At 45.4% G+C, this 121,896-nt stretch overlaps 3 protein-coding genes across 6 annotated transcripts; all 3 read right to left on the bottom strand.

Moving 5' to 3' along the window:
• Positions 1 to 2,347: 2,347 nt before the first annotated feature.
• On the bottom strand, positions 2,348 to 20,101 carry MAP1LC3A (microtubule associated protein 1 light chain 3 alpha). The gene is made up of 4 exons (XM_066199012.1): positions 19,990 to 20,101; positions 10,015 to 10,070; positions 3,862 to 3,968; positions 2,348 to 3,334 (listed from the first exon to the last, which is right to left on the bottom strand). The coding sequence occupies exons 1-4, from the start codon at positions 20,027 to 20,029 to the stop codon at positions 3,172 to 3,174; spliced, it is 366 nt and encodes a 121-aa protein (XP_066055109.1). The 5' UTR covers positions 20,030 to 20,101; the 3' UTR covers positions 2,348 to 3,171.
• A 4,707-nt stretch (positions 20,102 to 24,808) lies between these two features.
• DYNLRB1 (dynein light chain roadblock-type 1) lies at positions 24,809 to 30,504 on the bottom strand. Its single transcript, XM_066199103.1, has 4 exons — positions 30,424 to 30,504; positions 27,820 to 27,895; positions 26,351 to 26,518; positions 24,809 to 25,310 (listed from the first exon to the last, which is right to left on the bottom strand). The coding sequence occupies exons 1-4, from the start codon at positions 30,424 to 30,426 to the stop codon at positions 25,267 to 25,269; spliced, it is 291 nt and encodes a 96-aa protein (XP_066055200.1). The 5' UTR covers positions 30,427 to 30,504; the 3' UTR covers positions 24,809 to 25,266.
• Positions 30,505 to 31,878: 1,374 nt separating this feature from the next.
• ITCH (itchy E3 ubiquitin protein ligase) lies at positions 31,879 to 89,155 on the bottom strand. Of its 4 annotated transcripts, XM_066198610.1 has the most exons (27): positions 89,084 to 89,155; positions 64,116 to 64,206; positions 61,547 to 61,685; positions 59,557 to 59,681; positions 58,201 to 58,338; positions 56,335 to 56,377; positions 54,145 to 54,314; positions 52,803 to 53,037; positions 51,490 to 51,585; positions 50,057 to 50,231; positions 49,129 to 49,195; positions 47,561 to 47,645; positions 45,936 to 46,064; positions 45,236 to 45,308; positions 43,781 to 43,852; positions 43,056 to 43,144; positions 42,243 to 42,402; positions 41,825 to 41,958; positions 39,517 to 39,657; positions 38,749 to 38,857; positions 38,222 to 38,349; positions 37,701 to 37,821; positions 36,656 to 36,760; positions 36,334 to 36,430; positions 35,899 to 35,971; positions 35,129 to 35,267; positions 31,879 to 34,350 (listed from the first exon to the last, which is right to left on the bottom strand). In XM_066198610.1, exons 2-26 carry the CDS (start codon positions 64,183 to 64,185, stop codon positions 35,168 to 35,170), a joined length of 2,874 nt encoding a protein of 957 aa, XP_066054707.1. In that variant the 5' UTR covers positions 64,186 to 64,206; positions 89,084 to 89,155; the 3' UTR covers positions 31,879 to 34,350; positions 35,129 to 35,167. The 4 variants fall into 4 exon arrangements, with proteins under 4 accessions (XP_066054707.1, XP_066054706.1, XP_066054709.1 ...); XM_066198609.1 differs by having other exon boundaries at positions 31,879 to 35,267; XM_066198612.1 differs by lacking the exon at positions 64,116 to 64,206 and having other exon boundaries at positions 31,879 to 35,267; positions 89,084 to 89,109.
• Between the last annotated feature and the right edge of the window lie 32,741 nt (positions 89,156 to 121,896).

Here is a 121,896-nt window from a genome sequence, read left to right as displayed (position 1 = left end):
GCTGTCGAGAGGGGACCACACGGGCCAGCATAAGTCAGAGCCTGTGCTAGCAATCACCAGGTGACGTGTTACAGTCTCATGGCTCTGGTTGCTGGTGGGTGCAGTGTAACATGCAGAGGCTTGGTTGAGGTAACTGAGTGATGCTGTGAGGCACAGCCCCAGTGCAGTGCACCCCAAACTCTTACACAGCATCACCCACAGGCCACTGTGGGTGGCCTCAAGATGAACAGACTAGCATCAGGATGTGCAGCTCTGTGCTGAGACAGATGGGGGACTGAAAGTGACCTCATGCACATCCTCTGTCTTTACCCACTCCTCTGTCATGAGGGAAATGATCAGCATTGCATTTGTATCTTTCCTTGCTAGTGCTCTGCCCTACCTACCCTTGTCCCAGGCTTACCTGCGTTCTACCATACCCAGAGAAACCTCGGCTTCCTCCCACCCTGGTGGTTCCATCGTTTGGCATGTCATACAGGTGAGCCACAAAAACTGCATGACTCAGCTCTGGGTCAGGCTGGCTGGCTCCATTAGTTCTGGTCAGTCCTTGAAGCCAGTCTGGCACATGTAACATCATCCACTAGTCAAGCAATGCCTAAACCAGTGCCCAGAGGCATCAGCCCACAGAACGCCCAAGCAGGCTGGTGTGCCCAAGCAGTTGGTTGTGTCAAAACACACAGCACTTCCTGAAGGTTGTGTGTGAAAGGACCCCAGAGAGGGAGGGACAAGGAAAGGGGCCACTCTCATCTCCCACATGGGGAGAAGGGGACAAGACAGCAGCATTCCCCTTCAGAGACCTTTGAGAACCTGCAGGTATGAGAAGCCAGGCCTTGCAGATCCCAGCTGAATGGATAAACACAGCTGTATAAGAATGAGCAGGGCTGCTGGGTGCCCCTGGGGAGAGACTCCAGTTGTTACTCACCTTTATTTACAACTCACTGGGAGTTAGGGGCAGAATGGAAGAGAACAGCAAAAAGCTGCCTGAAAAAGAGTAAGAAGAGAGATCCTGGAAGTGGTTAAACCTTGAAGAGAGTATCACATGGCAAGCAAAAAGTGCAGCCTGGAAAGGACTTGGGGATGCTGGTGGACATGAAGGTGGACATGTCCTGGCCATGTGTGGTGGCACCCAGAATCCCCTCCATGCCCTGGGCTGATCCCCCACCGTGGGCAGCAGGTGCCGGGGGGGGGTTCTGCCCCTCTCCCCCACTCAGGGGAGACCCCACCTGCAGAGCTGCCTCCAGCCCTGGGGTCCCAGCACAGGAGAGACGTGGAGCTCTTGGAGCACATCTGCTACTCCTTTGGCAGCTCCCATGGGCTGACCTGGGGCCATCACCTGCAGCATCCATCCCACAGGGGGTGGATGGGAGAGGACTCTCCCTCAGGGACGGGAGTTTCAATAGCATGAGGCTGGTGCAAGGGTCAACATCCACAGCTGCTCCAGCTGCCAGGACCAGCAGTGCAGCTGTTCCCACCTACACTCTGCTGGGAGCTGTGCTCCAGCTGGCTTCCAACATCTTCCTGCAGCATTCTGTTGGATCTGTCCCTCACACCAGCTCCTTTCCTGGACTGAGGATTCCCTGCAGGCGTAGCACAAAAACAACACAGTCAGCTGCAGCTCAGGCAAGCTCTAAGCTTTTTCAGTGCCTAAACCATTCTCTGCTGGGCAGTGCAGAAGTAGAGTGAGCCAAGAAGCAGGGAGACACTGACCATCAGGAGCCAAATGACCATCAGCCCCTGCCTGTGGTTGGAGAACAAATCTGATGGAGTGCTCAGGATGAGCCACTGCTCAAAGCTTCCCTTAAAAACAAACTTTACAAATGCCTCCACCTCAAGTTTTTGTTCCCAGATGAGGAAGCTTAATCAAAGGACAAGAGACTCTACAGGTAGGGCAAGGACAACCATGTTTCCTGTATCACTATCCAGTGCTCTGTTCTCTAAACCAATCTTCTCCTTGTCCCAGGCCCTCAGTCCCAACCAGCTGCTTTTCCACAGGTTGGATTAAGCAGCTCAGAAGCCTCGGCAGGTACACACACACCAGTGAACATGGGGAACACATATCACACTTGATATAACAGAGACAACATGGACAAATGAGATGGGAACAGAACATTCCTACAAGACACAACTTGAATTTATGTTTATTTTATATATATATTTATATATATGTATATATATATATATATATACCTTTGTATAGATTAAACTGGGAGGGATTTTATCATATACATTTTTTTGGTATAATACATGAGAAACAGGGACAGGAACACAGCAAATATAAATCAGTACATTCCTTCAGTGAACTCCTTGACACACTGAGACTGAAAAATTGCATGCAATGGGGAGACAGAGAGAAGGGAAATCAATTTTATTAGAAAAAAGAAAGAAACAAGATAATCTAGGTACAACTGTCAACAGAGGAGCAGCACTATAGATGGCAAACCGGTATAAATTAAAAGAAAATTCCACTCTGACATCTACTATGCTTTAAAGTGCAATGAAGCCTGATTTATTTACCTACAGAACACAGGAAAGTTTCCCCCTCTCCCCATTCCAATCTATCTCTAAAAAAAACCCCAAACAAACATACCCAAACATACAAACCAATAAAATAAACCTAAAGGATATACATTATCCACAGTCCTATAGAGATGCCTACATCTACTCAGTAGCACCAAGAATCTGATATGGGTGTAATTAAAATCAATTAAAACTCGGGAGCAATGGTAACATCTGTTAGCTGCTTCTGCAGACCTCCTGCCCTTTATGAGTGCCTGGGGGAGAGGTGGCTCTCCCTGTGCTGGGGTGACGGTGGCTCGGCGGGTCTGGCAGCAGCACAGCACACATAGCACAGCGAGAGCAGCGCAGGGACGGGGGACAGGGGGACAGGCCCCACGTGGGGTCTGCACGGCCGGGTGGGGGTGTCACACACCTGGGCGGGCACCTGCGGGGAGCGGGACTGACCTACACAGAGGGGAAGGGTTGTGCGAGTCCAACACGCGCCACGAGCCTCTTTGGTGACAGGGTGATGGGAAGAGGGAGGGAGGGAGGGAGGGAGAGAGAGGAAGGGGGTCAGCACAGCCCCCCTCTTGTGAGCCTCTGGCTGTGTTGTCTTCCGAGGCCAGGGGCCTCTGTGCCACAGTTCATCTGTCTCTACATGCCACCTCTCAGCAGTCCTCAGAAGCCAAAGGTCTCCTGGGAAGCATAGACCATGTAGAGGAAGCCATCCTCATCCTTCTCCTGCTCGTAGATCTCTGAGATGGGGGTGGACACGCTGACCATGCTGTGCTGGTTCACCAGCAGGAAGAACGCCTGGGTGGGATTCAGCTGCAAGCGGCGCCTGTGGGGGCAAGGCCAGGAGAGGCAGGGTTAGCCCACCTGGGGTGGGTGCCCGGACAGCCAGTTCCACCTCCCCAGCAATGCTATTCCCTTGGGGCCAGGCCTGCACAGCCAGGGCCTCCTCAGGACCTCCTCCCACCGCTCAGGACACGGTATCCATGAGTCCAGCTGAGCTGCTCACGCTCCAAGACCTCCTGAGTCAGGATTCTGCAAAGTGCTACTTGCAAGGGCAAAGCAGAGGGGTCTCTTCCCTCTGAGCTGAAGAATAAAAAGAGGGGATGAGACTCCTTCATTGCTCATGGGTGTCTCCTTGAGGCGGAGACCCCAGCCCTTCAAAAGGCACTAAACCTGCTCTCCCCTGGCCCCCCACAATAGTCTGTACCACACACAAGGATGCCGCAGCTGCCACGTCTCCACCCCGGCCCTCAGCAGCTGCCTCTGCCTAACCCTCACCCCGCCACTCTGCAGAGAGTGGCCTGTGGGTGAGGACAGGCTCTCAACATGCCAGCTGAGGCCACCCCCACTCACCGGATTATTTTGACCAATTCACTCATGTTGACATGGTCTGGGACAAGGAACTTGGTCTTGTCCAGCACTGGCAGCTGTTTCTCCCCTTTGTAGCGTTCAATGATGACCTGGGAGGAAAGTCAAGGGTAGGATTAGTCATGTTCACAGTGCCCCACATGCTGGTCCCAAGGTCAAATACAAATCCAACTAGCATGGGTAGAAAAGTTGAGGTGAAGCCTCACTTTGCTTCACCCTCACAGGAAACAAAAAAAAAAACCAAAAAAACAAAACAACAACAACAAAAAAAAAGGACATGAGTAGTGACCACCTGGCTGCAGGTGGCTCTTGATCCGTCACCTGTGCTTGAGCCAGGCAGTGAAGTGTCCAAAACAATGAACTAAAGCACCAAGTGCTCTGGCTGGCTGAGAAACAGTGGGCACCACTGGACTGATATAGATTCTTGTCCTCTGACATGCAGAAGAGTGAAGTATTTTAACATCGCTTTCAGACCCACAGGTTTCACTGGCTTGAGCTACAGACAGCTCATGGTGCAGCTTCCTTCCCCTTTCCTTTCTGCTGCCACTCAGCATCCTTCTGCCTGCTCAGGAACAGCTGTGGATACTCCCAAGCAAGCAGTTTTTAGAAGTCCCAGTGAAGCCACTCAGTCATTCCTTCAGAAAGGGGGTGTTTGGATTTCCCAGTCCCGCTCCTTATGTTAACAGTCAGACACACGGACTCCAAGAAGGATCAGAAACCCAGGGCCACCCCAGCTGTGCACTGAGCTTCCCAGGCACTCCTGCATGGTGCCGCCACACAGATAACCCAGCCCGTCCTCCTCTGCCAGACATCTTGCTTGGAAAAGCTCTTACCATCCCTACATTCTGAAATGGCTGAATGATGATTGCTGATCCATTTTCCTGCTATTATAATTAACGATTTTCTTCTATGAAGCTGTTTGCTGACAGCTACAATTGCTGTTCTAAACCAGCCTGGAAAGGTACCTTTTGTGTTCTGAGAAACAAAGCAGCAGGCAGTTAAAATAGGGAATGTACTTTTAAGTAAAATTAAAATAAGTGAAGAATATACAGAATAATATGTTCCCATTACAGTGATGCTCTCTCACATCTCTCCAGCAACCTGTTGTTTTCCCCACAGAGAGCCTCTTGGGTACACATCAATCCATTATCCTCTTCCACCTGAGACTGAACATTATTTTTCACTATAAGGCAAGGAATTGCCATTATTTATTTTCCCAGGTCCTTTCCAAAAATATTCGAAAGATTGCAAATGGCTTTTGGCAGCAGAGGGATGGAGCAGTGTGCAGAGAGGAGGATCCCCAGGAGATGGCTCTGTGGAGCCAGAAGGACCAGGGTACCTCTGGGAACACGGATTTCCCTTTCCTTTGATCCCTTGTTGACACATCAGCCTCTGGCAGCAGCAGCAGTGGAACTCCTGCCAGCCTCCCCCAGAGGTGGATCAGACATCCTGGCTGGAACACTGTGGAGTCACCAGTGAGCTGGGAATGTCTGAGGAGCCCCCGAGGCTGTGGGGCTGATCTGACAGGGCTGGGCTGCAGGCAGCTGGAGGAGGGAGGGGTGTGAGGTGCCTTGCTGGGAGCTCTGCACCAAAACGGCCTCAGCAGAGCCCACCCTGGACAAATCTCACCCAAGGGGCATCCCAGGCCTGGGCAAGCAGCATGGGAACACCAGGTATTTCCCCTTCGGTCTCCTTTGCAAAGGAGGGTCTGACTAAAGAACCATTTTCTGCAAGACAGTAAATCATGCTCTGGGACATCCGCCACCAACCTGCTGATGGCTCTTCATCCCTCCAAGGAGGGCACAGGGAGCACAAGATGAGCAGAACCATCCTACTACATTTAACCTGAGTTTTACGAGGACAGGTGAGTATTTTGGCTGTGGAGAGAGGAGTTGTCTTGAGGGGCTGAGCACTCACAACAGCCACATACAAAGATGCTGCTGGGAAACACACAGGCAGCAGTGGCCCTTCAGCTTTTCCATTTGCACGAAGGAGCAACTGCACAGCAGCTGTTTGTGCACCCACCTCTACCTGCAGAGAGGGCCCTGCACACCTGGATGACCCCTCAATTCTTACAAGAGCAGGACCAGAGGCCGGTGTCTCTTTACCAGCCAGTTCCATCCCAAGAAGAAGAACCTTTAGATGAATCCAAGAATGGCATGCAATGGCTGCCCTGGCTCTTCGAGCAGCAGCTGCCTTGTGCCCTGAGCAGACACAGAGCCTCTCGTGTAGAACAGCTCCAAGAGTTTCTGTTCCCAGAACATGAGCTGCTATTTGGGTAACCCAGCTATGAGAACAGGTGGCCAATGGACAAAACGTTCTTGTCTAGCTCTGGAGGGAAAAGCATGATCAGATGCTAAAGTTACATGCCTGTGGCCACAGGGCAAGTGTACACGGCCACCCCCCATCCCGTATCCTCTTCCAAGCTGCTGCCTTGAGCCAGGGGGTTCCTCAGGGTGGGACACCTGCTCTTGCAGAGGGAACCCACCACAGATCTCTGCAGAAATCACGAGTAGGCACGGGTGGGGAGGAGAAACGCTCAGGGCACAGCCTGAAGTCCTGGTCCCACTGCAAAGGGGGCTTGGACAGTGTTTATAAACACAACCTTTGTTCTGGGGCAGGTCTGGAGAGATGTAAAGGGAGTTTGGTAAGGAAAATGGCCAGATGTGGTAGTCAACAGAGGCAAGGTCCAACCAGGAGTGAGGCTGGGAATGTACTCCCAGCAGGCACAGAGGCTCAAATGTGTGTATGTAACACCTCCCCGACATCAGTGGCCAGGCACAGAGACTGACAGAGACACACACAGCACTCACACGAGCACAGACTGCACCAGCCTCATCCTGTGCCCCTCTAGGAGAGCAGGATACAGGTCCTTTAGTGGCAACAGACACCAGCAGCCCTCAGTCAAAAAGGTGCTCTGCTGTTGATCCATCCAGAATCATGTCAGCGCTGGACACTGGATCTGCAGCTCCCCAGAACAGCCCTCCCAGGAACCCAGAGAAGGTTGTCCCTTCCTCTGAGTCCATAATTTGGGTTTCCATCCACCCCTGTGCCAGGGCAGGGCATTATGTGGGATCTTCCCCCTGCCACTGCCTCTCCGTGCTCCTCTGTGAGTGCTCAGATGAACCCAACGGAGCCCTCTCTGCACAGCCCCAATACCCCCTCAGCCCTTCCTACCAGCACGAGGGGTGGCCCTGCCTTCACGCCCCTCTACAGCCCATGACTCACCGGGCCAGCCTGAATTTAGCATTGCAGGGCTTTGGAAAATGCTTTGCTCCCAGTGCTGCCCAGCACAAGCTGTTCCCCAGCAATTTCAGTCTCTCTGAGGGTTCAATCATCTCCAGAAAGATCCCTGGGGCTGAGAGCAGGCAGGGACAGTGCAGGGGGCACAGGCTCCCTGTTCTCTAACATGGGGCTTCCAGTAAAAAGGCTGGAAGTTCTCTGCTTCCTCTGATTGCCCGAGGAGGAACTGCCCTGTGAGGAGCAGCTGGAGATTTCTTCCCAACAGAGCTGAGTGTGAGCAGCACCTACATCACAGCACAACCATCTCACCTTCTCAGCAAGAGCTGCATGTGCCTGTGGTCAGCACTTTCTACCAGAGCAGGCAGCTCTGGGAAATGCAGAGACAGCAAAGGAGCCCCTGGCACGAGGTGGACAGGGGACCTGGCTCCTGCCTGTGTCCTTACTACATGTGCCAGTGGGGCGTCCTGGGATGTGACTTCCCTTGAAGCACAAGCAAAGAGCTCCACGTCAGTCCCTTCCTCAGCTTTCCCTGCAAGTACACCCATGGAAACAGGAGAGACATGCTCTTCCCTGGGCACACGGCCAGGCCATGCCCTCTGCAAATCCTCCTGGCCCCCTCTCAAAGCAAAAGGGACTCGCCCAAGGACTCCAGCTGGAAACTGGAGATGCAGGAGGGCAGCAGGTGCTGCACAGCTTTGCTGTGGTTTCTGTCAGCAGTAAGGGTGTGACCTTGGATCTCCCTAACTCCCCCGGGCTGTGGGCTCAAACCCTTCTGCTAATTCCAAGTGCCTCTCCAGGGAAGCCAATCACTTGGAAAACACAGCTCCTGTCTTTCACAGATGACCAAGACCTTCCCACAGCCGATGTGCCTGCAGTGCTTGGACCCACAACAGTGCCCACGCCACACTCCTCCTGCACAAGGCTCTGATCACTGCCCAGCACGGAAACCTGCAGGAGCTCTGCCTTGGGAGAGAAGAGAGACAGCACCAAACTGGTGTTGGAGTCTAATAGGGACCAGGCCTGTAGAGACACCAGTGACACAAACACAGCTGGACTCCACAAGGCCTTCATGACTCTTCTCACCTCCTGATTCTTTTTACCCCTCCAAGCAAAACTTGCATTGTGGTGTTGACCCCAACACAAAGAGCACTCCAGCTGTGGCAGCTCTCCCACATGTCTCAGTAATGCCATAAAACTGACTGTGGATGCGCAGCTCTGGCTCCTTCTGTCCATTCCCCAGCAACACACATTAGTGTGCAGGCACTTGATACACGCACGTGTGTGCATTTTATGTACAACTTACTTCTAACCTGGCCTTACTGCCAGAGCATGAATGCACTGCAATTAGCTCTGCCACAACTCTGGAGAAATGCAGAACCAGCCTAATGCCATTAAAACCACGTTAAAAAGCAGAGATGAATCAATGTGTTGATGACCTGGAGCCCAGATTCCCTCGCCCCTGTGGTCCAGCCCTGGCTAGCAATGGACCTCGGGGGGAAATCTGAGCTAGGACGAAGATGAGAGACAAAAAGGCTCTTAATCCTCACGGGGCACAGTCCCACAGCTTTAATGTAGAACCTACACCACAGAGCCCAGGAGGACAAAGAGAGAGAGACCCCCTGTGTGGGGAGTTTTAAGCCCTAGGGAAGAGGGGAGGGGGTCTGTTGACCAGTGGGGACTGACCCAGGGGGAGGGGAGATACAGGGGGTATCAGGTGAGGGAGGTGCAAAGGTTCATGGGAAGGTCCAACCAGTATTTTGTAACAAAAACACACAGTGCAATATAACAAAATGAACTAACTACTCAGTGCAATACAACAACCTGGAGTACTGGTACTCAGGGTGCTGCGAGGGGCAGGCCCTGCTCTGCTGAGCTGGAAACACATGAACACCATGTGAACACCACAGTGGTGGTGGGAGGAGGAGAAAGAATTCTCCTGGCTGGAAGACACTGTGCTAAAAACAAAACAAGAGTGAGGCAGGAGTGGACTAAGATGGGTCATGAGCAGTTTCAGACAATCAGTCTTGAAGGCCAGATACTGATAGTCTACAATTTTAAGACAAGGTTGATATTCATCCAACACTGAGAGAGAGCTGAACTAGGAATCCTGTCTTTTTGGTCATAGATGCTGTGATATTGCAAATAGTAAGTCAAGCAAGCCCCAAGTACATAATTTCATAGAATCATGAAATGGTTTGGGTTGGAAGGGACCTTAAAGGTGAGCAGGGACACCTTTGACTAGACCAGAGTGCTCCAAGCCCCATCCAACCTGGTCTTGAACACTTCCAGGAGTGGGGTGTTCTTCTAAGTTCTCCATCTTCTCAGGAAAGGAAGCAAATACTCAAGTAGGAACTCAAAAGCACACTCAGCCAAAGAGCAACTCAGCATATTAGGTGTGATACGGGCAGGAAGAACTGCCAGTTCATGATGTCTCCCCTGTGCCTGTCAACTACAGATACTGGGAAAGCACAGAACAGGTATGAATGTTCCTAGGAGAGACTCTGTGCTTTCAATGCAACGAAGATCAGCCCATGCATCTTTCTCTGGGCAGAGAGAAATCCTTACCACGTTATCCAGGAAAGATTAGGTAGCTACTACAGCCAAAAGAAAAGCCATTTCCGAGTTTTCTCCCAGTGCACAAGCTTGGAAATAGATTTGAGATCAAATCAGCCTCCTACCTTCAGGGCAGCATGGAGCTTTAGAAGCAGACTGTCCTTTGCACTGCAGAGGACACATCTGCTGTTGAGTAGCTAGCACATACAAGACACTGGAGGCTCAACATCCTGTGTTGATTCCAGGAAGCAAAGTTTTGCAAGCTCCATGGAGGCCACCCAAGGAGCGCAGAGGGGTCCTGAGAACAAAGTCTGACACAGCAGAGTGAGAACAATCACTTACCGGGATTTTGTTTGGATGCTGCTCTCGGATCTGCTGCACTTCTTTACAACGATCCGCTGGAGAGAAAGAAGTAAAGAAATGAAGTTAGAAACACCTGTGTGTGGTAGGGCAGGCAGAACTGAGGTACCCACCCTGCAAGCCACAGCCTGACCCAGAGAGAGGGACATTTCCCAAGGAAGGCACATTCTGCTCACCAGGCCTTCTCTGAGCATGGTTTGTCAGATGTCAGCTTCAGTGACCAACTGGTTTCCTGGCTTCCTACTGCCCCAACCTTCCCCCCAGGCTGGGACATGCCGCTCTGCCTGCTAAAACTGGGCAGCACACCTGGAAATCAGGAGAGTGAAAGGAGACCGTAAAGATGACAAAACTAACTGAAATCCACTCCAAGCAAATGCAGGTCCTGGCAATGGGTGCAGGGCAGCAGCACAGCTTCAGGGGCTGTGCTCTGCAAGTTCAGGCTCTTTGTGTCTCCTGGATGCCACCCCCAGGGAGACAATTCTCCAGCTGGGGCTGGGTTTTAGCCATTTCCTTCTGCCTGTTGCGCACTTCCAAGCACTCTCTGGCACAGTTCCACAAGAGCTGCACCTTGCCAAGCAGGACTCCTTCCCTAGCACAGATCTCTGGAGTAGCTACAACAGCTCTTGGCCTGACAGAAAGTACTTCCAGGCCTGGATGAAGGAAGAAAACGTTAAGCAAGGAGATGACCCACATACAGAAAGACTTTTCCTGCAGTTGTTCTCACACTTTCTGTTTCTATTGCATTTTCCTCCAGAGTTTATTGACACACACAACAGGCAGCACACAAAGCTTGTGCACTCTTCCAGCTTACAGAACTTCCAAACCCCTCCCTGCTTTACCAGAGGGCTCTCCATTTTCCATAACCCAAAGCAGCAGAAAGCAGAGGAAGAAGCAGTACTAGAGCCAGGTAGGGCTCTGTGCAAACTCTCCCTGGGATACTTCAGACCTGCACACTTCTGGAACTGCCACGATGCTGGGAAGTTCCCCACAGCCTACAATGGCCCATCTGAAATGCCCAGAAACTAAGGGGGTGCAGGGGGTGAAGGTCAGTGACTAAGCACAGCCTAGAAAAGAGATCTGGGTATTTCAGAATCTGTCACAGGACCATCCTGCCATACCTGCACAGCACCAGCTCCAGCCCTACTCCCTCATCAGCTTACACAGCTCCAGTTTCTCATGGCCCACTGGGATAATGGAGGGCAGGATAAATGCGCGTGTTTGAGTGTTTTCTCCTCAGAAACACTGAGAACTTCTCCTCTGAGCACTCAATAAAACATTACTGCTTTTATGTTGAATGTGGCTAGATATGACTTTGGGAATAAACTGGAGTTTCTTTAAAAGCCACAAGACTACAAAATCACCAGATCACAGAAAGTTTTGAGCACCATTTCTGCCTCCTCTGAGAGAAAAATATCACTCTGCTAGGAATTGTTAGACCTTTTATTCTGTAGGACTCCATAGGTGAGCAACACAAAGCAAGATTATTTGGATTTCATGAAAAATTCAGGGATATTTGTTTTGGGTGTAATGACTGAAGATGCAGCTTCTCATGTTTCCTTTCCCTCCAATCCAGTGCTCCAGGAACCCAGAGTCATCCTTGTGATACAGACAATTTTCCCCTGAGGTACCAATCAGCCAGGGAGTCACACAGACATCAGCACCACACGTGACACTGGTACAGAGCCACCTCCCTGGGAATGCTGAAGGACACAGTGCTAGCAGCATCCAGCTCACATTACCCAGCTGGAGCAGAAGCAGCTGCCCCCTCCCACAGAGCCCCATCCCCACCCCATGTTCACTTGTGTTCAGGATGGAGCATCCAAAAGGCTGGAGATCCAGAGCTCAACTGGACAACTCTGATCACCATGGAAATTCCAGCAGCTTGACCGCAGCCAGCTCAGACCTCTGGGTGTTAACAGAGCCTGCAGAGCTGTGTCCTCGCCTTTACCCAGTCATCCTGGCTTCAGTGCCCACCCTAGCCTGCTTCTCTGTCCATCTATCAGACGGCCATGTGGATGAGCTTCCTTAACACCATGCGCTGCCCTACAAGGTCACAGGACTGTTTGCACAGGAAGCCCCAACAATGCAGGTTAATTGTGAGAAGGGTCAAAGAAGGAATTTGCTGAAGGCATGTTATCATGACTAGTAAATGAAGATAATCTTGGGGCATCCAACTGGCCCAAGCTGTGTGTGCCAAAGGGCAGCCACATGCCAGATACCCCTTCCTGCTCCCTGGAGGCATCACCAGCTACAGCACAAGGAGATGACACAAGCCATCACCGCCTTCATTTATCCAGTGGAAACAGAGGTGCCTCCTGCCCATTACACTGAAAAAGGCACCACGCAGAGAGGAAGAGGGTCCATCATCACTCCAGCTGCACATCAGTGCCTCAGGATCCCAGCCCTGGGACCACAGTCCTTTGCCTCCCAAGGGGAACAGAGGGGATGCCTTGGACAGAGGTGGCTGCTGCAGAAAGCTCCTTCCAGGTCTTGCTGACTCCATGCTCAGGAGGAATCTAGAGCACGAGACACCAATGACAGCTCTCAGCTACCCTCAAGTCTGCTGGACAGCAGAAGTTCCCCTGTCCCACCCTTTAAAACCTGCCACATGCCCAGCACCTGCTCCCCCTGGCCAGCAGGACCCAGGGCATTCGCAGCCTTCCTGACGTCAGGGCACCCTGTGGCAGGCTGATCTGCAGGCCACGAGAGAGGAATGACAGCAGGTGCTGCTTTACCTCTCCAGCAGGTCCATGGATCGCAATTACAAACACCTCAAGCACTGAACTTCTTCCTCTGGCCTGGAATTGCTCACTTCAGAAACTTCTTTTGGGACAGCAGTTGGGAGCAAACCCACCTAAGGCGCTTAGGTTCCTGAATATACAGGCAGAAGTTTCCAGGACACCTGAAGCACTGCTGAAGAGCACACTCTGTCCCATCCTAGTCTTGGAGAGCCAAGGAAGCAGGCCTGGCAATCAGGAAAAGCTGCATCAATCCCTGGACGATTTCTGTGCACAGAGGAGTTCAGGCACAAGAGATCTCCACCAAGAGATGGTGATGGTCACCCACACCCTCCTCAGCCTGGGGTGGGAGTGAAAGGCTGAGCCTGTGACTCATGAAGGCATCAACATCACACAGCAGGAACAGCTATAAATACCAGCCTTAATTTAGTGTCTATACAGTCTAATCTAAGTCACAGGAATACAGAGAGAACGGTTAAAGGGCACTTCAGAGAAACCTGGCTGGAGGTGCCAGCCCAGCACCCAAGCCCTCATGGTGCTGAGGACAGGCAGGATCTCCCCACCCCAGCAGTGTTTGCACACTCACACTTCATACACAACAGGCCTGATCTTACAAGCTTTGTTCTTCTCCTGCAGCTCTCCCAAACTGTGCTGAAGTTGAGACTTTCCCCTTCCCTGCAGCATCTGGATACAGTTAATCCTTAGCCAATGTGCAGAGCAAACCAGAGCTGTTTACACAGCCGTGTCCCTATCCATGTTCTCCTCCCCTGGTCCCTCCTCGCTGCCAGCGGAGCAGAACACCACACCTACTGCAGCAGCTCAGGGGCTGGAGAGGCAAGAGGGGCTCCATCCTCCTGCTGTTCCAAGGAATTGAGCAAAGAGTGATGACCTGCATGAGAGGGAAGAGCCCCATCCCTGCTTCAGCTGTGGGCACCACATCTCTGCCGTGAGGGAAGCCAGATTTCTCCCCAGTGCCAGCATGTCAGACCTCAAGATGGCAGCAAGATAAAACCCACACAATTTTATTGGCTATTCCCAGGGAAACCTCTCTGCTAGGGCCTACTGAAAGATAGGAGTATTTTTGTAGCATTGCATATGCCAGGAAATTGCCTATTTCTCCTCCAACTGCTCTTTCAACTGTTAAGTACCAACAGCAAAGCTTGCAAATCGCCCAAAACACCAGAATCTTGGCTGTTTTCTTGACTGAGGTCCTTCCCAAGCTGTGCTCCGAAAGATGCGAGCACACAGTGTATCCCATGGCAATGCAGGATGAGATCATTATGGCAGTTGAGGAGAACAGTGGAAAATTTTAAGCCACGCTTTGCAAACATTAACCTTTTTTATCAGCAGTGCCCAGGAACCCTGACCACAGGAGCCAGGTCCCTGCTGTGCTGGGTGCTGTGCAGACACGGGATGAAAGGACAGTCCTGGATGCAAAAGAGCCTCAGCAGACAAAAGATACAGATGGTGGGACAGAAGGAAAACACATGGCAAGTCCTCCAACAGCGCCGTTGCATAAGGGGCACCAGTTTTCAGGAGATTCTAGACAAGCACTGCTCAGGCACTGGTGCTGCCCCAGGGCAGCAGATGGATGATAGGGAGAGGCCCTGCTGCCTGAGACCAGCAGGAATGCTGTTAGGAAAACACCAGTAAGAACAAATACCACCTGGAAACATCATCAGCGTGCTACCAGATAAACAGCTCCCGAGCTGAGCAAGGGCTGTGTACTGAGAGCAAAGCAGAGACCAGAAATGCAGCCATGAGCTACTGCCTGTCCCTGTGTCCCACAGCTCTGGACTGCACAGACATCCCTGGCACCTCCAGCAGGCCACTGGCCCTGTGGCTTCTCCCTGCCGTCCACACAACACCCTGCCAGCCAGCCCAGAGAGGGATCTGCCTAAGATTCGAAGCAGATGCAAAAATGAACACGTTTCTTCAAGAAGCTGCTGTGGTCAGTCTCAGGGCAGAGTGCTGCTAGAGCATGGACTTCTCTCCAAGAGATCTTCTGCCAGGAGAGGAGGAATTGGATGGTTTGAAATCAGGATATGTGTGGGATGAGCTGGCAAGTGCTGGAGTACCAGGCCAGTTATGCAGGTCATTCCAGATGAACATCAATGACTATTTCTGTAATATCACACCACCCTAAGGCCAGACACCTCTAACCACCAGGAAACAGCCCCAAGAATCTGTCATGGCTCACCCAGCACCCGACCTGACCTGTCCTTGCCCAGTGCTCCTTCTCAGGCCAGTAGTGCTGCAGGAGGAGCAAGAGGAGACTCCCACAACCAGGATGGAAGGAGGTCGTGCCCAGGGCAGGTGTCCTCGGCACCCCAAAGGGCACTTGTCCCAGGCTACATAGGACAGCAGCACTGCAGACACCTGATAGTGCTTCTGATTGTCAGGTTTATTTTATTTGTCTGTCTGCAAAGTTGGGTGCTCTGGACAGGACAAATGACTCAGGACCAAGCCTACACTGCTCTGAACCTAAAAGCTTTGAACAGATAGAAAATACGTCTCCACATCATGAATTAGGTGGAGCCTGAAGCTCCACTGTCCCTGAAAGGTATTACCAACAGGAACATGGAGCAGTGAATGCTCTTGTCTTCGTGACTCTCCATCCCATCACTATGGCTGCAATACCAGATGTGCAGTGTCTGGGAGGACTTCTGAATGCCAGGTTCTTGGGGTCCTGGTACTGCAGAAGGATCTCAGCAGCTTTATTCATTTGCAAAAGTTCCCAATCTTCCTGGCTCCAGAGTAGAGCTTGAAAGCGGATTTTAAAACACAAAGAGGAAACAACTTCATTGCTCTTAGCAGTTTAAAAATGTAACAGGAGTATGATCTTGAGACTGGCTTCAGGAATGAGCATTTGCATCTGGCAAATCATGATAAGGGCTCAGCTCATGATCAAGCAGAGCCACACCACAACTGTGAACTCTAAACACATGTCAAGACACCTGTCCTCCCGTTGTACAGTACCACTGGAGTGACAGGACAAGGGGGAATGCCATTAAACTTACAGAGGTCAGGGTTAGGTGGGATACTGGGAAGGAATTGTTCCCTGTGAGGGTGGGGAGGCCCTGGCCTCAGGTTGCCCAGAGAAGCTGTGGCTGCCCCTGGATCCCTGGAAGTGTCCAAGACCAAGTTACACTGGGCTCGGAGAAACCTGGGATAGTGGAAGGTGTGGAATGAGATGGTCTTTAAGGCCCCTTCCAAACAAAACCATTCTGGGATTCTGTGATCCACCCCTGCCACGGGCCATGCAGAATGAGAGCTGGACCTCCATCATCCAAACAGCTTAAAATTCATTGCCCCCCCTGAGCATGAGGGGCGAACGGGCAGCACCTCCTGTGTCATGTCAGGATGGCAAATGGAGTATTTACATGGCACTTTCAGATAAGGGACTGTTTTTTTGCTCAACATCTAATCACAGTTTCACTATCCTTGGTAAAGGAACATCAAGTTCCCTCTGTACAAGCCCTTGGGAAGCTGCCGTGCCAGGGTTTCCCTCTGCCTGCTGCGTGACCTTCCACCTGGACAACCTTCCCATCCATAAGCCTCAAGGACAGCAGGAACACACTCGGATTTCTCAGAACTACCCAGGACACTTGAAATTGCTCAAAGAAAGACCTGGCACCACTGGCAGGACTGTAATTTGGTGCAGCCCACCGTGCACCTGCATGTACCAAGAGCCTTTGCCCAGCACAGGTCACTGCTATTTGTGCACAAACAGGCCTGGACATGCACAGATGCTTTGGGGACACGTGCCAGAAACCAGAGTCTTGAATTCATTCCTGCATTTTCTCTCACAGCCTTAAACCACCTTCTGAGGACAAAAGGCAGCAAACAACAGCTGACAGAGCTGGTAGTGTTTACACAGAATGTCACACCAGAAGGTGACACACTGTGAGACCTCCCACAGTGACTCTCCTGGCTGTGATCAGTCCTGATGGGACTGACCACAGAAAGAACACCAAAGCCAAGAGACATGACTTATCCATGGCTCATGGCTACTTGATGAGAGAGGTGGCAAGGGCCTACCAGCCTGACAGCCCCTGGATTCACCAGTCTCCACCCTTCTGGCTCAAAGGAAGATCTGAGGTTTTTATGGTGAAAAAAAAAGTTAAGAAATGAACAAAACATACAGGTTTTATTATTTCTGGCTGCCAGTCAGGACCTTGTGTTATATAAAAGAATAATCATAAAAAAATCAAAATTTGTGGTCGACATGTCAGGCTGGCATTTGTTCTGGATGCCTGTTCAGCTCTTCAACACTGATAATTACCCCCACATCCAGTCAAGTCACAGAATGTCCTCGGTAATTAATCCAAGACACAGGCCGCTAAGCAGCAGCTTGGAGCAGCATCCTCCTCTCGAGGAATCCCATCTCTCAAAGCACACCTGCCAGAGCACAGACACCCTGAGGACTGGCCAATGATCAGTGAGGGCTCAAGGACCAACCCCACGTCAATATCCAGATGTTTTCCCAAGCCACCAACCAGCAGAACTGCTGCGATAAGCGCAGGATGGTGTGAGGAGCAGACAGTTCAGCCTCTGCTGGTCTCACAACGGGTACAGGCATGGCGGGCTCACACTGGATGAGCCCCCAGGGACGCCGCTCCCCAGAGCCAACAGCGGTTTCACTCCACACCCACCGCTGCTTTCCTCTGAAGAGGACTGGCTTCCCACAACCAAAGGCAGATCTCCCGGAGCATGGAACCTGGGATGGGAACACTCTGTCCACAGAGGCTGAGGTCAAACCTCTGTGTCTGTCACCACGCCAGGGGCTCCAGCTGAGCCACCAGACACACGTAGGTGTGTTCCTGCCTCCGTTTTGGCTGGACATGGGGGCACAGGACTGAGCTACTGTGGGTCATCTGGCCGGGATCCAGGCCCGTGTCCGTCACCACGCTGGTTTTGTGCTGCACTGAAAACACAGCTGGCAGCTGCTGCCAGCCCAGTGCAAACCCCCACTTCAGCAGCAGTGGGACAATGCTCCCAAGGACTCATGTTCCTTTCGGGAAGTGCAACGGTGTCGTCAGGCTGCTGCACGCTCTCACTACTGCCAGGACAGCCTGTTCCTCTGACACAGACCACAGCTTTGTTCTGGGAATTGTTTTGGACTCCTGCAACAGATCTGAACACGCCTCAGCCTCTGGGTTCAGCACATACATGCAGAGGTGCTGCCACATTTTACCCCCTGCACCACAGCAAGGACGTTCTGCCAAGGACCTGACAGAGCTCACCTGCCCACCAGGGACAGCACCTCAGATCACGGGAGGAGTCACTGCTCCGTGCCCTCCACACACCTTGGATCAAACCCCTGGTGTTTCCCAACCAGTCCCCTTCTCAAGTCCTCCACAGTGATGAAGAGAAATCAGGAAATTTTACTCAGGAGAGACCCAAGGCCAAGCAGATGAACAAACATAAGAAATTCACAGAAAAAATCCAAAAAACACAAGGAGGAGGAACACAAGCATTGAGGAAGGGAGAATCTTCGCTGAGGAGCACCAGACCAAGATCTAAGGCGGCCACTTGCCATGAAACTGGAGCCTGGGTGCCTTTTGTAAACAGCCATAGCCCTGACTCTGCCTTTTTGCTGCTTTTTTGGAACAGTTCCATTTCTGTAAAGTTTTGAAGCCTTAAAAATTAAGCCATTCTGAGGGTACAGAATCACTGGAGATGTTTTCCACCAGCTCTCTCCAACTGCATTGTAAACAATCGCTTCCTGCTCCTGTTGTGTAATGATTCAAAGACAGAAACAAGCCGTATTTACTTTCTCCAACAGAATAATTCCAGCCCTGACCCAAAGCAACTGCGGGGGCTGCCAGGCCTCCTCCTCCTCCTCCTCCTCCCCTCCTCCTGGCTGAGCTCTGCAGCCCAGTCAGCTGAGAGAGCAAAAGGGCAGAGGAAAGTACAGAGAAACAAGGAGCACTTGCAGTTGCCGGCACAAAACTCCCTCACCCTCTCTGTCCCTCCTGGGCTATTTTAATCCTGCTTTCTTTCAACTACTCTGAGCCTCAGATTTTGTTTTCCTTCTGGCTCACACAAAGTCTGAGCAATCCACAAAGGCGAACCAGTCTCCTCTTGACCATAATAAGCTGATTCTCGGCAGTTTAAAAGCAGGTAGTTACTAATGGGCTGATTTAGGACTTTACTGGTTTTAGTACATAGCTTAGGAGAGCAGAGCAGAGTCCCAGCAAGTATCCCAAGCTCCCAGGCTTCGGCTGGTTCTTGTTTGTGCGTGTTCCCCTGGCTCGTTCCTGTGGCAGGGGAGGGCTGGGTAAGCATTCAAGGCCAGAAGGGTTGTGCTAATAAAACACCAAATATTTACAGTTTCCAAGAGAGCAGCAAGGGGCTGGATCAGCAGTTTTCGGCAGGCAAAAGCTCCAATTTTAAAACTCATGTAGGAAACGCCCTCACCTGTGTTTGGACCGTCTCTGGCACAAAATGAGGGTTTTTTATGGCACAAACCCCACAGATTTCAGCACTATACAGCCACTAAAGCTCAACTGATACCCCCTACAAAGGAATTTCACCTGCCAGAAACAAACACCTCTCCCTGCGCCGGCTAGAAAAGGGCAAGAGAAACAGCAGCTGATGTTTCCTCGGATTCCACTACTGGGTCTGGAAATAAAATCTGGGACTTTCCACAGTCACCTCCTCATCTTTTGAGCCTCCCCACCACGCACCTTTGACAAAGAGGTGGGGAGGATGTGAGCACTGACTCCTCTGGGTCCCCACAACCATCGCCGAGGGCGTGCGGCATCCTGCAACAACAACCGCCCGAACGCTGACGCGATGGGGAGCGCGGAAGGCGATTTTTGGGGAGGTCTTTGTGCTCTGACAGCCAAAAGGGACAGCCGGCCACCACGCTCGTCCTGCGCATTCCACGGCCCCTCGCGGCCGCCACCGCGCCCCAGCGAGCCCAGTCCCCTGGAGAAGCGGCGACGCGGCGGAGACGGCCCGGGGACACGGCCGCGCTGGGGCCGGGCGCGGTGCGGGGCCGGCCGGGATGACATCACCGCGCGGCGGCTGCGGCACGGCCGCCCCCGGCCCGGGCCCCGCTGCTCCCGCGGCCGCGCCCGGCGGCGACCCGCGGCGGCCGAGCCCCGGCCCGGGCGGGGCCGCCCCGCAGGGCAGCACGGCGGGGGCGGCGCAGGGCAGATCCCCACGTCCCTCCCTCCCGAGCGGCCGCTCCCGGCCGGTGCCGGCTCACCGAAGGTGCGGCGCTGCTTGAAGGGCCGGTCCGAGGGCATCGCGGCGGGACCGGGCGGCGGCACCGGCACCGGGCGGCTCCGTCTGCGCTGGGGCTGCGGCGGAGCGGCGGTGACGTCACCGGGGCCCGCCCGTCGGGGGCGGGGCCTGGCCCGCCCGGGGCCCCGCCCACCCCGCGACGCCGGGAGCTCGTCGCCGGTGCGGCCCGCGGGGACCCGGGCGCCGTGAAAACCATGGAGCCGCCACACACGGGTTCGGGCGGGAAGGGACCGTACAGCCCAGCCCGTGCACCCCCTGCCACGAGCAGGGACACTTGCCACTGTCCCAGAGTGCTCCAAGCCCTGTCCAACCTGGCCTTGGACGCTTCCAAGGATGCGACAGCCACAGCTCCTCTGGGCACCCTGTGCCAAGCCTTGCCACCCTCGTAGGGAAGAACTCCTTCCCAATATCCAACCGAAATCTAACCTCTCTTAGTCTATAAACTATTTCCTCTTGTCCTGTTAGTCTTCCCCTCTCTTTTTTATAAGCCCCAACATGAGAGAGAGCAGCTGGTGACACGGGGACAGCCGTGCAGTAGGAGCGCCGTGGCACAGCATCCCCGTTTCCCGATGGGACATAATGGTTTATTCAGAGATAACCCCAAACATGAGCATTTTTTCCAGCCCTGATGGAACAGAGCACCTGAGGGCCTTGTTTAAGGCAGCAGAAGTACACCTGGGCTGGGATTTCCAGAGGTGTTCAAAGGACAGAGGTGTCCGTGAGTCCGGCCTGCAGTGGCATCTTCTGGACATCTCGGCTCAAACATCTTCCAAGTGTCACTGCCAGCTTTGGGCAGCAAACGCGGCTGTAGCGAGAAGGGTGGAGGAGAAGGAAGGATTGTGTTGGGATAAAGCCACAACAGCTCAGACCACAGTTTCCAGCCAACAAACCTGGACAAACTACTCTCACACAGATACTCACACATTTGCAATTCCCACATCTACCCCAGCGATCTCCCTGCTAACGAGCCCGTTGTTTTCCCTGCTGCATTCAGAGCCATGGCTATGCTGAATATATTAAAGCCTGCAGTACGACTACAAATAGGGCAGCTATTTCTGGAGCTGGTAAATGAATCAAAAACAACTGCAAACAGAGCGTCAGGGTTTCACCAGGTCTAATATCCCTCCTCACTGCACGCCACAACAGGAGCTGTATCATGCTGGAGCAATGTCTCATTGTTACAGTGAATTGGCACAAAACAGGAGCAAACACAAAATGTTTAAGGATTAAGTACAACCTCGGTTAAAAAAAACCCAAAAACATGAAAGATGCAGTTTTTAAAGAACTGCTCCAATTATTGTGTCACCAATTAAAACAAATACACATTTAACAAGAACTGAAGAAATTCTTCTTTCCTTGTTGAATTTACCAAAGAAAGAAAACACTTTCATGGCCAATATAACGCATTTTCCTTGACCAAGCAGTAGCTAAACAAGCATATACTGGTAAGGAAGTATAAACTCTTCAGATTCACTTTCATAATTAAGATACAAGCAGAGAGATTAATCTCTGATATAGGTCCTGTTGATCAGAGAATACTGAAGGGAAAGCAAGAATGTTGAATCAGACATGGCAAGTGATGACCCTTACAGAATTCATCCTCAGCAAAGGGATTTATTACTGTTGCTATAAAGTGTGAACCTCTTTTTGATGAGAGGAATGTGGAAGTCTTTCCAGTTTAGTGATGTGGCCCCTGGTTTTATCCACGCAGACCTAATTGCAGGACTGGGGCCATAATTCCACAGACTATTATTCAAACACCTGGAGAGAGAGAAAAAAAACCCATTTCATAGGAACTCTGGAGCTTCTCAGCATGCTAATGTACTTCCAGAAATAGGATCTGGATCAAAGAAGTTTGATTTAATTTATACACTTCTTCCTTCAGCCCTCAGCTTCCCGAACAATCCTGCACACATTAATGCCTCTCTTGCCTGGTCTTACTTATGTCACTGGCAAAATTCCTTATTTAAGGAGGTGCATTGCAGATCCAACACCCCTCCCCCGGATCAGTCAAAGGTTTAAAGCACCAGTGAGCTGTCCTAACATGACCTGGAATCAACAAGGAGCTTCCCGCATGCCAGCATTCCACAGTGTAGCACCACTGATAATGAGCACTCCTGGATCTAGTGAAACCATGGCAGTGAGGGAAATCTCCCTGAAGGAATCCTGTAACGCTGGTAAAGGAAGTGTATTTTTGTCAACAGGACTGTGTTGATGCTCAGGCTCCTCCTGCCCCTGCACCTCCAGCTGCTTCTGCTTCTCCTGCAGCTGGCGAGTCCCAGGAGCTGCTGTAGCTCTGCTCACTTTAGCCCAGCCTCTCTTGGTGTGAGACCTTTGCCTTTGTCCCCTAGAGAAGAAGCTAAGACAAGATCAAACATAAATCACCCACTAGTTTGGGTTGGAAAGGACTTTAAATCTCATCCAGTCCCACCCCTGCCATGGGCAGGGATACCCCCCACAATCCCAGGTTGCTCCAAGCACGTCCAACTTGGCCACGGATACACCAAGGGACGGGGCAGCCGCAGTTTCTCCGTGTCCTATATGTGAAGGACACTGTCATCAGCCACCTTAGGCCGGGGAGGAGTGACTTGGGAGGGCTCCGGAGCCAACACAAACCCATGGTAGGTGTCTCCAAGCTCAGTTTTTACCGTGTTACCTCCACTCCTCCGTCAAAGCTTTACCTCAGCACAGAGGGAGCACAAGAGACACATCCTTGGGCCTCAAGTGCTGCTCTTCGCAGCCCAGAGCCATGCCCCAAACTCCCTTTCATTACCTTGTTAATCCATCAGGGTTTGTTTTCCCAGCAGCAGGTGCTTCTTCAGCCTTTGATAGGGATCCACCAAAACCAAAACTGACTTTTCCAAGACAGCAAACCAGGCCAGTCTCCAGCCCCAGCACAGAGCAGCTCCAAGGTGCAGGTGGCACAGGCTGTTCAGGCCTCCTGTGATGCTGGCTATGAAAAAGGACTGGAACCATAATGCTCATTTTTCTACCCTTCCTCAGTCTGGCAGTAGTTTTACCATACAAATAACCAGGCCCAGACTCATGGAACACAAGACCAGAAACTGAGCTCCACCCACCCTTTTTCTTTTTTGACCCTGTTTATGATAACACAGGAAAACATAGTGACACCTTCCTCTAACTTTCATACATGGAAATTGCTGCCAGCTCTGTGACCCTCTAATGGTCTTGATCCAAATAAACTTTAGTTTATTAGTTTAGTTACTATTTAGTTTACTTTGTTCCAGAGTACTAAAATGGAAGTTGTTGTTCTTCAGCTTTCTTCACCCCTAGCCAGTTTTAAAAAACAAATCTGAGTTAACTTGGGATGCTGGTGTAAAGATGACATTACATGGCCTAAGCAAGGCCCAGATGAATCTGACAAGCTCCTTGACTCCAAACTCAGCTTAAGAGTCTTTCATTCAGATTCTCAAGTATATTTCATGCCAGGGTGCTCTCAACCCTGAGGAAAAAAAACCCCAAACCTCCAACCAACCAGCACACAGCAGGAGCTCAGTCATTTCACTGCAAGTTTATGATCTCAACAAAACAGAAAAGGGCCATGATCTTTTGTTTTGCAATAGGTTATTACAGTTTGTTTTAAGTAAAACCAACACTCAGCACTCTCTGTCCCAAGCTCCTGTGACACAAAGCTACTGGGAAGACAGCTGTCCTTAAGGAAGTGTCCAGAAGAATGCAGGACACTGCAGGTTTTGCACTGTTCAGAGAAGTAGCACTGCCATCTACTTGGGAAAGCCAAAATCCATAAGCAGATCACCACCTCCAAGGAAATATTTCTCTGGGTCATAAACAACACAGAGAGATGACTGAAGTCACATTTTTCTTCTGTCTTGGCTCACTGTTTAGTTATTACACAGACTTCAGCTTGTTGGAGGTAATTCTTTTGGGAGGCAGCATTCAATTATTGCAGATCACAGGCATTATGTAAACTGCTGTTTATTAGGAGCTGCTCCAAAGGCCAAGCAGTTTTCCAGACCCCATTCCCTGTTTTGATGGAATGGCTTAAACCAGACCTAGTTTAAAGGGAGAAACAGCTCATGAACAGCAACAACCAATGTGAGTCATGGGGGAGGCTGGGACACCCAAAGCACGGATGCTACAGGGCTACAGACCCCAACAGGCATTTCTGACCTTCAGGGTCATGGCCACCACCTAGATTAGACACAGCTTGAAAATTAATGTCCAGGTCTGCAAAGGCACAGAGAAAACCCTGCACATGCAGGTTATCTTGGCTATTTGAGTCCCACACACCCACCCTTCGCTGGGCTCTGAAAGCCACAACTGCAAAGTCAACACCAACATTTTCACCTAAATCTCCACAGCTGCACTTTCCAGAGCAACCCCCAGCCCTGTTTTTGTTTTCTTAAGAAAAACTCCACCAAAATAACCCCTTGAGCATTCTGGAGCAATGTGGGCTTTTTTTTTGTCCTTACTGGCATCAATAAAAAAATACTAAAGGAAAATAGCAGATCAGACTGGCTACTGAACTATGACAGTGTGAGCTCTCCCATGGGTGGCCTCAATGGCCTTCCTTAACCATGAAAATTCTGTTTGAAACAGAAAGAAAGTGGCAGAAAAACGCTGCAACACAAGAGCCAACTGTGAGTGCACTGCACATGCCCTTGGGCCAAATCCTTCTTCAGAGAAAGCAACGGGCAAACAAAAAGAGTCCTACGAAGGTTCTGTCTTTTGGAGAAAAACTCAACCAATCATGAGAAAACTCAAAATCTTCAGAAGAAAAATACGTAAGACAAAACCAGTTAATGGTGACACTTTTTAATTTCTTATGGTCAGACTTTTTTGAAGTAAAACCAGCAGAGTAAGACAGAACTAGAAGACAGGCAGTCATATTTACAGGCATTCAAAACTACAAGTGTAAAAGCACAGCTCAGTGGTGAAAGAAGCATAGAAGCATACAAAGAATAGGGTTTTTTTTGGTTATTATTATAATTTTATTATATTAGCTATTAAAAGAATCTGTTGCATTTTTTACTGCCCAATTCCAACTCACCAGCTACCCCTCAAAACAACTTGTGATAGAAAAAGCGCCATTTTTTTCTGTTTCTTGACAACAAAACCACCTGCTTTAATTTTCCTAAACCTTACTGAAGACTCACAGCACAGTTAACACTAATGCTCTATTCTTTACCATTAAATAAAAAATAAAACAGGGAAAATAAAACAGGCAAAGGGAAAAAAACAGACTGAGTCAGTGTAATCATTCAGTTGGATTCTGGATGACAATCAGGAAATAGTCTTTATCTGGAGAGAAAAAGAAAAGAAAATTATTCTTTCACTGCTGGTATTTGTTCAAAGAAATGGTAAATTCCAACATTTTTCACATCTCTCTGATGTGCTGTGGGAACTCCAGAGCCCTGACATTCATTCTCAGTGAGCAAAACAGGCTCCAAGTGTCAGATAATTTATTTTATGGGCTTTACTGAGAAAAACTCTCAGCTTTAGAAACTGCATGTTCCCAAGGCAGCTGAATTTAACTCAGTTTGTGCCAGGAAACTACAGTAACTGGCACGTGCCACACTGGTGAAAGGTGGCCACTGCCCTTCTCTCTCAGGCACGCTGGGGGCCGCAGCTGTTTTTTCTGGAGCAATGCTTATTCCTCTTTCCATCCTTCCTGTGGAAATCCACGGCTGCCTCAGCATGAACCAGAGCCTGTGTTAAGATCTGCCCTGACCCATGCCTGCCTAGGGCAACTGCCATCCCCTGCTTGGCCTCTCCACCAGCCCACCCCAGCAGGGAGCACAAAGGGACAAGGCTGAATTCCTGCCACATGAGGGACCTGCACTCATCTCGACGCTTCCCAGCTTGGAATTCAATAAAATACTGAGGATGTTTCCTGAAAAGAAGGTTGCTGCTGCTGCTGTAAACCATAACTCATGATTACAGCTACAGTGTGCTCTAATACTTCTCCCAGAACTGGAAAGTTGGGACTGCCTTATCACTCAGTCCACAGTGTTGGAAATTGCTCTCAGAACATATTTCTTTCCAAATCCTAGGGTTTTATACTGAAAAACAAAGCACGAGAGGGTGCAGCACTCTCTGAAGCATTATCTAATATACTTTAATCTAGACAAAATGAGGGAAGGGGTTTGCCACATTCAAACGTGACAAAGAAAACTTAGGTCAGTGATAAAAGCTTTCAACTCTCCAGAAAGTAGAACAGCTTCCTGGGATTATCCAATGAACACAAGCAGCAGGCAGTGTCCTTCCAAGCTGACAGTGTCAGTCTCAAGAGAAAACCTGCTGGATTCCCAGATCCCTGCTATCACCCTGCTCTCTCCTACCTGGAGCAACCATGATTTCGTTTTTCTTGGAGCGGATCCGCAGGAATGTGAGGTCGTTCTGGGGATCGATGTCCCGCACGGTGCTCCTGGCCTTCATGATGAAGCTGTGCATGAGGCCGGCATATTGAATGGTGGTGGAGTTGTCTATGGTGCTCTTGATGGGAATGCCTGCAGCAGAGGGACAGCAAGGCTCAGTGACAAACACCAGAACCAACCTCGCACTGGGCATCCCCAGGTCCAACCTTGGTTGTCACTGCACCAGGGGTTAGGAGTGTCCTCTTTGAAGGCAAGAGGAAAACATGAAGAAAAACAAGACATGAAAAAGCTGAGATGTGGGACCACAGGTGTAGGTGAGAACTGTTTACTTCTAGTAGCATCAGTGCTTTGCTTTTGCATTTTGAGAGTTAGAAATAAATTAAACAAAAATAATTATCTGTAGAGGAGACAGAAAATACCAATGTTGCATTTTTTTTCTCCTGACTGGGGACACCTTTTTTACTTCAGAAAGGCTCCCCAACATCAGTTAAATGATATTGAGCTGGGCCAGGCTGGGATCAGTGATTATGGAGGACATCAGCTGCTGCATCACAGCTCCAAGGCTGAAGCTCCAACATTCAGCCCTAAGAGGTGGTGCAGTCCTGGAAGTCCTTGGTTCAGTGATAATCAGCCTGGAGGGCAGAAACACTGTTCAGCCAGAGCTTTCCCTCCCTTACACTTCAGCCACCCATTAGATGGGTTTTCCCACCAAAATCCAGCCAAACCCCAACTCCTGGGTCAGAACACAGCACCCAGGTATCAAATTCTGCAGGGCAGAACCAGGTGTGTGTTCCAGCAACTGCAGCTGCAGCACAGAGAGCACAACCCACTCGACCATCATAGAAGAGCAGCAAGCAGGAGCCAAGCTGCATGATCTGATCCTCAGTATATTCACATGTAGCTACTGTCATCTTTTCTAAGGATTATTTCTAGGAAATATTCAATTTTGGGCTGCTCACAGTGTATTCAGAGTGCTCCAAAGGAGTTGCTCTGTTGAATTCTTCAGAGACTCCAAAAAGAAACAACCTGCTGATGAGTTCCATGAGACCACAAGCACTAGACAGTGCTAAAGAACTGGAGTCTGCCAGGCCAGCAGTGCTCTGGACAGGCCCAGCAGCAAGATTTATATCTTGTGAGAGCCTCAGTGCTACTGATTAAAGTTTTCACAGACTCAGCTTCAAACATTGTCATAACTCAAATGTTTTGACGTTTTTGCAAATTATTTTAATTTATTTCCTAAAATAATAAAGTGAGCTTGCAGAAATTTGAAACCAATTTTCTCTTGTAGCCTGACGACTGTCTGTCTCCTTGGGCTGCAGGAAAACCTCTCCCAAAGACAGACTCTAAGCTAAGTGCAAGTGGTATAGGCAGCAGCCCTCGAAGTGGGTGGCTGGAGTAAGTGATAGGTCAGAAAAGTGAGGCTGACACAGCACCTTCCGAATTGACCACGATGATTCCCTGCACTCCCTTCTGGCTCTGGATTCGCTTCAGTGTTTCCTCCACCTCAGCCTGCAAGACAAAGCACAAATCAATGCAGGGTTACAGCTGCTCTTTGCCTCCCACCAAAGCTTTGGGATAACGTGGCTGAAAACAAAGCTGCACAGGGATGATTAAACAGCCACTGCCTACACTGGTTCATACAGCCAAGTGTCTGTACTTTGGTGCCACCTTTTCTGCATGATCTTTCCAGTTATTTTCCATCTGTCTTTCTTCTTCGCTCACTTGTGATTATCATCCTGGAACTCCCCTCTCTCCTCCTCCCCAAGCCTCCTGCTGAAGACTTGCAGCTGGAAGCTGCAGTCAGACTGTTACAATTTAGGTGTCAAACAAAAATCATCTTTGAAAATGGACATGGAATTTATGAAAAAAGTAGGAAAAAGATACATCGTGGGTGCAAGATGACCTTCCCTTTTATCAAATGAATGCCAAAAGCAATTACAAACAAGAGAAGTGAGAGGAAAATAATGAATGAACACTCTTTGTTTGTAATTCTGATTTGTGCTGGGATGGCTGCAAGGCTGTAACCGCTGCCAATAGTTTACAACTTAAAAAAAGAAAAATGCAATGCAGACCAAGGCAATAGTCCTTTTTCTGCTCTACAAAAAACATCAAAGGAGGTTTCAGTACCTTCTGCACAACTTTCCTGCTATAAGACACCCATCAAAATGTAACTATGGCATCTATAGTAAGGTGGGAAACCCCCTGCACCTGAGCTGATTTCCACAGCTGGATGAGACTTTGGCATTTTTTATTCCCATTAAAGGAAACAGAAACAAGCAGCATCTTTCAGATCCTGCATGGCAGAGTCCCCCAGAAATGGATTAGGAAGGGAGACAAGAATCACCCGAACCAGGAGAAGTGAGACCTACAAGGGACATCTGGCCAAGGCTGTGTTCCCTGGGCACCCTGAACAATCCTTTCCGCTTCCTCCCACAGCAAACAGGCACAAAGATGTCACATGCCCTGTTCCCTAGGAACAGACATTGTCCAACAACAAACACAGCATAGCACAACACAACATCAGCTCAGCACCACCAGCCCTTTCCTTGGAGTGCTGTTGGTAACACAACCCAGGGCTCATAGGAGATGGGATCCCCCGAGCTGGTCTTCATGAAGCAGAAGTTTTTCTGGGTGAGCCAGCACAGAAAAATTCAAGTATTTTCAACAAAACTCTTGATTGTTTCTGAATGCTAGATTATTCTCAAATGGAAGACAAGGGAAATTAAACAAAGAACAAACGAAAGGGTGTACAAATGTTGAGAAAATATAGTGGCAAAATGTTCAATCTGTTAAGAAATTAGGATCTGATTTCCTGCCTTCTTACTAGCACTATTTAAGTCCTGATTAAATGCTTTCCTTCACAGGACCTTAGCAAACCTTTTCAGATGCAAAGCAGCATCCATACAGAAGGATGCCAGTTTTTAATTTTCTCTGACACTCTCAGCTGATCTAAAACACAGGTGGGTGATCTGCTCTGACAGTTCACTGCTCCTCCAATTCCCACTCTGGGGCTCGTCCAGCACCTCCACAAGCCAGTGCAGCTCACCAGACCAAGAAAAATAATACTGAGAAAAAAAAATCACACTTTTAATTCATTAAAAACACAAACCCTGTTTTTAATGAAGGGCTGAATAACTACAAAAGATGGCACATGGAGAAGGAGAGATGCACTCTAGAAAAGGAGAATAAACACTCCCTCAACACCATTTTGCTGCTAAGTATCCTTTGCTATATGTACAATAGCAGCATTTATCTTCCTGCTTTCATCTGGAATACCTGAGCTCCTAGGTTGGCCTAAAAAATACAGCTTATTAGATAATTTCAATTTTCCCTCTGCAACTTCGGTCAGCATTTCTTTCTTCAGAAACTTTGGCATATTTTGATCCCGTTTCATCAACATGCAGTAGCTAGCAACACATCTGAGCAGTGAGAAGCCTCCAATACAATCACAACAGAACGAATACAGCCCCAGTTACTAAGCATCCAAAACCAGTCTCCTTTTCCTGCCTGCTTCCAGGTTAGGGACGCGCCCTGGCAGCCGCAGGAAACGCAGGTTTCGCTGTGAGCGTTTCCCCGGAACAGGGCCGGGCTGGATCGGGACCGGGGGCAGGTTCGGGACCGGGGGCAGGTTCGGGACCGGGGGCAGGTTCGGCCTCCCCCGCAGTGACTCAGGGCCGGGCGGGGCCAGTGAATCCCCCCGGAGGCAGCGCCGGGACCCGCAGCGCTCCCGGCCCGGCGCTGGCGGAGACGGGCGGGACCCCCGGGCCCGCCCCGCACAAACACGACGCCGTCCGGGGGCCTGACACAGAACCCCGCACACAACCCAACACGAACCGAGCCGGGCCGGGCGTTCCCGGCCCTGCAGAGCCCCCGCGGCCCGCAGCGGGCTCTCGCCTTTGCCCGGGCCGGGCCGGCACCGGCACCGCCCCGCGCCGGCCGCAGGAGCCGCCGAGGGCCGGGGAGGCACAGAGACCCCCGAGGGAGGCACCGGGGCCCCGCCCGGCCTCCGGACCGGCCTCCGGACCGGCCTCACCCACCATGATCCAGCCGCCGCCTCCGCCCCGTGTCGGCCCCGGCGCTGCCCCGGAAGCGCTTGGAGCGCGGGGCGGGACCGCTCCGGAGACACTCCCCGAGCGCTCCAATCCCTCGGAACGCTCCCAAATACCCCGAAGCTCCCGAGGCCGCTCCCGGGGACGGGGTGGTGCCTAATCCCACTTCGGGGACATCAGCGTGAAACCCCAGCCTTCCAGTACCTGAAAGGGGCTTACAGGAAAGGTGGGACGAGTCTGCTTACAAGAGCCTGGAGTGACAGGACAAGGGGCGTTGGTTCCCATTGAAAGAGAGGAGGTTTAGATTAGAGATTAGGGAGAAATCCTTCCCTGTGAGGGTGGGGGGGGCCCTGGCACAGGTTGCCCAGAGCAGCCGAGACTGCTCCATCTCTGGAAGCGTCCAAGGCCAGGCTGGACGGGGCTTGGAGCAACCTGAGGTTGTGGAAGGTGACCCGGCCCATAGCAGGGGGTGGAAGGAGATGGCCTTTCAAGGTCCCTTTCCCACCCAACCCATTCTGTGATTCCATGATAACGGGGACTGGGGAGTTCTTTTCCCCCCCCCAAATGGCTGCGTCCCCTCAGCTGCTGCCAGAGCGCCCCCGGGACAGGGGCAGAGCCACTCCAAGGCACGGTGCACCCTAAAACTCAGGGAGCTCCCTGCCACAGCTCCGGGGATCCACGTCCTGAGGGTAAAGGTGTGTGCTGCCCCTGCCCGTGAGAAAGGAAGAGCTCTCAGCTCCCTCGGCGGAAAGACCGGGGATGACCACGGCAAAACAAAGTAACACGTCGAAGAACTGCATCCCGGGTAACCCCAGCTCTGTTCTACACACAACAGCAGCAGCTGGGACTCTGCTGCTGACCTCAGGCTCTGCTAGAAGTGAGAGTGCCGGAATGGTTTGGTTGAGAAGGGACTTTTAAAGGCCATCTCAATTATCTGGGTAAGCTTGTGGCCATAAGGAGAGGTTTCGATGACAGCAAGAATCTAAATCCCACCTCCCCCTTTCAAGGAGGATCAGACACTACAAGGCTGGTTGGTCTCAGTGGAACTTTTCCCCCCTCCTTTGTGGCATTCTGTCAACCCAAACAACTTGCAGTATCATTCCTCATTGTTGGTATCCTTTCAACAGCGCTGCAATGAGATGTTACAGCTGTGGCTCCTGCAGAACCTCCCTCCACTCCCTCTCCCTCAGGCCTCAGCAGCCTCACAACCCTCACTGGCTCCTCAGGGCAGCATTCACGAGCACTAAAAATCCACAAATTGTGTCCAGAATCTCCTGTTCAATATCCAATGCAATGAACAAGGGTGGACAAGGTCTTGGAAAAGAATCCTGGTGGAATGACAAGTCCACGCAGCCTAAGCCTCGCCCCCAGGAGCACAGAGACAATTCATTTCCACCTGGATTTTCTGTCACATGGAAGGAATAAGGACCAGACCACCAGCTCTTTAAGTAGTTTTATAAAAGTATTTGACTTACTGAGATACTGTTACAGTTACCTGAGTATTTGAAATTACAATGCAAGGAAATATCGACAATGAATTTCAGTACAGTATTTTACAATCCAGTGCTGCTGATCCCAGTTTCTACACGAGTTCACTAGAGCACATATACACAAACAGTGATTCTTGGAGAAAATTAAAAGACACCACAAAAAAGGGGGCTGGAGATACCAGTATAACAAAGTTGAGATGACAAATCCAGTGCAGCATGTAATAAAATAAAAGTTAAAAAAAAAGCCAAAAAAACACCTAACCCACCCAAACAAATTTTTATTTTTCTCAAAATAATAAAAAGGTTGTGTTGTTTTTTTTAAAACACAAGGAACTGGATTTAAAAAAACCCCAAACTTTCACACTAGATCAGATAAAGACATGATGTATTTACTGTACATGTCATTAGTAAATGAACAGTTCCTGAGCTACTTCTAACAATAAGGCTTTGTTAATTCTCAGTATTTCACTCTCTCATGTCATTCGCATGAGGGAAAATTCTAAATAAAATTTCTTTTAATACTTGGTAATTAGTATCAAGTGACAGTAGCATATGAATGTACATTTGTGACATACTATGAATTTATGCAGCTCAGGTTGCTAAAACAGTTGAAGCAGTGGGAGAAAAATTCATTAATCTCGACTGAAAATCTCACTTGTAAATCCAATCCACAAAAACCTGTTATCTGGGACAGCAGCTGCTCTGGGCTCATCCCTGTATTGCTTCACCAGATCCCCAGAAAGAACTGAAAAGTGCACCAGTGGCTTGTATAATTCCTTTTAACTTCTACGCAACATGCTGTAAAAACTTAACAGATTTGTTAGTATTCACAAATCAAATGCCTAAAGAATCTGAACTTGTGCCTTCAGAAATATTGTCAATGTAACACTGTAAAGCTGCTTTAAACTTTTTATATTTGGCCAAATCCGATGTTTCACTGATTATTTTTCCCCCTTGATGAATTCTTTATTTGCAATATTTTAAAATCATATCTGGTGCTTGGGATATCCAGCCCCCTTTCTCCCATCCTGGTACAGCAGAAAAGACATAAACATGCCATTTAAATTAAAGAAACAATGGAATAAGTGGAATCCTGGACATCAAAAATATATACAAGCAGGTATGTTTTTCCTGAACTAAACATTTCAACCATAAAAATATTCAACAGCCAAACCCTATAGAACTAGGGCTAAGGCTATTTCAATTATAACTATTCTTTATTTTAAAAATATAGGGCTGACAGCCTTTTAGGTGATATTTATACATGAACAATAGTTCTAGGTTCCCTACACGAATCGTAAAGCAATATGCAGAACATAGACTATTTTTTCATAGCTTAACCTTGTATTATCTTGCTTAATTTAATCTCTCTTGTAAATATGTTAGATAACTACATTTCATTGTAAGAATTAATATAAACAGAAAATATATATAAGGCTTTTTTTTTTTCCGCATGAGCTGTATACTGTGATAGATCCAAATGTTGTGGAAGTTGGCAATTCTTCTCCCAGTCACAGCTGAAGGTGAATTCTCACCATCAATGAAACTTTAAACAAGGGGCATTTCTGTATCATCAGCACCTCTCCACAGGCCTTCCTTTGATTAAGCCTGACAAGTCCCACCCTCCTGTCTTCCCGAAGTATTTATCACTGAACCCTAACACACTTGTGAAGTCAGTTAAAACCTGTAGTGTCTTGGTTCTTCTTAGGCCTGAATCAGTTTTTCCCTCTTGCAGTTTAGATGGATGAGACAACAGGAAAGATACTTTTTCCAGACTGAATGTTCAGTTTTACACTTTCCCACTGTCCTGTTTCAGCTCTGTCATCTCAAAGTCTTAAATGCAGCTCTTGGCCTCAGTGCTCTGAGCTGCAGGTTTGCTTTAATATGTGCTACATGTTATTTCAAGTGTTACATCTCTCACTGTGGCTACAGCTCATTTCACTGGTGTCTGACTTCCTCCCTTCAGGGGAAGGGAAAGGGCTGACCAGACCCAAAAAGTGCATTCAGTCTAAAGGAGCAGTAAAATGCAAAACATTATTGTAAACCGGAAAAGAATTAACAGATTCTAAAAAGAAATAAAAGATGTTAATTAAACAGGAACTCGCTACAAAAGTTACTAGCTGTAAGCAGCTTAGGGTAAATTAGCTTAGAAACCTCCCCAAAAATTTTAGTTTCAAACTTTATAGAACTATTTACTGATGCTCCAGCTTCCCAAAAACCTGTAATCCATGTCTGAATTTTCTAATCCTCTTGGCCTCAGCCAGTCTCACACATCAGTTCATCCGCAGAAATGATGAGTAGGATCATTTTCTGAATCCAGTTGTTTTGCGTCTCTTCCTGAGAGCCAAACGAACTCTTCGGAACAAACTGACTGCAACATGTAGGAAAAACACCGAGGCTAATGTCCATTAACACTGCTGACAGCCTGCAAACAGGAACCTCAATGGAATCAGTGCAATCCCAGCTGGGCTTGTCTTTTGCAAAACAAGTGAAGTACCACAGTGTTAATATTGATTTCCAAGTTAAAATGTATCACACAGCAAAAGCTCAGAACCCTTCAGAGGTCACGGAGCAGTATTCCAACAACTTTGGGCAGGTGTCTCTTTTGCTGACAGGAGCAGGACTGGGATAAACCAAAGCAAAGCTATGCCCTGGATTTGTGCCACAGTTTGACATCCCCCTAACAGCAGCTTCAGTCCAACTGGCATATGAGCAGACTCCAGGCAAGGAAAAACAGTCTGGCCACACTTGAGTTAGAAAAAGGAGCTTAAGTAATGGAGCTGCTCATGGCACGGAGGTGGATCCAGGCTGGTTCTGATACTGCTGTTAAGAGGCTCAGGATGCTGCTGCAGCATTGCAGCCACCAATGAACTTCCCAGTGCATCAGTAGCAAAAATGCTACTAAAAAAGGAAAGACAAAACTATTGTTAAAAATCTGTCAGTCACTAAGGACACGTTCTAATTAATGAATGGTAAAACAAAGCAGAGCCCAAAGCTGTGTTAAACCTCTACTTCGGTCATTAGTCACTTGTAGCCATATCTGATTGCGCATTTGATTTCTGAAAGTGCTCAGTAGAAATCCAGAGTTAATGTGGATAACCTCAGGATAACATCCATTTATTTACACATTAGTACTGTTAAATAAATCCAAGTCATGTCTACTTTACAATGAAGTGTGCAACAAGCAGAAGTGAAGCACATACATCGTGTTGGGTTCACGTTCTTCAAGGTGCAAATTTCAGCTACTCTTGCCCAAATCCTTCTGTTTCTTCAATTGCAAATAACAGCTTTTCCTTCAACTGCTCATAATTCTTATATGGTGGAAGGTCTAAGCGATTAAAACTGAAAAAATAAAATAAAAAATTAAGTATGAATATGGGTGATTTGAATTTTTGCTGTGAGACGGATACTGGGATTTATGCCCCAAGAAAAGCTGATTACTGATACAAATGTATGTATTTCTGAGGGCAGAGGTTAGGATTCAAGTGCTCATACAGTGACAGTTTTCATTAACTTTTCCTAGTTGGAGGAAACCGAACCTCTAAGTGGTTAATTAGAGTCATCATTCAGATACAAAATTTTCAATTTGTGTGGTTTGGCCTACCACTAACACCCAAAGAAAAGAGTAGAAGTGACCTTTTCTCTGAAAGTATGTGAATGTGGCTATTTTACTAAGGAGTGCAGTGATAGCAAAAGATAGTCGCAATCTTGTTAGACAGTACTGTTACCTACTTTAATTGTTCAGTAATATATTATACAAATCCATGGAATTCACAATGAAATCTATTCCATGCCACAAGAGCTTTTCAGAAGTTCAGTTATCATTCAACAACCTAGTCTATTGGTGTAATTTGTGATTGCTTTCACAGAGTCTCAACCATTTCAGCATATTACCCATTCACTAAAATGTCAAAGCAGACTGTGATCACCAAAACCAGAGCAATAGCAATATTCTGATTTGTTATGTACTCACCAGGTATGACTTCTAGGTAACCAGTTTTCCTTTCCAACCTTTTCAATACAGAATTTTTGGGGTCCATTGCTCCCTGTAACAAATTCCAATAGACAAGGCATAGGTCCAGCTACCTTTCTATCACTACAACACACATCTGAAGCATGCAAGGCTTAAGACAGGATTACCATTATTTGCAGAGAGAAGGGACATTTGTATCACTATACATCTCTGCCTGGATCAAAGTATGCATGTGGAGAAATGCATCAATTTGAAGTGATTTTAAAGCGCAATGAAGAGGTGTAAACATTCCTTCCATCTTTTTCCATCATAGCTCAAGTATATGCATGGCTTACAGAACAGCATTTAATATAAAATTCATTTAAAATGCCATAAATTTATAATTTGGTTATTTTTAGAAGTACCTCCTGCATTAGAAGGGTTATTAATACATACCCATGAGGTCAGCAAATCCTCCCACTGGCAATCTGCATGTTCCAGTCACAAACTGCAAGAGTCTCATCCTCTTCTCATTATCTATTTCTTTCACAAACTGAAAAACAGTAATAGAAATAAACATTTAGGGATATATTCAATCATCAGATTTTCACATCATCACCATCCACAGATGAACAGTAAAGTGGCTGTTGGGAATAGCTGGGATAACAGTAACAGTTTCTATCTGCACTCTGCAGGTGTGCTGGGTGTTCTGACCATGGTTCACTGAGCTGTGCTCTGCAACTTCTGCTGGTCTGAGAATAAAGCAAAATCTGCAAACCTGCCAGAACCACACAATCTGCCTGCTGGTCCTGGTGTAGTGCCTGTAGATGGTGTGTCTCTGCCAGTCATTCAGGTCGATTTCTTGCATTCCACAGAGAAGCACCTTTGGGGCAGAAAAAGGGAAATAAGCAGAGGAGTACAAATTTCCACTTTCCTTCTGTGACTTCGCATGCAGCAAAAGAGAACTGGACCCCCACTTAGCAGCACCTGTAATAGCAGTTTACTTGGTTTTAATTTAAACTTCATCCAAAACTTCTATAAACAAAGACTGGTGATGGACCTTGAAGTGTATTTGGAGAGGCCACAAATTAGAGGGCATTTCTGTTCTGAAAAATGGAGTTATCGTTTGCAATTTTAGGAAGAAGTTCTTCCTTGTGACGTTGGGGAGGCCCTGGCACAGGGTGCCCAGAGAAGCTGTGGCTGCCCCTGGATCCCTGGAAGTGCCCAAGGCCAGGCTGGATGGGGCTTGGAGCAACCCGGGCTAGGTGGAAGGTGACTCTGCACATGAAAGGGGGCTGGAACAAGATTATTTAAGATCCCAGCCCAAACCATTCTGGGATTCTATGCAGACATTCAAGCCAGTTTATCTTTGCCCAGCCATACAATTCTTCACTAGGATGGGATGTTTTGTTTTGATGGTTTTACTTTTCAAACTGAACAGATGCTTCAGAAAGTGTAATTTTGAGAGATCAAACCCAAACCAAGAACTTGGCCCAACCTATATACAAGCATCCATTGCATATCTGGTTTTATCTCTCATTCTGTCAAGTTACTCGTTCTTTGAACACAGGCAAATCAAAGAATCACTAAAACAAAGTAAGAAATTTCTGCTGACAGAATGTTGGCGTTTAGAAATACCTAATTTGGCTGCTAAGAGGAAAGTTAAAGAAAACACATTAATCTAATACTATTTCATGAAGTTTCCCCTATGTTCCCTATAAAAGAGTTGTCAGCCTCAGTGAGTTCTGCTCTTCAGATATACTGACTCGAGTTTACTTTATGCATAATGACCTGGATACAGCAATAGTCAAGCAATCCTTTACCTCCAGTTCCTTTGCATCAAAATACTGCAAATACTGTTGTGGCAGAATTTCATTGAAGCCTTCAAAGAAAGCCTGTGTCTGCTCCTCAACACCTCGGGACAGTCTCCATTCTGCTACTAGCCTGGAAAAGAAGACACACCAAGATCATTTAAATGATCCATGCTAACCCAAGTCTACATCTTTGCCTATTTTGAGATGAACAGTAAGCTAAGTTAAAAAAACCATGGAAAGTCTGGAAAGTTCTGGGGATAGAGCACTATATAATTTTATCAGCAGCCTTTACTCTGTGCAAATGATTTCATTTTTTCTCTAAATTACCCTAAGTGTTTGACTGTTCTGCTACAGTAGTATTTTGGACTCAAAGAGGAGGCTTCACTGATTACATTAATGAGAGCACAGCAGTCCCAAGGTATTTGAAGGTTTTGTCTGATATTCTCCCCAGAAATCTCAGTTGTTATCCATGACAAGGTAAAAAACAAGTCAAGTTGTACTGGTGAAGAGCAGCAGGACTGCCAGCTTACCAAGCAGTGACTATGTCCATTTGGAAAGTTCCATATTTGTTTCTGTTAATCATGAAACTTTGCTCTGTGGCAGAAACTCCACTCTCCATTAATAAAAGGCTGAAAAGCAGGCAGGAGACCCGGAGAACCTGAACCCAGGGAGAAGCAGATATTATGCTGAATCCAAGCCTAACCTGTCAGGAGCACTGGCGTCTAAAGGAGAAGTGGCTATTTCTCATTTCAGTCCTAGAAACTTGGGGGACTTAAAACGGGACTTCAAGTAGAAGAATCTGAATCAAACTGGAATCTGAGCTCTCCCTGGGTTCCTACGAACTGGAGAAGAGTGATTTTCTGCAGATCCTCCCTCCTGTCAAATGCCAGTATGTTTCTTGTGCAAACACCACCTCTTTTGTGAATCACTGAAGTGTATGCAGATTTCTCATGCGGTGAAAACAGAGCCCACTCCCGATTCCCTCACCCTGCCCACGGAAAAAGCCTTCATAGAACACATCGTAACAAAGAGGAAAATTCTCTGTGATTCAGTTTACTTTGTGCCTGCAACGTGTGAGGACGTTTTTTTTTTTTTCTGCAAGCACATCCTTCGAGCTTTTATGTTGAAGTTCACACCTTAAACCCGAGCTGCTGTACTGCTGCACACTGAGGAAGGAGGGGATATTTCAGGACAAAGCAGGTCACTGTTCACATTTTTATTCCTTAATCACTCTTAAGCTCCTTCACTCTTAATACATTGCTTTAAAACATTTTGGTGCTGCAAATACGACCCTTACTTTATGACAATACAACCTATGACATCATTCATAATACCTACAACTACAATATCAGTTCAGATAAAACTAATGGCAATTCCAAGTATCTTTGAAAAACAAAAATCTTCACAAAAACATCCAAAAATGTTCTCAAAAATCTCCCCCCAAAAACCAACCCCTCAAAACCCCAAATGAACCAGAAATGGCTGGCTAGAACACCAGCAGGCTATGAAGCAATATAATAATAATAATAAACACATGTAACATTTCATTAAATACATGACAGTCACAATTCTTGTCATGGTATTCTGCTAAACTGAGATAACTCTAGAAAAAAGTAGACTTTTAATCATGATCTTTAGGAAAAGTGGATTTTAGAAACTTATTTCTATCAATATTCCTCTTTCAAATATGAGATCCAAACACTTGCCACTTGTTGCCAACATCAGCAATTATTCAGCAATGCTTTAGATTACACAGACAGTCTTTTGTTGCTAGAACCGAAGAAAGAAAATGACGGAGTATTTTAAACTCTTCACTTATTCTTACCTGATATAGTCTTCTTTGTTTTCTTCTGTGACCAGAATGTTGCTACCATTTGGCTTCAAATCATGGCTTTTTATTTCACCTAGTATTTCTTTATCCACAGAAAAAAACATTTCCAAGCCACATTCTTCAATATCATTCTCTCTGGAAGGGAAAAAAAATAGTTTTAAATAACTGTGTTGAGAACTTACACACAGTAGAGGAGATGAGTATGAAGAGCCTCAAGGTAGAAGGTTTGAGATAAATAGTCAAGATAAGGAAATGTTCCTTACAGAATAATTATGGCCTTGCAAGAAGTTCTAGAGTTTATATATTGATTTATGCTTTTGCAAAGTGAAGGACTGCCTGTATACACAGACATTTTGATCATCATTTTCCACCAAAATAAAGTGCAAAATCCAGATATTTACCCTCACCCATAACACAGCAATGCCAGTCTTGAAAACATGGCTGTGGTTTATTGAGCCCCATGATGCAACTGCACTTCTGAACTTCACCTTTCCAAAACACATGGTACTGCAGGAAACCTTGGGTGAGGAAGGAAGCCTTCAGATGAAGGACTGATTTTATTTCATCATCCATCCCTTTTAAAATGGAAGCTACATGCTCCAGCTCAGTTTGGGCACAGAGGTTTGGCAGATGATCTCTAAAAGTCCCCTTCCAAACACAGTCAATCTGTGAAATCCTCAAACTTGTGGGAATGAGAAAAACGGCCCCCTGATACAAGTGCCAATGAATGCCTCCTGCAAAATTATAAAATTTGCCTTCCTGTGAGGAAAAAAATTATGCCTGTCCTGACAGACATGGCTCTTCTCCCCTGTAAATGTGCAGTCCTTTCCTCAGGGGTACCTCAAGCAGCACTACAGACAAGCAGGCTCAGCTACACTGAAATGTGGGTCTGGACTGAGAGGACTCTGCAGCCTTGGAGGTGAAGCCTTTTCTCCAATTTTCACATCCTTATGTGTTTTTTTAAAGGGCCAAAGCCTTTTCTGGACTGCAGCCGAGAAGATTTCTATCACTACAGAAATTGCTTTGAATTAAAAAGAAGGCACATTAGCACATCCATGGAGTGCAGAACACACCACTCTGAAAACCAAACAAAATTCCTATCTCAATTCTTAAACATCTCATGGGCTGCTTTCTCTGCTCCTCAGTATTTAACATAAACCTTCCAAGAACCACCACTACAGGAGATGAAAATCTGGCTTTTATATTTAGTTTTGCATTTCAAACCCCAATCTATTCTCACACCTATGAAGTCTTCAAATCACGTTTCAAACTATTCTTAGTGTGATTCTTAAGTGAAATGTTTTGTCTCTAGTCACAAGAAGGACTAACTCTTTTCTGCAAAATTGGTTTTACTATAGCTGAAGAAAAAAAAATTACTCAGTTTGTCTTTCTTCTTATATATTTGTTAACATTTTTAACTGAAAAAAAAATCTGTTACTGAAACAAAAGGTGCGCATCAACCATGGATTAAAACATGTGGCATCCTCCTATGATGAAACCAGTACAGAATTACAGTGTTTTAGATCAAAGGGGTTTTAAAAATTATTTCTTAAAATATCTGTAATAGATAATTCCAAAATAATTGTGGTCTAGAAACACCACATCCTTTTTACTTGCTAGTCTCTGGAGAGGAATTTGCAAAGGAGTGGAAGAGGAGGACTCCACAAAAGCATGAACAGAGAGGTGACTGACCATGCAGACATGGAAGGTTGCAGCTAGGAATGGTCTGGAATCATTAAGCCTGGGGCAAAAAAACCAGGACAGCTAGAACTTCTTTAAAGCATTAAATCTTCAATACCAACCTTGAAGTCAAATTGCAAGTGTGACTAAAAGAAGAATTATGTGGTAGTAGATAATAAACTACATTTTTTAACTTCATGTTATTGTAGCACTAAGCATTTTGTACTCTAACTAAACCAGGTACTAGAGAAACATTAAATGGGTTTTTGCTGATTTCTTTTAATCAGTTATCTGAGAAGTCTCAGTCGAATTTACTCAAGGCATTTTATTTGTTACCATGTTCAAGACTGCCACATCTGTATGTCTAACTAGAATTAATAACAGCCAACAAAAACACAACACAAGATGCTGCACATAATATTCAATGAACCAAAAAGGCTCTGCATTAACAAATTACTCTTTGTGTATCTAAAGTCACAGTAAAAATTTCATACTGCTCTGCAATGTCAGATTATATTTTTCTGTGGCGTTGTTAGTAATAGATTTACACCTACTTCCTGGCAGAAGTGAAAACCAAAAACACTGCATTGCTATTTCAAGAACAAAACGAAGTCAAACTCACTTTACCCAGATGAGAGAGTTGTAAAACTCTGGGTCAACAGATTCTAAATCCTTCAGTCCTACTGCCTTGTTTAGGATGCGTTTATAGAATGGCAGAGAGAAACCAGTGTCAATGAACTTCCCATGGAATAAAGCCTGAGGAACACAAAAAAGACAAAATAATGCAAAGGATGCTTCAGTACTTAATATGACAACATTCTGTTCTCTGTGCCCGGGAAATCTGACAGCCAAAGGATTAAAGCAACCTGAGTACCATGATTGCCAATATGCTGAGTAGTTTGCTTTAAGCAAAAGGAGTTACAGCCAAAACATCTGATATTGTCAACTCAAAAATGGATTATTTAATTATTCATCTGATGACACAGTATTTATTTATAGGAAGATTGCAGGACAGACCTGCTTCCTGCTTTAGGACTTACCATGGCAATGAACCTCCCAATGAATCTGAAGTATTTCAGGTGGTCTGGGTTGATGTAAGAGGCTGGGTTTATCTGTAAGCAGTAGTTATCTTTCCCTGCATATTCAAACAGGCAATACATGGGGTTCAAGACTTCGTGTGACAATAAAAAGAACCACTCCCTGAAATCACACAAACAATAAAAACACATTTCAAAATAAATCACAGCAGAAAATTACTGTAGCTAACTCACGTTGACACAGGCTCCTGTTGGCACAGTCTACCTCCTTCCCCAGAGAGCAGCTGGCCCACACTGACACCAAAGGGAAACTACAGCAAATTACGAATTAAAATGCAAAGTTGCAATGATAGACAACTGTCAGTGGCTTGGATAAAACCCACTCTTATCTAAATGAGCACATTGCAAGTCTACCACTGATCTAAACATCTGGGGTTGGGGAATGTCAATTAACATACGCACTTCTCAGTTACATTTCTGTCAATACACTGGATTTAAATGTAGATTTCTGTCACTTCTTCAATAAACTCTACTTTGACATTAACAGTTGGGTCAAAGGCTCACTTTAGTTCAGTAAACTGTGTCTCTTTAATTGTGGGGATGATTAAAGTCATTCCTAATGCAAACTGAAAATCATTTTATACAGTTTTAAGACATGCAAACATCTTGCAGAACTGCCTTCTTCAGATGTTCCCAGTTAAGGAATAAACTTCACTCCTATTGTGAAAGCACTGCAGTTTAAGTATCTACTTTGGGGAAGCCTTCACATCACCACTTGCAGAACAAGTTATTATCTGCCATTTTAGTGTAGTTTACCTTGCCACACCTCCATAATCTAAACCTTCTTCACCAGGGAAAATAACCCATAAACGTCTCCGGAGATCCTGAGGGCTGAAGCTCATTATCTTGGTGAAAGAAAAACAATCAATTCTTTTTAAGAAAACAGCTATAAGCACTGGTTAGAATTATTATTATTTTCTAACAAGCACTACAGCATTTAATAATTTGGAAAATTTTTAATCAGGGTCTACAGACCTTAACATTTTAACCTTAGGTCCACAGAGATTAATAAGATTTTCACTTCTAATAATACAAACAGAAAAAATAATTTTTGTTTTTAAAAAATTAATTACTCATTTCAAGACAATCAGACTAAGATCAACTTAATATATTTTTTGTACATAGCCCATGCTAGTACAACACACTGCGAAGAAAAATGCACCAACAAACATAAGCACAACACAAAAACATCCTGAGAACTGGGTGCTGCTCTGCCCCAGCATTCTCCTCAAAATTAACTCACATTTTAAATCATTCTGAGGAAAAAAAAAAATCACCTTTGTCAGATAAATCAGTGCCAAAACTTCCTATTTTAGACTGATCTTGTGAGTGTGAATGCAGCCTAACTATTAAACTAGTATTTTTTTTAGTCTGACTTAAAGTAACATTCGCAAGATATCAAAGGCTCAAAAATAACATGTGAGAATAAATCTGATAACTGCACTTTCCATGCCTGTTACTCTCATGTTTTAATACAGTACCTGCTGAAATGAGTCCTCAAATAATGTTTTCCTGCTCACTGTGATCTTTATGTGCTGTGGCATTGCCAGTTGCTGAAAGGAAATTTTTTAGAGGTGAAGGGTACAATCACTTAAAGTTTCCACAACTGAGTTTGGATTGCTATTTGTTGTATGTATTAAAAGGTACTGCTGAATTTCAATAATCGATATAAAACAAACCCAGCAATCAAGATATCTAAATTGAAATTTAGTCCAAGCACAGATTGGTTCCAGCATTGCTGTCTACAGTAACATGAACACACCTCCAGACGCTGCTCAGAACAGGTTAAATATTGCACTCCTACAAGATACTGGAAAACACAAAGATCAGGAACATATTCCAGCTCAGGAAGGCTTTCTACCCCAGAACTGATGAGACAAATGAAGTACCTTTCCTAGGAGAAAAGGCTGAAAGAATTGGGATCATTCAGCCTGGAGAAGCTTTAGGGTGACCTAATTGTGGCCTTCCAGTACTTGGAAGAGACCAACAAGAAAGATGGAGAGAGACTATTGACAAGGGCCTGGAGCAACAAGACACAGGGAATGGCTTTCCACTGCCAGAGGCAGGGTTAGGTACGATATTGGGAAGGAATTCCCAATATCCCAAAAGGGTGCTGAGGCCCTGGCACAGGTTGCCCAGAGAAGCTGTGGCTGTCCCTGGACCCCTGGCAGTGTCCAAGGCCAGGCTGGATGGGGCTTGGAGCAACCTGGGATAGTGGAAGGTATCCCTGCCCATGGCAGGGGGTTGGAATAAGATGATCCTTAAGATCCCTTCCAACTCAAACAATTCTGTGATTCTATAAATTTAATAAAAAAATTAGAACGTTCAGGTTGTACTGCACAAAATTCCAAGTGAAAAACAAGGCTAGTCTCTCCACTATTTTCAAAGGATAATTCAGAGACTCTTGAAAACTGGAACATTTAAACCAAAGAATTTTTCTTAAACATCAAGTTACTTCATCTCTTGGTATAAGGATCTCAGAGGAGCAAGACTGACACACTGGAATTTGATATTATGTTAGAACACCCCAGTGTGCACCACAGTACATCCCTCAGTGCTTAGACATGTCTTGTGTCACAAATGTCCCTGCATTTTCTGCCTGAAGTGGGTATTTATATACAAAGTAAATCTTGTATTAATTCTAAAAATACTGTGCCTCCATATATTCATGCATTAACAGTAGCAAGAAAACACTTCAAAGAAAGTAGGGAAATCGATGTTTTCCTTTATTCTAAAACATTTTAAAGACAAAAGTTATATCGCTTTAAAGCTCACATGAGATTATACAATTCCTGCATTTACTCCCTCCTAATTTAACTCACCTTTAACCTTAGAGGAGTTTGATTCCCTTTATTGGAAGGCACTGAAGAAGGCATTGAAAGCATGTAAGCAATACCAAACGTGCAAGCAAATAGTGCCAAAAAATGAATCCATACCTGACACCAGAATCTGAAATAATGGACCTTGGCCTTGAAATCACGCACATAAGCTATCTGAGGTCCATTGTCTCTGCAAACAAAATGAGGAAAAGAATGAATTTCCAGGTGTTTTTGCAAGTGAAGTAAAAGCCTACAAATGTATTAGTTATACAGCTGTATGGTTTAGCTGACTATCTAGTCACATTTTCTTTATTTTGGGGTGTAATTTCTTGTTTTTAAATTAAAAAGAAAGATCTTCCTTTGTAAACTGTGGAATGCTTAACAGTATATTTAAAACACTGCCTGATCATTAACTGTAAAAAAAGATTCTAACAATAAAAATGTGACGATATTCAGTCAACTTGGGAGGTACATTCTGGTTCCTAAAAAAAATCAAAAAAAAGAAAGGGTTGGGTCTTTTCTAAGGAGAGAGACTAGTAACTCTAAGGAAGGGATTTGGTCATCAACAGGACAGATGCAGCTCCTCCACTACTCTCAAATCTCATACACTACATGGCAAGAAGGATTCTGCAGTGTTCAGAACTCTGCCTTCTTCAGGGACTTTCAGTGAATGAAAAATACCAGGTAATTAAGAAGCAATGCTCCATGTAAACCTTCCTGCCTAATAATGTAGTAAGAGGAAAAAACCCAAAGAATTCAAAAATTATGCGTGCTAAACTGACTTTTAAAACATTAGTAAAATATTAAGAACACTTACAGAGCAGACTTGCCCGTGCGGGGATCTATGTATGTAGTGGTTCTTCTATTGTGATCCACAAAATAGGGAATTCCATCCACAGTAAATCGCATTTCCCAGCCCTCTGGCAAGGGCTTCTCATTTAACTGACTATGGATACAAGAAAATACATGGTAACTGATCAACTAAATCTATTAAATCAATGGAGCAATAACTGAGACAGTAAGAATTTTGGAAAATCTAGAAAATATACAAATTGAGAAAATTTCCATTTGGATTTATTTTAGCTTTATCCCCCCTCTCCTAAATTTTCAGGCAGCTCTCAATTAGACCAAAATGACCAGTTAAGTAAACATTAGCTCATTTGCTTGCACTACTCTAAATAAAGGCAAGAAAAAACCTTAGGGAAAAAGTGTAAGCAAGGTTTATTGTTTCTTTCACAAACAACAGAATTTTATCTTCTAACCTATAAGGCTTTTACTCAAAAACTGTCGTAATTTCAATTAGCAGCTTTTGGTACCTCATGTATAATTTCAGCAGTCAAAAATGTTTCAGAATGACAAAAATAAAAGAAAATACAAGTAACTGATCATGTATAATTTTCTGACAATTTCCAACTCAGTTTTGCTATACAAAAAAGCAGGTCTCAACATAGCTGGGAGACCTGAGCAGTACCACTGTGAAGTGCTCCCCAGAGGCTTCCCTCCAAAAATACCGTGTCCTGACTGTGCAGCCCAAACATTCTTGTTGTTGGGCTGCTCCAAGAGTAACTGCTCTCCACAGCTGGCTGCTGCAGAAGTGAGTGGCTACAGCTGTGACCCCTCTAACACAGCATTGGCTGTCCCCCTTCTCTTCCTCCATGGAGGACAGGTGAAGCTGCTTCACCACAGACGTTTTCAGCTCAAACAGCAGTTGGGACTGAACACACTTCATCCTCAACTTCCTGCCCCCATTCCTTACCTTCACAGTTAGACTTCACAATAAGAGAGCCCAGAATAAACAGAACTCTGTGTTTCTCGTAGTGCCTCAGGTTCTCTATCTCCTTTATTCCTCCTTTTTTAAAAAGGTGTGAGGAAAGGTGCTACATTTTTTTGGGTCTGTCTTCTTTCTGTCTCCTACCTATCCCTGAAAGTGTCCCCAAGGCTAGGTCGGATGGGGCTTGGAGCAACCTGGGATAGTGGAAGGTGTCCACGGCAGGAGGGTGGAACGCGATTGGTTTTAAGGTCCCTTCCAACCCAAACCATTCTGTGACTCTATGACTGTCTGGGAAACAACCAAAGTCTTATTCAAGACTCTGCACTATCTCATCATCATACAAAGGAAATATCTCCTTCCTCCAATGACACAAATATTTAGACAAATGTAATTGATTACTTATGAAAAGTAGATGCTGTCCTGGGCAATGAGCTTATTACTTACTGTTGACCAAGGCTTTTCTGGTCAATGTAGGATGACAAAGTAATATTGCGACAGTTTACATTTTGGCCAATATCTCAACATTTTATCAAGCTCTCTCATGTTTGCATAGCACAATCCATGCCTCACCTGTAGGCAGCAACTCCAGGCTCACTCTCCTCTCACTACTTGGCTACATTTTGATTTCATTTACATTTTCATCATACATGCAGCTGAAATTGATTTCTTACCCCTGACTCCTGGGGTCTTCCCACTGAGTGATTCGTGTGTTGTGATTGACAAAATACACTCTGCCATTGCTGTCAGTTCTCTTTTCTGAAAAGATGTAAAAGGGGAAAAAAAATCAATTCCCTCTTTAATATATTGCTGAGACTATATCAAATAAATAATATCAATCACCAGACCCTGCCACAGCCTCTCATGCTCTCAGGTTTCTCTGTACCTCCTCTGACCCAACATATTTTCACTTTCATTGACATTATTCCTTACTACATGATTTTTCAATTGTATGAAAAATTAATTGGAAAATGGGAAAACCTTGAGCAGTTTTGCCCACAGGAAATTTCAGCTGTGTCAAATATTGAGATGTGCCGGACAAGCAACACAGAAATCAAACACAGAGGAGGCAAGAGATGTACACAGAAGTATCAAGAAGATACAAGGGGGCATCAAGTTCCAAATATAGTAGGGAATAAAAAATGGTCAATCCCGTTTCCAAGAAAACCCATTTATATTTTCTCTCAGATGAACAGTGGACATACACTGACCTAACACTGCCTATGAGAAATGCCCTGGCTTGCCCCGCTGTACCACTCTGCAGCTCATCATACCATTTTTATTTAGTGTTGCAAGAGAAACAAATTACAAAAATGGATCAAAATCTGACTACTACAGGACAAAAGCTTCAAAAGAGAAGTCTGTAAGTAGGCATTTGCCTATGATCCTGACAGCAGAATTCCACACGATGTGGAGACTCAGTTTTCCATTTCCTGGACAATGCCAGTCTAAAGACCTTTCTGTGAAATGCTGTAATGTAATGTAACTAAGCACAAGGGCGGGGAACGACAGTTTTACAGCACGAAGTTGCACCAATACGAGGACTAAAAATCCAAATAGTTCTGTTTGAAAAGCAGATGAACCCAAAGTCTCAGGTCCAACTCTGCCAAGTAATTACTTGCTCCAAACTCCACAAGAGAATTCTGAGAGCTTTGCCTACATATCATAAAACTTGAATTTTTATATCTGTTTGATAGTCACACTAGAAAGCAGTTTTATGCTTCTATAGTTTTATTACATCCTGCCAAAATTTGTATTAATTTTAAATTCTCAACCCTGTAAAGTACAAGAACAAATTTATTCCAGGGAGAGGGCCAAATCAAGAAATGGTTGGTTGTCACTATAAATGATATTTTCAGACCAACAAAACTCTTCAAGAGTTGTCTTGGAGAGAGAATTTGTCTGTTTGATTTAGAGAGGATTTGGAGCCTGATTTAGCAGGAACAGGATGGTGGGGGGGAATGAAAAAGTCTCAAAAGGATGATCGTGTTAAAGCAGCTATTACACTTGTTACCAGTGGAGTAAACCAGAACATTTTATAGTTTCTAAACCTGTTTGAAATAGTGAGCCTAATCAGGATTGTGTTTTAACAGCACATTTTATTAGATCTAATTTTAAAATATTTTTAGTCCAGACTCTAATTTTTAAAAACTAGCTTAGAACAGCTGACAAATAATTTGGCGGAAGTATGCTTTAATGTTTAATTATATTGCATTACAAAACACATTCAAGTTAGTCTTACCCCATCCATGTGGCAGAGGGCCAAGAGGATCAAACTCTTTATTCTGTGTGGATGAAAAATCCTGGTTCTGCAAGACACACGAACATATGAGGCATTAATGACTAGTCATTTGCTTTCCAGATGTTCTACCATAGCCATCCTGAACTATTGAAGTAACTGCATTTTTGTTAATGTTACACATAAAGATACCAACTATTTATTTTTCTGCACAGAGAAGGCCTGTTTAACTGACCTCGGCACGCTTAACTAACTACAGTGCCAAGACATAATTATTCTTTGTTTAGCACCCCTGCCTACGCAGGAGGAAATTAGTACAGTAGCACCCAAAACAATCAGAAACTTCATTCCTGCACTCAGTACAGCTCCCCCTACCACCACTTACGGGCTCCATTTTACTTTCACACATAAAGCAAATCAGAACCTACACCATTCTTGATGAGCATGAGAAGCATGAGTTGGAGCAATCTAATGTCAATGTCAGCGATCAATGAATTAAAAGTGTTGGAAGGATTATTTTCAATTTTCCTGCTCTCCTAACATTCATTGTGCATAATTCATTTTACCCAGAGCAGAAATGTATGGCCTGTGAGCTTGCTTACCTCCCAGCTGTTTGGCCAGGGTAACACAAGACACAATACAAATAAACCAGCTTATTACTAAGCTCTAGTCTGCTTTGAGCCAAAGGCTTTATCAATATTGTACATAACTTTTATCCAAGAAGCCTTATATTGAGGTGACAACTAAACCCTATCTGCTGACTGCAAGGAGATGAACTAACATTACAATGAGCCCTCCCTGCCATGCTACACACAGAGATATATTACCATAAACCATAATAGAGTCTGCTGCCTTTATGGGGAAAGGTCAGCCACAGGCATGTGCAAAGTCCAAAACCACCCTAATCCTCAGTCACACATGTATTCCTTACTCCATATATAAACCTCTGGTTGAACTGCTGCATAGCTCCCTGGAGCTGGCTACGCTGGAGCTGCCACTGCTCGTAATTCCGGACAGACTCCAGCGTTGGTCTCTGCCACGTCGTCGTTCTGGTGAAGTGGTCAACGTAATAAATCCTCCCCATGTTGTCAACTCGGCGCTCCCAGCTTTGGGAAAAAAGACAAGCCACAGCTGTCAACAGCCGACAATTTAAGGGCTCGGAGGCACTTGGAGACCGATGTGGTAGAAGGGAACAGAAAGCATGGGCTCATCAGCAGTTTTTTCTCCTTGCACCCTCTGCTAAAATTATGCAAGAGCTAGAATTGTTTTACAAGAATAATTTTTATTTGTTGCATCCTATAAAAAGTCAGATCCATTTCATTTACTGTATTTTTAGGGTTTTTTGAAATAGTTTACAAGAGCCGTCTAGACCACTGTCCATACTGTGCTGGCATCACTACAGTTATCCCACCCAGCCCTTAACACAAGCCTGCTGGTTTCTCCTAAAACACAGCAACCGCCTCTGACATTTTAAGGTATTCGATACAAGACTTCCTCACACTGTGATCTGGCAGAAAAGAAACGTTTGGGCACGGGGTTTGGTGTTTTGTTTTGATTTTCTCTGGGGTTTCTTTTCTAATTTTCAGTTCATATGAGATCAGTACTACTCATAAAATCTGAAAGAAAACATTCCTATTCTAAGTAAGCTTAAGCAATATACAAGTTCATCTGCTCAAAGAGCTCAAAATAACTTGAAACATGACAGGGGGGCTCCATTTGTGAGACTGCCAGTTTTTGTTCTTTAATACCAAGTTCTCTTTACTATCTCACATTTTCACTTTGTAATTCTTTACAGCATGTGAACCATTTGAGGATGAAAAAGTGCAACAGAACAGCTCTTGTATTTTTCTTATATTGTTAATAAATAAGAAACAGCAACTGTGAACTAACATCACTGGCTGTTCTGATGCCAAAGGCTGGAGAAGTTTAACAATGAAAGCTGGTTTCCATGTGCATAATAAATTGGCAGCTGGGAGCCCTGAGACAAGATCAAAGGCCTGCAAACAGTAACCTTGGGATAAGAGGTAACCGAAAGCATTCCTGCTCAAGCTGATAGTTACATCAGTCCCAAAATACTTTTCTGTGGTTTTGGCTCTCTTTTACTCTTGGGGGTGTCTACTGTCTTTAACTGAAATCTGCTCCTCAGCCAGGAAAGATGCACTTGCTTAATCTTTAACAGGAAACTCAGATTTGGTTATTTTTGACATTCAGCTCTTTTCTGTATGCACTCCTTGGAGACAACCTGGAGCAACTGGGTTCACATTTCTATTTTCAAATATCTGTTCCAGCTTTAGTAAACTGTCAGGCATCAATTCCTGAAAAACCCAGACATCTGAGATGATCGTATGGCTGATCCTGGCTCACCTTGGTGGAAGAGGCTCTGGCCGATCCCACGTTGTTCTTTTTTCAACATGATCCACATAGTACACTCGACCATGCTGGTCTACTCTTTGCTCCCAACTGAAAATAGAGTAAAAAGTTTAATCTTCCTCCAGATCAAAGTATTCCAACCATTCATCTACAGCATAAATATGAGAAACATTTGTTTTCATAAAATGCTTATTTCTAAACCAAATGCTTAAAACTAACCCTTGGCTCATGAGATGCACCATGACAGTGTGCAGCATAGAGTGGTACCATTCGTATAAACAGTGATTCTATGTCAACTAAAAAAAAAAAAAGAAATAAAAAAACAACATTGTACATGACCACCTTTCTGGGTGGAAGCTCAAATTCATGCCTAGATGTACAATTTTAGCAGAATTTTGTATTCAATATCAAGTGTGTCAATAACATGCTGAACAGAACCGACAGATCATTAACCCCTTTTAGAGTAGCATTAATCCAACATATGCACATTTTTCAGTGATCAAGTATATGCAGAGATCACCATGAGGGCACTGGTCACTTTCTGCATATTCAATATTTGGGATAATGACTTACCCCTGAATTTGCATCAGATGTAACATCACAGGAGAAAAAAAAAAAAGCTATTTGCCATTTCTGTTGAAATCAAAATTATAAAGCAACAACTGATGTTTTCAAGACCACTTGTTTATTTCTTGTTATCCTGTGAGGTAATTCAGGATTACTACCTTTTGGTTTAACTACCTGCAAATCAAGGCAGGTAATTCACCAATTACACCATTCACATTGGGAAGTTGCTGATTTCCCTCATTCAGAGACCCAGAAATGTTTTTGTTGGTTTTTTTTTTTTTTTTTTTGTTAAGTTGAGAGCTTTGAGGCAACAGGCCAACCAACTGACAAAATCCGCACGTACCAAAGGCACAGCAGCATATCCACGCTACTCTCAGGACCTGCACTATGAAACCCAAATCTTCAGGAGTGCAACAGCAGCTTTTCTTCTACTTATCCATACCAATATTTTCCTACCTGACTTATATTTTAAGTTGAAGACAACAAGCTGTCATACCATTTTAAACCTACGTTTCACTAACATGGGAACATACAATAAATATCAGAAGTAATGATTTCCTTGAATGCTTGAAGACTGACCATACAAAACAGTTATAAATCCTTCAAATTCATATGGAGGTTTACTGACAGGCAGCAAAAGGCAGATGTTATCAATGGGTTGTTACACCTACTGTAAATAAAATAAAGTAAAATCAGAGAAGTCAGCACTCATGGGGAGAAAGAAATCATAAAACCCATACCCAGGTGGAAGAGGACCTTGACTGACTGTAGTAAGGGCCTGAGGTGAAGGATTTACTGGCTGGACTTGTCTCGACACTGGAGGAGTGGTGAGTGCAGGAGTGGCAGGAGCTGTGGTTGCGGCTGTTGCCCCCTCAGGGCTCTGCTCTGAAGGTGTATTCGAGGCTGTACCTGCCAGTGATCCTGCACTGGCCCCATCGCTTTCTGTGGATGTGGATGAAGGACCATTTGCATTTGCTATGATGTCAAAGAGAGAAGAGAACAAGCCTTTAATAGACATTTATCACCAATCTATTGTAGAAGTTACACATTACAAAAGCAAACCTGTCAGAACTGTGGTTTCCACAGCCACATTTTGCAGCTCAAATAAAAACTAAAGAGCAATTCTGTTTCACTGTAAAAATGCTTTAATCCAAGAACGGCCATCAACAGCATTTTGATATTTCTGATAAATATTTACCATGTCTGCATTCTGTAAATATTAAATTATGATTACAAACTCCTTCCTTCTACTAATGAATTAATTATTTTCCATTTATTACTTGGAATAATAATTTCAGTGATGACAAGCATAAAATTTTCAAGAGGAGATTTGATATTGCATGGAAAGTAACAATCACAATGGGAGGGGAACACATTCTTTAAATGTTTTTGGTTCTATCTTAACACCATTTGGTGGGTGGGGTTAGAAGCTGAACACAGGCCAAGTCTCATTAACTAACTGCACTGGAATAATCTTTTAAAGTAATTAATGTATTGCAGAGCCCATCCAGACCAGCATTTACCAATTGTAATAATCAGACTACCAAAACATTGCATGGTATGGGGGTGAAGGAATTACACCAAAACCAAATCAAATAACTTTTCAGAATTAGTGGCCTTCAGGTAGTTTTTAAATAGCTAGATAAAAAACCCTATCCATTTCAGCAGAGTTAATGTTTTAAGTACTGCAACTTCACAGAATCTAACTGCAATTGTAGAGACCAGTAACTTGTATCTCAGAACCCAGTATTATCAACTTGAGGCAGTTCTGTGAGTCCTTCAGTGGATTTCATGTCCTCCTCAGTGGGTGCCTTAGTGCAGCAGCAGCACTCACTTGTGCTCTCCTGGTCCCAGCTCCACTCTCTGTAGCACCATCACTGACTGCCACCACCCCGGGCAGATGCGGAAACAATAAATTTCCACTAACGGGAAATGATGACTAAACAGCATGTATCGAATGCAAACTAAAAAATACTCTTTCAGAAATGACCTGCCAAAGAATTTACCATCAAAAGTGCAGTTAAACATCAAGAGCAGAAACAATTATGTTCATTCAAGCAGTGCCCAACCCCATGGACGTACCGGCGACCGACGGGGGTCTGCGGGGAGTGGGGGGCGGTGGCCTGGCAGGCCTGGGAGGTCTGGCAGGTTTGCAGTTTCCATTTGTGAGTAATGGAGAGTCACTGCCATTAACAGTCTTGTTTTCACTGGAAGCAGTATCCTCACAGTTTTCAAGGCCATTGGAGTTAGTCCTTTTGTAGGAAAAGACACAGAGAACTGTTCTAGTAGTGCATGGGTGATGTGAAACTTTGCAAATCACAGAATCATGGAAGAGTCTGGGTTGGGACAGGACTTAAAGCTCTCTTGTTCCAGTTCCCTTCCAACAGACCAGATTGCTCCAAGCCCCATTCAGCCAGGCCAGGGACAATTCCAGGAGGGTTGAAAAGATACATAAAAGACACTAGAATGCAACAGTTACAACTAGGTTGAGATTAGTAACATTCACGATAATTCCAAGTATCTATACACCTGTATAAATACACTGAGAGTTTAATCTCCTGAGGTACTTGAAACCTCCATGGATGGAAACCTGGTGAAAGGGAGGTATATAACATCTGCCACCAAAATCTCCTCTGTCATTTCCGAATTTCATATACCTGCCCTTAGGTCCAGGCTCTGGATTTTGCTGCTCAGCTACTTCTGTCCATGAGTCCCTGATGAGACAAGAAGCTGACTAGCACCTGAGAACAGCCTGTGAGCCTTTACACCACAGGGCTGGCATATGCTCAGGACACACAAAATGCTACAAATTTTTAGAAATCTTACTTATGCATACATATTTTTTCCTCTAAACTCAGTTTGGGAACAGGCTGGAGAATTTAGGACTAAGCATTGAAGTTTTGACCAACAGCTATGAATATAAACTGCTCAACCTTACAAGAATTAAGAAACTACATAGTAGTACTGACCCATGCTGTCCTGTTCACTTATACCTAGCTAAGTATTATTCTGATACATTTGTAGCTCCTTAAGCAGAGTTAGAGGTATCTACATCTTTATTCTAAAGCATTTTATTTTCAGAATATGTTGGGCAAAACAAAAAGGCTATCAAACAAAATTCTAGTGGATTTACAGGTCAAGCACATAAGCCATCAGAAAGAGGTTACAGTTTCAACCCAATACCTCTAAAATTACATTTCTTTAAAGGTACACAAAATAAAACCCAGTAGATGAGGCTAAGTAAATCAGAAGTCATAAAGGACCAAATGAAATCATGTTCATTTAACCTTAATATCATGGTCAAACACACTTTTGCTCTATAGCAGGTGTGGTGCACACAATTCATACAACACCAGCCCCAAAATAAATGACTCTGAAAGTGGGTCCAAATTATTAGTGACCTCAAGTACATTGGAGGTTTAGCCCCAATTTTTTCAGCCAATGCCCCCTAGTCTTTCACGTCATGTCCTTGTAGAAAGTCGCTTTCCTGATCATTTCCATGATCCTCACAATGACCACCAGATGCCCCCTGGCTGATACCAAAACTGTTACCACTATTGCTGTTATTATTCTAATATACACTCAGGTATTCTGAATACCCAGACATCTAAACATTCTTTAAACACAAAAAGAAAACAGAACAAAAACAAATTTTCATGGGAACCCTTCAGACAACATACCCAAGAATAAACTGTTAAAAAAAAGGTGAAATTTAGCTTGGCTACTCCAGATATCATCCAGAGTGCTGTGCCTTGTACAGATCCTTAAAATACTCATAATACTGGGAACTAATTAAAGTAACATGGTGCTGGGCACAGTCTTATCCTACCAGGCAGCAAGGTTCATAATCTGGTATCAGCCTTAGCGCACTTTAAGTGCCAGATAGCCTTTGGGATCTTCTTAACAAAGCTAAATATAATTCTGATACCTCCTTGCTATAAAGAAAACCAGTGTAAAAAAAACAGTGCCATTGTTCGAGGTTTTTAAAATACATAATTTACTTTGGGTGATCACTGGGAGAAGGATAAAGAACACAAAGGGAAAAAACAAAAAGATCAGTCAGGTATGGAGGCAGAACTGAGGCTAAACAATGGAGCTGAGCAACAGTTCAGTATTTTTGTTTAGGGCATGCTCAGATCTTAGAATATACTGCTGCAGGGCATATTCATAAATTTTTCATTATCTTCTTTACAAAACACACAATTCCTCTTTCAAAACTGCGAATACTAAAAGGTAGAATAATGAAAAAAAAAAAGAGGAAAAAAGTCTTACCGTGTATCACTCCTTACTCTGGAGCTTTCACTCTGTGTAGGACCTTAAATATCAGGAAGAAAAAGACAACAGAAGCATAAGCAACACTGAACCATTTCCAAGGAAAGCAGCAGCCTTTAATGCTCACACTTCTTTCAAGTATGGAGGTGAGACACTGTGTGCTGCTTATCTACCGGGTTTCAAAGCTGTACATATTTTGCATGTCTCTATTTGTGTGTGTGAATACAATTTATTTTAACCACTGCCACTGTTAATACTTCCACCTTATGGAAGACGTAACAGGACATCATTTGACTGTATGAATATTCCCAAACACAACACAGTTTAATAACACTCTCTTTCTAGCAGTATAAAGCAGTGTTCATTCTTTTAAGTGAAGCTAGTTTTTCATACTCTCTCCCTTTCAGTGATGGCAGGTAGAGCAGAAAGGGCATAAAACTTCACTAAAATCTCCTCTCTGGTTGGCTGGGGGCTTTGTTTTCTGGGACCCTCTAGCTTGACCCTTCCCCTTCTCAGTAAATTATTTAACATAAAGGCATTGAAGCAGGTACAAAAATATGGCTGCACTCCAAAAGCATTACAGCAGCTCAGCCTACATTTGCAAATGTTTTGCAAATGCTTATTCAGCCAGCTTGGAAATATTTGCCTTTTGTGCCAGCATTTGCAAACTTTGAATATGCAGCACAGAACTGCTCATTCATGTAGATAGCACCAATACTTTATTTCCATAGACTTAAACAAATATCATTAATAAAGAAATCAGCTTTCAGTTCAGTTTGGAACTGTGGACAGATCCAGGCCAAAGACAAGGATAATGTGCTGTTAGTGGACAGTGCATGGAAGGAATTAAATGCCAGCAAGAGAAATCTTAAAAACAACTCCATAAACAATGTGTTTGCACGAAGCGCCTTTAGTCTCTACAATGTGCCAGAATACTTTAACATTTAACTCCTTCCTTATGTGCTCCAGTCCCTTGATTTTCTGGGAACGTTCTACTGAACTTGGGGTCTGTTGTGTCAAGCCTAACCCCATAAATAACACTCAATTCCATTACCTGCATGACTTTTCCCACCTTTTTCTCAGTAGGTGAACTTTGGGAAATCCAAGAAAGCACAGACGAAAATCAAGTATTGCATAGAAGGAAAATCTGGTACTTTCGCTTGATATTTCTATCCCTACACGTCAGTCCTGCTCTGTAAGTCACACAAAATCCCAGCATCTGGCCTTTAGTTACAAATAAAATTCCACACAATCAGTCAGTGCAATTGATCCTTCTAAAAAAATGCAAAGAAAACAGACTAAAAGCTCTAAGAAATAATGGTTACAGAATTTGTGTTTAAATTCAACTTTTCTATGATACTCAGATGAAATTTCAAAGTAACTACCTCCAGGACTTTACAAGCGCTCCCTAGAAAGCCAGAAACCTAGAACTTGCCAATTAAGTGTCCAGCTGGTCAGTACTGCAGATAGTCTCTCTCGCTGCTTTCTAGGAAAATAACTCTTACCTAGTTCTACTTCTCAATGTACAGCGTTTCAGAAATGCTCCACTTTATATTTTTTCTGTTTATGATGCTATTAAAATTCAGTGAAGCTAGAGGCTTTCATTAACATTTGGGATCACTAGATAAAAGTTCGCAAAGTCCAGAAAATAAAGATGCTGATCTGGTTTTTGTTGCAATAACGCTGAATGTCTGCCCTGTGAACTATGACTCCAGCTCAAACAAAAGAGTATGAGATTTCTGATCACTATAAACAGAAAATTACAGAAACTGCTGCTATTTGGCTTATTTAAAGACTGTGTTAAAGCTTCCCATAAAACGGCTTTGCATAGCAGATGTATGTAGATTTGGACTGAAAGTTACTTACTTCTTGTACTTGAGGCTTCCCCATTGGTCAGGAGCTCGGAGTCAACCTGCATCCCATCCAGACAGACCGACAGATCTCCCACCACTTCTGCTGGCTCCCTGTCACCGACGAGGTGCAACGTCACCACTACCTGCTCCACTGGAAAAGAAGACAGAACAAAGGGAGCTTACCTTACAGCATGAGAAAAAAAGGCCTTTTATTCAAGAAGCCATTTGCAGAACTCCATGATCAAGGGAAAAAAAAAGATGGCCCCAAAACTATAGCTCTGCCTCTTGGTTATTTTTTGTGTGTGTGGTAAAGCTGAGCATTTTCATGTATCATTGGAAAGTTATTGTTTCTACAAAAAGGGGAAAACTGGAGCATCATCTTGTTGCTGCCTAGAAAGGATTATTATTACAGCAGAGATTGAGTCTCACATTTCCACAGCAATTAATGCACCTGCCCTCAATATAGTTAGGAAGTGTAATTCATTTTATTCTTGATTAAGAGCAAATATTTTTGTCTTCTGACGAAAAAGCTTCACATTTACCTAATGGCATTGAGATTCACATTCAGAATGTGAACATTTTCCATCATATCCCCAGACCAATGGTATATTCAGGGCTTTCAGTGAAACAGAACTGTAAAGAACCTGTCTTGCTGAAAGGGTTTGAAACAAACCCCAGTGAGCTGTAACAGGTGCCTGGTGTCAGACAGCAAATGCACTGACCCACAGGGATTTTCACCCAGATTCAGCAGGACAGACACTGCCAGGAGAGCAGCTCTCACTGCTGTCAACATTCTCTATCTGCAACACCCATGTGTGACAGTTAGGAAGCCAACACTTCTTTAACAGACAGAACAAAAGGAGGACAGCATAGAGCTCCGTGCAGCAGCCCCATGAGTGTTGTAATGGCTCTGTAGAATTTTGTATTTCTCCTTCAAGCTTCCCAGGATGCACACACTGCCCAAAGCCCTAACTAGTTCCAAGATTAATGAAATGATACAACATATACCTGTAGCACTATTTAAAACAAAAATAACTTTACACATATCCTGTCTAGCACCAGTCCCAACCATAGTTTTCATGTTTAGGCTATGTAAAAGGAAACACTTCTGTTTAATTAGCCTTTCACTCAGTCTTGCACACACTAGCAAAGTGAAAAGCATCCTGTTTTCAGGGACATCATAGCAGCCTGTGTACAACCAAAAAAGATTACTCTGAAAAAGTAGAAGAAAGCTCATAAAAGCAACCAGAACCACCAAAAGGAACCCTTAAGGGCCATTTCCAGAGGTGCACACAGCATTCATGTCCACTAACAGACAATGCCTGAGGAACTCTGTGGCATTTCAAGGCACCCTCCACCTACGACTTACGTTTCATACTATTGGATTTCAAAGTCTCATGAATATCCAGAGCAGCACTTCCCAGAAGGACATCAGACTTCAATGTTTGATGGCTCCAAACTCGAAAGTTTAATTTACTTACAGGAGTGACAATTCTGAAAAGAAAAAGTTGAGCACTGTTAGGGCGTTTGTTGGTGGGGAAGGGTGTGAACTGAGCCGTGTACTCCCACTGTCACTAGAAGTTATTTAAAAACAAAGAAATAATGGTGGTAACATCAAACCATTTCCAAATATCACATTCTCATGACACTTGGATATGTCATGCCAATCAAGACTGTTGCAAGACTGTTCATAGACCAAATATATTTTTTATTATTACTATTTTATGGGAAATATAGAAAAACTACCATAGTAATACACAATAAGTTCTATAACAGCAACTCCAAAGCAATTTTTAATACTGATATTCTTTTTCTACAAAGAACACTCTAACATTTATATAATTCTACATTATTTTCATTGTGAGAAATGGGTACACATGACTGCTTATTTTCTCAGTGGATAATTTCAGCTATATATAGTTGGTAAGTCCAGACTTTCATAGTCAGCCAATCCCTTCAGAAGATCCACCTAACAAACTCCAAGGAGAGGAACCCCAAGAGGATTCACCCTCATTTCCAGAAGCCACTACACTTTTCCTTTTTTATCCTGAATCTCAATATAGGCAGCTGTGCCAAAATATTTCCTAAAAAACAATTTACCTCACTAAGCTTCATGCAGCTTTAGTGTAATTTTCAATGAAGTTGATATACAGGGAGTGTCTGTGCTCTGCTGTTACTCAACAAGAGCAAAAATGGCCCATGTATTATTGTGTGGATTTGCACAGCATAAACCACAAACATTCCCATTAAAACACAAAAAAGCAACCTTTAAAAGGTAAAAGAAAATTCTGCTCTTCTACACTTACATGCATATAAAGTGCAAGATTTTATTTTTCTTAATATATCTCAGTGCAAAGTAAGGTAGTAAATAGTAGTAACTAAAACCTCATAATAATCCAAGTTACTATAAAAGTACAGACACAAAAAAGACTTTCCTCAGGCAATGTTCCAGGTGCTGCAAGAAGAACAGTCTACAGTTTAAGTACAAGCAAATCACAGAATCACTGAATGGTTTGCACTGAAGGGACCTTACAGCCACCTCATTCCACCCCACTTGCCATTATCCCAGGTTGCTCCAAGGCCCACCCAGCCTGGCATTGAACACTTCCAGGAATGGGGCAGCCACAGCTTCTCTGGGCAACCTGTGCCAGGGCCTCAGCACCCTCACAAGGAAGAATTTCTTCCTAACATCCTATCTGGAATGCCCTTGTGAAAAGTCCCTGTCCAATGTGCAAGCACAGAATGATCTTTATCTCAGAGTTCCATGTGACATTAGGAGAAAACTAGATTTTATGTGTAAAAATACCTTGTGGACCTTCTTTATTCACAAATACTGGGCCAAGCAAACATCAACAGCTATATTCATCTTGAATCTAACGTTAGTTTTGTACTAACAATTTGCATAAATTAACTGGGAATTTTGGATTTGTGCTTGAATTTAGAGGTGCACAAGACAGAGCCAACTACCTGTGTTACGGCACGGTACACCACAGTGGGACACAAAGAACAGCTACACTTTTCACAGCCACAGAACTTCTGAAAACTGTAACTTTAAATATGACAACAAAAATGTGCATGGGACCATCAGTTTGAATACTAAATTACTTTACTGTCCTTACTACTCAGAGAATTAGAGCTTCTCTGATATCACACATAGCAATACAAAATATGAACATAACCACTGCAATAGTTTGTAAATATCTATTTCAGACTGTACTACATTTACTCTAAAAATTATAAAAATGTCACCATCTCATGCAACATTCCACTCCTTGCTTAAAATAAAAGCACAGTCTTCAAGCCCACTGTCAATTGCTTTCATTTAGCTCATATAAATTGGAAAATAAAACCAAACCTACACTGTAAGATGCTGTTTCCACTTTGGACTATTTGTATTGTTGCATTTTTCTGTCTTCTTTGACTGTCCATCTACTGAGACTTCCACATAAGGGCTAGGTCCGAACCATTTATTCTTTTCTTTTAGTTTTGCTGAAATAACTGTTAAGAAAGAGAGAAAACAGTAGTTTACTCAGGAAGATTTCAATTGCAAATAGTATTTTTCAGTTGGGTGCTTCAGAATTCAAGCGTCAGGTCATTGACGCCTGACTCAAGAAAACACTCAAGAAAAAAAACACATTAGATGGGTAAAAACCTTCTTGCATTCCAGCTCATTTATACAATGCCACAGCTCACACAAAAGCCTAAAACATGCAACAATACTTTTGAAACATCAGCCACTCTAATTAATCATAACCAGCAGAAGATCCACAGAAGTGCTCGGGTGCTGAAAGCAGAAAATATCCTCTAAAACCTTCTGTCTATCACCAGCCAAGAGAATTCCTGGAGTTTATTACACTGCTTGTTAAAAAGCTCTAAACATGATCTGCCTCTCATAAGGCACTGTGGAAAATTGCCACAACTTCTCATGAACAGAATATCACTGAGAGAATGAATTTTGTGTGAAGTTTTCCGTAGCTAAGCAAACTTACTGAAAAGCTGAACCCAAACCTTGGGTTCCAGTAATTACCTCCTCTTCTAGCAACAACAAATCTAGACAGGGTTTGCAGCTCTGGAGCTTTAATTTTGGTGGGGAGGGGCTGTGCTGGGTATTGACTGGGGGGTTTTTTGGTGCATTAAGCATTCACTATTACTGACTGCAGCACTCCCATATTTCCAAACACCACTGCAATGCTGCCTCCTTTACAATGTGTGTCTATCCTGATGTTTGAGTCTCAGGTGCTCTTGGATTCACTGGAAACACTGAACTCACAAAACAGTACTGAAGAGAAAGATATTATCATTTCCAGTTGGCCCCTGAATTCACTGCTCTAACAAAAAACAACTTGCTCTTCTGTGTGTTTGTCACCCACCACAGCCTCACTGCATACTTAAAAAAGAGATGACTAATTCAGGCCCATCTGGCTAATCTCCCCAGATTCCCTTTATAGTCTGTGCTCCTTTAGAGATTTAGAGAAGTAGCTTAGTATAAACTGTTCTGAACTGCTCCCAAAGGAAACTCTTACTCTGTGTATTACAGACACCTCACAGAATTTCACCAATTTTCACAAACAGTTCCTCATCCCTTCCCTCCCATCTCCATTACTTCTGTGCTATTATAGTACCTCATACCTCAACATCTCTAATTATCTCAAACACTTGCTTTGCAGCAGCAGAAATCAGCCAATTTGTACCTACTTTCAAGGTTTGTTCCTACCCAGACACCCTGAAAATTCATTTAAAACTAATGAGGGCAGCAGAATGGGGCGCTGAGGGTAGGGCAGGCGGGAGGTAACACCAGCAGTAGTTTTGCTGCAGATAATGGCTGAACATCTACAGAAATACAGACCTGAAATTCAAATACCTCAGTAGTCTCAATTCTAAACACTAAGGCATTTATTCAGCTTCACTGTCTTTGTGTGGGTCTCAGGCCTCTAACAGGGAAAGCCCTTGGACAGCAATCACCACTTCAATCCTTGGCTCTGCTTTCCATCCCCATGTGGAGGAGGTACCTCTGTGAAAACTACTTCCAATTTCTCTCCAATATCAACCTGCAGGGACAAGATTTCTCTACAGCCTCACAATCTACTGAGGAAACACAAGCTTGTGACCTCAGAGGGACAGCTACAGCCTGTGTAGCTTAGTAAGATCCAACCTCCTTCCCAGTCTAATGCTTTCCCATCTATTTTTGACAATTCTTTTCATCTCCACAATATCCCTTATCTAAATCTACTGCATATGCCCACAGGTCTTCACAGTGAGGGTGCAAAATTTACTCTTGAGGCTTCTAAACAGAGACCTGCACACACCCCCAGATCTTCCACTCAGTTTTGATGCCTCAGTTAAATTTCCAGAGAGCGAAAGTGAGGAAACCTTGGTAATTAAGTTTCAACAGCTGCTCTGTTGGTGAGGCACTACAAAAAGCAAGCCTGTAATGTAAATCCATTTCCAAACAATCCAGGTGTTCAATTACAGTGATATTCTCTTTTATTAAATTTTTTATCCATTTCAATGGTGGCCATAAAAACATGTAACAAGGGAGAAGCGGTAAGTCAACTTTAACGAACAGCAGTATCAGGAGAAAGTGTTAGATTTGATATTATGCCAAGTTTCAGTAAGTGCAAGCAATATCATAATGCACTATTACATTTCCAGGAGGACTGCCTCTACAATTTACTTAACAGCACCCAAAAAGAATTTTTCCTTTCTTTTTTTCTTTTACACAAATCTGTAAAATTTCAAAACGCGTTTTAGATAAAATCCAGAATAAAATAGTTGCCAAGGAATGATGGCCTAACATCAATCTTGACTTCTCCTGGGCATTTTACAATGCAAAACTTCCTGAAATGCAACACAGTGAAGCCTGTTTAATTGTGGAAAAACACCGTCACATTTCTAACCAGAAAAGACAGATAATTACAGAAGGCTCACCAGTGATCTGAAGTTGTGATTTCATGGACAACCCACTGGCTGGTCCTGATCTGGACCCACTGCCAGCCATAATATAGGCTGGATCTTGAATCTGCATGAAGAGAGAATGCAAGCATTTCAATACTCAGAAGCACAAAACTTCACCTGGTTTTTGACACGTGGATACATTAGTACAAACAAACCCACCACACTTGTTTTTTGTCTAGTTCCTTTCCATCTCCCCAAAGTACAGAAAATCCTTTAAAAAGGGCTCAGTCTCTATTACATGACATGTAAGTATTCAAGTTCTAGGTGATAAAGGTCATTTGATTCTGTCACTTTGTCAGTTAATGAGTGAATGATGTTCTAACTCCAAAGTCTGCTGTACCTCCTATGTCTAAAACATCTGCTTGTCTTAGTATTGTAAATCCTGGATAAGTTTATCTTTCTGTGCGAAGTACTACTTGGTTTTAAAAAATAAACAAATACCACAATCCACAAGCATAGCAAAAAGACTGAAAATAAATTATTAAATTAAAAAGGGAATTTCAACTTTAGATAAACCTGCTTTTGTATCTTTTTTTGGTTTTTTCCTGATCAGAGCAAGTCTACAGACAGGGGCTGTAACTCTACAAAACACTTAAAAAAGGAAATACATCCCTTTGGAAAGAGAGCGAAACAACTTCTAGTTACTGCACAACTTTCCTCCTTGGCACACCCCAACACTCACCCCAAGGCTGGTCTGGTCCTCCCAGCCCCAGGCAGTACAGGTTCCTCCTTGCAATATTTGTTGGTTTTGGGTTTTTTTTTGCGGGGCAAGGGAGGCGACAAAGTGGACAACGCACATCATAGAGCTTCCAGAGAAATTAAATTGTGTGCTATTACATTAAACACAGAGATCACTCTGGAAATACCCAGACCCCCCGTCACCTATGCATTTATAAAACACATTTCACCTCAGCATCTCTTACCAACTGAACTCCACTGCAAAATGAACAGCCTCCTGGATACAACTTCCAGACCACTCACTGCATCCCTGTCATGCCATGTTCCCTCCTTTATGCCACTTCCACACCATTTCCCTGCTCAGAACCTACTGCAAACCATTTGTGCACCTCTCTGGGTGATCCCCCTCTTGTGGGGCTCAGCTGCTGTGGCCAAAGAGCTGCTCATCAGCCCTGAGCCCTCACTGATGCTCCACTTTGGGCAGCCACCAAATGGGATCCCAACGCAGAGCAAACATCCCATGCCAGCTCTCAAGCACTTTTCTGCACACATTGCTTCCAACAAGGAAAGGCAAGTGTTAGCTTAGGCTAATGCTATCTGTGAGTTGAAAGACTCCATTTATGAACTTAAAATTGATAACAGCACAAGCAGTTTATCTAACCCCAAACATACTCAGCCATAACAAGGAAACCACAGTTTGTACACGGAGATCAGGTCTCCATGTGGCAACTTTCCTTTTCGAGGCTGCGATTTGAAGCAAATGTCTGTGACAGTGACTGTGAAAATTGTAATCCCACAGGTATTTGAAAGTCTTGAAATGGGTAATTCTTGCATCCTGCAGCTTGCTGATGCCAGTGTTCCCTATTACAAAATGTGACACCACCAAAAAAGGTACTAATGACTTGCTCAAATAGTGTTTGGTGTTACTGGTAGAGTTCAGTGCTGTGTACTAAATTTCAGATGTGAATCACACAAGTTTGAATCATGTTAGAGTGAAAAAGATTTTAATGTAAGTATTTAAAAAGTAGCCTAAATTTAAATTATTTAGAGGGCGATTCATAATTCTGCTCCTGTGACTGGTTGTGCCAACCTCCCTGGGTATCCCTTCTGCTGTATGAAAGCAATCAGATTACATCTACACCAACACAGACACACTGGATAGTCTGAAGGAGTTTGGATTTACAAAAGAGCTGCCAGTTCCCACCTGGAGAAATAACACTGCACAGAATACACCTGGGATCCCTGAAGGGGATCGCTCTGAACTGAACTCCCACACTAAGCACTTACACCGTACAACACTCATTTAGAAGCACGAGTTAAAGCCAACTTTCATTTCTAACCTGGCAAATATGCTCCTTAAATGATTTTAGTAACAACTGATCATTTTCATTGAGAATATGCAGAGAAAATCTAGCAGCTTAACCACATCTGAAATGAGTGTCCTGCAAACACCTGCTGAGTTAACACATGTGGATGTAGGAATGTGTATGTTGGGAGACACAGCCTTCACCAACAACCAGCTTAAAGAAAATTCCAGGAATATACTACCTGCCAAAACTCCTAAAAATAGAAACTGTACTACACATTGTTTAGTTCTCTCAGCTGCTCGAAAGTTTCTAATTATTTCTGAAAAATAAAACTGAAGAGTCTTATTTTATTTTACTCTGGCTTAAAATCTAGGGGCAGTTCACTTACAGCAAGCTCCATTAATTAACCAGGAAAAGCAGAGTTCCAGAGGAAGAAGCAGGAAGCAACAATTTACCTCTGCCCTGCACTTCAACATCCCTACCTCTCTTTCCATGTTTCCTAATACCTTGACTCCAGTGGCTCTTCTACTCCCCTTAAGTGCCTGCTAAGAAAGACTCCACAGGCAGAATAGCCGGTGCCATGCCAAGCTTCCAGCAAAGACTAATCATGGAAAACACACTGCAGCTTTTCTCTCAGCTGGGCACTAATTTAAGTCTCTTCCCTACCATGCATATGTATACTTTATCTGGATTTTTCACAACTCATAGCAATTTTATCAACTTCTCTACCTCCACCTCCATTAGTTTTTTGCTGGAATAGATCAGTAATTTAGAAAGTCTTTAGTGCAACACACAGGAAAATGGGAAGAGAGCAGGTGGAATTATATACACCTCACTGTGTTAGGAAACAAAGCTAAAATATATTGATTAGCCAAAGAAGAATCCATGGTGATTAATGAACTAAACTTAGAAAGAAGTAAAAGAGTGCAAAAGCAGTAACACCATCAGTCACACATATTCAGCTACTGTCTAGTTACATTGAATCTTTAACATTTTACTCCTCTTTATTTATGTAATAAATACACCAAACAGATTTTGTTTGTGTGTAAAAATTAGTCTAGTAAAAGCTGCAGATGATTTCAACTCAAAAGCAGCCTAGGGCTACTTGTAAGCCTAATCACAAAATGAAAAAGCATACACTCCTCAATCATTTTTAAAGTACTTCCATCTAGTTCTATTAGATACGATACTTAGGGGGTGAAAAGCAAATGTCTTTATAAATTCAATGTAATGCTACAAGCACTTCCACAAGTTGAAACTGTCATTCCACACCTGAGAATGCATGTTCAGGTTTTTTTCTGCAGTAGAAAATTAAACACATCTTCATGGATATTTAGGGATTTGGTGAGGTCTGGGTTGGGTTTTGATGTTCTTTTTGGTTGGTTGGTGTTTTGTTTTGTTGTTCTTGTTTTGTTTTAAATTATAGTAAAATCCTATTGCCATTTTTCTCCCAGATGCTGCAACTCACTTCCAAGAAACTGTCAGAATCTAAAATTTAGGAACATTAGCTGAAAGGTTTGAGAGCTGTGACAGAATGACTGGAGTGGTGTAATGGATATTCAGAGCATGATCAGGTAAGCATGATTTTCTCAGAAATGAACAAGACAAATTCTTTGGCATATAAAAAAGTAGAACAGAGAAAGAGTATTTTCTTGCCATTAAAAATAAATCATTGAAATAGTTGTCCGAATTTCCTTAGGAGCTGCATACCTGCTCCAAGGGAGGTTTGGTTCTATAATATCCTACTATAATATGTAAATTATCAGATAAATTATACTCAGCTTCATAATTGCATGCACCATTATTGGTACTCAGGCAGGTTTGAACAAACATTGCTTAAAATAAATCTGCCCCACAGCAGGAAATTCGGACCATGCGTACTTTTCGTCCTGTACTCTGAATCCCACCTGCAGTGCTTTCCCAGCAGTTTCCCCTTTGGCCTGCCCAGTGCTGCTGGGGCATTTTCACCCAAGAGAACAAACTTCCACCACAGTTTACAGTGTGAGGGGTGTGGAAGGAGGAGGAGAGTGTAGCCCAAATGCTACACTGGTGAAAAGGCAGGCAGCAAAGGAGGATCCTCCACTACTTTTCTAAGAAATCATGAGAAAGCTGCTTTTCTCCCCATCCTTTTTAGTGCTTTGCGGTTAAAGCAAGGGAAGGGAAGAGCTGGGGAGGAGCTCCTCAACCCACAAAATCAGGGAGCATAGACAGGAGAAAAATGCTATAAACAGACTGAGAGTCCCTCACTGTCACACCAATTTAACTTGGGTGACGACTTTATTCAGCACTGGAATTCATCTGGTAAGGAATCAGCTTACTGAAGAAGGTAATTGTGTTTTATATTTATTTGAAAGAACAGAAGACACCCAGGTGAGAACGAAACCCTGTGACTGTATTACACACCCATAACTTTGAAATATGTTGGCACATGCTCCTTATACTTTAAAAAATACTGAAATAATTGCACATTGTTGGCTGCTTTAAGTCTTATGTTAAGTAATTATTTTTAAGAATAGGCTAAGCTGCTCTTTGCAGGTGTTCCTATTCAAAGTGCATGTGCAATTTCAGTAATGGAGAAAAAAACCCTGCAAAATGAAAAAAAAAAATCTTATATGTGGAAAATTTAAAAATGGTTTTGAGAATCTCACTATGTAACAGGAATACAGACTTTTGGAAAAAGCATAAAATACACAAAATTTTGTTTTAGAAACTGCACGTAAAATGTAACATATCCCTTTTATCAACAGGTATGTGATAAATATACACACTTTTTTGTGAGAAATTATAGAAATACTTCCTCTCCTTCCCTCTACACACTGAGGCATCTCTTTAACTGAAGGCATGCATACTGTGGCAAAGGTCTTTCTCTTTAATGTTAGCTATAACTACACAGTCCAGGCAGAGACAGAGTTTGGCAACTTACTTGCTTAGCAAATTTGCAGTTACTTTAACTGTTCAAGTTTCATCTTTAAAGTAAAATGTGGTTTGACAAAGCTGGTTTCAGTGGTTTACACTATTTTCCCTCTAAAATAAGTTTTAAGAACGTGGTCAGGTTTGCTCAAACAAGTCAAAAGACAGAAAGGAAGAAACTGCTGAGTAATCAACCAGGGAGAAAAGAATAGAAACAGACTATAAGAGCGTTGAGTACACACTTGAAAGGGAAGCAATTAGAGGTTTGCATCAAGGGATATTTATATAAGAAATGGATCCAAAAGGTTTAACACAGAATGCAGCTTGGCTCCCTTTGGCAATTACTTTGTGAGTGGCACTACATCCATTCACTGAGAAGTCTGGAAAATCCAAGCAGTCTGTGCCATAACACAACTTGGTGGAATTTAAAATGCCCGAATTGTCTTCTGAATAAATGTGAAATACATGCTGGGTCTGAAAAGAGGCTGTGGTTTGGATTACTGAGCTGTGTGGTCCTGTCTCCCCTGCCAGCAGAGTCAGCACAGGCACAGCTCCCTGCAGCCTCCATGCTCAGGTTATCCAGGTAAAAGTAAACATCCATGTAGCTGCTCCAAGAGCAACAAGAGACCCCACCTGAAATATAAGGCTCGAGCCAATTCAATACACAGGCTAAAAATATATTTGTGGGAAATACAATTTAATCGGTTTGGGAAGCAAACCAAGTGACACGACCTTCAAAGGCTGCAAGGAGGGACAAGCAAGACATATAAACCAAAAAACAAATGCCAAGAGGTGCCCAACTTCTGTCCTGGCCCTATAGCAGACTTACTAACAAGAAATCCTTGATGCTGAAGTAGAAGCTTCATCTACTGTCTGGTCTTAAAATTGTGTATTTTATTTTTTTCATATCTGATCCATGTATGCAATATCTATGATCTACTGTACTCCTGGGTCAACAAAGGAATCACTTTCTTGTTACATCTCCTTACAGATGATCATTTCTGCACCCTTTCCAAGGACAATGGTATAACAAGACTCAGAAGTAACATCTTCTCGAAATGAACAGGTCTAATTCTACAAGTGAGATTATCTGAATCTGTATGAGCAAACATACCTTGCAGAGAATGTAACAAAGATGCTAAATCAAAATGAACAAAGTAGGGATGAAAACGTGCATAAATCAGCTAAACAAGAGTTAAAACGGCTTTGATTGATAACAAAGGCCACTTCTTGCAGGAACAAAATTGAGGAGTGTTTGTGTCAAGGCCAGGATGCCTTCACTCTGATAAGACTCCAGCACAGATGCCTGACCAGCAAAACAGCCTGTGCTTCAAAGAGGAGTGTGCCAACAGGGTTATGTCACATCACATATGTCATTCGACTTCCTGTCAGCCCAACAGGAAAACATACTGTAGCTTTAAAGAGATGGATACTCCAAATAAGGAAAAAACCAAGCAGCATTAGCATCCACAGAAGATTTATGAAAGATGAAGTAAGCCAGATTCTGAAGCAAAGGACTAGCAAAAAACGACTCTTGACTCCCAGAAGATATAAAATATCTGTATGTGAAGTAGTTTGTTGTTGCCAACAGGAACCTGAAGCACAATAAGCAGTGACAGATACCATTAGTTCCATCCTCCCCAAAGCATAAAAGAGACACTGGCCTCAACACATGGAAATGTTCTGGTGTCCGAGAGTACATAAGTGAGAGGATGAGTTAATGAAATGTTTGAGAGGGTATAAGCAATGAGAGATTTTGAAGATAAATACCACATTCTCCATGGTAAAAAGACTAAGACTCTTTACCCTCTAAACTCTCATACTGAGTTTTGTTATACTAACTTCCTTCATCCTCAATGCAACATGAATGATAATGAGTGTAATACTATATTGATATCCAACAATGGCATCAAAAAATGATTGTAACAAACAGATCTTCAATTACAGCAGCAAAGATTAAGAAATTACATACTATCAACCTTAAACACCTTTTCTAGAAACAATTATTTATGCAACAGTAATCCTCAGTGCTGATTCCTTCTTGTTCCTAAATATCTACCACTTCAGGAGAGGACTGAGCATGGAAAACTATTCTGAATATGATGTTTTTAAGTTGGAAGTGTTGAGAAACATCCACCCTGCCTACCAAAGCAAAGACATTGCCCAATGAAAGGCAGAATAACTCCGGAAATGTTGTAGCCAGACACCCAGTGATGCTCACTTTAACTTTTCCCTGAATAGCTGAGATCACCAGGCAGTGTTCCTTGTGCAAATGACACCGATTAGAAAAACTGGTCTATCAACTTCAGCCTGAAGAGAAAAATGCGTCCAACACTGTTTGCAGTCCAAATTAAACTGTCTTCGGACCTCCCAAACTGGAGACTTACAGCAAAATTATAGAGAATTCAGTCATTAGCATTTCTCTGCAATGAGAAGCCTGCTTGTAAAACCTGCACCTCAGCAGAAATAGTTCACATGACTTTTTTCTACACACGAGGCATTTGATCCTGAATAGAAGAATGGGAAAAAGACGAGTAAAGAAATAGAACTGCAATATGAAAAATTCCAAGAAAGACAAGCGTAGTTTGACAGTTTTTCACACTCTCAGTAGTACACCAGAAATTCCCCAACCACAAGCTGTTCTTAGACTAAAACTGTGGCAGGCAGGACAAAAGGGATAAAACTGGCATTGTCACCAACTCAGACAACTTCCAAATGGATTTCCTTCCTAACTAGGAGGATGTTAGCTTTTACTAACTTTTAAGAAATGCGCAAAGAGGGGAAAAAAAGAAAAATGTACATGAACATCATAAGCCTTTTGCTTCATTTCCAAAAGCCTGGCAAAAGCAGCCACTGCAGAGAGCTGCACAGGATAATTAAAACCATTTGTGAAAACAAAGAGACGATCTATTTTTATTTCAGGCATTTCCTTCTCATGGTACAATCCATTTCAAAGAGGACAACAATTCATATATGCAAACCACTAAGCTAAAACTGGTTCACTGCTGTAATCTTCAAAATAGAGAAAATGGCTCTACTTAAAATGGCTGGGTCTTAAATGCTGCCATTGGAAAACATCTATGAAACTTGGCACACATGGTAACCCCCAGTACAGAGAATTAAGCTACAATTAAGATGACAGAGGAGACAGCAGTGAAACTGGAATAGTTGTAAGTAACTACCACAAACTCAAACAGATATTTGAATTACTGGATTTACCCATATTAACTGGACATTAACCGGACTAACCCCAGCATTTTACAAACCACTGCTTTTAGAAATTAATTTTGGCCCTTAAAATTCTTTGCAAAAAATATTTGGTAATCTCAAAGTTTCAACACAATACGGCACTGACTCAGAACTGTTTCATTCTAATGCTTCTCTGATGAGGTTTCAGGAAAATTTCCCAGTGGGAGTTCACAACCAGAACAAAATTACAATCTGTGGAGTGGAAGGTAAGCAGTTACCTTGCTCCCTGCAAAGCAAGACAAATTGCTTTTCATTCAAGAAACCAAATACTCAAGCCTATTCCTTTACAGCTGAGAGCTCCCAGGTGTTATCACGGGCTGGCAACACACAAAGTAAAAGCTCATTTATAGGGGCCTGTGCACTTTTATCTAGTTCATGATGGGCAAAACTCTTTCCTAGGTCCCCTTTTCTGGAAGGTCAAGAGTTTTAATTCACTGCTGGCTGTCTTTTCACAATGGACACCCCTAAAGGTGTGAGCACACAACAGTTTTACTTACCAAACACATCTAATATTTGGTTGAGGAGGCAGAGTGAGCCCTTGGCAGCCAGCCATGGTTAACCCACCCCATTGCTCTGCTGTGACCATCAGATTTCTTACAGAATGGTTTAAATGAAGTTCAGCTTTCAAAACACAAATCAAAATCACAATCTGAGACCCATCAGGTGACATTATTGTGAGCACAGTTTTTATACCCTTAAAAGGTAAAAGAATGGGGAATGAATTGACTATATAGTGAACCAACTTCTCAGAATAAGCAACACTTCTTCCATAGGGAAATACCCTTTTAGCAGCTCCAAAATCCCTCTTATCTTAAATATTCCTGCTACTAGGACTCTATGATTGTTATTATAGATCTCTAACAAAACAGGCATCACGTTCTAGCAATCAGAACTCTCATATCTTGTAGAAATCAATTACAGCTTCCCCTTTTAATTCTTCCACTTCCTTGCACTGTGAACCATGTCCTACATGGACTTTTGAGGAAACAGAGGTTAAAGAAATACCTCTGTGCTATAGCTTCAGGGATAACCTTCCTCAGAGATGAAGACGACAGACTGAAGCAATGTAATCAACAGCATGTATCTCCCTAACAGGCACTAAAATAATTTATATTTTACTTTTAAAAAACAACTGTTACATTTTGAGGTTTCTATAAAGAAAGTACCTAGAAAGTATAAACAGTATTTTTTCAGTGGTAACCTTGGAAGAGAACTTTCTCCAGGGAAAAGCACACAGTGTAGCCAGACACGTCCAAGCAGTCACTGTTAAACTGCTCTGACATTAACCTGACCAGGTATTTGAGAACATTTAGTGCTTTCTATAAACTGCAGTTGCTCGATAAACACAATATCCTACAGCATGCAGCTTCAGTTATGGCTCACCCAAGAAACATCCCACCCTGACTGTAGAAATACACGTATCTGTTTTGTAATTCAGAGATCAGGTTTCCCAACTCAACTCGCAATTTATCAGAAAGGACAACTTTGAGCCCAAAGAAGCACTAAAGAAAAGTAGCATGAGATAGTTAACAAAACAGATAGCCAAAGCGATAATGTTTTGTTCCATCTGCCCTGTAAAAGCTTATTTAGCCCTAAGCCATGTTTAGCTTCAGCTGGCTCAAAGGCAGAGAGGCTCCTACAAAGCAAAAATACCAAACTTGAGCAGCTTAGCCAAATATTCATGGCGCTGTTCACAACAGGTTATTTTAGACCTTACTATGACAGCATGCAAAGGAATCTTCTGAAGAAGTTTACCCGAAGTCCCTTCCTGCCTGTTGCTATGGGAAGGGGAAGGAATGAATTTATCTGGAGGCCTCTACTTATCAGTGTTTCAGCTGCAAGACACAGTAGTGAAAAGTAATAGTCACATAAATCCACAAGCTATAAGCTACTTATTCATGTTATTCAATTAATATTTGATTAGGGCAAGGAAATAATGTGATCACTCAGAGGAAAAGCATCAAGTCAAAATTTTACATTATTTCCCTCCCTTAGACAATTTTCTTACTTATAATCTATTAACTGATGACTGCCTGGAAGAGGTAATTCAAATAACCTTCCTTTTAGCCATCTTTTTGCAGTTTCAGCAGTTTTCCTGCAATCCAAGAAGTTAGTAGGAACAGTCACGAAAAGCACAAATTAACACTTATGTATTTAAAACAAAGGCATTAATGGATTAAAAACATTAAACACACGACAAATGAACAAAACTGGAAAAGATGAAAAGACACCAGAAAAAAAACCCCAAAATTTTGCCTGTTATGAAGCGCTGAGAAAATTAAGGACAAGGAGACAAAATACACAGGATAGGCACTGACTTTGAAATCAGGGTACCTAATCTTGTGAAAATTTTCACTGAGGATGAGAAAAGTGTGCTTGGTTTAACTCTTGGAGATTTCTGGAAACAGTCTAAACAAGTGCCAAGCTACATTTATATCTTTACCTCTCAGACCCCTTCCATGTATTTTTGTTCTTCCCTATGTTGTGCATTTAAGCAAAACACGATCTAACAATGATCTGAAAATAACATAAATGAAAATGGGTTACTAAAAGAGCATGCAAGGATATCTTAAAACAAGAACATACTTCTAGGAACTGCTTTCAATTTCTTCCTTTTATTTTTTTTTTTTTAATAGACAGAGCAATAATTTGGGCTGGAAAGTGCCTCTGGTGGTCATCTTGTCCAACACCCTCCAAAACAGGGAACATCAGTGTTAACCCAAGCTGTTCAATGTCTTGTAGAAATGTTCACTACACTCATGTAGGGGCAAAACACAAGTTATAATAAAGGCATCTTAACAGACATTCATGTTTGCGGATCCAATGACAACAAAGTGAGTGGCTCTGAGGCTTTTTACGAACACATGCTCTTTTACTAGGGCATAAATGTGCATAATGCCTTCCATTCTTAACATGTCAGCTTTTCACATCTCCCTGCCACACTGCTGCTGAAACCTATCTAGAAAACTAAAGCATTAAATATGAAATTACAAAAAATATGCATTCCTTAGAAATTTTATTCCGCTTGATATTGGCAATAATATGGTAGGAGATTGCTCACAGTCAAGATTGCTTACTTCTGTCAGAACTTCGTACCACAAATCAAACAGCTTCACTAAAACTTAACAGTTAAAACAAAAAAACCCAAACATTGTATATGACAAGATTTATTTTGTTACATGATTTAATTCTAAGAAGTGCAATAATTTTTTCAGTGTATGTTTGTACATTCATTTCAGATGGCTTTCAGCTGAATGACTGAGAAGAATTTCCAAGCTAACTCCTTTGGAAGGATTCTCCTGCTCAGTTTTTCAGCTACTCCTTTAAAACCTTAGAATGTGTATTTCCCTGCACCTTTTATTAATAACAATCCATATAAATGCTTCACTTATTCTCAGTTTAGATGGGTTTTTTGTTTGTTTGTTCTTGAAGACTTCCACTGCTTCTTCGTTTTTAAAACTTGTTCATTTAAGACACATTCAGAAAATTAAAATAAAAGGAATAATAAAAGCTATATTTAAGAATAAGACTATTACCCTTCAGCTTGTATCGGCTAATTGCATTGTCACATGGCATCTAAGCTTCACTGCAGAAATTACTTGCCAAAACAGACTCCAGTTTTCTTACAGACCCATTTTTACCTCCTGTACTGTAATCTTCCTAAAAACTCTGTGCCTGCACCTTTCTGAATTACCGTAGTCAACCTGTCTCTTTTTTGCTACAGCCCCTTTCACAATGGCACAGCCTTTTCCAGTGATGGTCTCCGAACTCTCCCGTAAGGATTTGCTGTGCCCACACCCACAAGCAGGGCAGTGCAACAGGAGTGGGGCCGGGCAGGAAGGTCTGCAGACCTGAAACTCACACGGGAAATGTTCTTGGGAGTTTTAGTTTGGAACAGCTCTACTGGAATCCCACAGTCCCACACCAGTAAGATCACAGCTTACAGCTTAGTTGCATCCAAAAGCAACTCAGCTTCCTTGATCCAAGATCATTTCATAAGTCAAATCAAGTGCAGTCTGTGAGAACATTCGGTGGATTAATTTCCAAAGTGCCCTCCTTGTCCAAATTAAAACAATTAAACCACTAATGAAGATTGTTTCTTTTCCTGTTCTCTATGCATTCTGGCCCTGAGGAAAACTTCCACAGGTCTCTCTCACATCCACTGACTCAAGTTCACTCTTTTTTGCATTACTTCTGTTCTCCTTTAATTTCCTGCATATGGACACGAGTATTTTCATGTGTGACCTTGCCTGGCCACTTTGTTTCTAGACTGCCGTCTTTTATTCCATTTTGACAGTTTCAGAAGAGAGTCTTTTTCAGAATATTTTCCTTTATAAATTGTAAAAAGGAAATTGCAAAGTTTCTCACTCTCCACCAGTGGGACAGGTGTGATTTTTCTCTTCTTCAGTACAAAACCAAGGCTAGAAAATTACTTCTACAAAACTACTAGGAAGTTCTGCCTGATGTGCTCTGGTCAAAGTAAAAATCAGAGTATTTTTAGTCAAATAGATTAAGATTACAGTCTATGTTTATTTAGAGTATGTGTCTATTTAATACAAACGATGAATGCTGTAGGTAAAAAAAAAAAAAAAGTCTGTCCTAAAGCACAACATATTTGTGTCATCAGACAGGGTAACAGATTGTCTCCCTGAGGCCTAAGTGATAAGCCAGACCACAGAACTGCTTGTTTCATGTGGAAGGAAGAGCAGTAACTGAGTGCCACTATCTCTATAAACACAATTGGGGTTTTTTTTCACAAGGAGGATAAATTTCCAGAACTATTAAGCATCTAGAGAGATGCTGCAATTTCTTTTCCTGTTCATTCTGTGCATTAGAGAAAATCAGTGAAGTCCACTCTGTGCCACATTAAAGTGAAAAGTCCAACTCCTGTGAGTGACTCCTTACATTCCTGGTACTGAAAAAAACAAATTACACTCCTTTCTTTAAAAGAGCAAGAAGGATGATCCAAGAAACTACAGACTGACCAGTGTCATCTCAGTGCCAGGGAAGTCAGGGAGCAAATTCTCATAGGAGCCATGTCCAAACATAATGTGGACAAGAAAGTGATTTGCATTAGTCAGCATGAATTTATAAAGGAGAAATAAGTCTGATCAACCTGAGATCTTTCTTTGAAAAGGTGACTTGGTAGCTGGCACAACACCATGTCCTACAACATCCTCACACAAGGGGATGAAGCAGGGGCCAAGCAGGACTAGGTGGTAGACTGCAAACCTGGATGAAGGGCAAGATTCCAGGACTGGGATCAGAAGTGCACTATCCAGTTAGAACCCAGGCACTAGTGCTGTAGCCCAGGGGTAAAGAATTGACCAGTACCGTTTAACTTCCCCATTTATGACCTGGACCCAGCTCACCCTCAGCAAATATGCTGATGGAACAAAAATTCTGCCAGTGGAAGGGCAAAGTTCTGTACGTGGGGGGGGATAAACCCATGCACCAGTAAAGGCTGGGGGGCAGCTGGACAGAAAACAACTCTGCAGAAGACACTGGCGCTGTTGCACGTGAACTAGCAATGCTTCCTCACAATAACGACAAATAAAAGGGTTGCTGGCATCCTGGATTACGAAAAAAGCATCACTAGCAGCATGAGGAAGGTGATCCTTCTCTTTCATTCCAATTCTAGCCTCCCCAAATCAAGAGTGACACAGATGAACTGAAGTGACACCAGCAATGGGCTATGGAGACAATAAAGTGATTGAGAAGAGGCTGACAAAACTGGGATTGTTAAGCCTGAAAAGCAGAATGATCAGGAGGATCTTATCAGTGTGTACAAATACTTGGAGGGTTAAAAGGCTGAAGGCAGACTCTTCCTAGCAGTGCTCAGGGACGGGACAATAGCCAGCAGGCACAAATTAAAACACAGGAAATTCAGATTAAAAACAGGGGATGGAGTTATTTTTCTATGGGGTGGTTGAACAGCAGAGAAATTGTCAAGAGAGGTTAAATCACCATTCTCAGAGCCATTCCAAACCTGACTGAACATATTACTGACTGCCCTAACTGGCCTTGCTCTAAGCAGATGAATTTGGATCAGACCATGTCCAGAAACCTCCTCTAACCTTAAGTATTCTGTGATTCTTCGGGTCCCCTAAAACAACCTCCTGGTGTACCTGTCCTGTTCTTCTTGTTCTTTTTGGGTCTCTATCCTGTAGCGGATTCCTCCCCTAAAGAGACATCCATGAAGCTGGTCATATAGGCAATTTTTTTTTTCCAAACTGAGGATCCCTTTCAGTGTCCAGTTATTAATACAGCTTAAGTTTTACTAGTTTGAATAGAAAGGCATGGATTGCAAAAATCAGCATTGCACTTTCTTCAGGTTCAGTGATGTTCATCTTCAACATCAAGATTTTCCTTTCTACAGCTCTTCCTAAGTCCTACACTAAAATTCAATGCACAAGTCTACACCAGTTATTTCTTCTCACTTTTCAAAACTACTTTCATTTCCCTTACTGCTGCTGTAAACTATAAAGAACAAAGCAATGCAGCTTGAGTAAATTTCCTACATGTCCAGCGCCATGGAGACCCAAGTGTTAGCCAGCTCCAGTTAATGATAATCGGGTAACATGAAACTGAAAAACAGGCAAAAGTCAACTGGTTCAATTGTCCCAACATAAAGATGTTACTGGACACTTCATATGCCCACTGGTTTCCTCCTTTATTTTCATCTTCTTTTGCCCAAATAAGAAACCTCTTTAAAAATTCACATATCATCACCTTGGAACCAGTGGTATCCCATCGTTATAAAAACAACATCAGAGATGAGAAAGTCATTAAATGTCATGGCTGGATACTCTGTTTATTCAAAAAGATATCATAATTTGTTGATTCTTTCATATACTTCCTTCATCTTAACTTCTATGGTTATTATCTATCCAAGCAAGTCTGGACAGTCACTCGTGCGTTGCTCCGTACCTCTCCCAGCTTCTTCAGAGCCGCTGTCCTGGTACTTTCAATGAAATGAATTACTCTCTTTCACCTGAAAACTATCCCATCTGTGACAAAATTAGGCTGGAGAGTTACTTAAAGGACGCTGAACCTCTAACAGTTTCTAAAAGCTTCTCCTAAGCATCTACATAAATTCATCCAAACCTCAGTGGCAAAGATTGGCACTGAAGTTCTGCTTATGATACTAAAACCAAACAAAAATGATGCTGCCAAAAATTCCCAGCATGTCTATATAAGTAACTTGATTTTGGAGGTATAATCTAGCTGCATACCATAACATAGCAGCCTTTCCCATCAATGTCCTCTTCTACCACTTTGGCCTGATGATTTTCATATATCCACTGACCTTCCCTCATTTTCCAGTGCCAACATTTATCTTCCCTGTCTAATTAGTACCAACATACTCACACAGCATCACAGCTTACATTACTGCTTTAAGTCATTTTCCAGTTGCAAAGGTGGAAATAGTCAATCTTCATGAGCAAATTTCAGAAACTGCAGAACTTAATTTGATGCTTATGGGAAGAGATAAAAGACTGGTATCACTGGATATGTTAAGAGAACCACTTGAACTTTAACTAATTTGACATGTTATTTTGTGACTTGTCGTCAGAAGAAAATCCATGGTTTTTGTATTACAGCTATTTTTAAATGTACTCCAAAGGCATTACTTTTGAAGTGTGTTCTGCCAATTGATGGGGGGCGATTTAAAGGACACAGACACCAATGGAAAGAACAGTCTTATCTGACTATGAATATTAAGGCAATACAAAATAAAAGAATACATTCAATAAAACCACACACTTGGATTTAGCAGCAAGCAGAAAGAAGCAAGGTAATACACCTAATAATTGCTATATAAGGGACCACACAGTGATTGAGCAAGATCAATCACCAGTTGCCTAAGGGGTCCACCATCACCCGGAGCCTGCAGTCGCTGGGGGGCCTAGAGAACCCTTCCCAACAACTGGGAAAATCCCACGTGGTGCATCCACCCATAGGTGAAGTCTCCAAATTCACCCCAAAAATGGCTCCAGCTTTTATAGGCCCAAATTAGTATGTCAAAGTAACCTGATGATATTTTTAGCACAGAAACTCCTGGATCTGATGGCACACTTCCTGACCAGCAGGGGCCAGAGCTTGGACAGAGCCCAGGCTTGGCTGGAAGGGTTTTCCCCTAAAATACCCTACAAACTTCTATTCGTGTCAGTTGGGAAAGTTTCTTAAAATGATAAATTTCTTGCAGATAACTACACAAGGTTATAAGCTAGTATAAGCATCTGCATCACTTATTTTTGGCTAAATAATGCTGATAGTGTTAGTCACATAATGCCCAGGGTTCATCTTGTAAGTCAGCTCTGGCTGAGGCCTGCTGCTCAGGCCTTAGCAAACCAAAGCCTCAATAAGAAACACTTTCTCTGCTGTAAAACAGCACAGTGAAACAAAATATGAGGCCACCACCTTCTGCTTCACCACCCACTTTGCAGCTTTGGAACAAGTCCCTTCAGAAGCAGTTACACATTCAGTTATTAACAGAGGGCAGCAACGACAGATGATTTCATAATCTCCAGCCATTAGTTTTACTTCTTATTTACAGCTCAGTGCTTCCTTCACATTATTTCCCCATTCCTTTCTCAGAGCTACATTTCATTATCAATGGTTTGTACACACACCTAAACAAACCTGCAAAGAAGCTTTTAACTCAGGGGAATGAGAAAAAACCAGAAAACTTGACCATTAAATTACCCAATTATCTGCAATCATTACTGAGAATGACAACTTCAGCAGCCATTACAGTTGTTGTACATGTGTTTATATGTTTGTAAAATTGTATAGTTTAAATCTTTTTAAAAGTAGCTTCTGAAAAGACTGCTGTCTACCAGCAAAAAGTCAACCCTGATCATCTCACCTGGAAACCTCAAATGGAGCAGATACAATTTTCAAGAGTGCAATGCTGGCATCTACATGAACCTAAACATGATTTTTCAGGATGCTCTGTGCAGTACACAGTGCACCTTGCTTTAAGTGTCCAACAGCACTGCTGAAGGTTTAAATGAGCATAAAACTACCTCCCTCTGTGGGTATAGCAATGAAGAGAGCCCCAGACACACCTCCACTCCTTTGCACCCAAGAACACAGACAAAAAGGCCCGTGGAGCTCTCAGGAGATACTGCCTACAAAAACTTGCTGAACAGATCGTCCCTGTAGGTACCTGAGCAATAAACGAAATCGAAACAGACTGTACAGCTCTGCAATCCAGCCTGGCAAAGCTCATCAAAGAAATGATGAATCATTCCCTACTACCAGCGACAACCACACATCTGAAATGTGCTGATGACTTGAAATCTTGAAAAAGAAAGCTCTTTGTCACTTGCTGCTTGTACCTGCTTCAGCAAAGTAGATGCTGTAAGACAGGTCCTGTTGATTGACTCAGCTGTGGGAACAAGAACTGCTGTAGACAATGCACTAAAATTCTGACAGGAAACTCGTTACCAAGGTATGACTACACATACACTGCCCCCTAAGAAAAATAAGCTGCTTCTCTGAGTATTCTTAAGCAGTAGAATCAGAGAAACTAGAAGTGGTATGCCAGTACTCCCAACTAAATGAAGTAATGTGTGCAAAATTCAGAGTCAGCCGAAAATAAAGACTGCATTTTTCCAAGTTAAATTATTTATTACTAAAGTAAATCCAAAAGATGTAATGGAAATTACAATTTCAGGGAGGGGAAGAAGTATTGAGATCATGTAAGTCAACCCTGAGGTATCAGAAAGTCTGCTATGGGTCACTGTCTTTTCCAAAACTGCAAACTGCTGCAAGCACAACCTTGAGTTCCAGAGGAGTGATCTTCATGTTTTCTAATTTCAACAGAAGTCCATTACCTGCTTCCTAGGAATTTTTTACAAGTGACCAGATGGTAACATGAAAGTACAGCCATGGGTGGACAACACAGCCATCCCAACACCGCAAAATCTGACTGCTTGCTACATTCCAGCTCATGCCTCTTTGTAAAATAGAAACTATAGGAGAAAGTGGCCTAGAACTGTACCACTATTCCAATATTCTCAACACTTCCATTAAACTTGGGTTTTATGGGGCTGCCCTAAAATTCCTTTGACCTTTATCAAAAGATAAAGCAGATGTCAGAAATCTTAATTCTTCCAACTAAAGTAATAAGTAAAATTAATAATCCTTAAACAAAATTATCAGTCTTTACATCCTAGATCTTCTGTGTGAAAACCTGACAATTGCACATTAAATAAAAAAGAACCAGATCAGCTTCTCACAACAAACACTGACTGTATCCTTCAATTTCAAGGGACTCACCTTACTGCTGGGATACAACTGGAAGCTCACAGATTGGTGAAGAAGCTTAGGACTGGCTCCTAAACCAAAACTTACAAGTGAGCCAGGGGTAACTGCACCACCCACACGTGTCAGCAGTGCAGCTGCTGCAGCTATCAGTCAGTACAGACGGGGACTTCTCCTCCTGCAGCTGGATACTGCTCAAGGAGTGGGCCCCTCTTCCCTGTGACACTCTCCTGTCTCACAGTCCTTCCCTATCTTTGTGTCAATTCTAGTCACAAACTGACATCCACTGACCTGTTTAATCCAGGAAATCTCCAGCGACAAAAGCCTAGGGCCCCGATAACTGTGAAACAGTCTATTTATTAAAAACAAAATAGGCACACTTTGCATGCCCTGGAAAAATATTCTATGCAGGGAGAGTAATTCGTTGTGAACACACTACACCATAGATCCACCCCTTCATGGCTCCCTTGGCCACGCATCATGTGGAACATCAAAAAGGAACCCACATACTGGAGAAAAGAACAGGCCCATAGGGTTATAATGCTGTGCCACCTTAATCAGCAAAACATCCTTACAGACACAAACCCTGAGTCTGAACCATGTGAGGAGTTCTGACAATCTTCCTCTAAATTCTGTTCAGACGCTTTATCTAGTCTGCAATACATTAGAACATCACTGTGCGTGAGATTAGAGGTCATGAAGGCAGAAATATAGAATATGAAGTATAGACTTGACTATTTTTAAAACAGGAAGTGAAATTCCAAAAAGCAAAGAAATCCCAGCTGTGACACAGGCTCTCTTAGAATAGATCTCATCCCTATTATTACTGTCTACAAGTCCCCTTCTCTCCCACCTCCCACATCAGCCACCCTTAACTACGAATTTCACTTTGTTGGTGTTTTTCTCCACTCAGAGTGCATTGGGCAGTTTCCACCCTTAAATGAACAGCCATAAGTCTGAAAATATTTTCACCTCTACTATCCCCCTTAGGACATTATTACTTTGTTCACATTGCAGATGTGAAAGCAAGACGTTGCTTAAATGTTTTGTTTTCTTTTTCTTTAATAACTCAAGCTCTCACTAGTGCCTTAAGTCATGTAATTCTGAGAGCCTCATGACAAGTGGAAAAGAAGGGAAAGGAGAAAAAAGTCATGATACGCCGTGCCACACCTCACAGGGCTATGTTTAAAACCTTTAAACCATGGAGAATATCAAATAAACCACTAGCAATGTCAACAGGTCTCCACAGAGCAAATCCACCTGCCCGAACCAGATTTCAAGACAGGAGTTAAACACCCTGATTCAATTGCTGCACAGAAGAACAATGAGAACACTGCTGCCTCATGACAGCTTTTTCACTGACCTGAACTCAATTTGGTTCAGGCAAATGTTTAATAAATGCAGCGTTGCTCTGGAAATTGGTCTTTTCAATATTCACAAAATGCCTCACTGGTATAAGGCAAAAAAAAAAAAAATTCTAAAATCTTACTGGTAAACTCATTTTAACATGCACAAAGTGGAACATGCTAATTACATGCAGGATTACTGTCACTGGATCCTAAATTTTCCTCTGTATCTTTAGGTGATGAGCACTTAAATGGAATTAGAAATGTTACACGTGGTGAGTGTCCACCTGAAAACACAGGTCACAGCTGTTTAGTTTGGGTAGCTATGGAAACTTCTTTCATGTACAGCGAGGTGATCAACGTGTCTTCCTTCAGCATTTCCCTCCTCTTTCCTGTTAGCATTATATGCATTATTCCCCTTCAAATAGCTGGAATAAGAAACTGCTGTGAAGGCTTCATCATTGAAGACATCACATGCACCGGGTCAATCACAGACATTTAAGAACCAAAGCAGCTTTGTGATCTTTGAACTGGTGTCTTTAATGCTCCTTCCAACCCAAACCACACTGTGATCCTGATACCAAAAGCAAGTCAATTTCACAAGTCTCACTTTTTATCTTCTAAGCTCACAAATTTTCTTTGCTCTCATTTCCTTTGTAAAGTGCCCTTCACATGCAGGATTGCCCAGAAAGTCTTAATCTGAATAGATAGGAAAAGCTGTTGAGGTAAAATCTGGTGAAAATATGCAGCTCACGACTTCCACAGAAGTTGGCAGGCTTGGTTAAATATTAGGCCAAATACATTACCATTTTATGAACATTTTTATATATTGGTCACCATGTTTCTTATCTAGTCACTGAAATTATATACTTAGAGCAGTAGAAAATACACATGTACATATACAAGGCACACACACTTGTAAAGACAAGCCTTATTAAGAAAACTTAATCAGAGTGATCCACAGATCACTTAATTCAGGTTCTGACAAGCCAATGTAAAAAAACCCCAACTTTAAATATGAGGAATCCTTATACAAATCCTTATATAAACTTGCTCCATCTAGCTGCTCTGCAAACAGATGGAAAGAGCACCAATGACAGAGCAAAAACCTCAGGGTGTCAGAAAAGTAGAAGAGGAGTATTCAGAGCAACAAGTCTTAGTCCATTCAAGTGTTTATGAAGCCAGCAGTGAATAAAATAAAAATCTGGATATCTGAGCACTCTAACTGTTAAGCAAGAGTAGTGACTATTAATACACAATCGAAATTTAGCTAGCACTGGGGAGGCACTAAGGATGGATACTGACCAAAAGCATGTTAAAATTAAACACAATCCACCCTTCTATGTCTCAGTTCATCTCTTCAGCTTGCTCAGCATTGAGCTTTCCTTCCCTTTTTCCACTGAATGAGGCAAAGCTAAAAAGGGTAGTAAGTTACGAATGACTTGCCCAGGAAAAAGTTCCATCCCAATCACGTGAAACTTACGGGATCAAAGAACCTATTCTACTTTTCAGTAAATTAACATATTTCTAGTCACAAATTTTATATCCCTGATGGTATGTCACTGCAAATGCCTATTTATTTGATGAATTAATGAATAAATCAGAAGCAGACTGCAGACCTGTCTTACCATGTCTTTTTCTGTTTCAAGACCACCTTAATCTTTTACCTGATCTTTCTTTTCCTTAGTAATAAACTTCAAAAAGATTACTAGTTACCCAGGTAATACTTAGAAAGAAAAAATACGTGTAAAGTATGTATGTTTCTTTCTACCAGTGAAAGAAAAATAGACCTATAAAGAATAGAAAACTGAGAACACCAAGATTTATAGAGGTTGATGCAACACACTCCTCTTGAAAGCTGCAGCTTCTGTATCATGGGCTGACAAATCCAGAACCTGAGATCTGCACATTTCAGGTAAAGGTAAGTCACCTTTCACTTCCTGATTAGAAATAAAGTTCCACACAATCAAACTTGAACAACTGCCCTGAAGAGAACAGGCCTTTTTTTTTGCTGAGCAGCCACACCACCTGAGTCCGAGCTCCAGCTTCAGAACCAACGATGTAAATGCAAACACGACAGGAGTTCTGTGCCTGGTTGGGACAACGGGCCTCTCCCAGCAGCAGAGTTGGGAACAGCTCTGGAAGGTGGGTGGAGGGCAGGAATTATCAGTACCTAAACAGGAGGACGGTAATAAAACTTAAAAAGAACAGCAACATAGTGCCAACTTTGAAAAACTATTTGAATAACCAGCACAACAAGATTTGGTATGGTGTTTCCTCAGAGGGGAGAAAAAACCTGCTGTGCTTTGATATAGTAAAAGTAGAAATTCCAGGCATAACTTGAGAGCTGGTCATATGAAACAGGGCCTTGGCTTCCTCAAAACACTCTTTCCCAGTTTGTTACAATACTTTAATTTCTATTTAGTGTAATTTGCAATTCTTATGAAGAAAAATATAAATCCTTCAGCTCCAGCAACTCTGCACTATAGCAAAACCTGAGTGTAAGTCACTTAGACAAAATGACCAAGTCTCCATTGCTTAAGTCTTCAGAGAGAAGAATGAAGAATCTTTCTCTCACCAAAATGTGCACACAGAATTAGCTCAGCTAACAGTCCAACCAAGGCTAAGAGGCACTGCCTGAAGTCTTTAAAAATAGTCAAGTTATGAGACAGTAAAACTAAGTATCTAGAATGCTCCCAAACTAGACTATAATCATGGCTTGTCTACTTCCTCTTCTGAGGCGAGCACTCACTTCAAAATGCTCCTGCAGCTGGGCAAAGTACAGTTACACTGAGGAACTGTGGCCAGCACTCCTCTGGGTTATGCACACACCTTCATTTTCCTCAGCTGTGAGGGCACAAAGAAGTTCCTGCAATTACATGTAAGTACAGCAGAATGACAAAACTAGAACATACATGAACATAACTGGACACCCAAACAGAAAAGCTTAAAAATAAACTCCCAGAAGGTTTGCCATTACCCTGTGCAAAGGGTTTTTCTTCTACTCTCACCTTGCAGACTCTTTTCCTTGCTTTTAAAAAGAAAACAATTTGGTTTTACTGCTTGAAAAGTAGTTCACTATGGCTGAATACATTTATCACTTTGTTTAAACAGCTTAAACTCACAAAAGATGTTTATTTAGATGCTATCATTGACTGATACTGATAATGTTGCTGACGAGGTCTTATCTCCTTCACATGTTGTAAAATAGGAGAAAAATCCTTTGCAAATCTCTCACGAAACATTTTTCAAGCAGTCTATGACAAGCTTTCTTAAAAAAATATAAATTTAAACTCCTCAAGACAAACACTATGCTACTTCACTGCCTTTCTTCCTATTAACTTATTCTGCAGTTTTCCCCAAAGTGTTTTGAAACTTAAAGAAATAAGATTACTCATGTCTGAGGTCTGCTTCACAACAGAAGAAACAGAACTTTAGGAATGGAGAGAAAATTGAGGGAAGAAAATGAGGTGATGCTGCTTAACTAATAAATTCATACAAATAATCTTCTCTCAATCTCTCTTAAACCCCAAAATAACTTTAATCTGTAAGAAGCTTTCAAAGTTAGAACTCAAGTCTCAGTTATTTTCCACTCCAAAATTATCTTTCACATCTACTGTAGAAGTCCTTGTTTTAAAGACAAGAAAACTCACTTTGGGTATGAATGATACATATTATCCCAAAGATCACTTAGAGGTGAATGCATTCAGTGCAGCGATTAAATGCCAGCTAAATCACAACTAAGAATGCACACTTCTAGACACGCTTCAGATATAAACAGCTGTAGTGAATAGCAAGTTAATTGTAATTAAATTAGAACTGCTTTGGACTTTCACTTCAAGGAAACAGAAAAGAATTTACTGTTTTTTCAAACAATACGTTTTTAAGCATTAAAGTCCTCAGAACCAAAGGCGGCCTGTGATTCATGTTTCATTCTTAAACGCCTGTGCCTTTTCTCAGGAAAACACAAGCAATTGTTGGATCTACTGTCACTCTCTCAGCACAGAATGCCTTCTTTCAAATACCAGTCCAGATTTCTCTCTTTGAAAAGGTTGACAGGCAGGATAGCAGAGACCAAGCAAAACAGTGAGAAACTCACGAAAATAAGCAGTAATATATTGGGAAAATATATTTTAAAATACCCTGGTTTCTGACTTCTTCAATTCTAACTAAGCTATAAAGGAAAGTTTTGCTGGGGATATTTCCTGAAGCATCAAGGGTAAAGGCTGCCACAACACAGGCACCTCAAACACTACATCCGACCCTTTCTCTGCATCACACACAGATTGGAAGGTCTTCTGCCAATTTAACATCACAAATTACAGCAATTAAAACAAGCAATTCGAATTCTCGAATATCAGAGCAAATTACAGAAATCCATCCTCGAACACCTTTGTCTGCTTTTATCTCGACAGCACCGGCACACAAGGTCAAAGACAACCTGCGTGGGAGCGGAAGAGTTAACAGCCAGAACTTGTCCGTGTTTCCAAAATACAGCGGTGGCATCAACGTTGCCATTCTGCCGTGTTTACAAGAAGTAACACGGCTCGTGATAAACCTCTGGCTGTAGCTACTCTTTATCGCTAAGAAACACTCCTTCAATGTCCGGCTGTACCCGGCCGAGACAAAGACACCGAACCCTCGTACACCTGGAAGGAGCTCCGGGACAGGGGGAATACACACTGGGGAAGGAAGCTGTGCTGGAAGGGCTGCGGAAAGCACAGTCCTGAAGGGAGCCAGCCCCCGAGAGGGCGAAGGTTTCGGGGCAGATCCTGGCGACAAGGAACCGGGAAAGGCTGGGGGAGGTCCGGCCGGGCAGGGACGCAACACCGCCAGGGACGGCTGGGGAAGGGACTTGGAACTGGAGACACCGGGGTGCGGGCAGGTGCCCCCGGCGGCCGGGGAGGGGCGGCGGGGCCGGGCAGCGCGGGGGTCCCGGGGCCGCCGCCCGCGCCCCAGGGAGGGAGCGGTGCTGCCCCGCTCCCGGCACTGCCCCGCGGGGCCCGGGGGTACAGAGCGGCGGGTCCGCCCTCAGCGAGCCCCTCCCGGGGCGAGCGGCTCCTCCGGATCCGGGCCCGACCGCGGGTTCCTGCGCCCCCCGTGTCTCCCCCACAGGCTCCCGTCCCCAGCACTACCCCCGTGCCCCCTCTCCGCCCCCGGGCCCCGCTCCGCTCACCGGCCGCAGCTCCCCCGTCCCTCAGGTCCAAGATGGCAGCGCGGCCCGCCCGGCCTCCGGCAGCGACTTGGCAAAGTCGGGCGCTACGTGCGCAGGCGCCGAGTCCCCCGGCTGCGGTGCCAGGACTACAGCTCCCACAGTGCCCCGCGGCAGGCATTGCGCATGCTCGGTACGGGCCGCGGAGCTGCCCGGCAAGGAGTGGACGGCACGGGCCTTGAGGGGTCGTGAGATCCACGTTAATTAAGCTGAGGTCCATAGCCTATGGAGGCAGGCGGGCGGGCTGGGCGTGTTCACCCGGGGAAGAGAAGGCTCTAGGGAAGCTTAGAGCGCATTCCACTGCTTAAAGTGGCTCCGAGGGAGCTGGAGAGGGAGTTGGAACAAGGGCCTGGAGTTACAGGACAGGGGGCAATGGCTTCCCACTACCAGCCAGAGGTTAGAGTTAAACGGGATATTGAAAAGAAATTCTTCCCCGTGAAGGTGGTGAGGCCCTGGCACAGGTTGCCCAGAGAAGCTGAGGCTGCCCCTGGATCCCTGGAAATGTCCAAGGCCAGGTTGGACAGGGTTCAGAGTAGCCTAGGACAATGGAAGGTGTCCTAGGTGTCCTGTTCCAACCCCCCATGGCAGGGGTTGGAACAAGATCTTTAAGGTCCCTTCCAGCCCAAATCATTCTATCAATCTATGATTCTGTAAACATATGTGTGTGTGTGTGTAGGTGTGTGTGTACGTGTATGTGTATACACACATTACAGTAAAAATCTTGGATAATCAAAGCACCCCTGAGGGCTCGGCTGGTACAGGAACACCTTTAGGAACCCGTGGCCATCCCTGGCCCCACTTTACTGCAGTGACAGCAGTAACAGGAAATCTCTGACAGCACAAAGGGACATCCTGGCTAACGTGAGTCTGTAACAGTCAAGCAGCTGGGACATCATTGCTATCACTGTGGGCTTTGGGACACAAAGTCCTTTGTAAATAAAATCACTTTTGTGATTTTTAAATGTCTGCTGCAGGTGCTTAAGCCATTGATATTATTTAACCTTTACATAAAATCTTTCTTGTTTCAATTGTACTTTTTTCCTAACCTGAACACACTGTTGCATAAGTGAATGCATAGAAATTACAATATACCCTCTCTTTTGACAGTGAGGAAGGAGAGAGTCCACGCTCTGAAACTGGAGGAAAGACTACCCAGAGGGCAGGAGAATATCCTCAATAATTCTTCAGAAAAAATTTACACTATACAAGTGCAAAGTTTAGCATTTCCTTACAACTGGTAGGGATGTGAAAATCCATCTTGTCTTTCATGCATAAACTCCCATAAGATCTCACAGCCACAGTTAAGTGACTGTTTCTGTTGATAAGGCCTAAGCAAGAAAACAACTCCAACTGTTTCCCCAACAGACCAACACACACATTTCAATGCCAATCCGCCATCTGTGGTTCCAACTGACCAAGGTACATGTGCACATCACTTCAGGCACAGAAATCACTTTAATTCCAGCACAGAACACTGCATGCTGCTTAGCCAGAGGCTGAGTTTGGAAGTCAGGAGCGTGCGGCTTTGTCAGAGGGGTGGGCATCCCTGGGAAGCAAGTCTGGAGCCAAGGTTACAGCCCAGTATAAGGACAAGCAAATTGATCAGCTGAAATAAAGTCTGGAGGGTTTTTTTTTAATTTTCTCTAAACCTTTTGTATGTATCTTTATGTCTTTCTGTTCCTTTAGAGATACTTGACCACATACACATACATTTAAAGTTCTATAGTTAATGGTCTATTCAAATTAATAACAATAAAAATGAGTTCTATAAGCCTTGCTCAACAGAGATTTCTGTCTCATGCATCACCTACATAAACAGTGGTCTCTTGTCCAGTTCCTGTCCTGGACAGTGTTGCTCTGGCTGACTGCAGCTGAAGTTCCACATCTGCCCAGCTGGGCATCCTTTGCAGTGGATTTGTTGTCTCCCAGCTGGCATATAACACTGTTTGATTTTGCAGATTGCCTGTGGTTTGATTCTCAACGGTGGGAACATTGCACTGTACCCTTCTCCCCAGCTGCCTGGATTAATTTTACCTTCAGCAGAGCTGAGTGTTTGGAGGAAGAAGCCGGATGTTGCCCCACGGACACATCCCTGTAGCTCCTGTGGAATCCAGCAGATGTGCATATACCCATCCCTAGGGCAGTGTGGCCATTTGCAGTCTCTTTTTATCTTACTGGGTTTTGGTAGGTAAAGGTTGTTAAAGCAGGTATGAATAACAGTGTCTCTTTTTAAGAACATCACATCACTTGTCTTCTGTATTAATGTTTTCCCCCTCCTTTTTTCAACTGGCATTCCAGACAAAGTGCTTGTTTTTCAACCTCAGCAGTCCTGATCTCTTTGTTTTCCAGCTACTGATGCCTCCAGTCAAGTTCCATTGGTTCCATCTGCTCTGTAAAATTCATGAGAAAAAGAATTTACTCCAGGTGCAGACTACTGATCAGTTTGTGCTTGCCAGGACAAGAGGAACACAGAGCAATCCTCACATTCACTCTCTTTCAGATATCATTTCCCCTGACCTGTCAGTGAACTGGAAGAACAAATAAATTATTAACACAGAATATGTGGTGAGTGAAGATGAATATAATTGAGTGGCAGAAGAACTATGTATCCAAGATTTTACCTTTGGGGAGAGGGAGTAGAATGCTTGATTATTGCCTTTTTTTCCCTATGCTTCTTAAAACTACAGGATACTCAGGGAGGATGTGTGGCTAGATGGACACGAAATGAAGGACACACACAGGCAGCTGTCAGAGCAAAAAGAGAAGGGCAGTTTATTTTTGACCTTGATTTATATAGATTCTGGAATGACCAGGGATTGGACAAATGAGGTTGACACCTCTCCAACCACACTGGTCAAACTAGGAGTCCATCAATTGTCCCTCCTCCAGAGAGGTATGAAAAGCAATCACTTTATTATGTTACAATCCGTGATGCAAACATCAGAAGGCTGAAAAATATCAGGGTGACAAGGATGGAATTTTCTTGCTATTGCCTGTCATAGCTTTCTTTTGACAAGTATAAACCTCAACAGATAGGAAAGTCTCCCAGAGTAGTGCAGGATGATGTTGTGCAAAGGCTTTTCAGGAAAATGGAATGCTTAGTAGCTTTGCACGTTGTTTGGGTTTGATATGGTGAAGCTGTGCTTCTGGGAGACAATTTCTGAGAAATAATATTTAATAATTTTCATAATATTTTTCTTTTATTTCTCAGTTCGATCCAGACTGGTCAGTGGGACAGAAATTCATGCTTGTGGCAAAATATGTGTAGCATTTATTCTTGGCTGGGCTATTGTAAGTAATAATATTCACATCCCAAGTGGAAATCTATCCTGTTGTAACAGAGCTGCCACACTCAGAGAGTGCTGTTGGTACTGAAAGCTGACTAGGAAGCCTCTGAGGATAAGGGTCTGTGTGGCAGAGTGGTGTAAATGATTTCCATGTTTGAACCTTTCGTCTGGTAATAAAAAAACCCTGCAAGATCATTAAAATATTGGGATTCTATTTGGTTTTTGAGCAGAATTCTGCAAATGGAGATTGCTCTCTGATATCTCTGGGTCCTGGGCTCTCTCAGCTAAAGGGCTGGGACAAGACTGTGTAACAGAAGCACTGAACACTCTTATTATTGTCCCATCCCTAGAGTACAGGATTCCCTCTCCTGAAATAACCCTGCCTTTCATTCCCTCAGTTTTTCCACTCTCAACCAACTCCATTGACCTCACACATGACAAACCTCTTCTTTCCAACAATACATAATTTCCTAAAGGTTGCACAGCAAGTCTCTTGTCAGTCTTGGAAACAGAGCTGGGTTTCTTAGCTCCTTGGCAAGTGTTTAATGGTATTTTTGTTTAGTGGTGTGGGTTTGGAGTTTTTTGTGTTGGTTTTTTTTTTTGGTGGTGGTGGTGTTTTGGGGTTTTTTGTTTTGGTTTTTTTATTGTGTGTGTGAGGCACACAAGAATCCTGACAGAATCACTTAAATACAAAATAATTCAGATAGGAAGTAATCTCTGAAGGCCTCTAGGTCCACCCCATGCTTGAAGCAGAACCAATTTAGATAATGCTGCATAGGTAAGAGATAAATACCTTCAAGGCTGGAGATCCCACAGCCCCTTCATGCCCTGGTCAAGTGTTTGATTCTCCTCATAGTCCATTTTATTTCCTTATATTTATTTGTGATTTCACTTCACACCCCTGCAAAGAGTACAGCTTGTCCTCCTCACATCTTCCCAGCAGGAAGTTGCAGGCAGCAGTAAGGTGCCCCTTCACCTGCTCCAGGCTAAACAGATCCAGCTCTCTCAGAAGCCGCTCATGTGTCCTGTGCTCTGTCCCTGATAGTGCGGTGGCCTCCTCTGGACTCTGGTACATCTGTGCCTTTATAGGACAGGGACCAGAGAGCTCAGGCTGGTCCCAGCACTCACAGGTGGGTTCTTATCACTGCAGAGTAAAAGGTGAGGTTCCTCACCCCACTGGCTGCACTCTTGGTGACACAGCCCTGAATGTCCTTCTTGGTCAGAGAGTGCTCTGTTGGGGTCCTACTCAGCTTATCAGGACCACAGCACCTCTTCCACCAAACTGCTTTCAAGGGAGCACCCCATGTCCTGCTGAATTTGAGTTACTCCCTTCCAGACCCAGAACTATCTTTGACCATCTGCATTTGTCTTCGCTGAGTTTCCTCAGGGTTTTGTCCTCCTTCCTGTAGGACCTCAGTCTCTACTGCTGACTAAATCAACAACATGAAGCTGGTCCTGGTACTGGGGAGACCACACTGACCATGTCTCCATGGAGGCAGTTTGGTGGTGTGGATACTTACCTGTTTTGGGATAGACACAGCCCCGAGCAAGTATCACACACTGACTGTGGAATAGTCATCAGGTGTCATCAGCACGCATTAGCTCCTAAGCAATTGAACATCTTTAACTATGGCTTAATGCTGCTGTCTGACTTAGGCTGTGGTGATTGGGTTGATTGATTTATAGTTGGTGATTTATTTAAGTTGGTGATTTATAAATGCTGGAGTACTTTGTTTTCACATCATTTTTCTTTATTGGTGTTAAAGCACTTTGTAAGTACTATAATGTCAATCTTCTTATTCTTCTGGAGCATTTTGTTAGTTGGGTAATTATTCCAGGAAGTGTTTAATATTTTAAAATCTGACTTCTTGTCTTGAAATTGTCATCCCTAGAAGGAGAAACTTTGTTAAGCTGCCTTGTAAGGCGAGTCTGAATTCATTTCTCTCATGAAGATAATGGTGTAGTCTCAGAGTGTATCTATTTCTAATTGACTTTTAAATCAGAATTGATTCATTTGATTTAGGATTTAGAAAAATACCAGTAGGAGAAGATAGATTACTTCCTGTTATCTACAGAGGGAATTAATGAACCCCTCAGGTTGGCAAGAAACTATTATTATTTCCAAGTAATCTAATTAAAGGGTGTAACAAAGACATGTGGCTATTTAATTAAGTGTTTTATTACTCAGTTGCTCTACAGCATCTAACATGATGCATAATCAGAAGTGGGAGGGAGTGATTAGGTGTCTTGAGAACGGAAATGACACAACCAAGATATACAGATGTTTTAAAGGAAGGAGAAGCTACTGGGAAAATTGTGCCTCTCTTCCCTACACAAAAGACTGAAGATTATTTTTCCCTAGGAGTGAAGAACATGCCACTGTAAATGTGCTGGGGGGTTTTCAAAAGCAGACATGAGATGCTGGTGCTGGGAAAGGTAAAACACACCAGGCAGTGCCTAATTGGTGGATCTGTCCAGCTCTTGTCTCCACAGGGGCCTTGCAAGCAGAATCAGCGGGGCCCGTGGGAGGCACCACAGCAGATCTGCAGCGTGTCCAGAGGCACCACTTGGATCCCATCACTGCTTTGCCCTCTGGATGATGCACTGAGGATGCACAATGGGAGCAGATGCTCAGTGTCAGTGTGAGTTGAATGCCTGCTTCTGCCACGCTCTTTGAGAAGTTTTTGACATGCAGATGTTTGTAGAGACAGAACTTTTTGTTTAGACCCAGGTTTATTCCTGTCCCACCCTGATCACCTCCCTCATTTATATAGTTGTGAATTATCTACATCTGAAAGACTGACTCATCCCCTGAGCGGTTTGCCTCCTTGCAAATTGCTCTGGTATAAATCAGCTTGTGTTTCAGAGCAGAGCAGGTGCTGATAAAAAGCCATGTAATGTCAAAACATACAAAGGGAGGGGGTATGATTTAAATATCTGGAGCTTGATCCAAAGCCAAATAAAGATAATGAACTGGTTTCCATTAATAAATCTTTAATAGTCCTTATCAGCTTTAGGGGTCTGTACCTTCTTTATCTTGTGTAGCACCTCGTAACCAGGATACCTGACCGTCCTTTGCTAAAAATTAAAGCCCCATGCAAACTATCAATTCTGATGAGTGATAGGTGGAGTTGTGTATTTCACTGCATTCCTCTGTCCCTTGGAACTGCAGCATTACATTTGTGATTTCTGAACAAAGCCTCTGATCTTGGACTTACAGTCCAGGTTAAGGAGATCCCTGGCTGATCAGAAATCTTTCTCATTCACTCAGTTTCGTTTATCCAGCCTTTCTTATGCTCAGTGTGCAGTGAGTAACTGGGCACTGAATTGCAATCTGAGGGTGAGTAACAGCAGGGGCAGGAAGGTTGCTGTACCAGTCCCATCACATGCCATTAACATACCAGGTGTAGTGCTCATTATTTCCCAGACTGGATTAAGGGGGAATCTTCTTGGTTAAACTTGCTCTGCAAGGCTCAGGGTTTGGTCCTCAGTTGATGTTCTGCGCATGCTTGCTATGACTGGAGAGGAAGGAGAAGATAATGCACTTCACTTACCACCAACCCAGAGCCCGGGGCTCTCAGGGACTGAACCAGCCTCTTGTATAACAGGCTGGCCCAGGGTTCCCATAACGAACAAAATGTTCTCGTTTTCCTCTTGTTGAGGGTAAAAGGAAAATAAGAGGCAAGAGGTAATAAAATTAGTCCAAGCTTCCCTTCGCACCAGTTCATTTGTTATCTTCTGGGTCTTGCTTCAGTTTCTGCCTGCACTGGGTGTACACACACACAGCATGTTATGAGTAAATAATTTCTAGTGTTTTTTGGTTTTGAAACAAAAACACAGCTACCTTTTAACCCCTGGGCTAGCTATGCTCCTCCCTAAAGGCACCAGCTCAATCATCTTTTGAATGCTTCTTGTCCTCATTCCCAGGGAAGCAAAACGAAGGTTCTGTCTGCCCTCTGTTGGGCAGTTCATGGTGGGAAGGGATGGTACCATTACAGCATCAGGACCTGGCATAGTGCAGAAGCCTTTACAGAGGACAGGGTGGGAGAAAGTCAGCTGCAGGAAAACTGGAATGTGTTAAAATTAATATCACTGGGGCAAGTGGTATAATCATCATGATGCAAATGCTTGCTACAGTAATATAAATATTTCTATAGATGGAAACAGTATTAACTGAACCGGATCCCAGCCATTCTGTACTGCTGGCTACAGCCCTCACAGGTGTGAGGGTACAGACAAAGCACTTTGCTTAGAAGACACCAGTGATGGCACCACTGGTGTCTTCACTAGGCACCTTGTGACATTTGCCATGGTATGATCTAACTGGATCATCAAACACTGCATGTGTCCCTCTGTACAGAACAGCTGTGCTGGCTGGAACAGCAGTTAGACACCTCCTCTTTCATCTGCTTCATTCACCATGGGTATCCTTCTTCACTTCTCACCAAACCACTATGCAGGGTAGAACAATACTGGTTTCCTAACCAAGGTCTCCTGACCATCACCATCATGATACTGTTATGCCTAAAAGGCAGAACTGAATTTGTGTTTGCAAATGTGCATCTGAGTTTGTGGAAGGGTGAAATCATTGCAGTTTGCATGCAGGGGCAACCTGAAGTACAGAATGTAACATTATGAGATTTTTTTCTCTGTGGGTACCATTTTGAGACATGCACGGAATGCTTTGTCAGAGTATTTGGCATTGTGCTACATTTACTAAGGTCAGTGATATACTCTGGGCTTTGGTCCATGCAGCCTGATGGAACATTGATCAAGAAATAGGAAAGAGCAGAGGACACTTGTCATGAACGTTTAGAAAATGAGTATGAAATTAGGGATCACTGCAAAGCCTATCCTAGGGACTGAGGCATCACTACAAGGGGATGATGTGCTGTGGGGGTATAGAACCCTGTTCTCTGTGCTCACACAGCACTGCATTAATTGCAAAACTATCCTTGCCACTCTTTGGTGCCCATCTTCTGCCTGCTGTGACAAATGAAATCTATTACGTTAGGGGTTGTTGGCTGGAGACAGAAATGACATGACCTTACCGAGGTTCATCCACAGACAGCCAAGAGTTTATTACGGAAGCTGTTTTTATAGAGGGGTGGAATTTCACAGGTTTAGACAGATGATTGATCTGGGTCTTAACACCGCCCAGCTCCTTGACCAGTGATAGGTTTGCACTTAGGATCGAGTGGGGTTAACTGAGGGTCCCTTATATGTCTTCAAATCCATCCTACCATTGCTCACCCAGGGACTTGTTTATCGAACTAGGAAAGCAAATTTGGTTTCTTATTATGTCCAGATTTATCTGTCCAGCTGCAGACCAGCTGTACTGTGACAGAAATCCTGTGAACAACAGCCTCATTTTCTGCGTGTTTCTAATTCACACTCATACAGATCCTCCCAGTGTCCTGTCAAGTGAAAATCCTGTTGAACAAATAATTATTTTTTTATAATAAAAAAATCAGATTCCACAAAATCCTTCTCATAATATTTATAGCATATAAATCGTCCCAATCAAGCCACTAGCTGGCTTTGTATGGAGCCCCTGTGTCAATATCACCTGAATTACAGAGGCTCAGACTGATGTTTTCCTCTTGGTCTTGACATCTACAACACTTCCTAACCATACCAGTGTTGGGGGTAAGCCCGGAGGCGGGGTGGGGTGTTTAAAATACACTTCTGAAGAAATGTCGTATTCTTAATTTTAAAGCAGTGGGACTTTCCCCCCTGCGTTCCACAGCATTTCAGTGACTATGAAATATGACAGTGAAATATGTAAATTTACATCCCAGAACTTCCCTGCTTGAACTCCTACAGTAAATGAAACAGTCACAGGATATATAACATGAATAACATTCTATTATTGTGTCATGGACTATGTTGGGTAATAGGATTTTGTACTCTTCTTTTTCCTGTCCTTCTTTTTCACTACATCCTATTCCCTTCATGACTATCTTGTGCCACCTGGTGTCCCAAATTCACCAGTGACAGCAACAATGACAGGACCAGGATATATACAGGAGCAGTCAAGGTATGAAATACTTACATGAAAACGTAGTAAAATACTGTGTGCTGTGAGGTATTAATCTCCCAAATTAGAGGGTCAGGATGAACAATGCAGCTGGAGTGGCTTCTTCTTAAGCATTCCTTATGCACCCAGAAACCACTGAGAATGTTTTGTCACTGGAGCACCTTCACACCATGTGGAACTGACCTGTCCTCATTTAATGAAACAAGTGATTGTGAAAATAAGAGAAAGAACATGTGAATGTCAAAGGAAAGCATGACTCAACACCACCATGACCAAAAAGATCCTTTGTTGTAGAAGTTTTTCCACTGCCTGTAATGCATCCAGTGAGATCTGTGGAGCTGGCAAGGCCCCAGATACCCTGTTCACACTCTAGAGCACATACCTCACTAGTTACAGCTACCTGTGCAGCCAGGCCGGCCACAGAGGTCCAGCAGCATCCTTAAAACACAGAATACCTTGGCTGCCCAATACTATTGCTGTGTTTTTTTAGCACACCCAGAAAATTCTTTCAAACATTTCTCTGTTCCAGATACTTCTGCACTTGTACCAAAGCTGCAAAACTAACAATGCTCCAAGCCACAAAGGAGACAAGGGGAGACCTCTGATGAGCAAGAGCCAGGATAAATAACTTCTGCTGTGCTGTTGTCTCTACAACAAACTTTACATTCTGGAATTACTCACTTCTACCCACAGAGCTGCTTACAGGTACCTTGGGGAAAGCTTTAAAGCAAAAGAGTTGCTGTAAATCCCTTTTGTCCTGCTAACTTGACAAAACTCCCTTTCCCCCCAAATATTTCTGACCTTGATGTCCTTAGAAAAGGGATTTACACATAACACAGGAATTACTCAGAAATCCAGATGTGTGGAAGAGAAGAACTCATGCAACTGTGATTCTTCAACTGGGGTTTCACCATGTCCTCAAAGAAAATAGTCCAGTGCAGGGTGGTAAGGTCTCCTGTCAGTCTGTGACAGAAGAGACATCATCCTTTCCATCTCAAAGAACAGAGCTAAAAATGCCCATTTATTTTCAGTGCCTAAATCAAACACTTGGAGAATTGATCTGTTAGAAAGAGTCATGAAAGTAAACAGGTTTCCTTCCAGTAGCCATGGAAGAGTGCAAAAGAGTCCAGCATTCATAATTTTTTCTAGAATTTTTTTTCCCCCAAAATCCTCTGCCCTGGATCTACAAATTCCCAGATTCTCCATACAGTCAGATCTGTGCTTTCAGCCTTCAGCACCAGACATCCTGAGTGTCCCACAAATGCTGCAACCACAGGCCCACCTTGTCTCATTCACCAATTTCTCCAGGCTTTCTCCAAGCAAAGTCAAGGGCAAACAGGAGCACAAAACACAGAGAAGGACAAAAGTTCTGACAGAAAAATGCAGCTTTAACTGAGGTATGGGCAGGGCAGGAGGAGTTATCAACTGTGTTCTCATTAGAATTATCCCCATTCATCTGCTGGGTACTACCTGGAAAATAGACGCTGTTCAGTGGAAAGAGGCTTTTGGGTACCACCAAAGAAAAATGAGAGGCAAAGAAAACCCACAGTTCTGTGGGAATAAACCAGGACCCACTCACTGAAGATATCCCAGGCTGCTTCCTCTGTAGACAGCAATTTGGATTTTACTTTCTCTTTCAGATCCAGAGCTAGGACAAAGCAGGAAAAAACCCCACCAGAAGTGGTGCTGAAAACCACAGCCCAGGAGAAGACTCTCTCAGGAAGAGCACAGTGACATGACATCCCACCCATCCTCACACACTGGGGCCAGCTCCGTGGGATGACCCCATGCTGCATTTATCTAGAGCAGTATGTAGCCTGCCAAGGATTTATCTGAGCACCCTGATCACCATCCCTATCTTTGGTGAACAGCGTGGTGGCCCTTTTCCAGCTGTTTCCAGTGAGCTCCCCACCCAGGATGCTGGGCTGAGGAGGGAGGGCTGTGCTCCAGCTGTCTGGGGACTAGGACAGGCTGGGCCATGCCCCTCTGTGTGGAGGGGGAGGACCAGAACAGCCACCCCACCTGTTTTTATTTTTGGCTGTGGATTATGGGAGGGCTAGATTCTACCATACTCCCCAACACCTGCTGTAGGTACTGCTCTTTGACAGGGAGGGCATGCACAGCCTGGCAGGTTCTGCATCCTTCTGAGCACATCTATAAATCTCAACACAGCTAAATTCAAAGATGAACTCTCTTTTTTTGTAGGTACAAACTCACAAAAATAAAATAGCAGGAGCCAAAGTCTTGGCAAATGTCAAAGGAAACTCTACAAAACAAAAACTTCCCCAAGAGATAGGTAAGGCTTTGTGCCACACTTCCATTAACCATCCACTGTGACTTCTTTCAAACAGACTTTCTTGTATCTGAAAGTTAAACCTTGGAAGCAATGCATGCCGTGACACCCGATACCAGGGCAAGGTGGGGATCAGCGGCAGGGAGCAATCCGAGTCCCTGCACCGTGTCACAAAGGGTCCTTGACACACTGCCACCTGCCCAGGGCCCACCCCCAGCCCACCCCCAGTGGCCCAGGTTGGAAGGAATGCCTTGCCCCAAGTGTCTCAGACAGCCCGACAGGATCTTTAGGAACGGCTCAAACCATAAGCGAACACCCTGCTCTGCGGGCTCAGGGCAGCAGAAGGAGCGGGAAGGGCCCGGGGCCTTCCACAGGAAATGACACTGCCTCCCTGGGACACATCCCGCCTGGTGGCCGTCCTAAACGCGGCAGCGGGACACAGACGAGGAAGGTGTGGGCCAGGGCACGGATGCTGCTCTGACCCCTGGGGCCCTGGGAGCAGTGAAATCCGCAGGTGTGGCACAGTCCCAGCCGAAGCAGAGTCCCCCCGAGCCCTGGCAGCACTGGAGCCGGTCTCCTGCCCCAGAGACCTGTGCCCCGGGAGCGCTTCTCTGCCAGGGGGCAGACAAAGCCAACGTGCATTGGGGGCTATGCTCCATCCTACAGGGGCTGGTGGCAGGAGCACCTGGAGCAACTGGGAGCAATACCTGCTATGTGTCAGATGGTATGGCTCCTTCCTGGAATGATTTTTTTCCTGGAAAGGATTAGCAGTAGCACAGAAACACCAACAGCTACTGAATTTCACCGGACAAAGATAGTCTGCAAAGACACTGACATGTTTCCTTGTGCTTTTCTGTCTTCCTTGCATTTTGGAAAAAAAAGAACTGGCCCAGCCTCTGCTATTCAGCGCTCCAGTTGCTGTGTGTCTGCCTGTGGCAGCTCATGTCCAAACACAACTGGGTGCCTGCTGAGTATGGCTGTGGAGGGCCACAAACAGGGGGGTCCCCAGTGAACATCAAGGCAGACACCTGGGGAAGTGCAGAGGATAGGGATCACTCTGGGAGGAGAAGCTCTTCTGTGCCTCTGATGATGGTGCCAGGCCACTGAAGGAGCAGCCAAGACAAGTGCTGCAAGCAGACGTGTACTGCCCTTTTGTGCTGTCAGGTACACACGGGACAGACTTGTTGCCACAGGTCCACCAGCAACAATGGAGGGCCGTGTATTGGTAGGGAATGGGCTCCAGCCAAGGGCAAAGCAGGATCTTCTGGCAGCAAAGCCTGAGCTTGTGGAGCGGGCCATCTTCTCAGCAGACACCAAAGTGCTTCCCTCCAGCCCTGAGTGAACGTCGGCCACAAGTGCCGGCTTTTCTTCAGCGCCTGCTGCTTCTTCCTCTGTTCCAAGTCAGTGCAGGATTTAGTTTGGAAGCTCAAGCACGTGTCTTTAAGCTGCCTGCATGGAGGAGAGAGGCAGCAGCTGCAGTGCAGGCCTCGTGTCCCTCTGGCAATGGGACCAGTGCTGCTGCCTTGGGACGCCTGCCCGTGGAAGGTGACTCTGCCCTCAAGCACAGCTCTGGAAGTCAGTCAGGGCCAAAGGCCCATCTGCAACTGTGAGGCTGGCAAGTCAAGAGAAAGCCACTGTGGCCCATTCTGCCGAAGCCTTTGGCCAAACCACGCGCCGTGGTGCCCACAGTATGCCCCCTTTTGGCACGGCGGCTGGTGCGGACGCCTCGGGGAGCAGGCACCGGCGCTGGGGCTGCTGCCGTTCCTGTGCACGCTCTGGTGCCGTTTCTGTGGCGTCCAGGGGCACCAGGGCAGCAGCGACTCGGCCGCCCTGCTGGAGGAGACGTGGCCGCCCTCCCCATGGAGGCAGAGGCTCTGCGGGCCCAGGGCTCTGTGCCGGGGGGCCCTCGGTCTCAGCACGGTGGCCTGGGCAGCCGCAGGGGCCCGGCCCGGCCGCCAGCCCTGCCTCTGCCCACTGCCCTGGCAGCGCCCAGTGGCCGTGCCCTGGCAGGGACCTCTTGTCTTCCTTGTCCCCAGCCAGCCCAGCCTGGGCACCTCGGGGCTGTCCCCGGCGTCCTGCTGAGGCCCAGCCTCGAGGGCTTCTGCCACAGGCGTGGGAGACCCTCTGGGGAAGAGCCAGAGCAGCCAGGTGGCAGGAACAAGGCGGCTGCTGGGGGGCTGCTTATGGCCTCTGAAACCCAATTCCTCGGGGATTCCCACCAGCCCAGCCTCTCAGGGGTCTCCTGTCCCCTCGGAGCCGCCTGCCACCCGCTCCCTCCCACACGGCCCTCGTGCCCTCCCGTGCCTTGTCCCGTCAGGGCCTCCGCAGCTCCTCATCCCTTCGTGGCCTCCCCCCGCCCCGTCCCCTCAGGGGCTCCCCCAGCCCGGCCAACCTGCCCGGCAGCAGCGCAGCCCCGACGGAGCTCCAGAGGAGCCGGATCGAGAGGCACCTGGGAGCCCTCAGCAATGCGGGCAGCAACGCACGGGCAGGAGGACACAGATGGCGCTTCCTGGCGCCGGAAGGGGGCTTCTTCCTCTGTGAACATGTGGAAGACATGAGAAGGTGGGGTGGGAACCCATCTCCATCCTAGCAGCATGAGAATGCAAGCTAAAGGAGGAAACTGCTAACAGAGGGAGTTCCATAGAAATGAATATAGCCCCAGCTTCCTGTAACCGAGGTACCAGGTATAATAGAAGGGAGGATGGTATGTCAGACCCCCTTGAAGGAACACCCAGAATATATGCCCAGGGAGGGAACAGTGGCCAGGACTAGAGAGGCCCTGCCTCTAGCCGGGAGCGGCCAGAGAAAATGGTGTCTTTTGGGCTGTGTGGATCCAATGGCCTGGCACATCAGAACCATAGAAATACGAGGCTTTTGTCGACACTGGTGCAACAGTGTACACAATCCCACCAGCACACGTGAGGGCAGAACCTGTTTCTGTTGCTGGGATGACAGGGGGATCACAGCAGTTGACCCTGCTGAATGCTGAGGTGAGTTTGACTGGGAAAGAGTGGGAGAAACACTCTATTGTGACTCGTCCAGAGACCCTGTGTATTCCGGACATGAATTTCCTCCAGAGAAATTCCTTTGGTTATTTCGAAGATGCAAAAGGACTCAGGTGGGCTTTTGGAATAGCTGCTGTGGAGGTAGAGGGCATTAATTGAAAGTCCTTGCCTGGGCTGTCTGAGTACCCTTCTGCTGTTGGATCCTGGAAGGTAGAAGAACAATAAGTACCAATTGTCACCTCAATGGTGCATCATCGGCAACGTTGGATAAATTGACATGCCATGATCTCCATCCACCAGATGATCCGTAAGCTGAAATGTCAAGGGGTGGTCAGCAGAAGCCACTCACCCTTCAACAGCCCCATTTGGCCTCTGCACAAGTCTAATGGAGAATGGAGACTGACTGTGGACTATCATGGTCTGAATGAAGTCACTCCACTGCTGAGCACTGCCATGCCGGACATGCTGGAGCTCCAGTACGAGCTGGAGTCCAAGGCAGCGAAGTGGTACGCCACTATTTACATTGCCAGTGAATTTTTCTCCATTCCTCTGGCTGCAGAATGCAGGCCTCAGTTTGCTTTCACCTGGAGGGGTGTGCAGTACACCTTGAACTGACTCCCCCAGGGGTGGAAACACAACCCCACCATCTGCCATGGGCTGATCCAGGCTGTACTGGAGAAAGGTGAGGCTCCAAAACGTCTGCAATACATCAATGACATCATGGTGTAGGAGAACATGGCAATGGAAGTATTTGAGAAAGGAGAAAAAATCATCCAGATTCTCCTGGAAGCTGGCTTTGCCATCAAGAAGAGCAAAGTCAAGAAATCTGCCCAAGAGACAGACAACACCAGATACCACTGAGGTCATCAACAAGATCACAGCAATGTCTCCATCGACCAGCAAGGAGGAAACGCAAGCTTTCCTAGGCACCACAGGTTTTTGGAGAATGCACATTCCTGAGTACAGTCAGATCGTGAGCCCTCTCTACCTGGTTACCCACAAGAAGAACGATTTCCACTGGGGCCCTGAACAGCAACACACCTTTGCCCAGATCAAGCAGGGGATCGCTGATGCAGTAGCCCTTGTCCCAGTCACGATGGGACCAGAGGAGAGGAATGTCTTTTACTCTGCAGGTGAGAGCCATGGTCTGTCCTGGAGCCTTTGGCAGAAGGTGCCTGGGGAGACTTGAGGCCAACCACTGGGATTCCGGAGCTGAAGTTACAGAGGGTCTGAAGCCAACTACACTCCCACAGGGAAGGAGATCCTGGCAGCCTATGATGGAGCTCAAGCTGCCTCAGAGGTGACTGGCACAGAGGTACAACTTCTTCTGGCACCCCAACTGCTGGTGCTGGGGTGGATGTTCAAAGGAAAGGTTCCCTCTACACACCATGCCACCGATGCCCCATGGAGCAAATAGATTGCCCCCATCACACATCACATGGGATCAATATATCACACAGTGTTGGAAACCCAAATTGCTCTGGGATCTTGGAGGCGATTAGGAATTGGCCTGAAGGTGAGAACTTTGGTCTACCGGATGAAGAGGAGCAGGAACAGACGTTGCGTGCTGAGGAAGCTCCACCTTACAATCAACTGCCACAAGAAGATACAGGCTACGCTCTTTTCACTGACAGTTCTTGTTGCATTGTAAAGACAAACTGAAAGTGGGAAGCAGCCGTTTGGAGCCCCATGTTACAGATCGCAGAAGTCACGGAAGAAGAAGGTGGATCAAGTCAACTCGCTGAACTCAAAGCCATCCAGTTGGCCCTGGACATTGCTGAGTAAGAGAAGTGGCCAGAATTCTCCCTCTACACTGACTCATGAATGGTAGACAATGCTCTGTGGAGGTTTTTCCTGTCTGGAAAGGTGGAAAAAGGCCAATTGGCAGCACAGGGGAAAACCAATCTGGGCTTCTGACGAATGGCAAGACATTGCCATTTGGGTAGAGAAGCTACCTGTGAAAGTCTGCAGGTAGATGCCCATGTCCCCAAGAGTTGGGCTAATGAGGAACACTGAAACAACGAGCAGGTGGATCGGGCTGCAAAAATCGAGGTGTTACAGATAGATTTGGATTGGCAACACACGGGACAATTGTTCCTTGCTTGATGGGCCCTGATGCCTCAGGCCATCAGGGCAGAGATGCCACCTATAAGTAGGCACGAGACCGAAGGGTGGATCTAACCATGGGCAGCATCTCCCAGGTTATCCCCGCTTGTGAGATGTGAGCTCAGATCAAGCAAGCAAAGTGAGTGAAGCCCCTGTGATATGGGGGGCCGTGCTCCAAACATAAGTATGGGGAAGCCTGTCAGATTGATTACATTACACTGCCCCAGACCCACCAAGGCAAGTGCTACATGCTCACAGTGGTAGAAGCCACCAGTGGATGGCTGGAGACCTAGCCGGTCACACTACTGCCCGGAACACCATCCTGGGTCTTGAAAAGCAGGTCCTTTGGAGGCATGGTACCCACAAGAGAACTGAGTCCAGCAATGGGACTCATTTCAGGAATAGCCTTATAAACACCTGGGCTAGAGAACACGGCATTGAGTGGGTAGACCGTATCCCCTACCATGCACCATCTGCCAGGAAAGTTGAGCAGTGCAATGAACTCTTAAAAAGAACCTTGAAGGCAATGGGGGGGTGGGACCTTCAAGGAGTGGGACGTGCATTTAGCAAAGGCTACACGGTTACTTAACACCGGAGGTTCCAGCAACCAAGCTGGCCATTCCCGATCCCAACCCCTGTGTACGGCAGGTGGAGACAAGGTTCTGGTGGTGCCTATGAGAGGTATGCTAGGAAAGACTGTTTGGGTTAATTCTGCCTTGAGGAAAGACAAACCCATTGCTGGGGTTGTCTTTGTTCAGGGACCAGGTTGCACTTGGTGGGTGATGCGGAAAGATGGAGAAACACGATGTATATCTCAGGGGGATCTTGGTTTTGGGTGAATTGCCTGAGACATTGTGCCTGTATCCATATCTGCATGTATGTATGGATGTATATAATTAGGATAATACATGGATGTATGTTGAAATAAGTCAGCTGAGACTCCATTTTCTTTATGCAGGAAAAGCCAAGTCTTTATTCACTTAACTCAATTTATACAGTTTTCACAGACCTTGGGTGCAACAACCCTACAAAACTACAAGCCACTGGTTGGTAGTTTTCTTGCTACTTCATTTCTTGGTCAGAGGGTGATTTGCATCTGATAAGGTTCAGGTTGTTTACATTTTTCCTTTGTGCGTTTTCATGGAGCAGATCTAATGTTTATGCAGATGCACTTATTTTTCTCCCCAAGAATAGATTGTTGCGCTAATGAACTTTTCATGCTCAGGATTGTTTTGTATGAGAACTTGTGAGTTATCTGCACTTAGCTAAAGTAGCAGGGCCTAATCCATATTTCACAAGACCTTTCTTTTATAACATCTTTTACCTGTCTGCAACATATGTGTATAGTTTAAAAGTCAAAGTTTGATGTAACATGTTGGCATGGGAAAAAATTCAGGATGGAAAATGTTGTGGGTTTGGAGGCAGGGGGGGTGTGTTTGGTGAATTTTCTCCCGTACGTTACCTGAGAAGGGAGATGTGGCAAGGAGAGGGCAGTTGATGGCCCTGGGGAATGAATGAGGGGCAACTGAAATACAAAAGAACTGGCCAGTGACCCTCCCACTCCACTGGAAGGCTCCAGGCAGGGCGGGCGGGATCGGGCGCTGCCTTGCTGAGGAAGAACCAGCCGGCTATGCTGGGAGCAGGGCAGTTTGGGCAGGTTTTGGTGCTGGACCCAGCACTGCTTCAGAATTCTCCTTGCCACCCACAGGCGAGCCGGTTGCTTGCAGCAGCTGTTGGTTGACAGGGACTTTTCGACACTTGCCATCGCAAGGAAGACCCTCACCATCTGCATGGGTGCTTCGGGGGAAACCAGACCACCCCACCTATTCTCTCCCTCTCTGGAGAGAGGGAGCCCCAGCTGCTGTTTGCCTGGAACCTCACCAGAGCTGCCATCGCCAGGATGCTGCAACAGACAGGTGAGAGAACCTGGGAAAACCAGGCCCCCACCTTCTCTCTCTCCCTGAGGCTGCCCTTAACCCCTGGGATGGCTCAGAGCTCGCATCAGTGGCCCCCTGAAGCTGCCTGAGCCAACGGTGCCCTCTGCCCAGGTGGGGCATAACTATAGCAAAGTGAGAACTGCTTAATGGGTGGGAAAAGTCTGTTCCTGCTTTGGGGGGCTGTTGTTGTTCATTCTCTCTTGTTACACATGTGTATACATGTATTCCAGTAAAGAACTGTTATTCCTTTTCCCAGATCTTTGCCTGGAAGCCCTGCAATTTCAAGTTATAATAAATTAGAGGGAGGGGGCTATCTTTCCATTTCAGGAAGATTCCCAGCTTTCTTGGCAGACATCTGTCTTTTAAACCAGGACAATCTGCTGTCATCAATGGAAGATTTGACCTAGGAGGGAAAAGAACTCACAGAAGCACAGTTTCAGCCCTTGCCTAGGAATTGTTCCTGACTTCCACAAAACAGGGGCTTCCATGGTGTGTGGAATAGCCTTTGAGTGATCTCTACGCCCCGGATTTTATCTTCCTCAGAGTCCTCCTTCCCACAGTATGTCACACCTGTCGGGCACAGTTCCTGTGCAGCTGGCATCCACTGTCACCAACAACAGGACCACTTTACCCACCACCAGTGAGAGGGAGCATGGATCATTACATTTTTCCCACATAAGATATGGAGCAGAAATCCCTGATGTAAATCCTGCCAATTCTTTCTCAAGATTTACATGCAAGCAAAGATGCCTTGCAGAAAAATCTACCGTCTTGGATCCCTGGTGGTCAGTGGCACGAGCAGTGTACCCTGGAGGACGGTGCTGACTCCAGTCCTTTCTGACACCTTTGTTAGCAAAGCGGGGGATGGGGCAGAGTGTGCGCTCCCACAAAACCGGGAGGAGTGGCTGATGTGCCAGAGAGACGTGCTGCCATCCACAGGGACGACAGTTCGAGGGTGACAGTTCAACGCCAAGTGCTGAGTGCTGTCCTTGGGAAGGAACAACCACAGGCACCCGTATCTTCTGGGGTGGAAAACTGAGGTTAGGCAGGGTCCTGCTGGGCACCAGGATGCCCATGGGCCAGCAGTGTGCTCCTGCAGCAACGCAGAACAGAGCCCTGGGCTGCACTGGGAGCTGTGACTCGGCTGGTGAAGGGAGGGGATCCTTCCCCTCTGCTCCCCACCAGTGAGGCCAGCCCTGGGGTGCTGGGCCCAGAGCTGGGCTGCCCAGTAGAGGAGACAGGGACAGACTGGACAGAGGCCAGCACAGGGCCATGAAGGTGATGGGGGGACTGGAGCATCTCTGCCATGAGGAGAGGCTGAGAGAGCTGGGACTGCCCAGCCTGGAGCAGAGCAGGCTCAGGGCATCTCACCCCTGGGGATAAATACCTGGGGGGAGGCTGCAGAGGGGCCAGGGCCAGGGACAGCCCCAGGGGCCAGAGGCACAAGGTGACACACAGGAGGGGCCCTCCGAGCTCAGGAGACACTTCTGCACTGGGAGGGTGGCTGAGCACTGGTGCAGGTGCCCAGGGAGGTGGTGGAGTGTCCATCCCTGGAGGGACTCAAAAGCCCCCTGGACACATCCTGGGCAGCTGCCCCTGGGTGGCTCTGATGGAGCAGGGGCTGGGCAAGGTGACCTCCAGAGGTGCCTCACCCAGCCTGAGGTTCTGTGACTCTGAGAAAAAACAGGTTGCAGTTTCCTAAGGACAAATGGAAAAGCTCCACACATGGCAGGTTTCTCCTGCCCTCACCAAAGTGGTTCATGTCACATGTTTCCCTTCTGCACATTCCTCCCTGGAGGGAGGATGCCCCTAAGGTCACTCCTTGAGGCAGAGAGAAGTGTTTGCCTGTTGGAGTCCAGGGTATTCCTTTGGGCACCCTGGGAGGCCACAGACCTCGGCAGAGAGGTCTGGGACCCTAGCAAGAGGGTTAGAGATCTGTACAGGGGGGTCTGGAATCTGTACAGGGGGGTTGGAGACCCTGGCACAGAGCCCAGAGAGACACTGTCTTTGACTTCAGTCCATGCAAAAAAGCTTCTAACACTGAGAGAAGAATTACAAGTCACAAAGATGTAACTGACAGTAGTGTAGTGTGTCGCAGGGTGGAAAATTTTGTAGTTTTAGGATTCTTAGTATGTAGGTGCATGGAGAACAAGATGGAGGATTTAGGGTGTTGCCCTGAGTTCTTCCTTCTTCTCCCCTGGCGTCCATCTCCTGGTGACGGTGGCACAAAGTAGTTTAAGCAGATTGGGTCAGAGTAGAGTTGACCCCTTTAGTGTAGGTAATAGGCATTGGCACATAATTGCAAATAATAGACAAGTAGTTATCTGTATAAAAGGCAGCGACCTCCCATGGCGGGGGGAGTCGTCCTGTGTCCGAGCAGCTGTGAACATCTCAGCCGGGCACAGAGAAAATTGTAAGATAAGAAACTAATAAACAACGCGAGAAACCAAAGAGAAAAAGACCTTGAAGACTCCGCTTTTTTCTCGCGTCTGGCTCGGGGCCTTCAGAGGGCAAAAAGGGCCCACTCGAACCACCACCTGAATCTCGGGAAAAGAAAACCAAACCTGAGATTTGCCCATGGTCATTGGTTTGGGTGATCAGTCTTTACTTAAGAACTGGTTTTGCTGGCTTGAAGGGAATTGCTTCAATGTTGCTTCAAATAGAACTCACTATACTGGAAGCTATAGTTCTCTGTACTGGGTAGTAAGTAATTCTGAGAAAGATCTTTTCATTTAATCATGACCATAATAAACTCTTTATTTGCCTTCAAATACAACCTTCGTGCCATGGAACACAGTTATATAAAGGTTCAATTACACCTATACTATCCTTTAAACACAAACTACTGACTAAGTCTATGGCTGCATCCAGCGGCGTCCGGGCTCTTCTCTGAGAAGTCGAGGAAGCAAGGAGGTCCTTTCTGCACCTTGTGACTCAACAGGAGCGTCCTGCCTGCTCCCTGCACAGCTCTCCAGGTGGTCCTGCTGGTCCCGGGCCAGCTGTGACTGCAGCAGGGACACCTGGAAGAGGCAAAGGCCCGGCTCAGACAAGCCCACGCTGGCAGGAGCATCCGCAGCCCCACGGAACCGGCTGTCGGGGCAGACACAGCCTCCAAGTCCAGCCCTCACCAACACTCTGCCCTTGGGGAAGGGGAAAGGAACAGGCTCCCAGACTGCCCCTCAACAGAGCTCAGAGGATCAACAGGTCCACTTCATGGCTGGCAAACCCTTCCCACGTACATCCCTCAGCCACCACAGGTCTATTAGAGAGAGTTCCGACAGCATTTAGGAACCCAGCTCTGATTTCCAAAGCACAGACTTGGGCCACTGACCCCTTTCTCCACAGGCTGTGCCTCAGCACAAGGGCTACTGCTCCTCTGAGCTACTGAAGGACTCTTCCTGAGACGCCGATATAGTCTGCCGGTCAGACTGGGAGACAGGCAACATAAAGTGTCTGGGGGGAACACTCTCCTAAAAGTTCTGATTCTTCTCCCTTCAGGTTCCACCAGCATGTTGGATGGGAGAAAGGGTCACAGAAACCTGTCAGCAAGCGTGGAGCAAAAGGATCTGTGGCCATCAGGGCATGGAGATCTCTGCTCTGAGACTCTGAATTGCACCAGACAACACTGGGGGCAAAAAGCTCTCTCTGGGGGCTGTGCAAGAGAGGTCAGTGAGTGTCTGGGGACACGGGGCCAGAGAGGCAGCAGAGTGAAGGTGCCTTTGTTAAAGCCATGGGCTGCCACAAGAGAGAGAACAAACAGAAGGGTGTGCCCACAGCAGGCACAGGCAGAGGCAAGGAAACAAGCAGAGATCTCCAAAGCACTGCCTGGGCTAACATGTTGTGTTCCAGAGCAGCCCCAAGGCTCTGCACAGGCAGCGCACTTTACCTGCTCGCCAGTTCTCCTGGGCTCAGTAGTTGATTCAGGCTTCTTTGCCTTGACCTTCTGGAGACTAACACGCAGCTGGGACACTGCAGCCCGCAGCACTTGCACAGAGTCCTTCAAGCGCCGTTCTCTTGCTCGGGACTCCTCCAGCTGCTGCAGCAGCTGCTTCTCTCGAGCTGCCTGGGTAGCCTCCATCTGCTGCACTGTGTCCTGCAGTATGTGGATCTGGAAGATGGATGCACAGAGCCTCAGGGACAGGGCTGCTTCTGAGGCTCAGAGTGGGCAGTAGGGAGAGCAAGAATGGAGAAATGACGTCAAGCAAAAAACACGCCGGAAACAGAAGGCCCAGAAGCAAGGATTGTAATGGAGACAAATGTGGAGAAAACAGGGAGAGGGAGGCAAGGGCCATCCTTGAGGCTGCAGCTCTGAACACCGGCTGAACTGGCTGTGCTGGAAGTGCCCTCCCCAGCCTGCCACAGCCACGTCTGTGTCCCCACATTGCTCAGGGCCTGGCACAGGCACCAACTCTGCCTGGGACAACACTGCTAACAGAGGGACAGAGAAGCTCCAAAGGAGTCCGCTGCAGCCCCTCCTCCCACATTTCCTGCTGGGAGCCGGCAGAGAATGGGTGAAAACAGTGGCAGCACGCGGCACCACATGCAGACTTGGCCTCAGGGTTCAGCAGCAGCACAAGGCAGAGCACGGCAGCAGTGGATGCTGCTGGGAGGGAAAAGAGCTTGGGGCCTCCCAGCCAAAGGTGGTGGTGTGTGTCCCTGGAGAAGAGGATGCCAGTGCACTGCTTACCAGGGCGTGGAGCTCGTCCACTTCTCTTCTATATTCAGAACAGAGCTGCAGGGTCTCCTGAAGAGCAGAACGAAGCTGAGTCACCTGAGTGTTCAGTGCCAGGTTCTTTTCTTCCAGCGATCTGAGGCACGGGTTCTGTGATCTACAAGTTGCAAATATGGAGAGACATGAGTTGCTTGCTCCTGACTCCCACAGTCAGGTATTCCAGAACAACATGGCTCAAGATCCCCACACCTGAGTATGAAAAATGGGAGGCATGGAAAGTCGTCCAGAGAAGGCACATTTGTGCCATTTCAATGGCAAAGCAGGGCCCTCTGAGGGAGTGCCCAGGCCTTCCTTATGGCCTGGCACAGCACAGACAGCCCAGCCCAGCTTGACTTCAAGAGCCAAGCCTTCAGTTGCTGTTCCTGACCTATGACACTGGGTAGCTGCGCCCAAACAGGCCGGGCTGGCGAGCGAAAGCCCAGCCCCTGCTCACAGCCCTTCTCTCCTCAGCACTTCTAAGCTGCTCTGCTGGGGGACAGAACAGATTCTTGTCCTGGCTGACTCCTGACGCTGTAATGCTCTTGATAATGGACATGAAGGTACATCATCTTCCAGACACCCTGTCTTTAAGAGACTTGCAAACTACTTTGCATGATACAGTAAAATCTCATGGCCATGGCAGCACTTGTAAAAAATCAGAACACACGGATTTTTCTCTGAACAACAACTACCTGAATGAAGAGACTGCAGTTTAAACTCTTGCAAAGTCAAGGAGTAGACTTGCCAGCTTTGTTTTAGTGTTGCTGGCTAAGCAGGCAGTAGCCCAAGTGACTTGTCCACCTTTACAGAGTGCGAGGGACCATCCAAAGGGGCCTTGGCGGGTTTGGCAGGTGGCTGCCCATCAACAATCAGCAAGAATCCTCAGAGGCTGTTGAGAATTCCAAAGAGCTTTTCCTGCTGCTCTCTAAGCAGTTCTAGGACCTGCCCCACACTTCTCAAGAGTGTGCTTGGAAGCAGAAGGCCCTCAAGACATTCAGCAGCAGCCTCTGGCTTCGTGCTACTCCCAATGTCCAAAGGTAAGAGCCTGGAATGCTGAAGATGAATCTTCAGTTCCAGAGATCGGGATCATGTCAAGCTACTTTGTAAGGAATGAGGGATATTCAATGCCCAGAACCAGGAACCAAACCCAAGAGACACGTGTGGTTTCACTCAACATCTGCATGGTTTAACTACTACTCAATTCAGGGTGGGTGGCTTGCTTTGGACTTCCCACAGGAGTGTGCTCAGCGGCACAAACAGGAGCCCAAGGCTCACGAGAGCTTTGCTGGCATTAGGTGCCAGAAAAAAAATCTTCACATGGTGGCATAGTTTTGGGTTTTTTTCTTGAGACTCTTCCATATTCTGTCCATAGAGTGTAAAAACATCTGGAAAGGATCTGCTCCCTGCCTTTACCTGGTCTCTGCCAGCTGCTTGGAAAGGTCATGTCTGTGCTGCTCCACGGCTGCCAGTTGGCCCTCAAGGGCAGCCTTCTCCTGGCACAGCAGCTCCTTCTCTCTGCACACCTGGGCCAGTGTGTGCCCTTGGCCAGAGGATTCCCGGTGCAGCCGCTCCAGAGCCCTCCTTGACGACTCTTGCTGCTGGGAAACCTGGAAGCGGGACAAGGTACAGGTCGAGCCCTTCCTCAGGAGCCCTGTGCAGAGCCAGCCAGTGCCAGCTCGCAGGCAGCCAGAGGACAAGGAGCACCTGTGCTCTGGGCTCAAAGTTTCACAGCATCTGCCCTATGCTGCTCTGATACCCTGAGCTCCAAAAGCCTCTGGCACTGCTCCCTTGCAAGTGCTGTGTCAGGCCCTGCTGGCTTTCCTGGGACCAGACAGCTCCTTCCCAACAAACATCCCTACTCCTGACTCCGTGTCGTCACTCAGAATTACCACATCTTCTACTACTGCCAAAACAATTTACTCTGAGCACCAGCAGTGCAGACGCTTTTCAGGCACTGGTCCAAAGCTCTGCTGGGTTTAGTCCCTCACTCTGCTCACCTGCTCTATTCCTTTCCACACCAAATCCAAGTTCCCATGTGTTCCCGCCCCTTGTGTGGGCACAGAAGAAGCAGCTCCCCATGCCCAGCTTTTGGCCTGGAGCTGATTGGAACAGCAAACTCCAGAGCTGTGTCAATCATTCCGGGCATGCCAGGAAACAGTCTGGCGGTCAATGGTCTCTGGCTGGAGCCAGGCACACAGACAAGGCTGCCTGCTGCAGCCCAGGCTGCCTTGCCCAAGCAGGCCTGGACTGACGGGGATGTAGAGTCCCACCTCTTTATGGGAAACCTCATTGGAATAATTCAGGGATGTTGTAGTGGACTAAAGGTCAATGTCAGGGCCTACCTGGAGATGAGACTGGCCCATGCCAGTGTCAGGAGCCCTTCCCTTTGGGATTGCCAAATCTTTCTTCCAAGTCCTATTGGCAATTTCACTCTTGTGCGGTGCAGCACTCAGGACTTGAGCGTCCTGTCTCCCTTTGAGTTCTTGTCCTGTCAGATTCAAGGTGGCAGCAGCCCCATGCTCCAAGTCCTCCTGCATGCCTTCCCTCTCCATTTCTGATTGCTGGGTTATGTCATTCCAACTTTGCATGTGGGGTGCACGCATTTCATTCTTCTTTTCCAGATCTCTCATCTTCTGCTCGTACAATTCCCGTTCATGCTGCCAAAACAGGGAGAAAAAGGGTCCCTCGTTCCCTCTCTCAGTTTGCTTTTCATACCACAAATGGACTCCTGCAGCAGGGGCAGGCACGAGCTGCCCCTCTCTCTCTGCCTCTCGGGATGCCGCAGACCTTTGCTGGGCCCCCCTTGATGCTGCATCTTTCCCAGCTCACTCAGCCCCTCCCAGCTTCCTTTCTGCCCTTCCCCGACCTCCTGCAGCTCCACTGCCCTGTTCCTTTGGGGAGGAGCTGCCAGTACTGCAGCCAGGATTTCAAGTCCACGCCAAGCAGGATTTAGGCAGTGCCACGAGGTAGTGCTCTCCATCAGGGAGGAAGGGAAGAGCAAACACCCCCAGCATTTCATTCCCTGGAGCTGGGCCCAACAGGACTGGATTCTCACCTCTCCTGTGTAGAGTTTCCATGGCACCATCCCCATGGCACCACTGCCCTCTTGGAGCAGCCGTGGCCAGACCAGTCTGTCATTCTCTGCTGCCACTCAGGACGAGTCCTGCCCTTGCAGGCACGTTGTATTGCACTAAGTAGTTAGTTCGTTTTGCACTGGGTGTTCCTGGTCACACTTTCCCGTGCACCTTTGCGCCCTCTTCACCTGATACCCTCTATCTCTCCCCTCCCCCTGAGTCAGCCCCCACTGGTCAACAGACTCCCCTCCCCTCCCCCTCTCCCCTAGGGCTTCAAACTCCCCACACGGGGGATCTCACCCTCTCTTTTCTCCTAGACATTAAGGTGTGAGTTCTACATTAAACTTGTGGGACTGTTCCCACGAGCAATAAGAGCGCCTTTTGTCTTTGATCATCGCCCTAGCCCAGATTCCCCCCTGAGATCCACAGCTAGCCAGGGCCGGACCGAGGGCTGAAGGAACTAGGGCACAGGCACACGTCCTTATCTGGATCAGCATTTGGCTTTCCCCTCTTCTCTCCCCACTGGCTGCTCTCAGATGGCCAAGGCCGAACACATTTCTATTAACAGCAAACTTGCTCTTCTCACCACTCCTCCAAGGTCCAGATATTTAGAAATCTCAACATGGGTTTGGACACTAAAAATTGCCCAAACTATGCAATGTCACTAGAGACAGTGTGAACATTGAGAACTAAAACTTCTAGGGCACTGAATTCGCACCTGGAGGAAAACCAGCAGCCTCAGCACCACCTGGCTTTGGCATGACTACAATATCTTTTCCTCCTTTTTCAGAAGAATGAAATTAGAAATGTTAAACTGGAAAAAGGAGCTCCTTAGAACTAGTAATGCAAGGTCCAATCATAGCCAGGAAACGGCCCTTTGTAGCATCTGCCAATCTCACCTGCATATCCTTCCTTTCCTTCTCCAGGCTCTCCAACTGCCTTTGCAGAGATGTCACCTTCTGACGAAGAGCCACAGCCTCTTGCTTCAGGACACCTTGAAAAGAGGTATTCTGGTGTTCTGCTCTCCACATTGCTGCAGGAGGGAAGGGGAAGGACAAGAAGGGGGAAAGCAAAGCAAAAGCAAACTGATGTGCATCCTGCAGAGCCAACAGCACCGTCTTCTCTGCCTGCCTGTCTTTGCCAGGCCCTAAGCCCACAAGGGCGCCAAAACTGACAGAAATGAAGGAAGCTTCCAGGCAGAGAGAAAAGCAGGAATGGAAGGGGCAAGGTTCAGAAGAGTAGGGAAGTGTCTTTGCTCCTGGACTTGTGCAGAGTGAGCAATCCAAGAGAGACAAAGGAGCAGGAATGCCTGTGCAGCCGTGCTCCAGACAGGCCAATAGCCTGGAGGCTCTGGCAGGGCTTGGAGTTTGGGGGAACGGAGCTGAGGCAGCCAGCTACAGCTCCTTAGCACAGACAGGGCACCTGAAAGGCACCAGCTGTGCACGGGATCAGCCACAGCACAGCCAGATGGCACTGCCAGCCATGGCATCTTTCTTGAGAAAAAGCTTCCACTGGCACTAGGATGGATAAATCTCCTGCTGATCGTTTTCCCCCTCTGCCATCCCTGGGCACTTTTATTCTGTGTGGCATCAGACATCCTCGCTGGCAAGACAGGATGGGGCAATGGGTGGAAGAGGAAAAGCTGTACCTTGCTCACTTTCCTCCAGCTGTTTCAGCAGCTTCTGATTCTTGGCATTTAGTTGGTCTCTCTGAGCCTTTGTATTCCGCAGCTTCATCTTCAGGGCCTTACACTGTATGACCATGGCCTCTGCTTTTTTCTCAGAGCTCTGGAGCCGCACACGAAGCTCAGACACCTCAGTTTCCAGCAGCTGCTTCTCTCGAGCTGCCTTCTCCTTCACTGCGTCCTGCAGGGTGTGGATTTGGAAGATGGATGCACAGAGCCTCAGGGACAGGGCTGCTTCTGAGGCTCAGAGTGGGCAGTAGGGAGAGCAAGAATGGAGAAATGACGTCAAGCAAAAAACACGCTGGAAATAGAAAGCCCAGAAGCAAGGATTGTAATGGAGACAAATGTGGAGAAAACAGGGAGAGGGAGGCAAGGGCCATCCTTGAGGCTGCAGCTCTGAACACCGGCTGAACTGGCTGTGCTGGAAGTGCCCTCCCCAGCCTGCCACAGCCACGTCTGTGTCCCCACATTGCTCAGGGCCTGGCACAGGCACCAACTCTGCCTGGGACAACACTGCTAACAGAGGGACAGAGAATCTCCAGAGGAATCCGCTGCAGCCTCTCCTCCCACATTTCCTGCTGGGAGCCGGCAGAGAATGGGTGAAAACAGTGGCAGCACGCGGCACCACATGCAGACTTGGCCTCAGGGTTCAGCAGCAGCACAAAGCAGAGCACGGCAGCAGTGGATGCTGCTGGGAGGGAAAAGAGCTTGGGGCCTCCCAGCCAAAGGTGGTGGTGTGTGTCCCTGGAGAAGAGGATGCCAGTGCACTGCTTACCTGGGCGTTGAGCTCGTCCACTTCTCTTCTATATTCAGAACAGAGCTGCTGGGTCTCCTGAAGAGCAGAACGAAGCTGAGTCACCTGAGTGTTCAGTGCCAGGTTCTTTTCTTCCAGCGATCTGAGGCACAGGTTCTTTTCCTCCAGAGACAGAATCAGCCTAGAAGGGAAGCATGCAACTCCTTACTCCATGATATCACATTCCATGAATCCTTAGTACTTCCATCACCTCAGGGAGAAATGCTCTGTCTGATGAGGTTTCTCTAAACAACTTGGCTGTTTGTTCCCCCTGCAGTCCCAGCCCAGCATGTGCCCACTCTGCTTTTGTTCCTGAAAGAACAGGGAGTTCCTGCCTACATGCCCAAACTTCTTTTTGAGATGAGAATGTGAGTACAAACCTAACAAAGTCTTGCAATGAAGACATTAGGGGAGAGGAAGAATTTGCTTCTAACTAACCATGCTCCAAGGGGGAGAGGTTGGGCCAAAATGGAAGAGACTTTTCCTTCCCCCATCTTGTATGTCCAGGCAGGAGGAGCAGCACCCTACAGCCAGGGGATCTCTGGCAAGTTCCCTAAGATTTACCCGCACCCATCCTACTGTCAGTTGCAGGAACAAAGGCCAAAGGCAGAAGTGGCAACGGAGGCTTGAAGCACAACCTGATGGCAGATGCAGAAACCTCCAGGCAAGCAAGAGTGCCCTGCCTTTGCTTTGTCGTCGTCTTCTTGGAAGAAGAATCCGGTGGCACTGAAGACTGGCAGGACTTGATCAGCTGGAGGAGCCCCCCTAACCCTGGTCTTGTTTCTTGCATTCTCTGCACAGTCACTAACGCCTGTGACTGTGGAGGGTGTCAGGGACCCTGCTTGACCCCTCTGGGCACTGGGGGCATTTTATGAGGAACAATGCAATGGAGACATTCTGGTTTCTTGGGTGCCTCTGAGGGCAGTCTGGCCTAGGTCTGCAATCAGGGCCTTAAGATGGTTCTGCCCAGCAAAGGCATCAGACGCCAGGCTGATCCAGATCCCAAGGGCTTCAAGTTACAGGAGCCAAGGTGCAGCTGATGGATGTATCCAGCTCCTTGCACTGCAGCTTGGGCAGTGTTAACACACCCACCTAACGTACACAACACAACATTCCCTGGAGGGAAGGAGCTACCCCCAAAGCCTTGCTTTGCAGAAAAACTCTAACTGGAGGTTTAAAGGGAAAGACAATGAAGGTAAAGACAATGACACCTGTCTGCACGGACAATTCACTTACCTGGCTTTTTCACTCTCTAGGGCATTCACAGAAGCCTGCAATTCTGAATTTTGCCATGCCACTTCTGCCCAATGACTCCTTTCCCTCTCCAAGTTCTGCAGGTGCACTTGCAGCTCATTTTTCTGATCTTCTACTTCCTCCAGCATCTTCTGGACTCGCTCATCCTCCAACAGCTTCTGCCTTGACTCTTCCTGGGCCTCCCTCACAACTTGCTGGGCTCTCTGGACAATTCTTTCCTGGGACTCTCGGGAGGCTGCCAGCTGGGATGTCAACTCTCCCACCTGCAGTCAAGCAGAACAGAGCAGTCAGAGGCTACAGCCACAGCCTGTCACTGTCAGCCACAGCAGAGGCTGTGAGGAAAGGGAAAGGACAACTTTCCATTGCTCCCAGTCCTGAGAGCACCAGATTCTCAATGGATATGGACAAGGTGTTTCAATCTCGAAGTGGCCCACCAAGGGCCACTGAAAAAGCACCTCCAAAACCAAGGCCAGCAGTAGGAGGCCAGCAGGAATGCATGCTGATGGTTCCCTGGCCAACAGCCCAGAAGACTAGCCCAGCTGTCCAGGGCAGCAGCTGAGATTCAGCAGAGCAAAACCTCTGCTGTGTATTTGCCAAATCTACCACATACCCCAGAACTGAGACTGTGTGACAGACCGTCGGAAACAAGCCCTTCTCTCGCAGCTCTCCTGTAACACCCAACGCAAACCTCCCCTGGTACAGCCTGGGGCCATTTCCTCTTGTCCTGTCCCTTGTTCCCTGGGAGCAGAGCCCGACCCTCACCTGGCTGCACCTTCCTGCCACAGGGAGTTGTAAAGAGCAAGAAGGTGCCCCCGGAGCCTCCTTTCCTCCAGGCTGAGCCCCTCCAGCTCCCTCAGCTGCTCCTCATCACACCTGTGCTCCAGACCCTTCCCCAGCTCTGTTCCCTGTTTTAGAGGCTCTGTGGCTGCCCAAAGCAACAAATTCTGCAGAAGCAGGCAACACTTTGCTCATGAACATGCCTATCCCTGGCTAATAAATGCGTATGCCGCCTTCAGCCAGGTGTGCACCGCAGTGTCCCTGTCTTCTACTGCCAGAAACAGTATCTGGGCTGAAGTGCTTGGCACAACTCCCAGTCCCACGGGTGCTGCCTCGGAATAAGGTGTCCAGAGCCACGGTAACATCATCCTTCTTTTGCCCCAGCAGATTCCTCTGAAGCTGCAATTACTCCAATGTCTGCCTCTTGACTTCCCACTGGCTCTGCAATGATGGGTCTTGTCCCTCGAGTGCAGCCAAGTCCTCCACTGTACAAGAAGGGCCAAGACAAGTTTTCAACGGAAAACCAGTCTCATTTCCAAAACCAACCTCCATCCTGTCCTGCTGCTCTGCCTTTTCTGCCTGGGCTGACGCTTCCTTCTGCTGCTTGGTGTTCTTCTGACGCAGAAAAAAGGCTCCTGGCTCCGGGATCCTAGTGCATTGATACAGCATTTCCTTGGACTTCTCAAAGTTTTCACAGTCACTGCAGAGGCAAGGCACAGTCAGAAGAACCAAGAGGCCCGAAGAGTTCCCAATCCCATTTTCAGCACTCCAGCATGGAGCAGGGGGCAGTGGGCTAAGGAAGACCTTGCTCTTTCCCTCCCAGGAAATCCTCCAGAGGCAAAGGGAAAGGAAGGCAGGATTTTGCCTTCTTGCAGCGAGAAGCAGTGGCTGGGCAGGGGCACACAAAGAACAGAATTCAGGGAAGCAGCACAACCAGAAGGAGTCTTCTGTGCCAACATGGCTGTGCACCTCCCACACGGCCTTGGGAGTCACAGTAGAGCATGAAAAACCCAGACAGGAGGAGGAGGGGGAAATGCTCACCTTCTTATTTCTTCTACCAGACAGTCTATGTTCTCATGGCGGCTTCTGAGCGTCCGGCATTTCTCTGCCATTAGCTCAAAACGTCTCTGCAAGCGCTCACAATTCTCTGTGGCTTTCCGAACCAATTTAAAGGGATACTGCGCATCAGTGGATGTCAGAGTTGAGAGGGTGCTCCCAGTTGAGATGATGGAATTGGCCATGCTGTCACTGTTGTCTAACAGCCCCTGCAAGCCCACGTCCAGCTGTTAGTCAGGTATTCTGTTCCTATTCCAAAGTACCACTGAGATGCCTCTTCTGCTCCCACAAGAAGCAGTGTCCGTTAATGGAGAAGCGGTTTCAAAATCCCGGCCAGCTCAGCACAGTTTACTCACCTCAGGGGCTCGGGAGGAACGTCCCTGGTGAGAAAGCCCTCGAGCTCCCTGGAAGAGCACAGGGAAGAGCACGCTCAGACTGCATGGCTGCCCCTGAGGCAGTGGCCTCTAAGTGCTTCCCAGCCTGTCCCAGAGCACAGCAATTCCAGCAGAGCTCTTCTTCCCCTCCCCACCCCCCACCCCCCCCCCCCCCCGGGGAATATTTTCAGCCCAGTAGTTTGACAGCAGCACAAATGAACATGCTGGAAAGGTGTCTCATCACTTCTAAGAGCAGCAGGAGGGGAACTGCCCGGAGCCCCATCCAACCCGGCCTTGAACACTCTCAGGGATCCAGGGGCAGTCACAGCTTCTCTGGGCAACCTGTGCCAGGGCCTCAGCACCCTCACAGGGCAGATTTCCCTCCC

This window comes from Chamaea fasciata, unplaced genomic scaffold, assembly GCF_029207755.1.
Source record: "Chamaea fasciata isolate MVZ Bird 193981 ecotype frontalis unplaced genomic scaffold, bChaFas1.0.hap1 SCAF_17, whole genome shotgun sequence".
NCBI lineage: Eukaryota > Metazoa > Chordata > Aves > Passeriformes > Sylviidae > Chamaea > Chamaea fasciata.
This window is presented reverse-complemented; position numbering and strand designations above follow the sequence as displayed.

Bases quoted from the DNA above. Each gene is read 5' to 3' on its own strand.
- MAP1LC3A (XM_066199012.1), bottom strand. From the start codon at position 20,029: ATGCCCTCGGACCGGCCCTTCAAGCAGCGCCGCACCTTCG. The intron at 10,071-19,989 runs GTGAGCCGGCAC...CTTTCTCTCCAG, and splicing joins CAAGCAGCGCCGCACCTTCG to CGGATCGTTGTAAAGAAGTG. The intron at 3,969-10,014 runs GTAAGTGATTGT...CTTTCCTCCCAG, and splicing joins AGCATCCAAACAAAATCCCG to GTCATCATTGAACGCTACAA.
- DYNLRB1 (XM_066199103.1), bottom strand. The intron at 26,519-27,819 runs GTGCTGTGTCAG...CCTCTGCTGCAG, and splicing joins CATCGTGGTCAATTCGGAAG to GCATTCCCATCAAGAGCACC. The intron at 25,311-26,350 runs GTAGGAGAGAGC...TTTTCTCTCCAG, and splicing joins CGAAATCATGGTTGCTCCAG to ATAAAGACTATTTCCTGATT.
- ITCH (XM_066198609.1), bottom strand. From the start codon at position 64,185: ATGGCTGGCAGTGGGTCCAGATCAGGACCAGCCAGTGGGTTGTCCATG. The intron at 51,586-52,802 runs GTATGGGTTTTA...CTCTATTTTCAG, and splicing joins CAAGGTCCTCTTCCACCTGG to TTGGGAGCAAAGAGTAGACC. The intron at 50,232-51,489 runs GTGAGCCAGGAT...TTTTTCCCAAAG, and splicing joins CCAGAGCCTCTTCCACCAAG to CTGGGAGCGCCGAGTTGACA.